At 40.9% G+C, this 122125-nt stretch overlaps 25 protein-coding genes across 33 annotated transcripts; 9 read left to right on the plus strand and 16 right to left on the minus strand.

Moving 5' to 3' along the window:
* Positions 1 to 5433: 5433 nt before the first annotated feature.
* LOC108087616 (homeobox protein 6) lies at positions 5434 to 6481 on the minus strand. Its single transcript, XM_017185058.1, has 2 exons — positions 5818 to 6481; positions 5434 to 5604 (listed from the first exon to the last, which is right to left on the minus strand). The coding sequence occupies exons 1-2, from the start codon at positions 6460 to 6462 to the stop codon at positions 5506 to 5508; spliced, it is 744 nt and encodes a 247-aa protein (XP_017040547.1). The 5' UTR covers positions 6463 to 6481; the 3' UTR covers positions 5434 to 5505.
* A 9565-nt stretch (positions 6482 to 16046) lies between these two features.
* Positions 16047 to 19818, minus strand: LOC108087753 (ras-related protein RABF2a). Its single transcript, XM_017185281.1, has 3 exons — positions 19454 to 19818; positions 18228 to 18361; positions 16047 to 17170 (listed from the first exon to the last, which is right to left on the minus strand). Exons 1-3 carry the CDS (start codon positions 19494 to 19496, stop codon positions 16562 to 16564), a joined length of 786 nt encoding a protein of 261 aa, XP_017040770.1. The 5' UTR covers positions 19497 to 19818; the 3' UTR covers positions 16047 to 16561.
* Positions 19819 to 20117: 299 nt separating this feature from the next.
* Positions 20118 to 24440, plus strand: LOC108087687. Of its 4 annotated transcripts, none has more exons than XM_017185190.1 (9): positions 20118 to 20388; positions 20477 to 20663; positions 20720 to 21783; positions 21845 to 21979; positions 22040 to 22174; positions 22233 to 22294; positions 22355 to 22959; positions 23064 to 23224; positions 23286 to 24440. In XM_017185190.1, the coding sequence occupies exons 2-9, from the start codon at positions 20592 to 20594 to the stop codon at positions 23875 to 23877; spliced, it is 2826 nt and encodes a 941-aa protein (XP_017040679.1). In that variant the 5' UTR covers positions 20118 to 20388; positions 20477 to 20591; the 3' UTR covers positions 23878 to 24440. The 4 variants fall into 4 exon arrangements, with proteins under 4 accessions (XP_017040679.1, XP_017040682.1, XP_017040680.1 ...); XM_017185193.1 differs by having other exon boundaries at positions 20591 to 20663; XM_017185191.1 differs by having other exon boundaries at positions 20118 to 20663.
* LOC108087688 (protein brown) lies at positions 24220 to 27215 on the minus strand. The gene is made up of 8 exons (XM_017185195.2): positions 26824 to 27215; positions 26506 to 26738; positions 25765 to 26357; positions 25510 to 25704; positions 25348 to 25453; positions 25194 to 25295; positions 24676 to 25132; positions 24220 to 24618 (listed from the first exon to the last, which is right to left on the minus strand). The coding sequence occupies exons 1-8, from the start codon at positions 26975 to 26977 to the stop codon at positions 24431 to 24433; spliced, it is 2028 nt and encodes a 675-aa protein (XP_017040684.1). The 5' UTR covers positions 26978 to 27215; the 3' UTR covers positions 24220 to 24430.
* Positions 27216 to 27304: 89 nt separating this feature from the next.
* LOC108087689 (sodium channel protein Nach) lies at positions 27305 to 30291 on the minus strand. The gene is made up of 6 exons (XM_017185196.2): positions 29600 to 30291; positions 29450 to 29546; positions 28652 to 28755; positions 28497 to 28575; positions 27702 to 28056; positions 27305 to 27623 (listed from the first exon to the last, which is right to left on the minus strand). The coding sequence occupies exons 1-6, from the start codon at positions 30289 to 30291 to the stop codon at positions 27361 to 27363; spliced, it is 1590 nt and encodes a 529-aa protein (XP_017040685.1). The 3' UTR covers positions 27305 to 27360.
* A 119-nt stretch (positions 30292 to 30410) lies between these two features.
* LOC108087634 (putative gustatory receptor 59e) lies at positions 30411 to 31736 on the minus strand. The gene is made up of 3 exons (XM_017185091.1): positions 30801 to 31736; positions 30591 to 30746; positions 30411 to 30518 (listed from the first exon to the last, which is right to left on the minus strand). The coding sequence occupies exons 1-3, from the start codon at positions 31734 to 31736 to the stop codon at positions 30411 to 30413; spliced, it is 1200 nt and encodes a 399-aa protein (XP_017040580.1).
* Positions 31737 to 31868: 132 nt separating this feature from the next.
* LOC108087606 (putative gustatory receptor 59f) lies at positions 31869 to 33272 on the plus strand. Its single transcript, XM_017185045.1, has 4 exons — positions 31869 to 31930; positions 31987 to 32902; positions 32960 to 33112; positions 33171 to 33272. Exons 1-4 carry the CDS (start codon positions 31869 to 31871, stop codon positions 33270 to 33272), a joined length of 1233 nt encoding a protein of 410 aa, XP_017040534.1.
* Positions 33273 to 33414: 142 nt separating this feature from the next.
* Positions 33415 to 34374, plus strand: LOC108087662 (eukaryotic translation elongation factor 1 epsilon-1). Its single transcript, XM_017185151.2, has 3 exons — positions 33415 to 33552; positions 33633 to 33938; positions 34069 to 34374. The coding sequence occupies exons 1-3, from the start codon at positions 33472 to 33474 to the stop codon at positions 34219 to 34221; spliced, it is 540 nt and encodes a 179-aa protein (XP_017040640.1). The 5' UTR covers positions 33415 to 33471; the 3' UTR covers positions 34222 to 34374.
* LOC108087659 (serine-threonine kinase receptor-associated protein) lies at positions 34239 to 37363 on the minus strand. Its single transcript, XM_017185149.1, has 3 exons — positions 36824 to 37363; positions 34755 to 35420; positions 34239 to 34691 (listed from the first exon to the last, which is right to left on the minus strand). Exons 1-3 carry the CDS (start codon positions 36942 to 36944, stop codon positions 34492 to 34494), a joined length of 987 nt encoding a protein of 328 aa, XP_017040638.1. The 5' UTR covers positions 36945 to 37363; the 3' UTR covers positions 34239 to 34491.
* A 244-nt stretch (positions 37364 to 37607) lies between these two features.
* Positions 37608 to 38236, plus strand: LOC108087663 (cytochrome c oxidase subunit 6A, mitochondrial). The gene is made up of 2 exons (XM_017185152.2): positions 37608 to 37759; positions 37897 to 38236. Exons 1-2 carry the CDS (start codon positions 37663 to 37665, stop codon positions 38127 to 38129), a joined length of 330 nt encoding a protein of 109 aa, XP_017040641.1. The 5' UTR covers positions 37608 to 37662; the 3' UTR covers positions 38130 to 38236.
* A 141-nt stretch (positions 38237 to 38377) lies between these two features.
* On the minus strand, positions 38378 to 44166 carry LOC108087658 (gastrula zinc finger protein 5-1). The gene is made up of 3 exons (XM_017185148.1): positions 43850 to 44166; positions 39455 to 40546; positions 38378 to 39399 (listed from the first exon to the last, which is right to left on the minus strand). The coding sequence occupies exons 1-3, from the start codon at positions 44009 to 44011 to the stop codon at positions 38557 to 38559; spliced, it is 2097 nt and encodes a 698-aa protein (XP_017040637.1). The 5' UTR covers positions 44012 to 44166; the 3' UTR covers positions 38378 to 38556.
* Positions 40752 to 43203, plus strand: LOC108087660 (caspase-1). The gene is made up of 3 exons (XM_017185150.2): positions 40752 to 41260; positions 41990 to 42558; positions 42618 to 43203. Exons 1-3 carry the CDS (start codon positions 41118 to 41120, stop codon positions 42872 to 42874), a joined length of 969 nt encoding a protein of 322 aa, XP_017040639.1. The 5' UTR covers positions 40752 to 41117; the 3' UTR covers positions 42875 to 43203.
* A 251-nt stretch (positions 44167 to 44417) lies between the features above and the next one.
* On the minus strand, positions 44418 to 45501 carry LOC108087712 (exosome complex component RRP4). The gene has a single exon (XM_017185232.2). The coding sequence runs from the start codon at positions 45387 to 45389 to the stop codon at positions 44493 to 44495; it is 897 nt and encodes a 298-aa protein (XP_017040721.1). The 5' UTR covers positions 45390 to 45501; the 3' UTR covers positions 44418 to 44492.
* A 220-nt stretch (positions 45502 to 45721) lies between these two features.
* LOC108087711 (phosphatidylinositol 3-kinase catalytic subunit type 3) lies at positions 45722 to 49286 on the plus strand. Its single transcript, XM_017185231.2, has 8 exons — positions 45722 to 45914; positions 45970 to 46591; positions 46647 to 46742; positions 46798 to 46883; positions 46936 to 47822; positions 47880 to 48153; positions 48226 to 48587; positions 48645 to 49286. Exons 1-8 carry the CDS (start codon positions 45844 to 45846, stop codon positions 49088 to 49090), a joined length of 2844 nt encoding a protein of 947 aa, XP_017040720.1. The 5' UTR covers positions 45722 to 45843; the 3' UTR covers positions 49091 to 49286.
* Positions 49287 to 49315: 29 nt separating this feature from the next.
* LOC108087713 lies at positions 49316 to 50032 on the plus strand. Its single transcript, XM_017185233.2, has one exon. The coding sequence runs from the start codon at positions 49316 to 49318 to the stop codon at positions 49973 to 49975; it is 660 nt and encodes a 219-aa protein (XP_017040722.1). The 3' UTR covers positions 49976 to 50032.
* Positions 50033 to 50178: 146 nt separating this feature from the next.
* Positions 50179 to 92392, plus strand: LOC108087670. Of its 3 annotated transcripts, none has more exons than XM_017185163.2 (5): positions 50179 to 50318; positions 89442 to 89547; positions 89610 to 89870; positions 90202 to 90448; positions 90511 to 92392. In XM_017185163.2, exons 1-5 carry the CDS (start codon positions 50298 to 50300, stop codon positions 91367 to 91369), a joined length of 1494 nt encoding a protein of 497 aa, XP_017040652.1. In that variant the 5' UTR covers positions 50179 to 50297; the 3' UTR covers positions 91370 to 92392. The 3 variants fall into 3 exon arrangements, with proteins under 3 accessions (XP_017040652.1, XP_017040653.1, XP_017040654.1); XM_017185164.2 differs by having other exon boundaries at positions 50180 to 50318; positions 90514 to 92392; XM_017185165.2 differs by lacking the exon at positions 50179 to 50318 and adding an exon at positions 69186 to 69599.
* Positions 92393 to 92396: 4 nt separating this feature from the next.
* On the minus strand, positions 92397 to 92893 carry LOC108087673. The gene is made up of 3 exons (XM_017185169.1): positions 92798 to 92893; positions 92672 to 92735; positions 92397 to 92614 (listed from the first exon to the last, which is right to left on the minus strand). Exons 1-3 carry the CDS (start codon positions 92866 to 92868, stop codon positions 92480 to 92482), a joined length of 270 nt encoding a protein of 89 aa, XP_017040658.1. The 5' UTR covers positions 92869 to 92893; the 3' UTR covers positions 92397 to 92479.
* Positions 92894 to 92980: 87 nt separating this feature from the next.
* Positions 92981 to 93834, minus strand: LOC108087671. The gene is made up of 3 exons (XM_017185166.2): positions 93537 to 93834; positions 93253 to 93319; positions 92981 to 93193 (listed from the first exon to the last, which is right to left on the minus strand). The coding sequence occupies exons 1-3, from the start codon at positions 93617 to 93619 to the stop codon at positions 92981 to 92983; spliced, it is 363 nt and encodes a 120-aa protein (XP_017040655.1). The 5' UTR covers positions 93620 to 93834.
* A 41-nt stretch (positions 93835 to 93875) lies between these two features.
* Positions 93876 to 94179, minus strand: LOC108087674 (immune-induced peptide 18). The gene has a single exon (XM_017185170.2). It carries the CDS (start codon positions 94122 to 94124, stop codon positions 93918 to 93920), a length of 207 nt encoding a protein of 68 aa, XP_017040659.1. The 5' UTR covers positions 94125 to 94179; the 3' UTR covers positions 93876 to 93917.
* A 49-nt stretch (positions 94180 to 94228) lies between these two features.
* On the minus strand, positions 94229 to 94731 carry LOC108087672. The gene is made up of 3 exons (XM_017185168.2): positions 94622 to 94731; positions 94487 to 94556; positions 94229 to 94429 (listed from the first exon to the last, which is right to left on the minus strand). Exons 1-3 carry the CDS (start codon positions 94672 to 94674, stop codon positions 94229 to 94231), a joined length of 324 nt encoding a protein of 107 aa, XP_017040657.1. The 5' UTR covers positions 94675 to 94731.
* A 224-nt stretch (positions 94732 to 94955) lies between these two features.
* LOC108087698 lies at positions 94956 to 95568 on the minus strand. Its single transcript, XM_017185213.2, has 3 exons — positions 95432 to 95568; positions 95310 to 95382; positions 94956 to 95243 (listed from the first exon to the last, which is right to left on the minus strand). Exons 1-3 carry the CDS (start codon positions 95494 to 95496, stop codon positions 95052 to 95054), a joined length of 330 nt encoding a protein of 109 aa, XP_017040702.1. The 5' UTR covers positions 95497 to 95568; the 3' UTR covers positions 94956 to 95051.
* Positions 95569 to 95680: 112 nt separating this feature from the next.
* Positions 95681 to 97076, plus strand: LOC108087697 (aquaporin-2). The gene is made up of 3 exons (XM_017185212.2): positions 95681 to 95947; positions 96010 to 96412; positions 96834 to 97076. The coding sequence occupies exons 1-3, from the start codon at positions 95820 to 95822 to the stop codon at positions 97026 to 97028; spliced, it is 726 nt and encodes a 241-aa protein (XP_017040701.1). The 5' UTR covers positions 95681 to 95819; the 3' UTR covers positions 97029 to 97076.
* A 140-nt stretch (positions 97077 to 97216) lies between these two features.
* LOC108087694 (aquaporin) lies at positions 97217 to 111809 on the minus strand. Of its 2 annotated transcripts, none has more exons than XM_017185206.1 (3): positions 111441 to 111809; positions 98059 to 98617; positions 97217 to 97553 (listed from the first exon to the last, which is right to left on the minus strand). In XM_017185206.1, the coding sequence occupies exons 1-3, from the start codon at positions 111545 to 111547 to the stop codon at positions 97329 to 97331; spliced, it is 891 nt and encodes a 296-aa protein (XP_017040695.1). In that variant the 5' UTR covers positions 111548 to 111809; the 3' UTR covers positions 97217 to 97328. The 2 variants fall into 2 exon arrangements, with proteins under 2 accessions (XP_017040695.1, XP_017040696.1); XM_017185207.1 differs by lacking the exon at positions 111441 to 111809 and adding an exon at positions 99091 to 99153.
* Positions 100084 to 100955, minus strand: LOC108087695 (aquaporin). Its single transcript, XM_017185208.1, has 2 exons — positions 100362 to 100955; positions 100084 to 100302 (listed from the first exon to the last, which is right to left on the minus strand). The coding sequence occupies exons 1-2, from the start codon at positions 100953 to 100955 to the stop codon at positions 100084 to 100086; spliced, it is 813 nt and encodes a 270-aa protein (XP_017040697.1).
* On the minus strand, positions 101825 to 109345 carry LOC108087696 (aquaporin AQPcic). Of its 3 annotated transcripts, none has more exons than XM_017185211.1 (3): positions 109322 to 109345; positions 102697 to 103243; positions 101825 to 102257 (listed from the first exon to the last, which is right to left on the minus strand). In XM_017185211.1, the coding sequence occupies exons 2-3, from the start codon at positions 103222 to 103224 to the stop codon at positions 102039 to 102041; spliced, it is 747 nt and encodes a 248-aa protein (XP_017040700.1). In that variant the 5' UTR covers positions 103225 to 103243; positions 109322 to 109345; the 3' UTR covers positions 101825 to 102038. The 3 variants fall into 3 exon arrangements, with proteins under 3 accessions (XP_017040700.1, XP_017040699.1, XP_017040698.1); XM_017185210.2 differs by lacking the exon at positions 109322 to 109345 and adding an exon at positions 109049 to 109187; XM_017185209.2 differs by lacking the exon at positions 109322 to 109345 and adding an exon at positions 104008 to 104153.
* Positions 111810 to 122125: the final 10316 nt, after the last annotated feature.

Genomic DNA, 122125 nt, shown 5'->3' on the forward strand with positions numbered 1-122125 from the left:
ATTGATTTGAAATATCAAATAGAGTTGATTTTTATAGGGACCTAAGAAAGTATTGTATTCGATTCTTACTTTGTTTATGCTGTGAATTAATGAACTTTTTTAAATTAACTTCTTTGAACTCTACTACTAATAACAACAAGCAACTGAATAGTAATTATTTCTTCTGTTCTTATTTAATATTTGTAGGAAATTTATAAAACTTTCAAACTTTGAATGCCTTTTTTATCTTGAAGATAAAGTAATTAACAATCTAATTATAAATCAAAAATATAATGCTATTCCAAGGAATTTGAATCCGATGGCTTCTCTTTATTGTAAACTCCACCCAAATTCCAAGAATAATTTCCTGCTCCGAATCCGTTTGCGTCACCCTGTCGCCGCTTCACTGTACTCACTGTGGGGATGTACGTGTGCGGTTCCGGCGGTTCTGGTGACGAAAGGCGCGCGCCCGCTGGTTAAACCCCAAAACACACTTGCCTTCAAATTAATGACCAACAATGGCGAGTGACCGTGGGTCGGCAGACGGAACGCGACGCGTGCCAAAGTCACGTAGCGCCATGAAAACCGGGGTCGGAGTTGGCCATATTGAACTTGGAGGGCCGACAGCCCGTGGGCATCCAGCGAATTTTTAACGTTTGCATGCAAAGTGCTAAAAAAAATGCAGAGCACTTTAAGGGCCTTTAAGAATGGGGGCGCAAATCGGAGCAGAGCACCCAAAACGACACACAAAGCGCCAGTTTATCTCAAGCACATTTATTTACTTGGCCAACACCGCCCCCTGTCCCTGTCCCGCCCCCTTTTTCACCACCTTCTCTTAGCCTGGTTTTTTGTCCTGGCCTGTGTAGGTTAAAATATTTGCGCTGGTTAGGAAAGCAACGCCCGCATGGCTACTTTACAGGCCACAGGCCACAGAAGGGGGAAAATGCTTTTCCCACAGCCAGGGGAAAATAGTTGGGAAACGAGATAAGAGTCAACAGAAAAAATAATAATATTCCTGCTGGCTGCCGGAGTTGCCAAACTTGAGCTCGTCTTTCAACTGCTGTCCTGGGGCCAAAAACTATTTCAATGCTCCAATGTGTCTGTTCATCCAGCTGATAATTAGAATATTTGGAGAAGATTCCAATTCCATTATAATTACTTCTACATGTCTGGGCCAATGTTCAAAATGGACTTATAGTTTCCTCGCATTTCCTTGCCATTGTTCCTCTTCCGTTTTCCCATTTAATGTTGGATCCTTTTGCGGAAAATGCATTGGCCCTCTGCCAATTGATGCCATTTCACTTGTTAAACATTTATGGAATTTAACTCGGCTATTATGTCGGATGCAAATTTAAGCCCTGCCATACTTTATAACAGATGGCATTTTGCCGCCAGATATTATTCCGCATTGAGCTTTAAATTAATTTTACACGCATTAAAATTCCATTTGGTGAAGTCCGGTACTTCACGTAATTTAAAAATGCTTTTGCCAGGGATTTTAATTCCCCCTTCAGTTTAAACATAGTTTATCGTTTAAGAGTATTCATGATTCACCTCGGTTTGTCCAATGGTAAATCTCATTCTTTCAGCTGGCCGGCTGATTAAATTGAAAACATTTCGCTGGCGTTGTTCAATTCAACGAAGAGCATTCGCAAGGACTTCTGTATCCTTTCAGTGTTCGCATTCTTCCTGCTCTTTTCACCCAGGAACTCGTGGGGAGGCTATTAATTTATACATTATTGGCAACCGCACAATTCACTTAAACACGCTCGTTAAGAGTGTGAAGCCGATCGAATTACCACTGCGAAATCTTGCAGTGCAATGTATTTTTTATCTGGGGGATATGCACTTCTTCTGACCGCCGATAAGCTGCTCCTGGGCAGGATTCGGTTTCGCAGCTGGAAATTTTCATCGCCACTCGCCGGACAAGATGGCCGGGGTCCACGTAATGAGATTTGCTAGCCGATACTCCGCATTTATTTATGACCATTGGCCCGTGCGGTTTCACTTACCCAATTCGCCGAAGGGAGACCGACGGACCACCGATAGCACGGACCATAAATCTGAAGTGTTATGAGCGCATTGAGTGGGAAAAGTTTTATCAGCGAAACACATTATTTTAGCACATTTCCGAACAGCTCAAATTCCCAATAGTACAAGACAAAGGGCGAGAAAGTAATGAAAATCGGACAGGAGAAGGATCCAAGTTTCATTCAGAAAAGGCCAATGGCCATAAAGAAAAACGTAATATCATCTCAAAGATGCTTGCCAGTTTCTTCATTAAACAAAATATAGAAAAACATCTTACTATTTAATAATTTACCTAGGAAATAACTTTAGAAAAGAAAGTTCCGTTGGCCCCGAAATCAAGAGAATTCCTTTTACAAACTCGATTTGGTTTCCTTGGGTTGTGAAAGACCCAGCATATTGCACTTGGCAGTCTGCCGAACTGTTAGTGAAAATCAATCGACTCAAATCGCATTTGTTGCAGAACTGCAGAGAAGGAACAGCATTCGTTACTATAATAAAATTTGAGAACAAATCAAGCCAACAATTGCTAGCAATTCCCCTTTCAATCACGGTCGCCTTGACAATGATAAATTTGCAGTCGATTGTTAAGGCAAAAGGCCAAGAGACTGTGGAAAGTTTATGTATAATCAGTTATAATCTGTTCACAATTAACAGGAAAATTCGCTTTAAATGAAAGGAGCTCTCAACTTATAAATCCATTAATTAGTTTCAATTAATTGGAATTAGTACATTTACTGGAAACTAATTTATAAAGCAAGATAATTGCTTTGCATCAGTAGATATTCAATTTTTTTTTAATATGTATTAATTATTAAAATATATGTATGTGACCACAAATTCATGATTTTAGTTAATTGTTATCCTATAAAAACAGATGATTATCACGTCAAAGACACCTCAGAATTGAAGTAAATCGCTTTATTATTTTCCAAGCACTCCAGATTGGTTTGCCGCAGGAAGCATTTTCACTAATTAGTTTTCCCCCTTTTCCGCTGCTGTTTTTTGTTTTCGGTTTAACAGATCAATATTTCATTAAAATGATTTTATAATTGGATTTATTCCGAGAGCTTAATTACATTGGTTAGTTTTAAAGCAATTGTTGATGGTATAATCGCCGTGTTTGTCCGCTGCCTCTTATTTATTTCACAGTTGGAAGCTGGCATGCATCATCATTAGTGTCGAATGTGCAGATGGCAATGCAGAAAAAGTAAACCAACCATCGCCATACTTTTGGACCTTTTGGCTGGTGTTGAATGGATCATTTGCACACATCGCAAATACACTCGCGCTGTTTGGAAACCAAATCACGATTCAGGCAACGACAGCGTTAATTAATTATTTCATTTCAGCATGCAAATAGGTTTCTTTCTTTTTTTTTGTAATTTTTTTCCCTGCTTAACTTTGCTGTTGTTTTTGCTGGTTTAATCTACTGCATACGCCGAAAAAGAGGGCTGACAGCGTAATGAATTCAATGACACGTAGTGCCAGCGTTCCTCGATTTTCGCAGGCAAAGAGGCAAAAGCGAAAATTGTTTGCGCACGTAAGTATGCAACGATTTATTTTGGCCCTGTTCGCTGACAGACAGAAGGACGACAGAAGGACGAACGGACAGACAGGCAGACAGAAGGACTCACGGGCGGATAGGCAAACGTCTTTTCATTTTGACCATGGCAGTGGCAGTGAAAGCTGGCTAAAAGCAGGATCGACACCTCGGTTACCCATTAAAAAGCAGTGTAGGTTTTGAAATAAATATTAACTGGGTATTTTGTTAAGCCACTAGAAAAATGTGTATTTATCATAGTTTTAATAAAGAAAGCTTATAAAATTTGACTTATTTTATATTATAAATTATTTTGTAAATTTTAAATACATAAAATATAAATAAAAATAAAATATAAAATAATTTGATTTATGTAAACATGCTGAAAATGTTTAATTTGTTATTACCCTAGCCAAAGTTAATAATTAAATTTCTAGAAGCTCAACTTATAAAGGCAAAGTAAAAAACTATAGACTCTCTTCATTTTCGCATTATTTGTTTCTTCCATACATATATTTGCTTGGCCAAAAGCCTCTTTAAGCCACCACACTCCTGCGAGAATCGAAGGACTAGGACAGCCCAACCGCAGCTGGAGAAATAGGTAAACAAGTGTGTGTGCGGCGAAAAACAACTTGTCGGACTCATTCGGCCTGGTCCTGTCAGCATATCCTCGTACCGATGGCGAGTAATTCATTAACATTTAACTTGATTGACACACGAGCCGGCGGACGGCACAGGATCCAGAACCCAGAATCCAGAATCCAGAAACCAGATTCGGGGATTTGAGTGTTTTTTCCTTTCTCTTTTTTTTTTTGTTTCTGTGCGAGGCACGTATTACCGGGGGTGGCACGCACACGATTTGTTTATACAGTTATAATGCATAATGGCATCGGATTTGGGCAGGCCCACACACAAAACACCCAGCAGTGAGGTTGTTACTTTGTTAATTTAATAAGAGGAAAGACGACGACAACAGGTGCTGCAGCCGCCAGTCCCCCAAAAATCCAGCTCCGAAATGAAGTCACGTCGCAGGCATAAATCAATTGCCATGAGCAGGCATTTGTGCCGTTTAAATTGCACGATCGCATAGGTAAGAAGTCCTCGCCGAAGGATGTTCCCCCTAAAGGAGGAGTAGCTCCCCGCCAGCTGGCAGCTCGCAAATTGAGCGCAAGCCATGAAAGTGTAACGAGTCTTAATTCGTTTGCCAAGTGCCGCCGAGCGGCCCACAAATCCTGATAACCATCGGATAAGAAACTCCCTTCGATGGCTAAAATACGTTCGCAGGACTGATGACAAATCAAACACACAGCTGGGACTCCAAAGAGGCAGAAGGGAGCCTAATTTAATGGGGAAGTGCTTACGAAACTGCAAATGAAAAACAAATCATGTGGATACATGATGGATGATGATGGAGTCTGTAGGTTTAATACTACAAATTAAAAAAAGCTGCTTTCCCTAAAGCAAACATTCTCTCTCTATGCTAAATATTGTTTAAATTTAAATTATTGTCGCAGCAAACTGTAAGTAAGCTCTTATAATAAGCATTGGCTACTTTTAAGTTTTCCAAAAATTAAAATCGAGTAGCTTTAAAGGAAAATTAAGTGAAAAGCCTGCTGTCTGGAATTGAAAAGAACAATGGGAACAGAAGCCCGTGAAGGACACCTGGATTGATTATCTCCAGCAGGAATCCTTCCTTCCTCGACACTTCCGCTGCAGTTACAAATTGATGGCAATTACAAATGGAGCGAGCTGAAAGGGAAAAGGTCCCTGAAAACTGGAAACTTTTCTGATGTCCTGCCGAGACCAACGGGTGGTAATTGCGCCACCCACTCTCCACCTCCCAAATGGACAGGTGTCAACCGTGGGGACCCCTTGCCGAGCTCTTTCCTCGTTTCACTTGTTGCTTTATTGGGTTTACATACAATAGAGGGATACTCAAACTACGAGTGGTCCGGTCACCACTGGAAAATGGTCAACATGGCACGCAGCAGCACCGGAATGTCCCAGCCATTCTTGCGAAGAGTCTTCAATGGTTTAACAATTTCGTTCTTGTTCTGAAAGATTTTTGGGTGAGAAACAGAAATAAAATACAGTCAATATAGATAATAAATATGTTTTCTTGATATCAAAAATATGAATTTCTAAATATCCTGTTCAATATTTAAATTATATTGTTTTAATTGTTGCATCTTTGTTTGAAATATCTTGTTTCTGAATATACGCCTTATTTAAATGCTGTAATTATATTTATATTTCGGTGTACTTACAACATTGGCCTTCAGTGTGGACTGGAACTCCTGTGAAACGACCGCCTTTGTGAAGTTTCCGAAATTTGTGAGATTGGCCCGTGATTCAGCCACATAATTGTGGATGGCCTTTTGGGGCATTATGTTCAACAGATCGCCCACGAACGTATGGTGCTTCACAGCCTTGCAGTTGCAATTTCTCACAGGTTTCTTAACTGGCAGGATGATGCAGTAGAAAATATCCGCAACGCTCTCAATATCCGCGGTATCCACATTTTTTGCCTGCAACTCCTTGAGAACCGTGTGGTATGCAGTCGAATCCGTCAATTCCTGAGTGACCCGAGTAAATCCCGTGGTATTATAGAATCGCATGGCACGTCGGAACTTCTTATCACAATTATAATGCACTTCGATCAAGTCCCGCAGTTTTTTCTGATCGATCAGATCGCGAATGTGCTGGAAGTTCGCACACAAATCACTATCATCGTGCTTGTTATTTCCATTATTATTATTGTTATTATTGTTGTTATTATTGTTGTTTGTATTATTTTCGGGAGGACAATCCTCGTAATCCTCGTCGGATTCTTCTGGCTGGGCGATCGTGTGGCAGGTGAAGATGGCCAAAGCTGCGGCTAGCAGAACAAATGTTTTCAAGTCCATCATCATCCAGCTGGCCGAGATTCGATTTGACTGTGGCTGGAACCGCCGGTTCAGCACCCGCTTTTATGGCCAAGAACCAGAATCAATTACATGCATTTCCTCTTTCTCGGACACTTTGCTTATCAGCCGACAATTAGCGGAATTTGTACGGACAACAATAAGCTTATCAGTCACCAGGAACTGTCTAAAAAACATTTCCAGGAATGAGATACTTCAGACTGCAACGCAAAAAATTAAAAACACTGCTCATCATTAAAACTAACAAGCGCCAAGATAAAATACGACAACAGAAAACGTGTGTTTTCATTGGTGTTGCAGTTGTTTTCAACATGTTTTTAAGTTTTAAATATTCGTTTTTTGTCTTCTGTGTGTAAAATATTGTCAGACTTCGAGTAAGTGAATAAAAATGCATTAATAAAGGTTAAGTTCTGGCAATATATGTTGCATAGGTGAATTACAATTCAGTTTTTCATGTCATATATGTAGGGGAGGGTGGTCCCATACCGACCCCCTAAAAGGCAAAGGCGATAAAGGTGAGAAAAATCAATTTTTCAGTTCAGTTCAAAAATTTACTATGTAGAGGGATCAGTTTACTATACATCTAAATGATTAGTAAGTGCGTAGGTGCTTTGAAGCGTTAGATATTCAGGCAAATATAAAACTCTACTTTTTGGTCGTACTCAAAAGTAGTGGTCCGAAACCGACCCCCTATTTCTTAACAGAAAAATTTAATAACATAAAATAGAATTTAATGATTTTGACGTTTATTAAGAAATATATTGAAGGTTCTTTCCAGAAAATAAAAATTAATGTATGAAATAAAGGGCACTGTAGTCAATTGATGAAGTCTGAGTTGTCCTCTTTCTCATAGTAAGTTTTCGCGTTGTTTTCGCGTTGTTTTTCGAGAGCCGCTCGTTGATGACTGTCTCTTCGCTTTCTTCTGATCTTTTTGCTGGTTCTGTTACTTTTCTTTACTGAATCTTGTTTACTTTTTCATATTTTCCCTCAAAAATACTCTATGACATATTCCGCTGCCAATAAATGGGGGTCGGTTTCGGACCATCACCTAGCGGTCGGTTTCGGACCACCACGACCTTTTCTGATTAACTGCTCGGCATTAACTAAAGACGCAAAGAGCGATGTAATTCTAATTATGTGAGTGAAAGCTAGGACTATCAACGATCAGAAAAATTTACTCTCCGATTTTTATGCGGAGAAAAAAAATTTAAGCTCAAGTTCAGTAAAGCTCAAAAATAAATATCACAGGCGTTGAAACAAAACAAACGGAAAAATTGCAGTGAAACAAAATAAGTCAAAGGGGCTATCTATCTCCAAAATGTCTGTGTTATAACAGCTTTTCACTGAAGTTACCGACAATTCGGCTAGCATCGCCATCTCTGAGAAACATGGGGGGGTCGGTATGGTACGACCGGTCGGTATGGGACCACCCTCCCCTAACCAAATCAATTTTATTATCCTATTAATTTTGCCAGCTCAATATTTTCCACAGTGAAAATATAATGAGGTGTTATTAGGGCTTATAAATGCTGAAATTACCTTATAATCTCTACGTTGTGCGCTTCATTAATTGCTAATTATAGTTCCATCCCCCGCTGTTGCAAAGGCCCTGTGACTTATGCACCTGATGCTTCGGTTCTGTGTGCATAAGATTATGTCAAAATAGAGGGGAAAGGGGAATGATGAGCTACAACCTCATTAGTTCAATCTGACAAACGATGGGAAACTGGGGGACACCATCCCCACAAGTTCGTCATTGCAGGGCCAACATTTATCCACAGGAAGAACAACAGAAACCAGAGTGCTCATCACATTTAGTGAGAGATCAAGAGTGAAAGGACTCTACTGTCCAAGGGGTGAGGGTTCTGTGGATTCAACTTGATTCATGGCCTTCTGTTTGCCCAACATTTCACAGAAGACTAAAATTCAGTCCCAGTTCAGGCGAAATTTTACAGCATTTTCGTAGGGTTCAATGGGCTGAATGAATTTTTGCAAATTCAGACTGATATTCATAACAAAAAAATCCTTTGTAATAATATTAATAATCATGTGCTTCGCTGCGCACATTTATCTTTACACAATTGCCATGAGTTTCAGGGCTCTTTTTGGATATCTCTTCCGCTTTCATGACAAACAAATGTAGCAAATATTTGACAGCCAATGGAGCGGAAATAGTTTCATTCTTAGTTTTTTGCGCTTTGTTTTCATGTTTACGCCCTTTTTGTGATACTAGCACTCAATTGCAAATTTAGAAACATGAGAGAAATATAAATGGCCCACAATTTTCCACAAAAAAAATTCAATTTTGCTGCAGTTCAACTTCATTCCAATCACGCTATTTCAGCGATTTATTTCAGTGGATAAAATAGTTGGCGGATCAAATGTTAAATTTAGTTTAGCAATCAGCACCGGTTAAATGAAGCAAATAAACTGCATTCAGGAGGAAAACTTTTAGCGAAAGGTATAGTTTAGAAATATATATAAAGCAATGAAATTCTTGCAGAAAAAATCCGGAAGTTTATCCGGCAGAATAGATTTGTATATTTAACTTTAAACACACTTTTAATCTTCACTATTTAACCGCAATTTATTCGCGGTTTTCTGAGTTTGATCGCTGATGCTGTGCGTTAACATTTAATTAATTTTGGCGGCTAATAAATTGTCATTACCGAAGCAAACCGCAAGCATTGCCGGCCACTTTAAAGCCTGATTTTCACGCGATGACATTTGTCAACCACAAAAACGAGTAAATTTCTATGAGATCTGTACAACAATGCCACAAAGTTGCTCACATAGGGCCAACTATCTTCGTTTCCCCCGATAATTTACTCAATTAGAGCTGAACTTGAAGGCTTTGCGGCATTTGCGAGAATCGCTTTATTGTTGCACTTAAGAGCGCGCCAAATTCAGCTGTGGTGACACAAGCAAACACACCCCACACACACCCACACCCACAGCCACACCCACACCACCACACATGCAGACAGCTAATTTAGTTAGATAATAAAACTAAACTGAGCTGATCATCTTAGTACGGGGAGGGTAAAAGGCTCTGGAGCGAAAGTTGAACGGCTAAGTTACTTCGATAAACAGGCTTAATTAGCGACCAAAGCTGAAAGCCAACAGTCTGCCAACTGGAGCTGGCACTAGGCGCATTATTTCGCAGGACCCCACACACCCAGATACACACTCTCACACATACACATACGCACCCTGAAAAGCATACAAACACACTTATAGCCAGTGGCAGCCCGGCTGAAAACACAATCAAATATAATACTGTGGTCGAAACTAACCTTGCAACAAACCACATGAAATTATGCCAGCAGGAATTAAATTGCGAAATCTGAAACAAAATAAAGCTTCACATGCATATTTGTTTTTATGCAAATACAATTTGGCCAAATGTTTATGACATCTTATTTAATGCTGTTATCCCAAATTGGTTTCGAGGGATTATTAGAAAAAGCTTCCAAATATTTTTTCCACAACGTTTATTCAATTTAAATGTTGCAAGTGCTGAAATGCTAATAAACTTATTGTCAGTACATAATTGATTTAATTTTCCAGTACTTAACTCCATTAAATCCTCAAAAACTCGATTATTCGATTACTACTTTGGTTTATATGATAAATACTGATTTAGTAATCCACTTGCCCCACTGTAAACATACGGATACTGAAGGGCTTCGGCGACTGTCCGACTTAATTATGTGCAAGCAACAATGATATTTATATTATCAGCCAGTCAATGTCAAACGTCAGCACCGCCCACTGACCAGCAGCTGGACTCGTCCTTTTGGCCCGAGAACAGCAAAGCACAGGATTAACATTAAGTCCGAAGACAAAGACGTTGGTTAAGGTACCAGGATATCGTCTGGGCTGAAATGAGTCGAGGTGGGGCTTTTAATAGCTCCACCTCGTTCACCGATATGCCAACCAACCTTTGGCCATAACCCGAAATTATATTCATGCACACATGGCTCCCGAGAGTCACGATTGGGTTTTTGTGGGCTGAGAAGGCGGGGAAGGGAAAACGAATTGGAATGGTGGCCCCGAAAATAAATGCAGATTCATGGCTGCCCAGTCAGCAGACAAATGATGTGCCGGCCGAAATCAGCGAACTCGAAAATTCCAAGAGGCCCCCATCGAATGTCCTTGGCCCCCAAAAAACTTAAAGCGTACAGTTTTCATTCGATTCGTTGCGTTCCATTTTAGCCCCAAACCTGTTGCAGGCAATCCAATTTTTATTTTCGCCCTCGATTTTTTGTTTTATTTTTTTTCGTTGTGTTTCCACAAAGCACTCTCGAATCGCATTGAATTGGGGAGGAAAACAAAAGCTTTGTCTGCCTATTGTTTTGCAGGTAAACAATTAAAAATGGCAAATGGCCCTGCGGGTAGCGGCGAAGGGATCCCAGGACCCCGATGACGGAGGACAACATCCGAATGGGCGAAATAGAAGGTGACACCACAAAACACAATGAACGAGTGTTGGCACCACAAAACAGCAGAAAAAAGGCTCACACTCGTGTGACAGTGACATCTCACAATTTTTCTGACAGCTCACCAAGTACGGGTGAATGGATAGATGGAAAATAGAAAATAAAGTACCGAATTTATCCCAATTAATATCGACAGTTAGTACTCTTCCGAAATCATTTTACAAACAATTTTTATAAAAAATTATCCCTACGCTGTAAAATTCACGAAAAGCAGTAGAACTGAATAAATATATTTAAAATCTAGGCCTGGGAAATGAAAATCTTTTTTTTAAAGCATTTATCAAGCCCTCAGATTGAAATTGTTTTTTCCCCTTGTTAACCTGATATTCAAACTGCCATGCTAATGATATCAGGGTAACGATAGAGCATAGATATGAGCAAAGAAATAAAAAAAAATGTGGAAAAACAAAACCAAGCTAGAGTTTGTCTAGACAAATTGTGTCCTTATGCCTGCCACCCACACACACACACCCACACACACACACAAAGGCGAGATGGAGGTCCTTCGAGCTGCGGGGGCGTACATTTATATGCGTGTCGGGGCTTATCTCTTTAATGGCAGCCATATTTGCTGCGGCTCCTTTCTCATTTCAGGCGAGCTACCTGAAACTCCAAATTGGCAACATGAGTTGGCAACAACATCATCTGTGCGGGGCCAAAAGTAATTTGCAGGCAAATTATGATAAATAGACTTGCCACGAACCTGCGACCGCCGCACCCAACTCAATTTAGCTACAGATACGAGTATTTCCACAAACAGGAACTCCATTTGGTAAATTATATTCCATTATTGTGAAAATCTTAAGGCTCCTGCAGCGCAACACTTCGCATCCATTTCATTTTGAGTCAATGCGGACCTGAAGTAAATTTATGAGCAGACAATTCAATTGCACTTTTGCGGCAAAAATTCAATTAAATTACAGTGAGATGGTTGTTTATGTGCTTAAGCCCTTCTCTGCCATAAACCACTCTGGGGGGAATTTACAGCTTGAGAGAGTTTTTTCGGGGTAATACGTTGAGAAACCCAAGACATTGGCCAGGCAGCTCAATTAAAATGACACTAAATTGCATTCGGATTGCCTTGTCGTGCCCTCGGTCTAGGATATTTCAAGCCCCATTCCAAAGCTATTCTCTTTCCCTCGGCGGGATTGCCTTTTTAAACAATTTACGCTGAAAATAATTGTTAATTTTTTATATAGATACCAAACCTTTTCTCTTAAAAATTTTTAAATATTATATCTAGTGATTAACGGCTCTTTATATTCAAATAAAAATTGTATAAAATATTCTGTACAACTAAAACACTCCCACTTACTCAAATGCATTCTATATTTATTCCTGGTTTTAAACTATGGAAATAAGTTATTTTCAGTGCACTTGCACAAAAGCAACAGCAGCTGTCTATGCATTCGGGATTTGAGCCTGGGACTTAGACGAGCGCACTCCACTCAAACGACTTGCCCGCAGCGCCATCATCTTCAGCCCCAGCAAGTTTCGCTCCCTCTTCCTTCGTCCTGCGTCCTGAACCCTACATCCTGCACCCTTCATCCTGTGCCTTCGTCCTGGGATCCACCGTGTCTGTGCATTCGTCGCTGTGGTATTTTCCATGTCGCTGCATTGCTTTCAGCATCTGGCTGGCGACCAACTTTCAAGTCAACCCGACATCTTGGCATTTAAGGAATCTCAAGGAATAAATTCGCCTTGTCTGTTTGCCTTTAACGCTGCCTGCAGAACCTGCAATTGCCGTCAGCAACTTGCAAATGGTGATATTCTCTTCATTTAATTAATTGACAAAATGACATTCACGCTTTTGTTTTTGACAAATACTTCATACCAAATTGAAACGGAATTTAATATCACAAAAACACATTTCCATGAAACAAAACACATATCCCCCGGAAAAGCACTTTGATTTCGAGTGCTGAAAATTCAATTTTGTTTTATCTTGATTCGCAATTGCTAACAAAATATGCTATAATGCGAATAATGTTGTGGGGAAAATCAATTTGTTGGGAGTGCTGCGACAATTGTGGCTGAATGTTTTGAAATTCTGAGAAAAAATAAAATAAACATAGTTTAAATACGATTTTATAGTTTGCGCTTAGTTGGAATCAGATTCGTCTGTTTAGTTGCAATTTTATTCATGACAGGTAATTATATTTACAGTAGAAAACTAAAATTTGTTTTGAAAGTATGAGTATAATCGTTTAAAATTAAATGTTTTAGTTTGAATTTAATATGCGTGTTTTATCCCTGAACAAAAACGAGTGCTTAAATGCACTCGCACATGATGTATTTGCTGTGCAGGTCAGTGGAAGTTCGGTTGAATCCCTAACAATGCCAACTAGTTGCCACTCACACAGATACTCACACACACAAGCGCACGAACGCCATAAAGTATGCATCAGAAGCGTGAACGTACTGAGGCCCGAAGCCGAGGCGCTTGATAAATATTCAAAATTCGATGGCAACGGATACGGGATGCAGGATGCAGGAACAAAGGGAGCCCCACAAACACCTCACACATGCACACACTCACACACACTCACACACACACACGGACACTCCTTCGTTTGCATAGTTGATTTGTGTGTATGTGCCAGCAATTTATGTGGCATTGAGAACTTTAGTAGATTTGACATTCTAACGCTCGCCGACAAAATGTTCGTACATGTGGATTTGTGAGTGCGGAGAGGGTCGTAAATATGCCAGCCCGTCGTGTAATTCGATTTATATGCATGGTCCATATAAAAATATGGCTCCGACCTGCCCCCGTTCGACATCGGCAATTGATGCCTAACTAACTGCATATGTATGGGCGGAATTAAAAACAAACATAAATCTGCATATATATATATAATATATATGAAATGGGATCAAATTGTCAGCGGAAAGTAAGTTGAGGGCTTTAAAAATATGTGCAAGGGATTACAAAAAAACTACAATAATAGATTTCCAGCCAGGCATTTTAAATAAAACAGAGCAAAGGGGATTTACCTGAAAAAACAACTTAAATTATAAAAATATTTCTTTAAATATGTAAATTAAATGGAAAACGAGAAGATTTGTATACATAACATCGGTATAAATATTTGGGGGTAAAGCAGTTAAATTATAGTTGTCTAAATTTATATTCAAATTGCAATTTATTATTTAAATTCATTTCGTAATTGCTTTTTCTAGACACCTTTTTTTGTTTGGCGTGATAGCTTATTTTATGCATTAAATATCTGCCTTTTACTGGAAGTTTAGGAACACAAAAAATATTCTGCATAAAATAAAATACACTCCTGATCTAAGAATAGTCAAAGGAATCTGTAATTAACTTAGGGTGAAAGGTAGCAATCAAAGTCAGAGAATGCTAATGGATAATTGTACACATGAACCTATTAGTTGGAATGACAGGCACCTGAGTGAAGTGAGCAATTTGTTCGGACTTCAGAGACTTTGGTTAACCACACTGCACACAGGCCAGAATTGTGTGGACAAAGACCCTGCAGGCAGTCCAGAATATATATACATACATATACGATATATATATACATTTGCTCCTTGTGTTGCTGTCTTACCTTGATTACATTGATGCATTTCTACATCATTAAACCGTCTAAACACCATTAGCAAGCAGCCAAGATGTTGAGGTGTGTTGTGCGTGTGTAGGAGTAAGTCAAGGATATATCTGCCCACCCACACAAACACACACTCCGGCGCTCTGCGTGTGTGTGAGCATCGCTTCCGGTTGAGTGCACCCACACAGATACAGATACAGACGAGAGTGGTGCGGAGCCAACTCATTTGCCATTCCCTAATGGTAAATCAATGGGCTGGCTGAACCACAACCTATGTCCTAGAACCCCGATGGCCCAGGAAGTCCAGCTGGCTATATAGGACCCGGATCCGGAGCCACAAACTGAACCATCCAACAGCCGGATGTTTGCTAAACGCGTTGATGACACTTGAATGACTTTCGGTGTCTTTTGTCGCCGCCTTTTTTTTTTGCAGGCATCTTACGCTAAATTGCACATATTATTTATACATAAGAATTCAACTGACCATAAGTTATGTATATTAGCTAATCGTCAAAGTTGTTTTCGGTGCTTTATGAACTTGCCTTGCCAGCCTTGACTTCCCTCCACTTTGCCAACTGACGACCACATTTACCCATTCAATTTAACCTTCCGATGGGAAATCAATTCACAGTTTCCGGAGTTTGGGGGCCATGAAAGATTCTATTATTGGATTCGGTATTTGCTTGGTCAGCTCGGGGCTTTTATTGATTTTATATCAATTAGATTGTCATACGCTTTTAATGTTTACATTCAAGGATGCTATTTTTGGAAGCCAATTCGTGTTAAGTCGATTGTACATTAGATTAACTTTTTAAGTTACTTTTTGTAGTCTTGCAAAGGGTATTATAATTTCAGTCAGAAATTATAATAAAATATATATATATTCTTGATCAGCATAACGATCTGAATCAAGTAGTACATCTCTAATTGTTTTTATTTAAATTCTCTAATTCTTTTTTTGCTGATTTATTTCAATTTGTATGATACAATCCCTTTCCAATTTTTGATTAAAGTTTGTGATGGCTGCAAGGCTAGCTTCCTTTCATGTTTTTCTCCATTTTGGGTTGGAATTAGTAATGCTTAAAATGAGATAAGGAACAATACTAATCATTACATAATCAGAAACTTTTTTATAAGCTTGAAAGGCAATTTAAGAAATGTTTGTAATGCTTCCTTTTAATTATAAGAAAAGTTCCATTAACGATTTTTGTGCCGAAACCTTTCTCCGTCTGAATCGCACGTTCATCCTAGACCCCCTAAGTGCCGCACAAGGGTTAATAAAAATACCAGGTCACGCTTCTGGGGCGAACTCAATGGTAAAGCATTAGGTGCCGGCGAAGCCAATACAATTGTAACCCTTGGCATTGTTATGAGGGCATTAAATTCCAATTACACGTTAAGTTGCCGCGTTAATGGCCAAGTTAATGCACTTGCATCGCCGTTAGCCCGATGATTCGCCACTGGGGGCGTAGCGACCCCCCAAATGACAAAGCACCCTGAATACATTATTACATTTATATTTATTATATGCATGCTGTATAAAATGCTTTGTACATGAGTTGGTGTTTCGGCTCCAATGTTTTCTGAGTGAGTGTATTGTGAGTGTTGTTCCCTGTGTTTGTGTTTGCGTTTGTGTGTGTGTATTAATCTTATGGTTGGTAAGTCAAATGGGCTTAGACCGAATGAAATATATAAAGTCATAATATGCACGCGGCAATTGCTGTATACACTTAGGATCTAGAATTAATATTACGGCGAAGCGGTTAATCCCAGCGCCTTGTCAGTGGATCGAGAGGATCTTGGGTGGATCTAGCCTAATCAGTGTATTAATACATAGCTTCAAGCCAAGCTTGCTGTTTGCTTTTGTGGCGGCTGATTTTGGTCTTTGCGTATCTAGAGTTGGGTTCGGTTCATTGCTTAAACGATGCTGGTTGGCCCTTAAAGCCTTATTCGAACTGCAGTCTGGTTCTGTTGACATCACATTGGTTCACATCGATCCTAGGGATCGCATAGATCTTAGTAGCAGCACCAGCTGGGCCTCTCCACCTCGCCGAGGGCAATGTGCTCGATGCTCCACGGCGCCGTTTCCAGCCGTCCCACGCCATTCGTCTTCACATCCTCTCCCTCCACCGCCAATCCAATATCCACATAGGGCAGTCGGAAGGCGGCATTTCCCGGGCTTCTGGCCAAGGCGGCCACCGTGTGACTGAAGGCAGTGTTGGTGTTGGTGTAGGCCAGCGAGTCGCTCGATTCGAAGGAGCGCAGCGAAGGGCTCTTGCCCTCGTCCGCCAGTCGAACCAATCCCTGAGCCGTGGATATGAAAACCTGCTCGAGTCCCTGATCCGTTTCCGTGGAGGTTTCAAAGTAGGTGGCCCCAATGGAGGTGGCAAAGACGAAAGCCTCTTCGCGGGAAACCGCTCGCTGAGCCTGCATATCCATCTTGTTCCCCACCAGCGTCAGTATCATCGGATCCTGGACATTGCGGTGCAGCTCCTGGATCCAAGACTTTATCTCCGTGAAGGTTTTGTACTGCGTCAGGTCAAAGACCAGAATGGCAGCGTTGGCATTCCTGTAATACATGGGCGCCACCGCCCGATACCGCTCCTGGCCAGCTGTGTCCCAAATCTGGAGAAAGAGAGAAAGTGACCACTGGTTAGAGTTCGTTTGCCACTTGAACTTTAATTGAGCCATTCAGAGCTTATTCTGCAATTGTGCTCTTTATGGCCGCGCTTTCCCACAGCAATAACAATCATATTGGATGTGGAATCCGTACTTCAGGTCTTTGCGAGGGGACTCCTCTTTATGCGATTCATAAAAATTTTGGGGCAACGACATGTTCATGGGCGAATCCAAATCGAAGCACACGAAACCGCACAAAAGAAACAAAGGGCCCCAAATACGAAACTAACAAGCGGAATCGGCAAACTATATCCTATTATGTATTCATACTTATTGTGCTCAGACGGGTGCTTCTGCTGGTCTAGCGAAGCTCATATTTATCACACTAGGGGAAAAACAAAACTGCCCTGCATTTAAAGTAAACAATATTTGAAAAATGTGTTGACAAAATTGCTGATTTAAAAGTACTCAACGGTACAGACAACAGAATTTATATGACAAACACTAAACACTTTGAAAAACTTCTTTAACTTTTAAACATTATTTCAGGGTAAATAATAGTTCGATGTTGTAAAAATGAGCCTGCGTAGTTATTGCAGTGGCCAATGTTATATGGCAGCGTATAAAATCGGAATCACCGAAGAGTAAATATGGCAGCCAGGGCCAAATGGGTGGTAACCCTTTAGCAACGGGGAAGCTGCTGCCGCTCGCGTTTAGCTTATCAATAAACTATAAAAAAGAAAGCGAGCAAAAAAAGGCGAATAATTCACAAAGTGCAGTGGACGCAGAAATTGCAAAATAAAAAAACAAATAAAGTGACCGAAACAGTGGGGCGGAGACGGACAAAAACAGGACCCGTGGCAGCGGAGCCAGTGGCAAAATAAACCCAGATTAGCGTTCCGGCAGCCCAGCCGGCAAATAGGATTAGTGGGCGTGGGGCAGTGGCAAATGCCTTTGGCTTTGCTTTTGGCTTCGGCTTTTTTACGAGGCAATTCCATTTGCGTTTGTCTCCCCCCAAAAGAGTTGGGTGCACTGATACATATGTTGGCTGGTAGATACGCACTTGCAATTTAATTTTGACCTCGTCCAGGATGATGTTGCACGTGAAGAAGGACACGGCTATCGTTGGAACCTCGCTCTCGCTCCTGTGCAGAGTGTTTTTTATGTACCTGATGACCAAACGCGTTTTGCCCACACCTAAAATTAAAAAAAAAATATTAATAAACTATTGTATACACCACATTAAAATGTAATAAAATGTTGTATAATAAGGTTTTTTTCGTTTTTTTGTTTGTAGAGAAAAAAAATAATCTGTAATATATAATACTTTTCTTTCATTTAAAATATCCAATCAATCGTACACAATACATAAATATTTGTCGGTGTACCAGTAAGCCCTATTTTGTTTAAACACCCGACAGCTTATCAGCTTGAATTCAGTGAACGCGCTATGGCGCACGCATTAATTGACCACTGATTAATCATGGCAGAAAAAATAAAATAAACAAAAACTGGAGACGCACTACCCTGCAAAAGGTGGTAAACACTGATAAGAAAATCGCGTACCAACCACGAGAACCTTTGTTTCCAATATACTTTGCGGTTCAGGAAAGCCCCTATTTCTTGATCAGCCATTGAATCTGACTATATATTTTCAGTCAATGCTCTGAATCACCCGATGATCACGGGACGAACATATAAATATCCAAGAAAAAGTACCGCATTTTTATCAATGCATGCCTTTGTTTGGAAAATATAAAGCACATACACGCATTCAGTTTAAATGTTTTTAGTATATACATATGCATATATGAAGGTGTCTAAGTAAACTTTACTTGCCCTTGTAGGAAACTTAAATATTATCATTGCATATTCTACAGCCGATTACACTGAACAAAAGTTATATATTTTTCGGATTTAAAATATCTTGATGCATTTATTTCTGTTTAATATAGCTAAAAATATTTTTACGTTAGAACCTCACAGGCAGCATCAAGTATAAATGTTAAAAGATTTCATAAGTCACGAAATCCCCGCGCAGATAAGCCGTAACAATACCAGACAGTCTGACTTTTCAGCCTTTCTTCTGCATCAACCCAATTACAGATTGCAGATTCCGGATTCCCAATTGGGGGCAGTGCAGTTCAAGGCTGTGGCTTATCGACTCACCCGGAGTGTTATTCTTATCACTGGTTAATTGCAGGAATTACTTGCATTATACGGATCATCGCGGCTTGTGAATGGAAGCCAAAACGGCTGTGATATGAGTAACTTAAAGTTTATTCTTACCTCGCGAGCCTAGAACAACGACTTTGCCCTCAATTCCGCGCATCTTCGCCGAGATTAGCGAGTTAATCGCATTGCATTCGTTGGGTTAAGTGGCTTTTTCAGTAAATAGATGATGTGTTATTGGCCCAGTTGTTGTTGTTTTTAGGAAGGCCACTGACTGAAAAGCGGGAAATTAAGCTTTCTACGGCCTGTGTCGCACAGTCTCTTGGTCACAACTGAATTTATCGCACTCGGTGGGGATTTTGGAGTCGGGCGCTACGATTAAACGCTCGCTGGCAGCAGCCAAGATAAAAGATTTAATAATTTTTAAGACTTGTTGTTATTGTGCGTTGTTATACACGCTCAGCTGTTCACCAGGGCCGAACTTATTAACGATAGTTTCTGAACCGATAGTATAATCAGTGGTTGTTTACAAAAACAATCGTATGTCGCACAGTCTGTGCGACAACACTGGAGTACAACATAATAAGTTTAAGTGAAACCATTTTGTGTTCAAGGTATTTGGTTATGAATTTTTTTTTAAACTATAGATTAATAAAAAACAACTTAAGACTACAATAAAGGTTATTATGGTTTCAAGTTATAATATCAGCGGTCATGGCTGAGGACAAGCCGATACAATAACTATCGCCCATCCCTAATGGAATTTCCGCGACGCGTTAGCACCACCGCCAAAAGCAGGCAGATGTGCACGCAGATAGCGATTTTAACAACAGTGTTTTAAACCCAAATTAACTAATTAAACGCGTTTTAAAAGATAAAGTTATAATGAACTAGGTCCGCCAAGGTCGCGCGCACAAGTACAGATTCTAAAGAGACTCGGAGCGTGCGATTGGATAGCATTAAATGCCTGCAAAACTTCGAGTTCTACGCGCGTTTTTCGCTTGGGCGGCTTAGTTTCCCCCGACCAGGGAAAAGTGCCACATTTCCAAAAGGTAAATGCACTTTCATCAAGATTGATGCGTCGAGATAAGAAAATCGTCGGTGGCCGTCCCGTATGAACTTTCGCTTTCGTTCTTCCAGGCATTTTCAGTGTTTATAGAGCTCCAAAAAAGTGGAGCAAGCCTGTACAAAATGCCGCGTGCCTAAAATAACTAGGGGGTATAACTACAACAAAAAATCTATTTTTATTCAAAGAATGGCCACCAGCAACTCTATTAGAAATAAAATAAACAACAGCTACGAATCGGAGCCTTCTTCCGGAAGCGGGGTAAGAATAATGACCATACTTTCAATGCAATAGTTATTAAAATTTGCTATTTATAGTCTTCGCTTAGTGAAAACAATGAGGGCCATATATCTGACGAGGAGCACATGAATTTGCCGTATCTGATGAAACCAAAACCACTTAGCAACCAACCCGTCGACAACCATCCACCTGGAGAAACCTCGACGCCACCCAACCAGAAATCAAGTAGCCAAGAATCCGTATTCCTGGGCTTCGGGGACAGTCCATATGGCCAGGTTAATAAGCGTCTCTATGGCTCCCAGCTACAAAACCTAAAGCTGCCTGAGGTGGAACTGCCTACCGACCGTCGCCCCTCTCCGGGCAAAATTGTTTTTCCACGGTTCTACGACACCCTCATCGAGGAGAACAGCTGCAACGCCGTGGACATGGCCGTGTCAGTGGCCATAACATCAACCACGACTACGGGCAGTCTCTCCTTTGATGGTAAAATCAAAAGTCTAACTGCGATACCTGAGGATCAGGAGAAGCCCGGACCCTCCAATGCCAATCCCAGACTCTCTTCCGTGCTGGAAACCTCGCTAAACACCTCGCAGCAGAAGTTTAACAACGAACGCTCGCCCGATCTCTTTGCCGACAGCGACGATGAAGCAGAAAACAATGATCAGGTGGAAAAGGAGCCGCCCACACGGATCGAGGATCTTCCCGAAGTGCTGGAGGAGTCGCAGTGTATAAGTGATGTGCGCCCCCGCAGTTCACTTAATGCACCCACAGAGTCGAGCTTCGTGGATGAACAGACAATGGACCTCTCGACCACCCAGCTCAACGCTAACGATCCTCGATCGCATTTCTTGGAGAATTGCCGGCGAGAGCGGGAACTTTATCGGCGGATACGTCGCTGTCTTCAGGGCGTGCGTCCGCCGCCCACAGTGACCACACCCGATCTGGATGTTATTAAAATGGTGCTTAGCATGAAGACGAACGTACTCACCTTCCTCTCTAAGGATGCCCCAACTCCAACGCCCACAATTGAGGACAGTGGCATAAGTGAAACAACCTCGTTGTTTCGACCGACGCACAGTCTTTCTGAAGCTCAAAACATGGGCTGGCGAGATGTGCTTGGTGTGAGACATCATGGACTAAGGTAAGGACTTGTAACTTTGGATAAAAAAGATAATATTTTGATAAACCATTCGCCTTTACAGCTACAATCTAAACAAGGCTGCCGAACAAAACGAATACCTCAGCTTGTCCGTGGTGGATCGATATGTGGGTGTTGAAACGGCCACATCCTATGTGAGATCGCCATCGAGTGCCAAGAAGCGAAACATGCGGATGAAGTGAGTTTTACAACCACTTACCATGGAATCGAATTACTTATAAAACTATTATTTTTACAGAATGTTAACCCAATCGCCTGGAAACCGCCTAAGTCACTTGGCCAAGCGCCGTGCCATATTTTCCTCGGCGAGTTTGGCCACCAACTCTCAGAAACTTAACAGCTCAATTGGACCTCAACTTATGCTAGATAAGAAGTGGGTACATTTAATGAATGAACTAATACAACAAGCTAACTATTAATTTGATTCGCAGAAAAGCGCGAAATAAACGCAAGGCCACGCCCAAACGAAAGACGCCGGGTAGCAAGAAAAAAGGTAAGTGGTCAGATAAGATAAGTCATTGGATTTCAAAATGTAATTATATTTATTTACTAGCCCGCAAGACGCCATCCTCATCCGCCCGCAAGCTTCTCTACCGCACCGATCTCATTAAACCAGGACCTTCGAGAGAAACCTCCAAGCGTGCCTTATTCCAAAGCCCAGCCAAGACCCTTCAACAGCTAATACCGCCCAGGCCGCTCTTCAAGCCGGAGATTGCTAACCGCGTGGAGCGTTCGAAGCGGGCACTCTTTTCGCCGGACCACCAGGGTGGCGGTAATCAACTTGAGTCGCTTTTAAAGCGAAAACGGAACGCCTGCGATGACGAAGACTCTGCTGATCTGGCTAGCCAGACCAGCAAACTGTTCAGGGCCGAGAGCAGTGGGCCGAGTGGCTTGACACCTCGAGCTCTGAAGATCAAGAGTCAGAGCTTCTGCATTGGAGCTGGTTCCTCCACGGCAGGCTTGCAGCAAAAGTTGGCACAGCACGCAGCTACTCCTGCTGGTCAAGCGCGACTTAGTCATGGGCTGAGCGGCAGCAGTAGCAACCTGGTGAACTCCTCCTCCTTTGCAAGCGGCACGCCTCTGGCGAGCAAACTGCAGCGAGCGCACTCGGAGATGAGCGCCACTCCCAATAGCAGTATGACGGATAATCAGCGAAAGGTAAAAGTCTTATTTTGCAATCAATACCAAACTATCTTATACCTAGTTGATAAATCCACCCCTAAAATTTCAAAAGTCATAATTTACTAATTTTATTATTACAGAAACTGCTTTGGGCTGTGTCACAGGCACTGCAGGAGCGAAAGATCACAGCGAAGCACGAGCACTTCCGTCAACATGCGGCAGACCTAACGCGCATTGTGAAGCGCATCTTCCAGGAATTCTACCTGGGACACTCATCGAGCAACAGCGAAACTCTGCTGAGGTGAGCTCGGGGTTGGGATAAACCTGGTTTTTGCTTTATTTTAACGCTTATTTATCCACAGGCTGGCCAAGAAGTTCGCCTTCAGTGTGATTGCGGGCAAGAATGCGGATGACATTTACCTGCAGGCGCGAAGTCAGGAGAGTGAGGCTAAGCGTCTGTCGAGCACCCGCCTTTCGGGCTACATTGGCCCCGAGGAGTTTGCCCAGCGAAAGCTGCTTCTTTCGCAAACATCAGCAGCCGGTTCGGCGCGTTCTTTGCACAACATCTTCGGCAGCGAGAACTCGATAGATTCATTCGGACTCAGTCAAATGAGCTTGCCGACGAACACCTTCTCGGACACGCAATCCAGCATTGTGGACCGCATCTCGGAGGATCTCTTCTGCAAGGAACGGCAACCCATTCGACCCAATCCCACGCTGCAGAACAGCTCGTCCAAGAGCAACCTGGGCGGTCTGGCGCTGCGAGAGAACATGGACTGCGAGACGCGTCGATCGGCGCAGAAGAACTTCACTGGCAAGGATCAGCAGAACATCAGTCCCTACTTTGGAGGCGGAGGAAGCAACGGCTCGGCCCGAAAGTTCCAAATGCCACCCATGGGAAACAGCAACAACTCTGGAGGCAAGGCCAAGCGTCAGATTTCCTTTGACTGCTAAATCAGCAAATTGAAAAAGGACAATTGTTTAAAGAAATAACGCTTACAGTGGCAATTCTTCAGCATGTTCCCCATGTTCTTTGCCAAAGTAAGCTTAACATTTTTTCCGTTTATTGTTTCAATTATTTTTTTGGTTGTTTTAGCTTAATTTATTTAACTGCCAGGTCTCCTATAAAACAAAAGTACTTTTCTTATAATGGCAGACAACCGTAAAAATAGGTATATATAAAGTACATCTTGTATAGATCTTATAGATCGCCTTCCCCTAGACTCACCCAAGACTTTACCTTGAACTCAAATTTAGTTAAATTTCAACTAAGATCTTTTTAAAAATACCGGCATATACGATCTATATGGGATATATTTTATGCGACTCGAGTTTGATGAATGCAATATTTTCCACTGAAGTTTAGATGTATTAAGAACAAATTGTGCTTAAAAATTACAAATTTTAACTAACTAAACCGCGTGTGTACTCAATGCAACTGAAATTAAGCTGAAATCAAGTTCTGTAAGAGTGTAAACTGAAATTAGAATAATAAAAGCGCCCACAATCAATAATAACCGCTGCGATGTATGTATCTTCTCACCAATCCAAATGAGACAATGTGAAATATGACAGCCACTACCATTAGACAAATACAATCGAGCCAATATGTATACTCGGCAGTGCGGAACGATCCTTGTTCAAGAACCTCCAGACCGGTCTTGATGCAAGGATGATCCTCGTTGACGGGACAGTCTAATAAAGATTATTTTCATTATTTAATTTTCTTTATTGGAATCATAAGTAGCTCACCAATGTTGTCAATGTCAATCCAGAACTTGTACATCAGTGCCTCGTTGGAGTAGAAGAACAGGGAAAAATATTTCAACCCAGGCACTGTATCCACATTCATGTACGTTCCACCGAAAATCAGGAAGATCAAATCAAAAGGCGCTGCGCATTCGGAGGCCATCTTGTCCGACTCGAAAAGGCTGGAGAGGAAGACGCCATAGCCAACGGCTGCCACCGCGGACAAACTCATCAGAAAGCCCATGCTCAGGTACAGAAGAAAGCCACGAGTGTAGTAAATGGAGGCGTAGATCACCGACAGGAAGACGTATCCCTTGAAGAAGGCCACTGGCACGAAGGAGAGCACCAGGGCCACGTAATATGCGGACAAGCTGTAGGTGCCCTCACCAACTTCTCTTCTGATGATGGGCAATGCAGCGGGGAATATATAGGTCACTCCATAACTAAAAGTGAAGATCATCTGTTTGAAGATATCTTAAATTATTTTTCAATCCTTAAAATGATTTTTTAAAGGCTTATACCTCGTTGCTCAGCATGAAGATGGAGCCTCCTACATCCTGTACTGTTCGCTGGGTAAGTCCTCCAATTCCGGAATACATAAGTGATAACGTTACAGCGGTGATCTATTGATAAGGATTATCAACTAGCCTTTCTTTGAGAAGAATAGTAACTTACCATAAAGAATCCGAAGGCTATGAGACCACTCTTAATATTCCGCACATCTTCCGTCATGAAGCGCACCATTAATAGATAAACCTGATACATCCAACGTATTTTCTTGCTGAAATGGGATTTTGATTACTGTTTATATAAAATACATTTATGCATATCACTTACAAATTTTGCACGTGTTTAAGGTAATCTCCACTGTAACTGCGGGCTAGCAACCAACTGCCGCTATAGAGTCCATCCGTCTCGTGTTCGTACTTTGCTCGAAGGACAGCAGCAGGATCCTCCTTTCCCTCCTTATCCGCCAGGGTCTTAAGATAAAAATCCGCAGGATTGCAATTGAGAGGGAGCTCGTAACCCAAGCTGGTAATATTAAAAATAACCGCATTAATTACAAATATTTAAAAGATCAGACCAACTCACTCTGTAAAAAATTTGGCAGCCTGTTCGGTTCGTCCCTGGAAAACTATCCTACCACCATCCATCAGGATGATGTGTGTGAAGAGCTCGAAGATGTCCGATGTGGGCTGGTGGATGGAGCAGATGGCCGCCTTTTTGTGGGTTCCATTCGGACTGTTGCTCAAGACTCCCAAAGTTGGCAGTTCCCGCATGGATCGCAACAGGCTTTCGTGAGATTCGTCCATCACTTCCATTTCGATGGACTTACTGCCACTGCCACTGGCACTGCTCTCTCCACTCGGCGTTTCAAAGGAATCCTCTCCGTAAACCTGAGTCAAGGAATGCTTGGCAATGCGTCGCCTCGTGCACAAGTGCCTCAATGTTTTGATCACCGAGTAGGCACTAAAGCTGTCCAATCCCGTGGTGGGTTCATCGCAGAACAGGAATATGGGATCTGTGATCAGTTCCTCTGCTAAACTCAGTCGCTTTCTTTCTCCGCCCGACAATTGCTGGATGCGGGTGTGGGCTGAATCTCTCAATCCGACGGCCAGAAGTAGATCCGCCACCCTTTGTCGCTTTTCTGACTTGGTAGTGCGTCTGTGCATTTTGAAATGGGACTGGGAATACAGGAAAAAATGGGAAAATAATTAATAAATAATATTTTATATCTTGGAAACCCTTTTCTTTTTTATTTTATTTCACATTTAATACTATTACTTTTTTAGATAAAGATAAAAATTTTCTTATTAATAATAAAGGACCCACCATAAAGTAAAGATGCTCGTAGGCCGTAAAAGTCTTCACGTTGATCTCGAACTGCGGCAGAAAGCTGGAGATGCGCGTCATTTGATTCCGTTCCATGGCCATGCCGTTCAAAACCACATCGCCGGTCAGGTTACCTCTCAGCCGTTGCGAAATCGCCGCGAGCAACGTGGTCTTGCCCGCGCCGGATCCGCCCAAGATGGCGATGAGGTCGCCGGTCTTCATGTGCCCGCTGGCTGCAAACCGAAAAACCGATGCAAGCGAAACCGCAAGTCAGTCCCATTCCCAGATCCACATCCGAACTCCGGAGCATTGACTCACCGTCTTGGAGGATCCGCAGCTCCCGCTTCTTGCGGCACTCGTTCCAAAAGCTGTAGTTGCTCTGCTCCTGGGCGGGCACATAGTAATTGAGCTGCTTCCACTCGAGGCACAACGATGGACCCTGGCCCTGACCCGACGAACTGCCGGACTCCATTGGACGAACTGGAGGTTCAGTAACCCCGCCGGAACTCCTACAATTCTGGCTATTTGATCTACCGACTTATCGCGATTATCCCAATGGGGCTTATCTTATCTGAGGGTCCGCCGACTACAATGTATTTGCATATCTGCTCGGGATCTTTGGCGGCGGAGAAACCTTAAATCTGTCCGACGGAATCGCGGTCAGAGGCAGAGTCGACTGTTCGCGTTGAAGTCTGAGCGGCAACTGGGCAACGTCGATGCCGGCGACATGGTTTTCTACCCCCAACAGATCCACCATCACCCACCCAACAGCCCCTCCAGTCTGTTGGCTGCCCTCCCCCTCCTAGTAACATTAAACTTTTGACCGCATTTGGGTTGCCAGCTAATTGTCGCTTATCAATTCACATAGTCGAACGGCGGCAGTTCAGCGGTGTCGGCCAAAGAGAGGCGCTCATTGAGGTGGTGCAGTCGGTTTTTGAGGCGGCTCGCCTCCGCTTTGTGGTCGTCTTCTCTTCGCCAGAGGCGCCTCAAGCGGCCCACGACTCTGCGGATGAGGGCATAGACGTCCAGCAGCAAGTTGTAGATGATCACATGGCCCATCTGCACCAGGCCCATCACACTGACGCCCACAAAGAGAGCAAGGACACCTCCAAAGGATACTGGAAAGGGTAATAAATTAAATAATTATTATATATATTTATGCGTTATGGTAAACTATTAAATTGTTGTGAACTCACCCACTAAATCCTCGAAACTGTAGACCACATCGCGGCGCATTCGAACCTTCGGAGGAATCAAATCCCATCGGAAACTGGAGGTGGCTGTCTCGCTGCTGGCAACCTCCTCATTGTTTTTGACTCCCCAGGAACTCTTCTTCACCGTCTGCATGGTGTACTCGATCTCCGTGCAAGTGGAAGGACACTTACAGATGTGCAATGCCCAGATGGGCCACTTGAAGTCCAGCAGGCACTCGAATCCGGCGGGATTGCAACTGGGACCCTCGACATACGGGTAGAAAAAGGGCACGCAGTTGCACATTTCCAGAGCCATCACGGCACGGCATCGAGCCAGGCAGAGGGATTTACTGTAGATCTGGTTGTTATAATAAAGGGGTAACAATTTTATATGAATTATAATAAATTTAAGTAAGTCACTAAACATCTGTGTACATTACACATTACATTTTATAAGCATGAGTCACTTTAAAACTATTATTAAACCTTTTACTATTACTATAAAAAAGAATATCTTGTTATATCTTTTTCATTTAAAAATCTTTTGTTTATCTCAATAAAAAAAATTAGTATAAAAACACGTGCTTAGATATCATTATTTTGTTTTCTTGGAAGTCTGGATGCAGGGCAGGTACTTTAGAAGATTTGAGTTTCTTGCACCTATTCGCCTTATCAGAAGCTGCTATTTTATTTGACTTGGGAAATTTGTTTATTTGCCGAACCGGAACGCAGGGCATCGCTCCAATACCAGAGCATCTATTTTTTTTTTTTTTTGAGATAAGGTGCATATTGAGATACCTTCAGGTTGGAAGTCTCCTCGTTGTTAAACACACACTTGCGCTGCGCCACACTCAGTTGGTGTAAGTTTTTCGATGCCCTGGAGATAGTGGAGCATATAAACAAATGTCTTTATGGTCGGGAAACTGTCTGGATGGGAAGTCTGGTCCACTTACACGGTTTCGAGCACCTTGAACGAGGCTGTTATCTCGTCCGATTTGTGCAGGGCCACAATGTTCGCCTCTGTGGCCGAAACCTCAAATGGCGAGTGGACGTCCAGCTGCAAGGTTGATTTCATTTATTATTTAACCCGCATCCGTTCTTTGTATCAATTTGATACAAACTTTAACTTAAGATTCAGACTTAGGCGAAATGGATTCTTATATGGATTTGTGCTTTTGGCTCAAGTTTTGTCTTTAAAAAGAGCAATAAAAAAAACCACTGTCAGAAGTTTATGACTTCAAACAAACGCGCTACAAAATAGGTAACACAATGGTTCTATGTATCAAATTGATACAGTGTATATATTGTATATATACATATATATTGTATATATTGGATATTTCGGTATTCAATGCATTTGTATTACTCACTGAGCTCAATCCCGAATGGAAAAACAAGGAAAAAAAATATCGCCGCCGTCTTTTTATCATTGAAGTTGCTGACGAGCTGGTTCGGCCCTACATTCATGCTCGCAAATCAATGCCACGATCAGAGAATGCACTGACCATTTTTATAAAATTTGTGACAATGCACTTAATTTTTTCAAAATTCATGAAAAGCATTTTTTGTTCAAAATAAACAAACGTTCATAATAAATATAAAAAATTGGTTTCTTTTTTAATTTTACTAACTAATTTTAGCATGTTTTTAAACCTGTATCAAATTGATACATAGGAGCTAATATGTTACAGATTTTAAGGGACGGATGCGGGTTAAGACTCTTCAATGGTGGTCATTGTGCATCAACCCACCACGCCAGTGCTCTCATACAGATCCATTCGGATGTAGCACTGCTGTTTTCCATACTGACAGGACAAAGGCTGCGGCATCAGATCGTAGGCAACGGGTCTTCAAAGGGATAAAGTTAATTGGATAAGTATTTTCAAGATACCCATACTCACTGTCCACTCAGAACCGTTGACATGGGCGAATTGATGGCATAGCAGGCTCCCCGTTCCGTCATTACCCTTTGAACATGGATCTGAAAGTCCGGATCAAAGCTGCTGATTACCTGCTCGAAGGGTCTGTCCACCCGTTGGATCATCTCGTACAAGTCAATCTGGTCGAAACGCTCATCCTCTGCAAACTTGGCCAATTCTGCGTAGTTACCCGCAGTGGCATTCACCACCGCGTAGAGGAAGTCCATGAAGTAAAAGTAGTCCTCATCGATGATGGACACATTCCACACTTCCTGGATATACTCGTTTGCCTTGAAGGAGTCGATGTGGTCGTAGTAGCACAAAGTGACTGCTGGCAAGGATCCATTCCAACCGCGATAATCCCGATCCACGGAGATGACAGTTGGTGAACTAAAGTATCGCTCCAGCTGAAGCCGACTGAGAACCAAGGCGGCAATTACACTACTAATGACTATCGCCAGCCAAAAAATCCGTTCCAAAAAGTGAATACTCCGGTTGACGCACAAACTCAGGGCCAGGAGACCCGTTTCAGCTCCTGCCTGGGCCACCACATCCCGCAACCGACCGAAGTAAACACACAAGCCAGCCAAGGAAACTCGGAGGACAGCCAGCAATCCTCGAAGGATCTTCCCAGAGATTCCTTTTAGCCAAAGCCACACTCGTTGGTTGGACATTTTTTACCGAATGGAAAGCCGAGCTGTTTTGCCCCTTTTATTTATTCAAACCTAAAATGTAATAGTCCCCCACTAGTTTATCTTATTCTTTTTATTAATCGCGAGTATGTCCATTTGATTCAAACGTAAACCCAACTGGATCTGTTGAGGGCAACACCCATTAGCGATTTATTGCCCAGACCGATTTGAATGAGGAATATGACAATGGCCATCAGAACTCCGATAAACTGTCGTTGGACAAAGGCGAAACAATAAATCTTGCAACAAAGGGGTTAATTGGATGACCGCCAGCCACTCACCCCTCCCAGTGAAAGTGTGTCCAGTGTCACGATTCCACAGGCTGCCAGGGGTTGACCTAAACTCGTCTGGAGTTGCAACAAAAAGCGATTAATGGTGCTTTCCAGGTGGGAACTACACACCTCCAATTCATTGAGCAACTGAAAGAGGTTACATTGCTAAGGCAAATGGTTAGAGTATTAATTAAGATTTAAAATATAAATACATATTACCTGCTCCAAGATCTGTTCGTTGACTGCTAGAATAAACCATATTCTTCCTCCATGTTGGACCAACCAAAGCAACCTATACATTAGCAATATAGACTCTTGCCATTGAGGATTGTCGAAAAAGTTAAAAACTAAGTAGAGCTCCACACAAACACTGATCAAAGAATTCAAAAAATTTAACACCAAAAAAATTCCAAATTTGGATAGCAACTCCTTGTGGATCATTTCGATTAAGTTGCAATTTGATCGCATTTCTTCAATCAATTTACTGGAACCACCTCCAGCATCCACTAAAAAAGCAAAAGCGGACTCATATCGAGCATCCAATTTGGTTATTTCCTGAGTTGGTCTCTGACGCAACTTTAGCTCCTCCAATTTAATCCTCATCTGGTCCAATAGAAGATAAAGCTTGTGCACAGAAAGAGCGTATTGGAGAATTCCAAGACTCAGCATTAAAGCTGGCAGATTATAGACACTATTACTTATAAAAGTGGTCCAGAAATCAAAGCTATAGTATAAAATATCCATTAAGGCACATAAACTGTGGAAAGCTATGGTAATCGACGTTATACTGAGAGTTCTCCGACCTTGTCTCTTGTAAATATCCCGAATAGCTTTGGCATCATGTCCGGAGATCAAACGTTGCACCTGAAACTCCATATTCTGGTAACAGGGACGATTTACAACAGCATGATAAACCAGAAAGGCAACACATGCCATGTTTCCCGGGATTTCCATTTGGTAGAGCACTTTTTCGATGGTGGGCATCTCTCCTCTAAAATCCACGCACTTGTAAATGCTTCCAATCCAAACGTAAATCATCAAAAAGATGCACCAAAGAGAGTGGATCCATCGAAGGACTCCTGATCTTCCACTTGCAGATACACCGAGAAATCTGTTTATGGTCAGAAAAAGATTCTCCCAAAACGAACTGTTCATCGTGAGGTGGTTTTAATTAATGAAGGTAAGTAGTTCAAGGGGTTTGCGCTAAATTAATTTGATTAATGAGTTGTCTGATGGGATTGACAGGCTCAAACATTTGTTAGAAATTATAAATCCTCAGTAGTCATCATGTGGCGCTCTAAGAAACTACCAACTAAAAGGCTAAAGCTTAAAGGTTTTCCAAAGGAAGGGTAAGCTTTGATTTTATCAAGATATTTGAATAAGTTAACTTTATCTGACTTTGCAGACTATCTAATTACCATCAACAATATGCGGAAAAATTTAATCAACTTCATAAGGCCCTGCATTGGTTACTTATCATCTCTATTTTGGCTAATATAGCCCCTATAACGAGCTTACCAATATGTCCTAATAGATTTTACAAATTAATCCACCTATGTTGGATTTTTGTTTGGTATGCATGTTTTGCCTGTGGTTCCTACTGGGAATTCGTAATCGTCACTTTAGAAAAGGTTTCCCTGGATCGCTATCTAAACGCCATTGAATCATGCATTTATGTGGTCCATATCTTCGTCATTATGCTCCTTGCTTGGCAATGGAGGAAATGCGTTCCAAAAGTCATAAAGGATATTGTGAAATGGGATTTGGAGAGCGGTTACAGCATCGATTGCAAGAGGACGAAGAGGTTTATTAGGAATCAGCTATATCTGGTCTGGATTTTCACATGCCTGGCCTTCTTCTTTGATATGTGGAGCCACAAATGTGAGATCCTCAAATCGGTCCTGAGTATTAATAGCTATGTGATGCCGAACATCATAAGCTGCTTATCATTTGTCCAGTACTATCTGGTACTTCAAGGAATCGCTTGGCGTCAGAGGAAAGTAACCGAAAACCTGGAGCGGGAATTGTTCCATATAATTCGCCCTCGACAAGCGGAGGTGCAAAGATTTCGAATACAGCACGCAGATCTGACTAATTTCACCAAGTTCACGAACCGCACATTCCAGTACTCCATTGTACTTCTCTTGGTGGGATGTTTCTTGAACTTTAACCTGGTCTTGTTCTTAGTATACCAGGGCATTGAAAATCCTTCGATGACTGAAATTGACTGGTCCAAGTGGTTATACATGATCCTCTGGCTTGCCATGCACTTGGGAAAAGTTGTCAGTATCCTGTTTTTCAATCAACAAATCCAAAATGAGGTGAGATAACCATATTTTAATAGGTTTTAAACATCTCTTAATTTTACTTTCTTTCAGCAATCCAAGTGCTTGGTCTTCTTAAATCGAGTGTCATGTACTGACAATGATCTTAGGGAAACTATTACTCACTATATTCTACAAATGCGGACAAATGTACGACAGCATGTTGTGGGTGGCGCCATTGAACTAGACCTAAAATTTGTAACAGCTGTAAGTTTTTAAGTTTAAGTTTCTTAATTTATATTTAATTTTTACAACTCGTTTTCAGTTGCTAGTGGCCTCTGCGGATTTTTTCATCTTTCTGCTGCAATACGATGTAACTTATGAGGCGTTGTCTAAATCAGTTACGGGAAATATAACTAAAACTTAATCCCAAGCGCACATTTCTCATAGTATGTAAGCAAACTAACTTAAAACAACTAAACACTTTTTATTTGAATTAAAAAAGGCGCCATTGCGTAGTCGATAACATATCTATCGATAGTTCGCAGGGCGCAAACATATCGCACAACCCTGTTTTGCGTATCTTGTTTTTTTTTGCACACCAAATAACTTTAATTTTGCTGACCATGTGCGACGTTGCAACAGTGCAGAAGATTGCCAATTGTTTGGGCGTAAATCCCGGCAAGGTGCAGCTCAACGAGGAGCAGGTACACTATCCGTTCAGCTGACCCCCAAAATAGAAAGATTCTATGCCCACGGCATCATCAATTTATTTTCTGTTGTGAAGGTCGTAACGCGCACGAGTGGCCTAAAGAAGAGTGTGGCCGGATTCGCCACTATCCTTGAGAGCCTGGCCAACGAGTCCAAGTCGGAGACTGCCCAAAACAGCAAGGCATCGCGGGAAGTGGAGGCCCAGGTGTACCAGTGGATTGAGTTCTCGGTTCTCTACGTGGCACCCGGCTCCAAGGACAAACATGTGTCCAAGCAACTGCTTGCCGACTTCAATAAACTGTTCGCCAGCAAATCCTACTTGGTGGGCCACTTCATCACATTGGCTGACTTGGCCGTCTACTATGCCATCTACGATCTTGTGGTGAGTTTATATGCAAATCAACGATGTTATGTCCTCCTGATTTTGACTTGCTTGAATTTCTTATTCATTAAAAAAGCAAGACTACTGGCTTTATCAATCTTTTACCTAAACAACCTATATATTCTTTCAGAAATCCCTCTCCCCAGTGGACAAGGAGGCCTATCTGAATCTCTCCCGCTGGTTCGATCACCTCCAAAACCGCCCGGATATCCATCAAGGCGAACCACTGCTGAACTTTACAACGATCTACCTGCACGGCTGGGCCACAGGCACCCACATTTAATCCATTGGAACTAAATATCCATTCACGTCACAAAAGCGACACTTAAGTTATTTATTTCTATTGCATTTCACAATGTAGTTTTGTGTGTGATTATCATTTAATGCCAATGAGAGAGTTCAGCGTTGGAATATGAAGAATCGTTATTGTAACCCACATTACGAGTTGTTCTTTTGATAATTGGATCTCAGCCGTAGCTCCGAATCACGTGCCCTTGCGTTGCGTCGCCGATGCAGCGTGGGCTGTGTAGCAGCGACTCCTGCTGCGCCAACATCAGTTCGCTTGGACCTCGCGCGGCGAGCTGATGGAATTGCCCAGGTCCGTGGGCTCCGTGCACTTCCAGAGGCCGTAGGTCTTGCCCACGGTGGTCTGCCACAACCGGAGAGTTCCGTCCTCGGAACCGCTGGCGTAGAGCTCGCCATCTGGGCTGAATTTCACGCTGTGCACGGGTCCGAAGTGTCCCTTGAAGGATTCTGTTTGAAAATTACACATTAGCTTTTGAAGTTATGCTTTTGTATATAACTGCAATGCCTTACCAATTTCATTTCCTGTGATGTAATCGAATTTGTACATCTTGAAGTCCTCGCCACCGCAAACGAAGACATGTTTATCCGGATGCAAACTGGCCGACGCCACGTTCGTCGGCACTTTCACCTCCTTCAGCTTCTTCAGCGTGTCGATCTCCCAGAAACTGATCGAGGAGCCATGGGCAATGGTCAGGATGTGATTGTCGCTGGAGATTTCCAGGCTGTTCGGGTTGCTGTTGAACTGCAGGCGCTGCACCTCAATGCCCGTCATGCGGTCCCACAGCCGAACCGTCTTGTCCTCGGCCGCCGAGATGATGCACTTGTCGCCGCGGCAGAAGAGCGCCCGCTTGATGGCACCCGTGTGTCCGGCGTACTCCTCCGGTTGGGCCTCCGGCTGCTCCAGGTTGAAGACCCTCACCAGCTTCTCGTTGCTGCCGGTGACGATATTCTCGGAATCCATATCGAAGGCCACGCTCTTCACGATGTGCTTGTGTTGGAAGCTGTGTATCTCGGCGCCGGTCACCGCATTCCACACCTTGCCGGTGAAGTCCGCCGCTCCGGAGGCGGCCAAAGTGGCATTCCGGTTGAGAGTGGCGTTCCACACGGCGCCCTTGTGTCCCTCGAAGGTGCCCACCCAATCGCCGGTGTCGCCGTGCCGCAGCATCGGGCTGCCATCTGCAAGATTCAGAACACGATTCTCGGTCAGTCAGTTGCATTTCGGATTCGGATTCGCTTTCGCCCGGCGAGCGAGTGAGCGAGCAAGCGTGCGTGCATAAATTAGCGAACGGAAGCCACCTTGACTCAATGCCTGCCGCCAAGGCCAACGACCTGGGCGACGCGTCGCTCGCAATCATGCAAGCGAGCTCCCCAAGTTCACGTCACTTGCACTGCACCGATCGGCGGGATCCGGGAGGCAGGGAACTGCAGTTCCCGGGCAGGTTGCTGCAGTGCAGGGACGCGGCTTGTTAGTTCGTTAGGAGCTACATTGCAGTTCGAAATGTTAATGGTCTTCGGTTTGCGGTTATTGTAATTAATGATCAAAATCATTTGGGGAAAACCTTTGACAAATTTAATGGAAACTTAAATGCTTTCGCAATGTTCATGCTTTTAATTTACATGATAACAGAATTTTGTACCCCAAAAAGATAGGGTATCCGACGACCAGAATCTTCCAGATGATTTTCTGCTCCCGACAACCGAGCAGCTGCATATACACAGCATATAAATATAGAAGTTTCAAGGTGCTTCCTGCCTGAACTGAACCGAAAGCACAAACGAGCAAAGTTTTGAAAAGTTGCTAAACAAGGGGAAGCGAGTACGTTAAAAGGCGATAACGAAATTAACTTGAACTTGCAATGGGTATACGTTCTTTCCGCATAAAATGCAACATTTAGCGAAAGCAACGAATGCAAAGCACACACTTGTGTTTTCATATTAAATAGCAATAGCAATCGCATCGACTAGTTGACACCTCAAGGCAAAGAACGCGAAATTTGTAGCATGCGAGTGGCGGGAAAAGGGTTCGCAGCAAACAGGTTTCGCTCGCAATAATGACTTTGATTTTGGGTCAAGGTAAAGTATAGGCTAGACGGAGCTAAATCGTGTTTGCTCGCCAGTAGTACATATGTTTTGCCGATTGACGGATCATATGATGCAGCATCTTTTCAACAAAAACAATACATTTATCAAAGAACGCTTGCCACTGTCAATATAATTTGGGTTTCAACCTTACAATTTCTGTTTACTTTTCCAGCGAAGTTTCTATTTCATTGTGTTTACTAATCCTCTTGAATTTAACAAGTTTATTTGATAGATAAGGTCGTAACCACTTTTTAAAAAAATTTGTTTCTAATCAAAACTTTACATTTTTTCTATGTTTTTATTGTCTATTCAATTCAATTGAATGTTTTTAGTTTTGAGATGCTGAAACCATACATATTCACGTCTTAAGGATGAATATGCGTGCGTTAATTTTAACATGATTTTAGAGGCAATTAACCACTGTGCGACGACGGAATACAGTTTATATATAGCCCACAAGGACGCCAAATCGCATGCGATTTGTCACGATTTTTTACCTTTGCACGCCGAGATGAGAAAGTAGCCGCTGTCGCAGATGTCGCTGAAATCCAGGTGAACCACGGGTCGCGTATGACCGCTGCAAGTCAACGGGATTTGTCGCAAGTTATTGGCAGCCATTACAATTTTGGTCTATTCCTGTTGACCTCCACACCTTCCTGTAATACTTGTTTGTTATTCCGAGTGTAGCAACCGTAATGTCTAGTGAGAATTTGGCAAACTTTGCACTTAGTAAATAGATGGCGGTGTTTTTTCGGGGGTTTAATTTGTACTTCGATTGCTTATTTTGCCTAATTAATAGCTTTTCACTGCCCGTTCGATGAAAAATTTTCCCGTTCGTTGCTTAATTTGTGTTGCTGTTGTTGTTACACTTTTCCAACGCAATCTGCGTATTTTTTGATGTGCAGTAGTGAGCGGTGTATTTACAATTTAATGCGTTGAATTTTATAAACAAGAGGGGAAAATAATTACGCGACACGTTGTTGTTGTGGATATGGACGATTGGTAGCCGACTCCAGTCTCGATAAAAGTTCCCACTAGCGGAGGTTGCGTGAGTCGATTGCCGCTAAAGGCGGTCGATAAGAAGGAACTGTGACAGGGTCAGAGCAAAGGACTGGATCGACAGTGTAACTTAATCCTTCTCTTTTTAAATATTATAGTTTCTTCATGAAAAATCTTTAATATTTGGTGCGTTTTTTTCTTTTAAGAATCATTTAACAAATCACGGAAATATCGATAACTATTCGCAGACAAGTAACGACATTTCGCTGATTAGGACCATCCCTATTTACTTGTCAAAATAGCAAATTTTCATTCGGGCCAGGAATCGATTGAAAATATGTCAGCTCTTCTAAATCACGCAATTCGTCGCCAAATTGGCGTTACTGCCGCCCGGAATATGTCCGGAACTGCCGCCGTGGCTGGCGAGCACTCCGGTAAGTGTCCGTTTGAAGTCCCGATTGCCGAATTCTCCTGCCTTTGTAAGGTTAAGGTTATGTAATTTGGCTGTTGGGCAAGAACGATCCGAGGAGTCTATTTTCTAACACCATATCCTTACTCTACAACCCTTTAGGTGGCTACAAGGTGTGGAAGCGCCTGTCCTTCTTCGTGGCCGTTCCCGCCGTGGGTCTGTGCATGTTGAACGCCTACCTGAAGCACCAGGAGGAGCACGACAAGCCCCGCCAGGAGTTTGTCAAGTACGATTACCTGCGCCGCCGCGAGAAGCGCTTCCCTTGGGGCGAGGGCCAGAAGAGCCTGTTCCACAACCCCCATGTCAACGCCCTGCCCGACGGTTATGAGCACTAGGTGGCCACCGTCTCCGATCCATGGATCTATTCATTGTTTGGTAATGATAACCGTTAATGTAAACTGAAATTTAGGCGGAAATACAAACCCATACTGAAAAATTTTAATCTAAACTCCAGTTGGCGCTTTAATAAAGATCAAACCGCGAGGATATCCTTTAAAGGAGCAGAGATATGGGATATTTAGGAGTGCGCGGGAACACTTTAAGTTAGCACTTTATCTAAAGAACAAGATTCTTAACGACCATGTTACTTTATTGTGTATTCTTTATTTAACTTAGATAATCTTTGCATAACTTAAAGTTTTTACTACTAAAAGGGATTTAGAATGCGAAAAAATACCCAAAGACGAGCTGTGCCTTGGAATACAAAAACCCTTTAATGTGTAAGCATAAAAAGAAGTACAGGTGTTTGATTATTTAGTATTATTACTTCGCTTTACGATTCTGGACAGACAGGCGCTCATGTTTGGGTGGCGACTTGTCTTCCTTTTTGATAACAACTGCCTTTGGACTGATTTTTTGAGTACTTGGAGTATTCCGACTGCGAGTTTGACGCACGGATTCAACTCCCTTGGGAGTTATGATTCTTCGGTGCTTGGAACTCGGCGGCGGCGAAAAAGAATCGTCGCTATCATCTAAATGATCTTCTTCAAGTGTGTCGTCTTCCAAATACTCGGTCTCGAATTCCTCCTGTTTCACGTCGTCCAGATCTTCATCGAACTCGATATGTTCTTCCTTGTCTTCGATGTGTTCTTCCGTGCCCTCTTCTCCCTCTTCGTCAACCACTTCGACTTCGCCTTGGTCTTCGTTTTGGTACGGCTCCATTTCCAATACATGATCGTCCTCGATGTGCTTCTGCAGGCAGCTTTTCGTCAAAAACATATGATCGCAAAACTCGCAGGCGAAGCGCTCGCGCTTCTTGTGCTTATCAATATGGGCGTCGACGCAGTCGATATTCTCAATGCGCTCCCGACACAGCGGGCACTTCAGAGTCTCGTTAGCATGGATCCTCGAATGGTCCAACAGGCTCTTGTAGATTTTGAAAGACTTCTTGCACTGACTGCACCCGAACGCAGCCTCTGACGACTGGGTGTGGGCGCGCATGTGTCGGGAGAGATGGTGCGACAAGACGTACGACTTCGGGCAATACTTGCAGGGATAGGCCCTCTTTCCGGCGTGAGCCAACAGATGGCGAGCCAGCTTGGAAGCGGTGGAGAAGCTCCTGGTGCAGTGCTGGCATGGGAAGGGAAGATTCGTTTGATGGACCATCTGGAAAGGGAAAGGGATGTTACCTATGCACTTCATATGTCAAGTATTCACTCACCTCATGACGCTCCAATCCCTGTTTGAAGGTGAACGACTTGGGACAGACGCTGCACTGGAAAGGACGCTTCTTCTTGTGCCGCTCGGCGTGCTTCTCCATCTCCTGGCGCGAAATGAAAGGCTTCTCGCAGTACACGCAAACAAAGCTCGGGATGTCCGTGTGGGTGCGCTCGTGGCGATGCAGCAGGGCCTTCCGGGAGAAGGCTTTTTCGCAAATGATGCACTTGAAAGGCCGTTCTCCGGTGTGCACAGTGCTGTGCTTGGCCAAATCATATTTTGTGAAGAAGCTTTTCTCGCACTGGGGACACTGGAAACTACGCGTGCGCGTATGATTCACCTGATGGATCTCAAGGAGCTGCTGCAGCGGAAAAGAGCGCTCGCACTGGTTACACGGAAATACGTGGGTGTCCACCTTCTCGGCGTTCTTTTTCGGATCATCCGAATCATCCAACACAACGTCGCCATCCAGGACCTCGGTAACTATGGCCACATTGCCGCTCTCATCTCGCTTGACTTTGGGAATGGAGATGCGCGGTTCCACTGGAGCGGCTGGTCCCTTGTTAAGGATCCTAATCGACGACTTGTTCAAAACCTTCGGCTTGGCAGGAGAAATCTTTAAAGCATCTTTTTCGGCCATCTCCTTGTCCAACTCGTTGGCCATGTCCACCAGCATGTTCTGGACGTCATCCATGGACAGCTCCTGGTTGTTCTCCACCTTCAGCTCGTAGGCTTGTTGTCGGTGATTAACCGGAGGGGAAACCATAATTGGACTAGAATCCAACAAACGGGTTTCCAACACCTCAACATTCTCAATCAGCACTTGACTGGTTTTAGCCATTGTGTTAAGAAGCTTTTTGGGGGTCTCGGGCGCCACGGTCACTGAAGCTGCCGGAGTAACCACCACCTTTCTGGGATTAACCGTCATAATGGGAGCACGAGGCTTCTCTAGCGGCGCTGGCCAATTGCCGGTCAAAGGATACTGACGCAGGAGGGTCTCTGCCCGTCTGCACATCTGCTTGAAGCGGTAGCAGTGCTCGAATAGGAGGCGACACTCCAGGCAGATAAGTTCTGGCATACCATCGCCGGAGTACACCTGTAAACATGAATAAATTCATCAGTAAACTTTACCTTATTCATAAACTCCTATAATAAAGTAAATTTCAAAGTTTGAAAAGTTGTGCCCGTTTATAACGGTAATACCCTCAACAACAAAGTCTTTGTCATCGATGTTTAATCGCGGTGCGAATAACCATTCAATCGATTTATCGACTTCTGCTCATCCCCGCTTGGCGGCAAGTGCATACACACCACTACCTATGCAATCGCAGTTTGTTTTCGCGGCGGCGAGCACGCTTAACCTCCGTTAATTGATTGATTAAGCACGTCTGAGCCATAAAAGGACATTCGGACGTTTGTCGCTCGATTGTTCTGTTAGAAATCAAAGCCAACCGACAAAAGCTGAAAAACAGCTGTGCTGTGAAAAGTTTGGCCAACTCACTAAAAACCAGAACAAGAAGAATCGGACAACAGTCAACCAAAAAAGGGCGCAACAACTTAAGAAGTAGAGAAGGAGGATAAGAAGAGTACAAAATAAAGCAGGCAGACGGCGAACAAAAGGCAAGAAGAAACGCAAACAATCAAACAGAGCCAGAGAGGGACACAAAATGACGGACGAGTGCATAACCAGAAACTATGGTATTCTCAGCTCGAACGGAGCGGGAAATCGGAGCAGCATTATACTTGATAATACCGATGCCAAGGGCTGTACGCCGGAGTCTGTTGTTGTTGGTGGTGCAACTGCAGCGAGGTAAGTCCATGTGCAGCGCTCTCTCTGTTCGGCTCTCCTTTTCTTATATTGCTCTCTCCCTTTCTGTGTATTGTTTTTAGCCCTTGTTATCAGTGTTGTTGTTTTGGTACAGTGATTGAAAAATTCGAATATCCTTTTTTGCAGTTTCAGAGACTTTTTAAAAAGAGCTTTTCATTACTTGAAGAACATTTTAATTTTTTACGTTATGGATTTATCTAATCTTAACAGTAGCGCTTTCAATTATGTTTTTCGTTTTGCAAATTTTACACTTTTAATATGTCAAGTTTTAGGAGGAGATAAACAAAACGATTTGTTTGGTAGTCGTACACTTCAAAACCACGTCATAAATTTGAAAATTACAATACACCAATTCAACAACGACATTAACAAATGAAGTGCCCAATGGTACTTAACATTAGTCATAAAAAGCCAAGTTCCTAATTGATAGGGATCAATTTGTCAAATACTCAAAAGCGAAACAATCCGTGAAAGTGATTCTTATCATTGGTATTCTTTTGTTTATTTGGTTATGAAAGGGATACGCAGCAAAATAAACCTGCTTCCCTTTTTCCCCTATAATATGGTGAAACCCCTAACTAAACACATCTTTACATAATTGAATAGTCATCATTGCTAATTTTGGACAAACGCCTTATCTAATCTAATCGCTTGGCTTTCGGCAATAGAATCAAAATATGTTATTAAATCGTAAATGCATTCTCTTCTCAGCGCCTCTCCCCTACCGGCCAATAAATTTGTGGCTCGAATGCCCGTAGAACGATATGCTAGCGAATACAATATGAATCACAAACACCGCGGGCTGGCCCTGATCTTCAACCACGAACACTTCGATATACCCTCGCTGAAGAGCCGCACAGGAACAAATGTGGATTCTCAAGAACTTTACAAGGCCTTGGATGCCTTGGGGTTCACGGTGTCCGTTCACAAGGACTGCAAGTTGAGGGATATCCTGAAGCACATCGAAAAGGCAGCATCGCAGGATCACACTGATAACGATTGCCTGGCTGTGGCAATCTTGTCTCACGGAGAGCACGGCTATCTGTACGCCAAGGATGTGCAGTACAAGCTGGATAATATCTGGCACTACTTCACTGCCACCTTCTGTCCCTCGTTGGCGGGCAAGCCGAAACTATTTTTCATCCAAGCTTGTCAGGGCGATCGTTTGGATGGAGGAATAACCCTGGAGAAGAGCGTTACCGAAACGGATGGAGAGTCGTCCATGAGCTACAAGATACCCATACACGCAGATTTTCTCTTCTCTTACTCAACTATTCCGGGTAAAGATAATCATTCTATACAAATATCTCACATTTGACTAACAATTTACCATTTGTAGGCTACTTCTCGTGGCGCAACATCAACAACGGCTCCTGGTATATGCAGTCGCTGATCCGCGAGCTAAATACGAATGGAAAAAAGTACGACATTCTCACCCTGCTCACATTCGTCAACCAGCGGGTTGCTCTAGACTTTGAGTCGAACGTGCCCGCCACTCCGATGATGGATCGCCAGAAGCAGATACCGTGCCTCACTTCCATGTTGACGCGCATATTGCGTTTTGGGGACAAACCGACCGGCAACAAGGCCGGCTAAAAGACTTATCTTTTGACTTAAATAGGTTGTACAACCATCTCCCGCAATCATTCACTTTGGATTCCATGTCACTTCAAGTCTAGTTTTAGGTGACCCGTGTGATTATCCCGAAGGATATGAAGCACATCGACCCATTTCATTTCTCTTACCCACCCATTTTAGGCCTTATCGTTGACGAAATTCGTTACCCACCTACGTTTACGAGCCCCCTAATATTAGCAGATCTTGCCAATCAGCAAACCCACAAATTTGAGATAAGATTGATTATATAATGAATATACACGCAAACATATATATATTTGATATACGAATAAAAATGAATTGAAAAAATGAATAAGTTTTTGACATAATGATCAACAAGAGATTTATCCTTGCTTTTAATATTTCATTTTAAGGATTTTTGTTTAGAAAGCAATTCGATGCAATTGGAACCTGCTGAATATTGAGTACACTTTAAAAAATATACATATGTACAATTCCTACTAGCTTGGTTAGTTCTTGTTTGAATATTTATCTTCCAATCCGCACATAAAAGATTTAAACCGATATCATTTGCATTGAAAAATATAAAGTTAAATTGAACTTTTACATTTTGGTGCTTAAAGTAAAAGAAAATAAGATTTTTTGGCGCCAAATAACAAAACTGACATCTGTCATCGGAATCAGCTGACTATGCTTGTGTGTGTGTGTGCAGACCAGTACAGTTGCCACAATGATTAAGATGCGTTTTTTCATACACAGATTGTGTGGGAAGTTCCAATGAATCAGTGGCTAATCGGTGGGTTTTATCCTTAGGCTCCTTCAAGGGGCTTATCATTTGGGGGGAAAACAGAGAGAGGGGCAACTGCGAGGCGGGGAAACTTAGCGAAGACGCCTTTGCACCCAATTCGGAAACCCACCAGCAGTTTCTTAGCCAAGTTTTGCGTGGCGGAATTTTAGTGTACGTTAGAACCCCGTTAGCCGTTATCCGCTTACCTCGATCGCCGTGATAGCCATGATCTGCAGCGGCAAGTTTGCAGTTGATTTCACCCGGGTGTTTTCCTCAAAAATCGAGGCCAACTTCTGCTCCGTAAGGCAGAAGCGGCATACCTTTCTTTCGACAAGCACCGCCTCGCGAGCCTCCAGCTTTGCGGCCATCGCGACAAATGCAATCAAACGGTTTCGGAACGCAGATAAATAATACGGGAATTCAACTGGTAAAGTCGGGACACAAAAGCAAGGAAAACAATCCACTTGGCGTCTTTTCTATTGCACAAACCACGCGGGAGTTGCCAAGTCGTCGGGACAGTCAAATAGAGCTGCCACTCGTGCAAGGGCTGACAAAATATCGGCAGTCTCACGTTTTACCGATATTTCAAGTGCGTCCCGACTAAGCATTGTTCCCACTTAACATTAAGTCCATTTAAAAAGGTTTTAATATTTTATGAATGAATGTTCAAAATAAATGGTTTATTTTTTTAATAACATATAAAGAGTTGAATCTTTGTGGCCAACAAGGTACACGAAGTTATTACCCATTAGTTAAACACACATACCTAACAAATTTGGGAAGCTTTTTCTCAAATAATATATTTGAAGTAAAACAGTATTACAATCTCTTAATCTTATAGTTTTCAAACTAATCATCGGCGTCCCTTAAACGTGCCTGCGTCTGCTCGCCAATGTCGTAGATGACACTCTGTTGTAGAAGCTCATGGGCCTCGTACTTTAGGGACTCCTCGTAGGCGTACTGTATGCTAGTATCGTAGATCATCAGCTTGCACTTGGCCAGCGCCAGGATGGAGTTCCTCAGCCGGGCGATCACTTCCCGTTCAGCTCGCGGTACTGGTTCATTCAAGTTCTGCGCGAATCCTCCTTCGCCGCCCTCCTGCTCCTGACCCTTGGTGGGGGATATCCAGATGTAGCCATTGTTGCCCAGAATTACGGATGCGCCGCAGGGCAGATTGTGGAAATGCATCTTTCTTCGCTTGACGAGAGCGGGGAAAACCTTTACCAGAATGCCTTGTGATAACTTTCCGTACTTCAAACTGCGCGTGTAAAGGGAAAGGGATCCCTCTTCGAAGATGTTCTGGACTTCCGCGGAAATGAGGTCGCCTTCATCCAAATAGCGTCGCATCATCTGCTCGTCCTCGGCGGATCTCCGCCTTAGTTCGCCGCCCGGCAAATTGACCGAAGAGAGTAGGAGAGCGGAGTCCAGCCGGGAATTGGTGTCGACTCGCCAACGCTTCTGTTGCACCTCGATGACGCGGGCCACCACCACATCCCCGATTTCGCCAACATAGCGACTCTTCAGCGGACGCACGGAGATCAGCTTGTTGACTTTCTGGATCACTCCGGCCACTGAGGCCTTGATGTTCTCATCCTCCACAAAAGTTCCGTGGCCACGCATAAAACCCGCCTCCGGCATCAGAACTTCGCCAGGTGTATAGACTCGCGGCAGGTGTTCCGCGTGGGAGGCAAGGTCACGCCAGTCCACCCGATCCAGGGCCAATTCAATTGAAGCGTTTGTGGTCATCTCGGCGGGATTTAGGTTTGCTTTAGTTTGTTTTAAACAAGGTAAACAAATGATCGAATTCGAGCGAGGTAAGTGAGCAACAGCTGGCAAAACACGCGCGCTGAGGAACTAGTTCTGGTTCGGTGCACGTTTGCATGCCGGTTCTTCGCCGCAAATGTAATGGAAGTCATTAAGGCGAATTGAAATATGAACGTTCAATTGCAACAAAATATAAAATAAATTTTAATATCATACTTTTCTGAATTCAAAATCATTTATTTAAAAAGGACACTACAATGTAGCTTGAACATAAGAATTATGTAAATAGATCCATGCAATTTTGTAATCTTCTAATGAATCCCCACTGTACTTCGCCGAGTCGCAACCTAATCAGCTGTTTTCTGTTGTGGGCAATCATTGTTCCTGCTTTGTGAAAATTACGCATAAATGAAAAAATAATTTTGACATCAGGAAAATGGACCAGCCCGATGACCATTTCCGCTATATCCACAGCTCATCGCTACACGAACGCGTACAAATCAAAGTGTAAGTGGGGAAAAGCAGGAAAGCTATAAAAATCAAACCATTGCTTGTTTTTTAGTGGGACGCTCGAGGGGAAGAAGCGACAGCCGGACTATGAGAAACTGTTGGAAGACCCCATACTGAGATTCTCCGGATTGTACTCCGAGGAGCACCCCTCGTTCCAGGTGCGTCTGCAGATTTTCAACCAAGGCAGACCCTACTGCCTCCCAGTAACCAGCTCGTATAAGGCTTTCGGGAAGAGATGGAGCTGGAACGAGTGGGTTTCCCTTCCGCTGCAGTTCTCCGATCTGCCGAGGAGCGCCATGCTGGTCCTGACCATCCTCGACTGTTCGGGAGCAGGCCAGACCACTGTCATTGGTGGCACCTCCATTTCTGTCTTCGGCAAGGATGGCATGTTCCGCCAGGGAATGTACGACCTACGCGTTTGGCTGGGAGTCGAAGGCGATGGCAACTTTCCCAGTCGTACGCCCGGCAAGGGCAAGGAGTCCTCCAAGTCGCAGATGCAACGCCTTGGAAAACTGGCCAAGAAGCACCGAAATGGCCAGGTGCAGAAGGTCGACTGGCTGGACAGGCTTACGTTCCGCGAAATCGAGGTGATCAACGAGAGGGAGAAGCGTATGTCCGACTATATGTTCCTCATGATCGAATTTCCCGCCATCGTGGTGGATGATATGTATAATGTAAGTCCTAGAAACTGTGATCTTAACCAAGTCTAAATTATACTTTTCCTTGCAGTATGCAGTGGTCTACTTTGAACCAGAGGGCGATGTAAAGTATAAACTACCAGCCAAACCGAAGCTGGTATCCGTGCCCGATTCGGAAATTCAAATGGTAGTTGAAGCAAGTGAAACCCATAGAATTTTATTAACCCATAATTATATTGCAGGAAAACCTGGTGGAAAGAAAGCACCATCGATTGGCTCGTTCAGAGCGATCGGGAATTTCGGACAGAGATGCCAAACCCACGGCTAGGTAAGATTCCCAAGCAGATTGTTTATTTATACTTATTCAAATCTTTTCGCAGCATTCGCGATCAGCTGCACACCATTGTCTATAGGTATCCACCTACCTATGTTCTGAGCAGCGAGGAGCAGGATCTCGTATGGAAATTCCGCTTTTATCTCTCCTCGCATAAAAAGGCATTGACCAAGTTCCTGAAGTGCATCAATTGGAAACTAGAGGACGAGGTCACCCAAGCCCTCTGGATGCTGGCGAACTGGGCTCCCATGGACGTGGAGGACGCCTTGGAGCTACTGAGTCCCACTTTTACGCACCCCCAGGTGCGAAAGTATGCCGTCAGTCGATTGGCCCAAGCACCAGATGAGGATTTGCTGCTATACCTGCTGCAGTTGGTGCAGGCCCTAAAGTACGAGGATCCCCGGCACATTGTTCATCTGCACAGCTGCATCTTTCCCGAACGGGATGTGGTGCGATCTATCCTGGACGACAATGGCTCGCTGCTGGACCAGAGCAGCTTGTCCGATCTGAGTGCCACCAGCAGTGGACTGCACGCCTCGGTGATTCCAGCTAATCAGCGGGCTGCAAGTGTTTTGGCCGCCATCAAGGGCGATAAGTCAGTGAGTCCCGGTTCCGCGGGTGGCAGTGGAGGCCAGGGATCGGTTCCGCTTCCGGGAACCTCAACTCCAGTCACTCCGGCCAGCAGTTCCCTGCCCTGCGATTCCAATTCCAATGCTCTCATGCTGGCCGAGGGCATCGGCTTTGGCACGGTTCCCGCCAATCTCTGCACATTCCTGATCCAGCGCGCCTGCACGAATGCCACGTTGGCCAACTACTTCTACTGGTATTTGTCCATCGAAGTGGAGGAAGTGGAGTCAGTGAGGAAGCAGGACGAAAGGGCCCATGACATGTACGCCTTGGTGCTCAAGATGTTTCTGAAGGTGTTAGAGAATGGTGGGTGTTTTTAATAGAAGAAGTTGCCTTTTTAAAATCTTTATTAATGCTTTTCAGGCAACTTCAATCTGCGAGGCATCTTCTATAATCTTCGCAAGCAGCGTCGCTTCATTGACGAGCTGGTTAAACTGGTTAAACTTGTGGCCAAGGAGCCGGGAAATCGCAATAAGAAAACGGAGAAGTTTCAAAAACTTTTGGCCGAACAGGATATGTTCAAAGTGAACTTTACCAACTTTGAGCCGATTCCTTTCCCCTTGGATCCAGAAATCTACATCACCAAAATTGTGCCCATGCGCACTTCACTCTTCAAGAGCGCTTTAATGCCGGCCAAGTAAGTCACCTTGAAATGGATATATCTTAAGTACTTCTGCTAAATGATTCCTTTTTTTTTTTAAACCCCTAGACTAACTTTTGTGACCTCGATTGCCCAGCACGAGTACGCAGCCATTTTTAAGCACGGTGATGATCTGCGTCAGGATCAGCTTATTCTGCAGATGATCACGTTGATGGACAAGCTGCTGAGGCGAGAGAACCTTGATCTAAAACTGACTCCCTACAAGGTGCTGGCCACCAGCTCGAAGCATGGATTCCTGCAGTACGTCGACTCGTGCACGGTTGCAGAGGTCCTTGCTCGCGAGGGAAACATACACAACTTTTTCCGGAAACATCATCCGTGCGATAATGGTCCTTATGGCATTTCGGCGGAAGTCATGGACACCTACATCAAGAGCTGTGCGGGCTACTGTGTGATTACCTACTTGCTGGGTAAGACTACAGAACATTTGGCTGAAAGTTTCCATTTATTATTGATTCCTTTTTCAGGCGTGGGTGACCGTCATTTGGACAACCTGCTACTGACCACCAATGGCAAGCTCTTCCACATCGATTTCGGCTACATATTGGGACGCGATCCCAAGCCCATGCCGCCGCCTATGAAGCTGAGCAAGGAAATGGTGGAGGCAATGGGCGGAATCAGTTCGGAGCACCACCACGAATTCCGCAAGCAGTGTTATACGGCGTATTTACATTTGCGTCGGCATGCCAACGTGATGCTCAACTTGTTCTCACTGATGGTGGATGCCACAGTGCCGGATATTGCTCTGGAGCCCGACAAGGCGGTCAAGAAGGTGGAGGAGAACCTACAGCTCGGTTTGACCGACGAGGAGGCCGTCCAGCATTTGCAGAGCCTGCTTGACGTATCTATTACCGCTGTAATGCCGGCGTTGGTGGAGCAGATCCATCGATTCACTCAGTACTGGCGGAAGTAAACGACATTTACTATCCCAGATGGGTCAACAAATTGTAGCATGAACAAGTTATCTTTTCAGCAACCTGTAAACCTATCTTACTGCTTCCCCAATTAATCATACATCATCTTAGTTGTAAGATCGCTTTAGTCGTAGGTGGCGTGTAGCTACAAGTCTGTAATCCGGAATTTAAATGTATATCTGTTTAATGCCTCAACTGTAACAAAGCCAATTATTTGAAGCAACATGCAGGTGCGCACAAAGAAGCCGGTTTGGTTTCTGTTCAAGTTGATGGAACTATTGTTGAGCCTCGGATGCTGCATTATCCACTGGCGCTGTTTCATGGAGGAGGGTGTTCCGCACATATTTATTCTATGCGGAACTTATGGCGGATCTGTGATTATCTGTTTGCTGTCCTTGATCGGAGCATTTTATGCGGAGCGTCCGACGATGAAGCATGAAGCTGCATTTGGAGGCATGTTGGGTGTCCTACACATTTTCACAGTATACGCCCATATGTATATGGCCACGTTGGAGGAGTTTCAAACTGATAAATGGCCTAATTTCTACATGTGCTGCCGGGATAACGCCTTGATAGCCCTCTACGCAGGCGCAATTTATCTGTTACACTGCACCTTCGCTTTGGATTTAATGATCTCCCACAAACAGAGGAAGATGCGTACTCAGAGGAGCAAGAGACCTCTCCGGCTGTACTTCATCAGTCCGGGAGCGGAGGCCTATTTAAGTCGTTTCTGGTGGTATCAACGCATTGCCGCCAACTTGTTGACCAGTGCCCATGCATCGGAGCACTCCAGCCGAAAAAATTATAGCTTCTCCGACTCCTCTGAATCCGACTCGGAAGCCACGGAGATGGGCATAAAAGATAAAGAATCATTTTTAAAATAGCTTATTTTGTTTTTTATTTAAATTTTACTTAAATTGAATTAAAATTAGCATATATGATTTAACAACCTTTCTCGTTAAATTTCTGCTTCCCAATCGATATTTCGATACAATATTATAGTGCGTAAGCTTTCAAACTTCTAAATGGTTGATCGATATCGGAGTGCACACAACCCGCGCACTTTGACAGCTGTTCGTTGATGGTTTCTTACGGTAAATCAAGTGTTTGGAACGCGTGTGACTTAGTAGTTATATTTGCTAAAATTGTGACGATTTTGTGTATGTTAAGGTAAAAGTGCCCAGTAAAATTTAAACTTTAATAACGATGGCGCTGGCGAACGGAGCGGTAAGTGGCGAGGGACGGTGCTAGGTCCATTTCCCCATTGTTCGTTCAGATGCATTTCTGTCTGCAAACTTTTCTGATTTTCATAGTTCGATGCGTGGTGGAAACTTCTGCGGCTGGCTCTTCTGCTCCAGCTCTGTGTGCCTGTGGTTTTAGTTAGTGGCAGGTATTCGAACCTAAAACTTTTGCTAAAAGTTAGCCGGGGCAACTAAAGTTACCAGCAGACGCACCGCAAAAGCACATGGAGCACACTCGCACCCACATGCATATAAACATTTAGTCCCAGGCGGCCAACTTAGTAGTGAAAAATATACAGTGGTGTTACACTAAAATTAAGATTTTGGCCCTTTAGCATAAGCATTGCAGGTTTTGTGGCTAGAAAAAAATAACTAAACATAATTGGTCAGCCACAGTGGAACTTACATGCTTAAAACGAACTAGCTAGCAGATCTTTAAAAAATTGGTTTCCTTACCTTGTATTTAAGTTTATCATCTTATTGCATTATTCTTAATTACATTATAAATATGCAATTAAAACAATGACTTGTAACATTTCAGTTTTCTTTTATTATTCATATTCTTATGTACATATTCCAATTTTTTTTTTTAATTTGAGTATTATTTTTTTGCTGTTATTTATCGTATCAGGCGGAAGCTGCCACGTACATATGTGGCAATACTTTGATACCCTTCTTTGATTGGCTTTGACACATATACAGAAACCCCTAATTCTTGTGGAATTTCTTAATCTAATTATACTTTGTTTTCCGGACTTCTTTTTATTGTTGCTTCGTTTTAAATGAACATATTTATGTATATTTAAGCACTCAATCTTGAACAAATTAAGTTATCTAAGTTTTCAGTAGAACTTTTTATCATTAAACTGTGGGTGGCAAGCTTTATTGTGAAAAAAGAACATGTTTTCGAAACACAAAATTTTGTGTACTTCCATACTTACCATCGCTTTGTGACACGGTGCTACGTTTTCTTTTTTAAAAGATCTATTTTGAGGCTTTGAATGCTCGCTGATTTTATTTCAAGTTTAAACAACACTCTAATTATACAAAATTTAGTAAATTAACTGTTTGCTGTACATTTTAGGCAATTAACTTATATTTATTTAGAAAACACTTAAAAATGGCCAGCCCCGCGGTTTTTAAAATTTAAATAAAATTGGTAATCGATGTATCGATTCATCGAATAAGTTTCGGTTTTGTTTTTTGATTTAAAGTTTGAGTTTCGGACAATAAGCGGATTGAAAACTTTAATCCTTTGAAAACTGAAATATAATTCAAAAGTATTTTATACCTACACAAACGTAAAAGTTTGCCTATTCTATGTTCTTTAAGATCGAGTGAATGCTATATAAAATTAAAGGATTTCTCATTTTTAAAATAAATGTTAATAAATTAAATGTATGGAATTTTAAGACTTCACCTAATACGTGTACCTCTTGGAGGAAGTAAAGATTAGTCATTAAACGTGGTTTTCACTTGGTTAGTTTGGTAGAATGGAAGAATTCATCAAGGAAATTATGAATAATTATAAATGGTCGTTATTTGAAAAATATGCAGCCCGAGTAAAACGCTCTTATCCGAACACTACGAGTATATCTGTATCCCGCTCTTCCCGAAGAGAGTTCGTTGCAGCTGCAACTGAGTGGAAGTGGGAGCAAAATCGGGGAGCTGGTGAGCGAGCTAGTGTGAGTCACCCACCGCTGTTAACTGCACTCAACTTGGCCTTTGTTATTGTCTGCGGTTGTGGCTGCAAGCCAGCGACCGAACCCACATCCCCCTCTTGGCCCCAAATCCCCCGCCGCTCGTGGTCCTTCGAGCCAAATGTGCAGCACGTGTTCATTTTCGTGTGCAAAGTCACTTGGAATGCCAAGTTGAAGTTATGTGTGCGCCTTTTTTTCACTTTTTTTTTGCAGACTTTTAGCTGGCTGTTTGGATGTGGGCGTGTGTGTGGAAAAGCGTGTGCATCTGAAAGATACATTTTCTAGATCGCAGCATGTTTGGTTTAGTTGGCAGCTAAATTTCACTACGTGCAGTTTGCGGTGGGTGTTGGAGAATATGTTTCGGAATTCCAACTATGTTTCGCCATAACAAAATTGCCGGCTGGTGATAACGGTGATAAAACGTCGATTTTTCAAGTTGATTAAGTGAATTTACACTGATTAGTTAATTGGGAATGTGCAGTATCACATATTGGATATAGTGAGGTAACTGTCTCCAAGAAGAAAGCGTATGAGCTAATAAGCGTATAGTATGATTCACAATAACAGATTAGCGAATGCATTTTTCTAATTCTACCCATTGATCGTAATTTTAAAAGGGCATATTGTGTTCACAAACAAATGTAACATACTTTTGCATTGGAAGTTAACCTTTAATTCTTATATAATTTTTAAATGTTCATATATGAATACTTAGAAGTATTCAAATTAGAAGTATTCAAATTTGTACAGAGTTATAAAGAAACTATTTTCACCTTAGTATTTAAAAATAAAAACACAAAAAGTTCTAATTTCTTACATATTTGAATAATAGTAATTTGAGAAGAAGCTAGACTGTATTTAGGTTGCCAGCACGTTTCATTAATTAGTAATCACTTGGGGTTTTCACTCTCTTTCGTTCACTCTTTTCCAATTCTTGGAACCCTACGCTAGTTCGGTTATAATTTCACAATCAACTCATGGGTGCCACTGTAATTGAAGTCTTAACTCTGACTTCCTATGTGCAGTCGGTTTTAACTGGAACTTTGGGGTTGTCGAGTCGTTCTGTCTTCCCCATCGGCGAACTTAACTCCCGAAATGAAGGTTCCCAGCAGAGCACTAAACCACCGAAAACCCCTCGTCGGATTTTAGCCCAAAAACGCTGTGTACGTGACGCTAGTTCAGCTCCATAGATCGTCCGGTGGTAATCAGTTTACGCTGACGGCGTTCGCTTACCACTTTCCCCTCTTTCAGTGCACCCCCCAAAAGCCCTTTCCCCACGCCCCTGACCCTAAAGACTCATACAGCTGGGGTCAGTATACTAGATGGGTTCTGGAGTAAGAAATCTCTAAAACCCATACCAAAAAAAAAATATTAATTAAAAATCTTAGCCATAAATAGTGAAAAATATAAATTGATATTCTAGTTCATTGGATTCTAATTTCAAAAGAACTTGTCACTTATATTTATTATTTATATGTATTTATATTTATATTTATTTCACATTATTCTATAGGACTCGTACTGTTCAATAAGCCTTTCTGCTTTATTTATCTCCAAAGAAAGGATTATTAAATTATTACACTCAAAATTAGTAGTTATATTCTTCCATATATTATAATTTTAAGTAAGCTACCGTGTTGACCCCATCTGTGAATAAGTATGCACATTCATAGTCAAATCCAACTCCAAGTCGTGTAGCTACATGCAAAACTCTATGTAAACCAAAATGGGTTTCATTTATTTTTTTTTTGTGCAATTCTATTTTGCTGCCGTTCGTTTTTCATGAACCGATACTAACACGAGTGCTACTATTTCAGTTGGTTACTAAATATTTAGTGCTTCCCCTCCCAGCGTGCCCCTCAAAAACTCGAGAAAACGGGCTGACTAAGCGAACGAGCAACAAGCGGCAGCGGATGAAATGTCGCGCCATATTAACCATATTGCCCAGAGCCAGAAAAGGGGGCTTTTGCAGTGGCTTTTGCATACTGCCCATGCCCCACTATGTGGGGTTTGCACCCCCCCCCCCCCCTCCCTCCTTCCTTCTGCCCATTATCCCCTTTTGTTTGCCCCTTTTCGCCCGCATCTGTCGCCTGGCAGTTAGCTGCATTTGCTCCAATTGTTTGTTTGTGTTGGCCTGCCAGCCAGCGACCAAGTACAGTGGAGCTTTATAGGCAAACCAATTTTCGATTTCTTTATAAGGGGTGTAAAAACAGTGCTGGTTATTTTAGAATAATGCAGGTGGAATAAAATAAGAGTTTTTTTTAATTGATTTAACCCAAAGGGCTTTATTAATTTTGTTCATTTCTAAATACTTAAACAGACAAATAAATGTAATCAACTCGAAATTAGTTATGTTAAATCTGGTTAGGAAATTATTGGTTGATTTTACAGAGTTACTACTCTTTTGTTTAGTTGTGTTCGAGTGTGGCGCTGTGTTTTCACTGCAGTTGTTGTTGTCCACAACGTGATAAAAACTTTAAACATTGAATTGTGATACTTCGTCACTTGGTTGTAAATTGAAATAAGACTACCTTCCTCTCGTGCCCCCCGAGTATATTCCCCATTTCCCCAGACAGCCCCCCTCGCTGAAACGTTAAGCGAAATGCGAGGCGAAAGCAAAAACAAAATAGATGGGAAAACCAAATAAAAAGAAAAATCTCTTGCAATTGTCAGCAAATTTTCTTCAAATACGAGAATCCAGCGGCGACGAGAGTCCCGAGTCGAGGAGAAAGCGGAATTCAAGGAGGAGACGGCGGACCCAGTGAGACATTTGTTTAGTTAAGTTTTCAGTTTTGTAAGTTTTATGATTTAAATGCAAACACACACATACCGACACACTCATCGTTTATTTTTTTTTTTCTACGTGGGTATATATGTATGTTTATATGTGCATTCATTATTTATGTGAAGCTTTGCCCGATTCCATATATTCCACTCCTCGATTACCCGATCCCACTTCCAATTTCAGTGCACTTTCTGACGCCTTCGGTTTGGCTCCTCTCCGTTTTAGATTTTAGTCTTTCAGTTTTTCGGTTTCTGCGGTTTTAGCATTCCCCTTCGCCCTCCTCGCCGTGTTTTCTCTGTTTGTTGTTTTGTGCTCTTTGATTTTGCATTTGATTTGCGAATATGCGCAAAATTTGTGCAAATTAAATAAATAATAAACGTGCCTGAACTTTTAATGGACTTTTTCAAAAGGCTCATAAATAATTTGAACAAAAGAAAGCCAAATACGTATCGCGAGTGATCAATTGCAAAAATAATTCACATTTTTTTATGGTGAGTTTAAAAAACGTGTTAAATTTTATTTTAAAACCATTAAGCTTAATAAAATTTACTTAAGTATCCCAATAAGATTCATGGTTGAATCTGAGTTCAAGAATTTGTCTTTAAGCTCCGGTTTTCAATCTTATTATTATAATCTGGATTTGAAATACATATTAATATAAAGCAAAGGAAACAATCTTTTCAAGGTCAATTATTGTATGTTGTAACAACTATATTTTTTTATAAAAGCTTCAATAAGAAAACTTCTGATAACAAATTCATGAATAATTTTAGCTTATAGTGAAAAATCCTCTCCTTCTTCTGAAAAGCCTTTCAGCTAGTACTTTTCTTAAGGTTCCCATTATTAGTTGATGTTTCGCGGAACTTAGTTGTGCAGACCCCAAAAGACGTTTTCGAATAGTCCAAGCACGAACTCTAAAATCAAAACGCTGCAGAATGGGGTTTTATGGCTGGAATTACCGTTGGCCGAGTGCTAAGTTTATGGCTCTTGAGTCACAAGCGTAATGTTAGCGCGCTCTGCTTACCTTTGGCTCAATTATCTGATAAAGAAAGCCCCATAAGTGAGGGGGCGGGGTTGTTGGGGATCGGGTACTTGAGCGATATCCGCGGTTTGTTGACCTCCCCGCTGATAAAGATTTTCCCGTTTGTGTATCTTGTGCCAGGGGCTTGCAAAAACTTAACTTGCACGAAGATCATGGCAAGAAAGTTGGGACAGAAGCGAACGCTTTATGGCCAAGAAGTCGCTACTATGTGGTATGACTATATGGTAATTAGGGGGCTAATAAGTAAAACCCGCACGTAGCCCAAATAAAAATGGTAACAGAATCGAATAAGCCTGCCACGACGATTGGTGACAAACTCACCGAGTCTTGGCCGGTTTTTCAGAGTCTCAAGGCCAGTAGTTCTATCAGGTTAATTACCCGCTATTGTTAATCCTAGTACTCGTACTCCCCGCGCCCTTTATCTTGTTTAAGCTGTCGGTTCTCCGGTTTTGTCCACCGCCAACTTATTTTTCTATGCCCATAATGAATTCAATTATTGTCACTCGAGTGCGTTAAGTATGCCGCAAAGGTATGTGCGCTATTCTATCTGTATCTGCGGGATACATTCGTATGTTAATACGTGCCCAGCCACAAAATCTAACGCAGAACGCCAAGACAAATAAAAAACCAAAGGCTTCTGCGTCACTTGAAGTTAAAATGCTTGTGCAAAAATAACAACAAAATTACCAAAATAAATGGATATAAAGGCTCAAAACTAGTTTTTGAGCGCATTTTGGTCGCCGGGGAAACTTGACAGCTTGGGCCAACATAAAGTGCGAGGGCGGCCTTTAAAGTTAAGTGAAGTATGACAAGACACAGATTTAATCTCGCCCCAAAAGTTCATAACTTTGAATATTTTTGTATTTGACCTTATGTTTGAAAGACGAACTGAGAACTTTTTGTTTTAATGACATTAGTATTAAGGAGTATTAGTAATGACATTAGTATCGATTTAAGGGACAAAATTATATTCAATATTAACAAAAACGAAATGATTTTTTGAAGTTATTAAACTGCCCTCTAGCAATCACATTAAATTTATAAAGCTTTTTGTGAGGAATTTATGAATGTACCTATAGATAGATTTATTTATAATAAGTTAATTCTTCCCCACCTTCGGCTACGTGATTATATTGCTATTCGACACCTTCAGACCTAAAAAAATAATATAAAAATACAAAAAAAGTACGTACACTCTCCGATTTCCTCTGCGTCAGTTGAGACGCCATGTTTTAATTTCGTATTTGCTGCCAATTCTGAATCTAATTTATTAATTTCGCTTAATGTCTGCTGCTCTCTTATCGCTTGTTTTTCGTCATTCGTTATTCTTTTGGGTTGGGCCCCGCCCTAATCTTTACACAAAGCGTTGTTGCTTTTTTGTTTTTAACAATTGCTTAGTCTCTCTCGCTCGCACTCCGTCTAGCCCTCTCTCTCGCTCCTTCTGTGTTCTTGGGTTGTGCGAGTATTTGTTGCTCTTATAAACATGTTTTCGCATTAATAATACATTTTTATTCGCTAATTTAAATGTTGTTTACATTTAACACAAAACCAGTTAGTGTCTATGATAAATCGGCAAATAAATAAATACAGCAGCGGTCAATACAATATATTCTAAAAAACAATTTATAAAAATAGAAAAAAATAATTTTATAACTAGAACCTTTTTAGGGAGTGTTAATGTACAAGTAAAATATTAATGTAAATTATTATCTTTCTTTAAATCCGTTCAACATTTTGAAAATACTTAAATTTAAATGAAGTTTAAACTTGACTAGTATTTTGACTGCAAGCGTGTATATATAACATATATATACACACACAGCAGCATATCTGGGTGGAGCCTAAAACTTTGATAATTTACTTAGTCTGCGTCTGTTTGTTTGTGTGTGTGTGTGTGCTTCTTTCTTATTCGTTATTTATGCATTTGTTAAACTTAGACTTGGGACCCATTCGATGGCGATTTAGGAGTTACTTTTGGTAGTACAATGCTCCCCATGGCTAAAATTCCCATGCTCTTCACTTCAGAAAAGTTATACCAACAATTGTTGAGCTTGGAATGAGGGGAAAGGGTTGTTTGAAGTGGCTGGGTCACATTGCGGGTGATAAAACCACCCACAATCGACGCCTTTAAAAGGGGTCTTAGCTTTCCTCCTCCTTTCTATGTAAACAAATCCTTGTCAACGCATTAAATAAGTGTTTCGCACCCTGGAACTGCGTGATTATATATTGTATCCTTTTCCGCCAAAAATAATATTTAAAATGGCTTTATTTGCAATGAATTTTGAAATTTAATACGAATTTTGGTTGTATTAAACATTTTTATTAGACATATTTTTCATATCATTCATTTGGTTCTTTAACAAATGTTTAACACCGGAAGTGTTTCTGACTAATCTCTTTTTGGAACTACAATTCCTTTTTGGTTTCATTTTCTATCTATAATTTGGGAATTTATGAGTAATGCAGTTCTTGAGTTCCAGATCCTTCTTTAACTGGAAATTCTTTATGTATTAAGCTGATAGGTTGAGTGATATTATCTTAAAAATTGCCCAATAAGATGGAGCTTACCATAATTTCCATTAATTGAGACCTTTTAACTTGTTCAAGTACTACACAGCATTTTTTTCTATTACTAAAAGGGCCTCTACTTAAGTTTATGGCCGGACCCAGATAGTGGATCGAGAAGTTGGAAACCAAAAATGTCGTCCCAGATACAATTGACAATGGAGCGGAACTCGAACCCGTGCGGCAATTTGGGGCAGCATTGAGGAAGGGTGAGTGGAGCGATTGAAACGCGACAATTTGTTGGTTCTCAAGTGCTTGGGCACAACTTGAATAACAGGCAATGAGCAATCCGCAATCGAAGGGGAATATATGTATAGCAATAGCGCACATTACACCAATCAATCCGAACCGGAGCCAGCTGCCCTTTCGTCAAATTCAAGTAAACAAAAGCCATTAGCAAATGTGTATCCGAAAGATGCACAAACGGCGACACTTGAGCTCATGTAATCAAATCATAAATTCATATACCCAAATGGCTATAGATACGGGAATGTTCGCTCTGCGTCGTTCTATTTACTTCCATTAGAGTCACATAGATATGTACGTCTAGATATCCCTTTCAGACGGACGACGCTTTCGTAATTGGTTCAAGATTCTTTGGCCGGTTGCAGCCACAGATTCCAATGGAAACTGTACTGTGTCGTTGACAAAGAGTTGTCAAATCCGAAAAAAAACCAGCTGGTTGTTACGAACGGAAACTCCTTTTCATCTTCAGATTTATTTTCGTGTTCATCTCCGTTCGCCTCCGAGATTTATCAAACTATCTTTGGGCATTTTGCATCCCTTTGGCGCAATGCATCCCTTTGCTTCCTGTTTTCGCCTCCATCTCATCTACGTGGGTTCATCTCCGCCTTTCTGTGGAGGTTTTTCTTATTGTCTATACTCTAACATGAGGTTTCAATTGGGTTTTACGGTTTTTATGTTGAAAGGGTATGTAAAGCTGGGATCTGAAAAAGGGTTGTACAAAAACAAACCGAAAAATTCGCTTTTTCAATTGATGTAAATTTAAAAAATTCTTTTTTATAAAATTTAAAAAATAATTTTTAGTGATGTTAAGAAAAAAATCAACTTTATTTCAAAAGGTCTTGTGAAGTCGAAATCAGATTGGTCATTAGTGTTAACAATCCTATTTAAAGCGTAATGATGATTTTTGGTTAATCGTAATGATTTGACTTCCGACTTTGTAGGGTATTAAAAACCTCGCTTTGGTCAAAACCGTATTTTCCTCCCTTCATTTCCATTGTAATGGGTCCAAATTCAAAAAGTCGACAACGCGCATATTTTAAGAAATCATTTCTTGATTACGACTTTTGAAAACAATTTGTCTTTCACTCTTTCGCCTCAGTTCTCAGCTTTGGTTATTTGGTTACTCGCTTATATATATGTATGTATGTATGTATGTACATAGTTACAAACATAGATACAGATGTGTATGTTTTTGTGTGCGAGATGTATTGTGTACTTAGCGCAAAGTTGTCTGACTTGTTGAGACTTTTTTATGCATTATTCTAGCGTCCATTTTGATTTTATTATTGTTGTTGCGGCGGCTGTATCTATTTCTGTTGCTTTTTCATTGGCTTTCGTTAAAAAAAGATATGGAAGTTCTTATGGAAGCTAAATTGATGTGGTTGCTTTTTGGTTGTTCGTTACTTTCTTTGAATTGGTTAATGTGAATTCATAATTTGATGTGCTGTTTTCTTTGGGGGAAATATTGAGATAAAATCTTAAATATAGGGGATTTCTGGTTGGAGGGTTGACAATTTATAAAACATTTTTGTATTCTGGGTATTACTTAATACATTTTAAACTGAAATTTATTTAATAAAATTAATTTAAAATGCACTATTTTAAATATAACTGTCGGTAGATAAAGTCAACAACACAAATGAGTCCCTTCAAAATACTTTTCAGACAATATGCGAATCTTCTTGAAAGTTTTCTCTTTTCATTAATGAATTTTTGTGAATTGGCAGAGCAAGAGAGAGGGCATTAGCCGTCACAACAAATGGCAATAACACCTGTTGAGGTCACATACACACACACCCATACACACTCACCTCGTTAGTCCACAGTCGATTTCACACAGACACGCGCCGTCGTACTCACAGCCACACGCACGCAAAAAGGACAATAACATTTGCTCACGTGTGGAGAGAAAGAGAGTGGGAGAGGCAGCGGTGCAAAAAAAGAAAGCATCAGCAGCCGAACACATGTTGTGCCTGTATGCCGCACTCTTCCCTCCCGCCGTCTGCTTGCCCCCTCTCCACTCCCACTCCTTCCTTCGCTCACCGAAAAGGTGAGCGACAGTGTGTCCTTGCTCTCCTCCTCCTTCTTCTCCTCTCTGTTTTGTTTTCGCTCTTCGTTCGTGCGTGTGAGTAACATGTGCATATATGTACATGGCCATAGGTCAGGTTCAAAACCCCGCCTCGGACTCAAATACAGGTTAAGGATCAAGACCTCGGGATAAGGACATGGATGCGGGACAACGGCAGCTAAATGCCACTAAATATGCAACATAATGGAACTGGGCCGATGTGGCATGTGTCCTGTCGTTCGCAATTCGATTCCAAAGGTGTTGCAGCCTGTCACAATATTGCGTGGTCTTTTCTTTCTTATCCTTCGTCCCCGTTTCGGTCCTTTTCTCCTGCTGATGCTGATAAGGAAAAAGGAAGCGGCCAAGGCGACCACAACTGTAAAATGTCAACAGTTGGCGACCCAGGGAACACATGTTGAGATCAGGAAGGAACCTAGCGGAACGGCAGGCGAAGCGAACATAAACATGCCAAGAGAAAAAAGCCTGGGGCAATAATGTACAATGTAGGACAACCCATAAACAGGAGGAGGATAACTTAACGTCTCCTGAAAAGCAAAAAAAAACTATTAGTTTAATGGTCCTTCGAAGAAAAAATGGACTTACGATTCCTTAAAAGAACTTCATATTTCAGTCTTTAAAAAAACTTAAAAAAATGCTTATAAAAAACCTTATTTAACTTCAGATGTTCACAGCATTGCAGCTGTCCTTGAGAAATCGTCTTAAAACTTAAATATTATTTAGATTTTCCAGGTAGAATATGATTTCCATTATTGTCATTAGAACAATGAAATTCGTATCACCATATATGCTTCCCCTAATACTCCCAATGCGCCGTACTAAAACAACAAAACCAGAGAAGACATTTCATGATGTTCAGTCCACTAAACCTGAATAAAAGACTGTCTTCCCAAGGGTGCGGATTATTCCTCCTATCAAATAGCACTTCCGATCCCCGAGATCAACTGTACCATGCGTCGCATAATGCCGTAAGAATGAAATCGCACGCAAAACTGAGACCGAAACTAAATTTGAGCCCGAGCTCAGACCAAGTTGAAGTCGAACACCCTAAACCTAAAACGCAGAACCATTTCAATTCTGACTACCTGAGCAATGTGATTCGTACCTTGAGGCATATTTCCATTTGGATTTGTTTTATTTGTAGTTCTTTCTGTTGTTAGTGTTTTTGTTGTAGTTCACCATGTTCTTGGTAAAAATTTTTTGCGTCTTGTGCAAACACACAGACTTTCAGTCTGAACGACTGAGGGAGAGATAACAAAAGAAACACGTTATCCTTTTTTTCATGTTAATGGTTTATGGTTTCCTTGTTTTGGTAATGCAAACAGGAATTGGAATAGGAGTTGGCATAGGAATAGGACATATGAGTGAATATAATAAGAGCGTCTAGTGCCGGGGAATCTATTGCCATTCCTCAATTTTGCGACTCATCCACTTCTTAAGTGGATAAAAATATAATCATAAATATAAACAATATTTTTTTTTTTTAACAAATTAAGACATATTTTATAAGTTAACAAACAAAAAAATCGAATGTTAGAATGGTTACTTTAAGATTCTTAAGTACAATAATGATTGATGTCCTTATTGTGTTCTATTTTCCTCAGTGTAGCCCTTAACACAGAGCGTAAATCAATGAAAAACTGCTGCGTCTGGCTGAAAAGCCAAAATGCGTCTTTGTTGCCCATGTTCCATCTGTCTTATATGCGTAGTTTTAGGAACTAGTTTTCCACCTTCCATCGCCTTGCAAAAACTGCGCAGCTGCTTCGGCATAAGTCCTTTGTTTGCAGATTATGGATGCGTAACAGAACGATCCTTAAGTCCCGGAGTGTGTCTCAGTTTCTATTTTAGACTTGACTAGGGAGATTGAATTACCATTTGAACAGGTGGCCCCTTCCTCTGCTTCGCACTAATAATGCAATCACAGTTGAGGCTGCAACCCTCGCACAGATTTTAACTTCAAAATCCAGGGGATGCAACTATTATTAAATAAATTCAAACCTCTGGCAATGACAATATTTAAGCCAGTCGGCGAAAATGGGTGGTGGACGAAGTTATGAAAAGTATCTACGCATCTGCATCTTTATAGACGGGGAACTGTACTCGCTCGGCATTTGAAATTCAAATCGCAGCGGCGTTGAAAGCGTATTTCAATTTCCCCCTTTTGTGGAGTGCCCGGCAGATTGAGAGATTGCCAAATCACATTTCACAGAGCTCGGCTCTAAAGTTAGGCAAATGTATTTACATATTTAGCCAAGAAGCCGAAGGAAAAAAGTGACACAACAGAAAGATACTTTTTAGTTGCGGGGTTGCGAGATACAGATACAAACACAAAGGCTCGAGTTGAGATATTTACCCCAAGATACGCAGTAGAATGGGTTGCCACTGATGATGATGATGATGCCGTGATGATGGGGAAAGGAATAACCAAGGCAATAATCTAATGTATTCCAAATTATATCTATGCACAATTCTATGTGAATGTTTGTATATTTATGGGTTTTTGTATAACTGTATTAATGGTCCAAAAATTCTTGATTACCATGAAGCCATTTGAATTTGGGTTTTGCCCTTAGATTTTTATTAACGAACTTTCTGGGAATCGGCAGAGCCCACCGCCCTTTTCCATTCCGTTGGCTATGGAGAAATCAAAGCCATTGTCTTATGGGTAACAAATTTTCCATCAATTTCCCCCGCTCCGTTTTCATCGCGAACCGCGAAGTACACCCTTGACAGAAGGGGGTTGCTACATATTTCCAGAGCTATTTTGAATTCGAGTGGCTGGGGCGAAAGCCAAAATGCCGAAATGATGCATTAAACTGCTGAAAGATGTGCGAATTAGTTGCGACCAGTTGGGATTCGTCGGGTGGGAGGTAACGTCCTGAATTTGGTTAAAGTAAAGTGTGGGGTACTTTCAGGGATATCGTTGAATTGAGTTGTTGAACTGGAATGATTGTTGAGTGCTCTGCGTGTGAAGGGTCTTTTGGGTTAATGTAAAGTTCAGGAATAGCAACAATTGAAGTTTGTTGTGAGAACAGGACTTTGATTGAAAACATATATCAAAGTAGAAGGTACTGAGATTACTTTACGGAATCTTTTTTTGATGAATTCACTTCATCTATATATGGAATCTTTCCCATAAACTGTACCTCCTTTTTAAGGAAAACTCAAAAAAATATTATGTAACACACAAGAAAAGACTTGTTTTATAAGAAAAACTCAGCATAGCTAATGGGATTTCTTTCTTATCTTAGCCTGAGATCCCCGGCTTTGTAAAAAGTCCTTTCCCTGCCTAGAATTTCGTCAACTAAATGACAGACATCCGTCCCTCAGAGATGACTCTCCCACATTGTCATTGTTCAATGTGCATGGCTACAATAATTAATTTTCCCAAATCCCGATATCAGATTTATCTGTGGAAAACGTTTTAAGCCTCCCCCTAACCAGGAAAAAAGAAATGAGCAAACGAAAAGCGGAGAACAAAACCAAACAAAAACGAATGCGAACAATAAGAGATATTTTTAAATGGAAAATTTCGTATTTAATCCTCACTATGTCCCATACCTTTCTCACACATCCATCCGGCTATCCATGTATCCATCTATCTGTCGGCCGGCTCTTAACTAACCCAACCTTAGAATACCTTGGATATTTCAGTTTTCAGTGGTTGTTGTAATTCATCACCTACAAATCAATCATTTTGACGAAGCAACTCACTAAAAAAAGAAACGTACGAACCCAAAGAACAACGAAATAAAAGGAATATCGCACTAAGAACGGAGCGTATAAAATGCACACACACTGGCCGAATGGGTGCGAGCGGGATGGCTGTAGGGACAATAGATCAATGCTTCAATATCAAAGAGTCGGCTTGACCTTTTAACGCAAGTTTTCTTCAGAAGGTGAGGGGTGAGTCGAGGGACTCGCTATCGGGAGATGTGAGATGGAAGCCTGTCTCAGCTCGACTAATTGTCTCCCAATGGATCACTCTCTGGGTTATTACACAGAGAAAAAAAGACTTTTATTTTTAAAAAGATAGTGTTTTGTGGTTCTTGATTTTGTAGTAATAAATATGTTTCCAAGTTACAAGTTATATAACAGTATAAAATTTGACAATAGGCTTATACGTAGAGATCCCATTGTTATAATCAGTTGGGAATCGTAACACTTGGGTAAAATTGTTTCGTTTACCTTTGAACAAAAAGTTTGTTCTGATATAAGTCTAGATTCAATAGTACAGTACTTAAGTTATCACTTAAAACTTCTGTTTTCATTGTTGTTTTTCTCAGTGCATCTCTCTCGATCTTGTACGCATGAAAAATGTTTTCATTCCATAGATTTATGTAGATATGCTTGCAAAGGTGTGGCGTAGGTGAGATCGCGCACGTGTGTGTGTGAATTGTATCTGTGTGTCTGCCGGCACTTATTTTGTTGTTTTTGTGTGCTGCAGCATTTTGGTGTGAGATTACGCATTTTGAGTTGCCTGCCTGATCTTTGACGATCCTTTCAGAATTGGAATTCTCATCTTGTCTTGGCTTAGTTTACAATGCTCTTTTGATTAGGCCACGAAGGTGGGCCCCCTCCCCTCCTCGGCTACCCTCCCCGTACGTGATTGGTATTATTCATCACTTGTCCTTCGCTCGTATCCTATCTTTGGCATTTGTTTCTTCGCTTCGTTTTCTCTGGCTTATCGGCCAAGATTTGTTTAGGCTCAACCTTGACAGTGTTTAATTAAAATTTTAAGTATGTCCAGGTAGCTTCGTTGCTTACTTGCTCATTTTCGTATCTGCTTTTTGGTAGGTAGAATCAAAAATTTTCAAATTTATTTAGTTGCCACAGGAAGTCGTAAAACATTTGAGCTCACTGACTATGATTTTCCTGCCCAGCACAAAATTTCCTAATTGATTTTTATGGATTTTCGTTCAGACATTTACAGGACTTCCACGAAGGGAAAGTTTTCTCAATTGAAAGGGGCGGGAAGGGGTAAGTGGTGGCCATGGGCAGGTGGGGCTGGGTGGTTCGGAGGGGTCAACAGCCAAAAACTGAAAAGTTTTACGTAGTCTTAACAATGAATGCAGTCGATAAGTAGTGGCATAGGTACGATTTCATTTCTACACACACAGTCGCATAATGCCAGCACTGCGAACCGAGCAATGGAATTACTTTTAATTTTAACAAACACCGAATTGTCCATTACCCTTTTTTATAATATGTTACAATATGTAGTTTATAAACGAAATTTAACTTAACGAATTTAAAGTTAATTATGTTTCTATTCGAAATTTCGTATTGACATTTGGGTAAACACTTTAAAATGTACAAACTCTTTGAGAAAGTTTAAAAACTCTCAAAGTTAGGGTAAACTCAAAAGCTTTGTACTCCTCCACCCTTGAAGGGAGACCGAATCGAGCCAAGGCACAGCTGTTGGAAAAGAAGCAGAAGTTGCTGGATAAGAGAGGAGAAAATAAAAGAAAAGAAAAGGACAGCAGGCGGCGAAGGAACAGGACTGGGATGGCCTCAAAATAGTCATTGTAATAAGAAAATTTTGATTTCATTTTTAGTATTTGTATAAAATTTAATAACGGCGCACAAGATGGCTGACTTTGCAAGGGGCCGGCAGGAACAACAAAAGAGCGAGCAGGATGGCGGGTTGAAAAAGAGGGAGAGGGGTGGATTGGGCTGTGTGGGGTAACTAAAACGCTTAAAACACACAATCTCGTTTCGGGTTCGGTTGGGATTTCGGGGTTACGCTTAAACTCTAAGTACATTTTAACTTAACTGCCTTTTTTTTTTGTTGTTGTTCTTTCGTTTTTGGTTTTTTGTTAGTTCGTCCTGCCATTTCCCCCTTATCCTTTTCCATGGCGAATTGTGAGGCGAGAAGGCAAAAAACCCAGATGATGATGCCAATGCCAATGATGATTATTTCGGTTGTGTGGAGTGGGGGTTTTATCAAGGGGTGGTGACTTGGGTGGTGGTTCCTCAACTTCTAACTTGACTTGTGTGTGTGTGTGTGTGCGTTCGCCTGAGTACAATTATAAATTTTTGGAATTGTTGTAATTTAGTTTGTTTGTTTGCCAGTTGGTTATGCTAGCTGCTCCTGCTCGCTCGCTCCAACAATGCTTTTCTCTCCCTTTACTGGCTAGTTCGAATGTATATTTGCGCCAGGGTTTTTCCTTTGTTATATACTAGCTTTGATTGTGTCCTAACGAGTTAGTGAAGCGGGCACTTTGATACCCATCAATTAGTCAGGGGTTCAATTTAACCCTATTTAGTGCAAGGGATGTTTTAGCAGCTGCTTTTTTTATGGGAACTTAAATTTTGGGACTAAAGCGCTGTAACGATTGCTTTTTAACAATCTGAACCTGAAATATTTTCTAAAAATTAAACTGTTTAAAGTAATTTCAATAACCTTAATACCTAATTAATGTTTGGTATAAAGCTGTTATTATCTTACAAATAGCAATCTTTTAAAGATTTCCCAGATAGGTCATGTTTTCTAAACGATTTCTCACCTTAACTGATCTTCTCTTGGATGGTATCCCTTTCGTAACCCCGCATAATCCGTTACCTTCTGTCAATCAACTTAATGAAAGTCCGTAAAACCCGACATACCCCTTGACACCCTATTCATAACGGGTATAAAAACTTTTCTCCTAACTGCGATTTCCACTGCGACTGCTGCCTTTGCTGATTATCACGATAAAGCATAATGATTACAATTTTAGTAGAAGCCGCTTGTGAAAGTGTGCGAGCAGGACGACAGCAAAGGGTAAGTGCTGTGAGTGCGAGCGAGAGTAATTATTGTTCGCAAAACGTCGAGTTTTTGAACTTGTTGGGATTTGGATTGGAATTGAAATTGGGTTTGGGTTAGGGTTTAGGTTTTCGGATTCTGGTTCGGGTTCGGGTTCGGGGAGGGTTGCTTTTGCCAGAGCTGCGGAGTTTAAGCGGCATTGGCTTGCACTTGATTAATTGCGATTTATGTATATGCGATATGGAACTTTTGTGTGTAATTACGGACGGGTTGGTAACTGTTATAACGGTCGTTGACATGAGGGTTCCTCTCGTTTCGTCCTATTCGTTTGCTTTGAAACTCGAGCAATAAGCGAGGTGATTATGTAAGGAATAAACAAGAAAGGAAGCTAGCTTCGGCAAGCCGAAGCTTATATACCCTTGCAGTCATCAAATATTTCGAAAATTTTATTTGCTATTCAAGAGTCGTTAGAAAACTCTATATTCCAAAAATCATGATTTTCTGATAAGAAATAACAATGTTATCATTTTATTTCCGTTAATTCCATATAGATTTTTCGATCTTTCTTATGGCAGCTATATGATATAGTTGTCCGATTTTTATGAAATTTTTTTTATAAATCAAGGCTAGTTCAAAAACTTGATACTCAAAAAATCATGCTCGTGGGATAAAAAACAGCGATGCTATCAATTTATTTCCATTAATTCTATATATATTTTTCGATCTCTCCTATGGCAGCTATATGATTGAGTTATCCGATATTGATCAAATTTAATCTGAAATTCAATAACAGTTGGAAAACGCCATCTTGAAGAATTCAAGTCGATCTGATGAAAAACAACGGCGGGAGAATTTTTCATTTCATTCCCTCGTATGGGAGCTATCCGATATAGTCGGCCGATCCGGCCCGTTCCGACTTATATACTGCGTGCAATAACTACACACCTTTTGGGAAAGTTTCAGCAAGATAGCTTTAAAACTGAGAGACTAGTTTGAAGAGAAACAGACAGACGGACAGACGGACAGACGGACAGACGGACAGACGGACAGACGGCCAGACGGACAGACGGACAGACGGACAGACGTACAGACGTATTCTGATTCTACTCGTGATGCTGATCAAGAATATATATACTTTATGGGGTCTGAGGTGTCTCCTTCACTGCGTTGCAAACATCTGACTGAAATTATAATACCCTTTTGCTCTGCAAGGGTATAAAAACGGATAAAAGGGGAGGTTCCCTGAAAACTCCCAAAATTATGCTATGCAGCTGCAGCATCCTTCGTTCACTTTTTATTATTGAAAAAAAATGTTTTTGCTGGCTGAGCAAATAATTCAGATATAATATTTGTTGTTTTATTTTGAGGAGAGACCACTGTTGCTGTGGTAGTAGCCGCATTTTTCTTTTTGTTTTGCTTCCTTCCTTCGGCGCACACACATACTCCCACTATTGTTAGTACTTTTGGCCCACATTCAAAGCCACACGCACACCAAGAAGCCAAAGAGAGCGAGCCGCTCAAATTACGCTCAAAAGCATGTTTCGTTCTTCGGCAATTTCCCGAAGTCTTGCACACGAACGCTCTTCGGCTCTCTGCCCGCGTCTGTGTGCGTTTGTAAATTGATTTTATTAGTTTCTTGTTGTTGTTTGCCGCTGCCGCTGCCAGTGCCGACGTCGACAGCGGCAGAGCAGCATGGTGATTTTAAAAAATTTTGAATTGCCCGCCCTTTAGTCAGTGACTAAACGAGCACCAGTGCGAACGCGCGCAGCGGCAGCTATTCCAAATTCCAGCGTTCTTGGCACTCCTCCGGCGTTCTTCCCCCAATCAATCACCCGAAAGCCCGCCATTAAAACAAATAACTAACTAGAATTCTAAATCGGTTCTCGAGTGATTATACAACCCGAAATCAACACAAAAACCAATTTACCAATGTGAAAATGTGCAATTAGCTTGCAGAAACTACAAGAAACAAAAAACCAAAACAAAAAAAACTTTAAGAACTCTTGCTTTTGGGATTATCAACAAACAAGAGAGAGAACTTTTCGCAGGATTCGTGCGAAGGATAACAAACCCACACAAACAGACAATCAAAATGGTAAATATTAAGCTCGGATGAGAAATTCTAAGTATTTCACAAAGCCTTTTGCAATTCCTAAGTGTATAAAAGTTTAAGGTTGTTTCTTGGCCAACTCCTTAGTTTCAAACACAAAAGAGTCCATAAAATGGCTCCCAAAGTTTTTTATTTAACAACAGTTTCCATTACAATTTGTTGAGTTCTATTCTTTATTTGCTTTAACTAAAAATAATTACGTTCAACAATATTTAATGTATAACTATGGCTTTTGTACAAATGTGTTAACAAAATTAAAAATAAAAAAAGCCAACGATAACTCAACAAAATCTCAAAAATGAGTATTGCCCAATAAAACGTTCTAGTATTATATTTTCATACGCCCTATGAATCAGCGCTCACCGGCTAATTTCTATTTTATTAGCCAAGTTTGTGTGACTTGACTGACACTCCTTAGTCTTAGTCATTAGCCAACTCAGAAATGTCTTCGTATCTTTACCTGCCAGTTGTGTGGGTTAGATTGCATATTATAAAGTAAAATAAAATGAGATACCAATGGAGATATTCCGATTTAGAATGGCAAATACTTTTTATTTGGCACGCACTCGAAGCTGCGGCGTACATATAAATTTAGCTTAATCTCTTTGCTTGCATATTAATTTCTGCTCAATATTATTGGCATCGGTAATTTCTATAATTTCCGGCGCTGCTGATTCGCTTAACTTAAGCGACTGCACCCATAAAAGGCGACTCTGATTTGTGTTTCGCGATTTATTTGCTCCGGGAGCCATAAAGCAATTTGCACACTAAACAATTAAGCCTTTGACGTATCACTTCCGTTCCAAACTAATATAATTCCAATGAATTTGAAAACCATTATGTCATAAACAAATTCCTAGAGGATCTTCGGCAAAGCGGATTCTCCCAACTTTAATTTGAATCCCTTTAGATTTAATTTTGAATTATTCTTTTGGCACAAAGTTTTGCATAAGCTAAATATGTTAAAACAAATTGCATTGTTATCATTTTGTGACATATCAATGAGAAAATGAGGAAATTATACAAAATAAATGATACACTGGGGATTCTTATATCACAAAGTTGCTCGAAACCAGAAGAATTCATTTGCAAAAGATTTTCTCAATTGTCAACAATTTTTCGCAATCATATTTTCTGAAATGGTTCGTATTTGATTTTCAAATTAATCGTAATAAATGCAAAATATGAAGAAAAATGAAGAAAATTTGTGGTTTTTGCTTGTTTGAGGAATATTGAAAATGCTGCGCCATATGTGAGATACATTTGTATCTGTGTTTGCGTGTAGATGTTGGCGGGATACAAATAAACTTTTGGCACATTAAGAACGCCGCAAAATGCGAAGAGTCAGCCAAATATGAAATTATGATCACGATTATGATTATGATGTTGTTATAATTAGAGAACAACGAAAGCGAAAAACGATTCATAATTATTCAAAAATTGACTTTAAGCAGTCGTCGTAGTTTTCCTCTCCGAGTTTTCCCAGCTGCCGTCGCCAGATCGTTCGGATCGTTCAGATCCATATGGGTTTTAGTTATGGTCTTAGTTGGGGGCTGCTATTTTTAAGTGCGCGCACACACACACACACACACCCATACACACGACTGCAATTACACTTTTCGAGTGCTTAATCACAGCCGAAACTTTTACACAAATCATATTCCCCAATATGAACGACTCACCCCGCATTTTCCGTTTTCCACTGTGCGTTTTCCATTCAGGGCAGGGCGTGCGCCTCTTGCAACTTTTCCCTGCCGCACTTGCTTGCTTTGGTTTTCCATTGAAAAGTCGGGCGAGAATGTGCACGATATGTTTCCACTCAAAATGTTCGAGCGGCAGGAGGAGAGATGAAACGACCACATTTGTTTTATTAATTGCCACTCTTACAAACACATGCTCAAGACTCGTGGCCGATAATCGTGGAATACGCTATTTTATATGGCATAATCGTAATTGGCCAAAAAGTGGCTGTAATGAGCAATACGGTTTGAAAATTACTTGGCTACACATTTGGAACATGTTCCCGCAGAAGATTTCCTCATTAATTCAGCTTTGAATCCAAATTTTTTTAGAGGATGCCGAACAGATTGATATTTTAGATGTGAACTCGGAGAATTCTCCTCTCTGAAAATAGGAAGTGGCTATAAAAAATGGTTTATGGGATACTAAATTTAATGGTTATATATAATAGAAAATAATTAAATTGACAGCTCAAGTATATACATATATAGGTTGTGTAATAGGAATGAACTTAATATTTATTCTAAATAAGATTCTGAACTGCTACAGTTGGTAAAGCAAGAAATTTAAATTTTTGGTAAAATCTTTTACACTTATATATTTCTTATCATTTTTTCACTATTTCACAATCTTGCTTTTGGTACAAATCAGTAACCGAAAATGCCTTTCGACCAAATTTAGAGCTTTGTCAGCTGCCAGCCCTCTCTTTATTGGCTGTCTATTGAATTGGCAATTATTTGAATTTATTTTTAATGCCCACAAAAGCACACATATGAGCATCTGCAAGTTGGGGGAAGTAGGAGGTCGCGGGACTTCTTCTGCGGCTCATTTTCACCATCTGGAATGGGAATTGATCTGATTCCATGTGCATGTCTGTATGTATATTTCTGCGCTTGACTACTTAATTTCCAAGTGCCATAAAAATTTCGATTTGGAATTCAAATTGAAAGGTTGCCTTCGCTCCCTTATTAAATATTTCATTTGGCGTTGAAAATAAGTTGTCTTATTTATTGGTTCTTTGCTTATAAATATTTAAAAAGCATCAGCAATTAGTACATTTATCGACACATCGAATCAGAGGACAGCTATGGCGATTCCCTTTAAAAGTCAATTGCTGAAAGGCTTTCGATCGGAATGTTTATGTTAATGGCTAAGGAATATTCCATATTGATTTTAAGGCTCGGGGTTTTGTTTTCATCTCCGATTGTGAACGCCTCAAATGTCGAATGCAAATTCGTTCCATCACTCACATAGTTTTCCATAGTTTCCACAGCGGAAAATTAATGCAAGTGTAAGAAAAGTGTCGGTCGCAAACAATGCTTGTCCATCTGTTCATCTGTCCGTCAGTCAGTCAATACCTCACTTCCTCAGTCAGTCAGTCAGTCAGTCATTCAGTGAAGCCAGGCGACAGCAACAACTCATTCAGGTTGAGTCACCTTATGTTATGCTCGTGTGGATGTTGGTTTTGTGCCTTCGGCTTTTTATTTCATCTATCGAGATATCCTGAATGAACTAGAGATGGCAAAACGATCATAAAAATATTTAAAATTAAATTAAACAAAATATATAAGATATAACATTATAAATGTTTCATTTTTAAATCAAAACATTATATACTTACATACTTACAACCCCTTAAACTACTTCCTTGCTAATGCATTTCTTTTATTCAGCTGATTGAATCCGATAATTGAAATAAGAATAACCACTTTGAAAGCACAATTTATCAAACTTGCCTAACCAGAATCGAATAACTTGTAATTATGCTTGAGCTTGTGCATTTCATGCAAACGTTTCCAATGGGATTTCACGCTTTTCCGGGCCACACGCGACCACCTCACGTGGCCAACGCTTTTTCTGCGAAACACACTCACGAAGGCACAAAATATAAGTAACCCCCATCCGGGAAAGAAAACCGTCTTTTCAGTTTCGGGACTTAGTGCCCCTTCCCCCGAATCGAGACAATAAACTGGCAATCAATCAATGCACGTGTTTCATATTTTTGATATTGCCGCGCTGACGAGAATTTTCGGACAAATCATTCAGTTGGGCTGGGTTTCTTTGGCTTAGTTATTGCAACATCGTATGGATGGATGGATGGATGGAAACTCAAGGCAAACAAATTACAGAGAATACAGTATCGAGAGCCAAAGTCCGCGGCGTCACCCGAAAGTCGCTCAATTAGAGACGATTTAAATTTATAGATACGGTTAGGCAATGCATGCGCCCGAGGAGCAGAATGTCTTAATTAATTTTAATTATTTTCAATGAGCGACTACGAAATACAAAACATTCTCCCCCAACTAAGAACGCGAGTCGGTCGCTCGATAAGCGGAGCAATTAAGTAACGAATTAATAGCAATCGACTTATAAATATGATGGTACCCTCAGGCGAGCTCTGAACTGCTGCTCTCTTATTTGTTTTTCCTCCATATGAGAATTAAGTAATGCGGCCGTTTAACCCGATCCGTCGCCCCGTTTTTCCCCTTGTATGATACTTTTTGGAGAACACTTTTCACGCCACCGAATTTCGTGGCTTTTGCATTTTTCAAGCCGCCAGTTTTTCCATGTGCTTGCATGCGGGCCAATAGACCCGCTCAACTCCAGTTGCCTGCTCCCTGTTTTTTCTTTTCGTGGGCCATTAATTTATTTGTCTGCAACATGCAAACCAATTGACAATCAAACGCAATTAGTCACAATAATCGTGAAATGGAAACGCATTTTCTGCCCATTCTACGCCCCGAATAATATCAATATAATTCGGTACAGTGATGAGAGCTCATCTCGATTGCCTTGAAAATTTGTATAGTGTCCATAAATAATGATCAGCACAAGACAAAATAAATCATTCCAGGTAGCCGATGGGGCCACGCCCCAAAAGTTGTCTTCACTGGAAAGCCAGGGAACTGAAAAGTGGATCTGAAAAGAATTAGTATTTCAACAAGATTCAATCAAAGGGTAAAAAACAAAAATATCTTTAATTGGGAGGGTATTTTATTTAACATGCTATGGGTTTTCTAAATTAAGAAATACGATTTGAACAACTTTTAACGGAGTTAGTTTCATATTTTCTCAAAACAAAGAATTCTATATAATATAAATTAACTCTGTAATTAATTCGACATTTCTACCAACACAGAGCTACGGTCTATTTACTTTAAGGTCCTTTAAATCCAATTTATAACCCATGATCATTGTGGTACTCTCGCACATATGTCCGAAATTGAAAACTTGGCCCACATTGGGCTTTTTTTTTTTTTTCGCGATACCCTTCAGTTGCGTTTGAAGTTTCGCAGAATTAGAGGGAACGTTCTTTTTCGCTTGATACCGAGATTAGCTAATGTTGATATATCGCTTGGGTGAAGTATAGGGGAGCGGGTCTCTGGCATCCAGTTAGTGGTGAAAAAAGAGCAAAGCCAGGGCTGCCAAGGCACCAAAAGGGGTTGTCGACGGCGGCGTCATCATCCTCATAATGATCTTCATTGTGGCCGGGCATTGAGCATTTCGCATGGCGTGCACTTAATAAAATAGGATTAACATTTTATAGTGAGCCTCTCTCCGTCTCATTCTCACTTCAATTACCCGTCTCTTTCTGTGATTATATAAGTGTGTGTGTGTGTGTTCCTCAGTTCCTTTTGTACAATTTCAACAACTGCGCATTGCTGGCGTTTTTTTATTTGCCTTGCCGAATGTCGAATGTCGAATGTGTGTTGTGTGCTGTACGTCTGTATGTCCAACCAGTTATTGGAATAATGACAGCTGTGTGATATGGACTCAAAAACTGAACTCAAGAAATACTTCAGCCGAAGGCCGTTTGTCCTTTGGAGCTAATTCATGTGCTAGAGTTCTGTAAAAGTTCGGCGGAACTTGAAGAAATAGAACGCAAAAGGGGCGGTTGTAACCGTGAGATACTTAGAACGAAATGAAAACTTAAAAAGAATTTCATTTTGAAAATGGGTATTACAAGGAATGGGATAAGTATGAGACTATCTTTGAGATACTTAAGAATACACCTTAATCTACAAATAATATTTATGAAAAGAGCCCTAGCAAACCATCCTTTATTCATTTCAAAGATAGTAATTTGCCTTCGCCATCTAAGTACCTTTGAGATACTTGAAGATCTTCTGCTCCAATGGCAGATGTACAAACAATGATTGGCCGTGGCAATTGGCTGCAGTTGTCGTGTATCTGTGAGATACTTTTATACTCCTCGCTGGCATAACTTATGCTTCAACGCGTACCATTTAAGCATAAATCGCGCTGTCACCCCGATCTGCCTTTTGTCATCATCATCATGATGATCACAGACTGAGACTCGGAGTTCCTCGCCGCGTCTGAGCCTCGGTTTTCTTCTTGCCTTTGATTGTTTCTCTTGTCGTTAAAATATTTTTTGGGTGTGTTCTGTATTTTAATAGCTCGCGATGCGAAGAAGAGAAGCCCGCCACTTCCTTTCGCCTCGCACACCCTTTTGCCATCGAAATCTTGGCTTGTTTAATTTCTTTTGAATTTGTCAGGGGGGAAGGAGAAAAGAGACCAAACCGAAAGTAACATGATTTCAGTTTTTACTCGAAGTAAATCGGGAGATATTTTGACATATACACACAGATACACACATCGACTGCTAATCCCTCACACGTCTCACTTTTTTTTTTTTTTTTTTTGGTAACTTCGACAGTTGAGAAGAGGAAGCGAGAGCGACTCACTTGGAATTATTAAAACCTAATCTTGATTCTACGATTTCGTTCAAGGGGTTCCCATTGAAGGGGATATGCACGGGGGATGCGGGGGAGTGGGCAGAGGATGTTATATATTTTAATACGAGTCCGCGATGCGATCGCACGATCGTCGCCACGCAGGTATGCGCGTTAAAATCGGAGATTTGATCGCCGACTCCCCCACCTCGAAAACACATATCCCCTTGCCTCCCTGACTTTAGTCTCGATCTTAGGATTAAAAATGTCGTCAGCGCTTTTTATGCTGAATTTCGAATATTCTTCGCTCGGTCATCCATTTGGCATTGATTTAAAACAAAAAGGAGAGACTTCACAAACTATACACACACCTCGGGAATGATTTTCGAGCTTAGTCTTTGGAGTTGTTTGCTCGTCGCCGGCTTCCTTTTTCTTGCCGACTAATTTAAAGCTTGACAGCTGATTTGGGTATTCGATTAATCAACAACTATTCATCATTCGATATTGTTTGGATTTGCGATTGATTTTGGGCTTTAAATAAAACCGGGAAATGTATTCGCTGATTTAAGTATCAAATGAAATGAATAAACAAACTCCAACACTTTCTGTACTTCATAATAATAAAATCTTTGATGGTTAAATTTTTGTTTGTATTAAAAAATATTAGGGTAAGATGGGGTAAAACCGCCAAAAATGTATATTTGACGATGTCAAGCTATCATTTATAAAATGATCAATGAACCAACCCATATTTCTGAAAGTTTAATCCCTTGGCTACATAATTCATTTAGAAAATTTTTTTGTAGCTTTTATTTTAAAACAATTGTGATCGTTCAGAAGAAATGTTAAAAACGGCGGTTTTACCCCACCTAGTGGGGTAAAAACGCCATTCTGGTTTCAGTGTAGTTAAGTACCCAAATAATGTCAATAACTTCTGAGAAAAATTTTTATTCAATTCAAATTGATATGTAACAACGAATATATAAAAAAAATAAAATAAAAAATAAGAAATTCAAATTAAAATAAATATAAAGGGACACTTAATCCTCTGTGTCATCGCTGTCTTCTACGTAGTCGACTTTTTTGGTCGACCACGCTTTGGACGTTGGCAAGGATTTTCTGTCATTTTGTTCTCGTCTGCCTGCCGTTTTAAAACTTTCTTTTCTGCTCGCGCAGCCGCAGCCGTCATTTGTTCTTCCTTTTTTTTCTCATTCGCTTCTTGTTCCGTTCGCAGTGTTTCCATTTCATTTTTGTCGGTCAAAATCGCTGTTTTTCGGCGCTTTCGGCCGCGGTTCGTGGACTTCCGAGGTGCGGCCTTTTGGAAGGGACGCAGTTTTTCCAAAACTCCGTCAAAATTTATATCTCTGTTGGCCTCTTCCGGTTCCTCGACTGACTCGTTTGGGGTCCTCGGGCGTTCAGGCTCATTTTCTAAGCGATCAGTGATTTGAGACGGCAAAAAATCGATTTCGGTGAAAACGTTTTCGTTCAGTGGACAAATTCCGGTGACTCTAAAGCCAGATTGGATGTTCGAAATCGAAGCGCCCTTCTGAATCGGTTCCCGAGCGATGCCAGGGATATCGTGCATTGTAATAGTTCTTGCAGCATTTTCTGGTAATCGCATCCAGTTGTCACATGCTGCATTAAAAAATTTCTTGATAGGCCCAAAAACAGTTCTGTCAAGTGGTTGTAATTTGTGGCTCGTATGCGGTGGGAGAGACAGAACAATAATTCCGTTCTCCTTACAAAAATCCAAGCCTGCGATGGTCATGTGTGATTCGTGGTTGTCTAAAATCAAAAGAGCTGGTGAGTCTAGCGTTGGGCGAGCGAATCTTTTGAAATGTGCCAGGTATTTCAAAAATTGCTCCCCTTTCATCCAACCTGATGGATTAGCTGCTCCGTCAGCTCCGATGCCAGCAGCAGCAAGAAAGTCATTCCTAAATTTCTTTCGTGGAAATACGTAGAAAGGTGGCATGCAGACCCCTCCGGCAGAAATGGCGAGAGCAAGTGTAACTAAAACACCACGTTCAGCAGATGTGATTGAACCTAAATTCCTCACACCACGTTGTGCAACAACTGATAAAGGTTTTTGCACAGTCGTCAAAGCACTTTCGTCCATGTTCCATATGTTTTCGGGTCGGATTTTGAAGCGTTCAATCACGCTTTTCAAATTGGAAAAGAACATGTTAACGTTGTGTTCGTTGAAAGCAGTGGTTCGACCGAGGCTTGTTGCTTGCGGTTTGCGCAAAGATATCCCGGAATGACGAGTCATGAAGCCATAAAGCCAGTCTTTTGAAGCTATACCTGCATCTCCAGGCTTCGATCCATGCCAGTTTTGCGGAATTTTCCTTTGCATTTGATTTCTGTCTTTCAGTGTCGATGCGAAGTCAAAAGCAAGTCGTCGAACTGCTGTCCGAGAGAAACCATGGAACATAGCTGCCGCTTTTATAAGATACTTTTCAAGCGATGCCTCTTGGTCGTCAGTAAAAATCTGTAAAATAAGAATTACGTGGTTAAAATAGTTTTAAACTAAGAATATTTGACACTTTACCTGGTGATGATGGCCATAATTAGCTTTCTGCGCTTTGTTGACTCGGTCTCGCAGAGTCTCTCGCGGAATGCCATATTTTTCGGCAACAACTGCCACCTTGCTGCCCTCCTGAATCTCCTCGATTGCTCGATGAAATATAATTTCATCAATTTTTGTTTTTTTCCTTGCGTAATTGCGAGGCATGATGCTGAAAGACATTCATTCTCGATTAAAACGAGTTTTTCCCTCATCAAATTGTGTGGCGTTTTTACCCCACCTTTTCGCGGCGGTTTTACCCCACGCGCCAATTTTTTTCGAGGTCACTTAGTTTGTACAATTTTGGAAATATTCGCTAACTTGATACATGTACATCAGTATCAAGGTTCGTACTATAAGCAGACACTTACCTCTTTTTTTTAAGCCGTTCACTTACACTTGATAGAGCAATCTTTATAACAAAAATTTTTTGGCGCCAAGAAGTAAAACAAAAATGGCGCTATAGAAATTGTCACAACAAAGCTGCAGTATTCCGACCGACTGCAAAAACTGCGCATTATCGATCAGAATCTACATTATCAACGGTTAATCGATTGGGCGCTTCATTTGAATTTAATATCCAAAAGGCGGTTTTACCCACCGGCGGTTTTACCCCATCTTACCCTACTATTTCAATGTGAAATGCTTTAGATATGCTTTATTAAAGAATTGGCTTTCGCATTGGAAGACAAATACCGCATGTTGATGCGCCTGGGAAATCGTTCGGAACACTCTTGCATTTATATTCCCCCGACTAATTGCTCGACCAGTCATATTCGAGGCATATATGCATATCGAACTATACTAGAGGTATAGCAGGCACCTAAAGGAAAAGGCAAAAATTAATTTATTAAAACTTAAAGCGCATGACTTTTTCAAGCAAATGGCAGACCGCGGCAGCCACAAATAAGTGGCTATATAGGTTAAATGGGTTATAGGTATGATTCATGCGTCACACTTGCGCATAATAATTGAGAGATGTGGAGCGAGAGGAGCGAAGGGGGAGGCAGTGGGGGGAAATTCGGGCACAGATGCAGATACTGGACCCACAGCTACGACCCCAAAAGTCCGACTCCAGTTCGATATCAATGGAGTCGACTGTTGTTGCCGGGCAGACTAGATTCTAGTATCTAGATACCCAACTGCGTCCAGGTGTGCACTTCAAAACAAATTTTTCGTTGTTTTGTGGTTTTCGATTTTTGTGTTTTGTATGTAGCTCTTTTTTTTTATTCCTTTTTTTCATGTGGGGTTTTCTTGTTTTATTTGTGGTCGCCTTTGGCTATTTTGTCACTTGATAGAAATGCAAAGAATTCGATTTGCCGGACAGCTTAATTAAGGTTATCTATCAAAGGGTACTTAGTTTAGTTTATTGATAGTGCCTGGACAGTCGGTCGTAAGCACCCTAAACGATGTAATTAGCAATTAAATATCAGTTGACTTAATGCTAGGCAAAGACTCGGCGACTTATTTATCAATTACAGATACAAATACGCCGAGGTGTGCGACATCGATAAACAAAAGAGCTTTAAATTATGTGTAGTCTTAACATTTTGTTGTTGACCTAGCTAACCAAACACACACACACAAATACACACTTGCTTTCGGGCCATTCGTTCCCATGACTTTAATTACAATTTAATATTTATTTAGTTCGATAAGGCGGACCAGGTGATTATTTTTGGATACTCATGACTGCACCCAGTCTTCGAAGACATGCCCATTGGCTGTATGTGTGTGTGTTTGCACATATCTTTATGAGTGCGTATTTGTTTTTGTGTTACTATCAATTGGGCCTAATCAAATGCTTAAGTAAATTTGTACGGCAAATCACTGAAACCGGACACCATGTGGGTAAATGTGTGTCTAATTAATAGTTAAACCCCAAATGGTAATAATAATGCTGCACAGATAGTGGCACTCAACGAATTTCTAATACGCTCGTTGCACACTTTAAATTGGAATTAGGAGATATTCCTCAACCAGATTCGTGGAACTATTTCCGTTGTCTTTGTAGCTTAAGTCTAAGATGGCTGGCCTCACGCACCCATTCCCTCTGATGATGGCACACCCGCTCTTTTCCAACAATTTACGTAAATTAGACACGAAAAAAAAAAAAAATGGGGAAAATAAAAAGTTATAAACTATACAAAGAAGGCGTCAACAATGCCAAATGGGAGCGTTTCTCTTGGCGTTCCAAGCGGCTTGGTTTTTACCTTTACCTTACGACTTTGGCTTTTCGCTTTTATCAGCATTTGGTTAAATTACCTAGAATTAGTTAACACATTTTCCGTTGTTGTACGTTGTGCGTTGTCGTCTGTTTGGCATAATTAAACAATTTTGTGCCTTATGCGCAATTAAATTAATTTCTTCCTTTGGCTTTTAGCCGCCCGATAAGTGAATAAACGAGCCCAAGTCAAACATTTAAATTGCGATTGCACCGACGCAGATACAGATACACAGGCGCATGCAAAGCCCAGCGATATTTATGAGATATTAATTGTGCCAGATTACAATGGATGGCTGCTGACCCAGCTGCAGTTTCCGCCGCCGCCTGCTCTGATTTCCTTTTTCCCAGGAGCCGTTTCCATTCATTCTGATTCCCGAATCAGATTCCGACTCCGACTCCAAATCCGACTTCGACTCCGACTTCAACTGCGTACGTGCGAGATCATAAAGAACAAACAGTGTGAGTTGCAGGAATGGGGCGACAAAGTGAGCAATGAGTTCAGAAGGCAATCCGCAAGATATACAGATGTATATCTATCTATGTATCTATGCTGTGCTACCCCGGCTCTCGACTTTGTCGCTGCAAATAATGTGCGTGGCCACTTTTTCATTCGCCCGGAATGAATAACATTCGTGCTCATGGATTGAATTAATGCCTTGGCATAACTCAAGTGCCAAATGCAAAATGTATTTTGAAAAGCGAGAATTAGCATTTGTCAATTGGAAGGAGGCAGGGAATGGATTTTGATCCAGGGGGATTCTATTGAAAGCAAAGTCAGGATTTTATCAGTTTTTTTGTGTAATTGAAATTTGTGAAAGAGGAATTTTTGTGACTTGAAAAGAAAACAGTTGCAGTTTGTCTTTAAAAGAAAATGTTTTTGTAAAATTAAATCATACATTTACAGAAAATAATATTAGCTTTAGATTTTAAAGATAAGAATGCTTTGGTATAAGATATTCTTCTCTGCAGAGTCACCTTATTAAAAGAGTTTTTTTTTATAATATTGGGTAAATGAATAGAGTTTGATTCAAGACTTTCTCCCTCGCAAATTCTTTGCATATTCCGCTCGATTGAATGGATATAGCCTCCAGTTAGATGCCTATAATGACCGTGTTCATTTCATTTGATCAATTCAGCTCCCAACGGAGACTATATAGCAAGTACTTATTAACGCTCATGCGATGCTTTCGCTTGTTGCTGCTGCTGACTCCGGGTTCTGAGCACATTAAGATCAGATACAAAGATACATTATCGCCGCTTCGAGCTTTGTGGCTTGATCAGTAGTTGTAGGCGGTCGTCAGTCGGTCGATCGGTCGATCGGTCGGTTGGTCGATCAGTCAGTCCATTCGGGCATTGGCGCAATTAAAACGCTTAAGGGGCCAAGTCAGAGTCAGAGCCGGAGAGCTGTTGCTGTTGCTACTTAAAGATACATGCCACATACTCGCACACACATCCATCGGATCGGCTCAGATATAAATAAGCGATACGTGTAATTCGGGTCACTAACCGTTAACAATAAATTTCATTTGTTTAAGAAACTCCAGCCGACGAACGGACTGGCTGTAAAATAATATCGCCATAAAAATTGACATCTGATCATTTGTAATTATTATTGCGCATTGCGACATGACAAGGCGTCGGCTACTTGCTGCCATTTGGGCGTGGCCATCGGCGATTGGCCCAAAGAATCGATATATCTGTACTTGCGTATATAAAAAACAGAAAAACGTCCGGAGATCGGAGCAGATCGAGGCACAAATCATTCTAAATGGTTCGTGAAGACGAAGACCCGACTCAATCTGCCTCTAATGGTAATCGCAGTGCCATAATTTACATTGCGGGACGACTCGACTCTCTCGGTTCGTTCAACTCGTTCAATCAATCTTAGATTCGGTTCATGGAACAATTAATGCCAAAAAAAAAAAAAAAAAAAAATAAGAAAGAGAAACAAGTCGAGAAACCTCAAGAGCGGGGAAGGGCTTTCTTTATTTTTTCTTCATTTTTTTTGGGTAAGTTGTTGTCTACTTGAAGAGTTTCAGTTTTCAGTTTTCGTTTTAAGTCCAACTTAAATGGAACCAGAAATTATTTTGAACGCCTTCAAGTGCCACACAAAACGGCTACAACAAAAATACATTTAAAAGGAAAAAAAAACCAAAGTTGATTCGAACTTGGGGCGCAATCATGACTTGATGCGATTATAAAGAAGTTTTTTTTTTGTTGAAGGGGGCGGGGGTACAAGCGTAGAGAGTCGGAAAGCATTAAGGCCCAATACAAATAGAAATTAGATACACACACACTTGGGCATTCAACCGCCATAAGCACATATGGATACTTAAACAATTTCGATATTCAAATGAATTTTTGGAAAATGACTAAACCAAAAATGCCGCAAATGCCCCAACTGAACCCAGCTGAACTGTCTAGAATTGTTTTCTTTTCTCTTTTTTTCCTTATTACTTGGCTTTTGAGTCTGCCTGCTTAGAGAGTTATAAATAATAATAATAACAATCCAATTGGGTACATGCAGCAATGGCAGTGGAATGTTAACCCACATCAAAAGGTTTAAATCGAAAAAAGCTTTATAAAGTCATGTTTAAATAATAAAAAAACTTAGTAGTAAGGGAACTATAATAGTATGATTAAGGATTCTATAGAAAATAGAGAAACTCTTCTAAGTTCTTATCCTGATTTTAACCTGATTTTTATTCTAAAAAAAATACCGAAGACTCGATATTAACTTCCTGAATGCTTACATAATTTGCATAGATTTTTTAGCAGCTATTCAGAACACGCCGCCAAGCGATTTTACGATCTTTGAATGTTGTTCTCATGTAGGGGAGCATGGGGCATTGTCGACACTTTTTTTTCAAAGTCGTTTTTTCATAGTGAAAATATATTTTTTTATAATGTAATGCATATCGTTGTATTCGAAAAAGATCTGGCTAATAACATTCAAAAAGTTTTTTGGTCTATTGTCAAGGGGGTGAGTGTGGTAACCAAAAATCTGAAGTGTTGTCAAATTCAGAAATTGAAAAATCGTGGGGTAAAGTCGACACCCCCCTGGGGCAAAGTCGACACATACCTGAAACTCGAAGAAAATGAACACAAAATCATAAGGTATCAATATTTATTCGTCAATAAGTAAAATGTTTACAAAATACAGCCATCTACCCATCACTTCCTTTTCAGCCAATCAATTAATGTTCCTCGGGGAATGTCTTATTTTTCAGCTGCCTTTTTTGCAGCTAAGCCTTCCGATCGTACTGCGTGGATGGCCGTTTTGATATTTTCCACGCTTACGGAAACCGTTTTCCTTTTATAATTGCGTACCATTGGGTGGCAAACATGGCAAAGTTGATCAAAATTCTTCAACGCATTCAATTTTGTAAAGTGCACAGAGGCAAACACGCTTTAATGTCGGTGTCGACTTTACCCCACATACATAGTGTCGACAATGCCCCACACGACATTTTTGCAAACAAGTTACATAAAAATCATGATAATATAATAAAATTTTATGACGAGTGTCATTTATATCTTCTGTGAACTCTACTGAATAAAGCCAACATACCTTGATAACTCTTCGCAATGCACAATTCTTAAAAAACCAAACTTCACACGATCGGAAAATTTTACTTTTGTGTGCCAAAAACACATGTGACGTAATAACAAATTTTCCATAACTCAGAATGCCACCAAACTTCGTTGGTAATGTGGGGCTCTTAGGATCTACATTCGGTAAAAAAATTACGTCGATATGATTTATAGTTTTTTTTTTAAGAACGGGTGTCGACTTTACCCCACTGTCGACAATGCCCCATGCTCCCCTACCGCACTCATTTAGCAACTCGAGTGACAAACCAATTTTCATTCTACGAATGGCATAAAGACAATAACAATTGGTGGGCGACCATATAAGGCAGTTAGCAGCAGCAGCTCGACAAAGTTTTGTGGCAATTGTGGATGGCTGGAGCAGAGTAATGAACTTGTCAGCCATGTTTTCGTTTTCTAGGGTGTGCTCAAGAAAGTTGAGTCGAAAACCAAGTAGTGCTCCGTATATTGTGTGTACTCAAATGCAGAGTGCTTCAATTGTTTGTCGGGGGAGTGTGCGACGCACGGGAATCGAAGATAAAGGTAATCCATTTGACTTGACGATATCTACGACTGTCACACAGTCTGGCTTTGATTCAAAAACTATGCACAGCTGCGCAATTTCGTATGCCAGAGGTTTGGTTATTCGTTTTTTCATTTTTTCGGGTTTTCGACTAATGAAACCGAACGAACAATAATAATTTAGTAAGTCTACGGTGTAGACCTACGCATGCGCAAAGGTGGATTCGATGCCTGGCAATTGTCACAGCACAAAACGCAATTTGTCGTCGTCGCAGACGAGGAGTGGAAGTCACTGAACCCGCTCGAGCCAAAGCTTTTTTCTATTACTTTTTTTTCCTGTCTTTACCCCACTCTATATCTTTACAGAGAGAGAAATCTATAGGTGTTTGTAATTGGAAAAAAGATAAATAAATAAGTCTAGTTACTTACAACTATTATTATTTACTCAGTAAACAAACCTAATTAAAGTTTAGAAAAATTCTAAACTGATCTATTTTAAATGTATTTTTTTTATTGGTAAAATTTTAAATATTTTCTATGCAACTTATTATTAAATGCAGGAAATATTTCCCTGTGCAACTCTTTCTCTCTCACTCTCCGTATATTTTTGGGTGTAGGCCAGGCCAGCAGTAGACAAAGCCACGTTTGACAAAGAAAAATCTTACAGTTTTGTTGCTTTTTTCAGCTAGTTACAATTGTAAGTAGCACACAAACACTCGCACAGATATTTTGCTATTTTGCTGACAACTGCGCAGGCGCGCGTGTGCGTCATGAAATTAGTTTATTTGTTTGCATAAATGTGCCAAAGTCTGTGAGCAAATGTGTGTGTGTGTAATTTTTGTGTGCAACAAATTTCTAATAAATTTGTTGTTTCGGCACCCGTGTCATGCACACCTGGAGCATAATTCGCCCTCAGCCGATCCAAACTGAACTCAACTGTGAGCCATGAGTCAATTTCCGTCAGCTGCGCCAGCTGAGCAGCCGTTAACGGAGAAACTTTGCCGCCACCCAAGCTACTGATTCTTGGCAAATAAATAGTAAAGACACTTTAAGATAAATACCATAAAGTGTGGCAAGGAAATAATTGTGTTAATTACAGAGTGCATATGTAGTTTTACAGTCTAAAGATTGCAGCGCTTTTAATATTTTACCTAAAATGTATTCAGTAGGAAAAACAACCCATTTACATTTGCTTTCTTAGAAATCTCTCTCATTCTCAGCACACCAATTAAATTGAGAATTTTGTACAAATAATATTGACATTTTTACCCAACGTGATTTGAACAACAAAATTTTACAACAGTCCCTCTTGAGTATTACGAGAAAATTGTTCAAGTTATGAGAACAGCATAACGGACTAATGGACAGGGGCGGGGGGTTGAGGGGGGCAGGGGGGCCACTTAGGTCTCGAACTACTCCGACCAACGTTAGAACAATAAACAGCGCACAAAAAAATCTTTTCTTTGATTTTTTTTCTTACTTATTTTCCCCTGATTTAAGCATCGCAACACACATTCAAATCAATGAATGCCTGCCACTCGAGTCGAAAGACCAAAAAAAAAAAAAAAAAAAAAAAAAAAAACTGACAGGATGGGGAGCTCTTTTCGGCCACTTGAGCGTTCGATGACATTTCGTTTTTAGTTTTCTCCGTATAATTATTATAATACATAAATTTATGCTGCCGCAGAAGTAGGAAATTTGTAAAATCATTTCAAGTGCTTCAGAGTTTAACGATTCTCCAGGTTCAGATTTGAATCTAGACAGAAAGGGCCTGGCCATCTAGCTGTACTCCACAATAAAAGTAATAACGATGTGTGCTCCACTTATGGCCCATTCGTATTTCCCATTTACTCTGAACTATAACGCTGTTTTGGCCTGATGACAAAAATAGTTCAGCTACTAAGGCTACTAAAGCATGCCGCAGAATACGTTCGTTAATTTGCGGTAATTACCCGTCCGTTTGGGCATTGGATTTCGTTTCGGAATACGTACTTATATCGGGCATGGCCTGGTATATGGTCTATAAGTCTACAAGTCTCCGGAGGTGGCTAACAATGCCTTGCTTTATTTTAAGGCACAAGGTTGACTTTTGTTGCTCCGCTCCGTGTGTGTAGGTTCACAATTGTTCGGTTCGAGTAGAGCATGTAGATTCAGTAATTATTTTTCGTTTTTATATTAACAGCCCACAAAATAAAAAAAAATAGATAACAAACAGTCATACACACGCGCTTACCAAGTCCAAAAATCTAAACCAGTTTGCTTATTTAATTTCAATGCTTAGTTTTGAAGTCACATTGATTGGAGTGATTATTTTTATTTTTATGAATGTGCGAGGGCTCTCAGTGCCAAAAGTGAAGTGTCGGGAAAACAATTAAAAATATTACTTACATAAAGTCACTTTTTAACCCACCAAAATTGGCAACGTACGCAAATTGATCAGCATATTAATTGAGAGATCCTTTTTATTTTAATTCTGGCCAGACAAGTGATGATTTTAAATTGCGACATTTCATTGGTATTTTTGGGTACAGAATTTCGCCGTTCGCATCTTCCAACTTCATCTTTGACTAACTTGGCTGAGCCCCACCCTTGTGAACAATCGGCACTCGACTCGAATTTAAATGATTCTGGAATTCTTTAGGTGCACTGCCAAAAAATAAGAAAAGTTGTTACTTAATCAAGACCTGCAAAGTTGAGAAAAATAATTATTTACTATATTATACTACAGATTTTGACTGCAATTCTAAATAGTAGATCATTTGGTTGATGTTAAAAAAGAAAACTTTATAAGAAGTATTATAGATATTATAATCTATAGATTTCCAACATTATTTGTTCCCGTGTACAATCCAAAAAGAAAAGGTACAACCACCCCGCAGCTCATGACTAAAATTTAAACACTACCATTACAGTCAACAATAATAATTAATTGTTTGCTAATAAATATGAATTTATATATAGGAAGAGCACAAATAGTAATAATAATAATAATAATAAGCGCACGCGCCGCGCTCTCCAATGACTAAGTCTCCTTTGAGTCTTTGAGTATGCGATAAATACGATTGTACATATCTAGATACTTACGTATGTACGATGAACACATATATAAATTGTAAATCAGATACGGCATAAATATTGAACACATGGCGCAGTTTCTACAGCCAAGACTTGTGGGTGTTTAATGGAAGGGGGGAAAAGAGGGGCGAATAAACCGAGCGACTGAACGAAATTCAAATAAAATAAAAATAAAATAAAGCACAATAAAACGTACTTAAGATTGACGATTGTGTAGATGGAGCAGTCGGCGATCAATGAAGGAGTTTTTAGGGAGTACAGTTGAGCTGTTTGCTTAGGGGAAGTAAATCATTTGGACAATAGTTTTACCATTACAGTAACTCTAAAAATAAGTATTCGTCATTTGATAATTTTAGGGACTTCCAATTTAGGAAATAATTCAAGTTTGGGGGATTTATCTTGCTTTGAGGGGGTTAACACGAGATAAAAGTTTTAAGCTAAGCGAAACTTGTCTTAAGAACTTGGAAAGCAAATGCATATTCAAATGTATTTATATAGTACTTTTGAATATACTTGATTAGATATAATTGGCTGTCAGTACGACTCTTGATCACCCCACTCAGTCGAACAAATACGCAGACATTAGGTAAACACACAGATACAATTTCAAAACCAAACAAAATGTCGGCAGCTGCTTTTTGTGTGAGTTTTGTTAGCTTATAAATTAAAACGCGTTTCATGCCATTATTCGATGGTATTTTTTTCGGTTATTCGTCTTGCGGGTGTTCAAGTCATTCGATTGTTCGTATTCATATTCTTTTTAGCCCATTTCGTTATGGCTTGAAGGCATTATATTCCCGATATCGCTCACACCTCCACTCCCCCAACGCCGCCGCCTTTCTCCTCGATTCGTTCGGTTCATCTGTCCGCCTGTCTGCTAATTGAAAATCAATTAATGTGACTGCATCTCTATAGCTGCCCGGCAATATCAGCGGCAGTCATGTCAAAGTCAGATATCATCCGGGGTAGAATAATTCCAGTGAATATGAAAGAACGAGCACAAGGAGCTGAAACAATTCCAGACTCTCGGCTCAAAATCCTTTTGTTTTCACTGACTCTACTGTCCGAAAAAAACAAAAATTAATTGATGTGCCCCGAGTAGCACTCTGTTAAATACTGACGAAAAAAAAAACAATCTCATTTTATTTCAATTGTCTTCGATATTGCACGAATTCATCATCAGGTTCATTGGATTTTCGAGTGCGTTTCAAAGCAAAAAGCACTTTCGCATGGTGGGGAATTTGGCACAAGTTTTGCATTCTCAAGTATTAACGTTGATTCAGGGGCTTACGCGTCGGATATGCCGGTAATTTTGAGGACTAATCAATGGGCAAACGAGTCTCGATTCAGTATTCTGTAATCTCATTAGTGTTTTCCGATTTCTCACCTCTCGCCACTCGTTGCTTCTTTTGCAGGTCAACAAACAGTATACGGCCAACGATCTGGAGGCTTTTATGAAGATCGCCGCCAACTGGCAAAATTCCAATCACAACTTGCTGGAGGGCGTCGACTTGAAGACGGGTAAGTTTAAACGCTCTCTCTTCTTTATTGTAGAGCCCATCTAAAATGTACTGAATTTGCAGAAATGACACAGTACATGAACAGTCCATCCATGAACATGTACAAGAAGAGGGAGCGCACCCAGAACTGGAACCACCAGGAAAAGAAATACCTTCTGGATCTCTGTCGCAAGGATATGCGCATCATCGAGAACAAAAGATTGGATGCCGGCCTGACAGCTGTCAAAAACAAGGCCTGGAAGATCATACACCAGAAGTTCTCCAATCAATTCGGCACCGATCGCACCTGCAATCGCCTCAAAGAACAATGGCGACGGATGAAAGGTAGGTTTTTATTTAATAACATATAACTAAGCAAAAGTATGAAGTGTAAATAATTATAATAAATAATAATTCTCGAGGTCCAGAGCCTATAGCTTTGCCAATTTTAGTCCGATTTCCAAGTCGCATACCTTTAAATGTTTGCAATCGCATCCTTGATAAAACTGCATTCAAAAGTTTTCATTTTTTGTTGGTCAAAATTTTGACACATGTTCATGTCGAGTTTTTCCAAGTTTTCTCGAGCTCCGCAGTTCATATCTTTATCAATTTAAATCTGAGTGTTCAATGGCTTGCGGAAAATATGTGTCAGTCTAATCCTTTCTTTTATTTTCAGCCTGCACTCGCAATGAAATTCTGGACTATAACAATCGCTTAGCCAGATTCGGAGCAGAGGTGGCTGATCGCAAAAAGCCATCGCCGTTCACCTTCGAAGTGTGGGATTTCATGCAGGAGGCGAAGAAGGCCTGCAAATCTGAGGCTCTGGACGGCATCGACTACTCCAAGATTCCCCTGGCTTTGGAAGAAGGCTTCGAGTATCGTGATGACTACAAGTTCAATGCCGACGAGCACGATATGGATGAGTAAGTTGATAGACTACTGGGAGTTGGAGTAGATCCTTAACGATGCCTTTTCTTTATTTAAGCAGCAGCCGCACACCGCCGCAAGAGCTGTGCGACGTGGACATCAAGGAGGAGGAGAACAACGAGACCTTCAACGAGACCTTCAACAATCACCATCTCAGCCAGAGCGACATCCATGGCGGTGGCGAGCGGTTGAGTGTGTCGCCCAATCACAGCATCAGTCGCAACGGAATCCACGAGGCCGAGAGTCCTGCCACAGTTTCCGCAGCGGCGGCTGGCATGGATACGAGCGGTGCCTTCCTGCCCGGAGGAGCTGACATGAGCGGCTTCCAGGCCAACTTCAATATGAACAACATATCCGCCACACTGGAGGCCCTGAATGCCCTGCGATCTGGCCAGTTTCCCAGTGCGGCTGCAGCGGCGGCGGCTGCCATTCAGCAGCATCAGGCGCAGGCCCAAGTGGCCATGCACCACCAGCAGCACAGCAGCAGCAGCAGCAACAACAACAACAATAACAACAACAATGAGGATGAGGAGGAGGGCATGAAGCCGCTGGCCAAGAGGCAACGCACCAGCAGTGGCAGCATCCTGAGTGGCGAGGATCAACCCACATCCCTGGTGAACTCATTGCCCGCTGGCGCGGAATGTCAGGCTCTGGAGCGTTCCGGCAGCAGCAGCAATGGAGGAGCAGGCATCTCAGGAGCGGCCGTGGCCAGCAGTTCGAATGCCAACAGCAGTGGCAACAGCAACTTTGAGCTGCGCATGTTCATGGAGATGCAGAGCAAGGAGCACATGATGCGCATGAAAATCCTCGAGGTGCAGTTGCAGGCGGCCAAGCACAGTCGCGATCTGGTGGAGATCAACAAGACGCTGGCGCTGCAGAAGCTGCAGGAGCTGGCCAGCAAGCGACTGCCCAGTTAGGAGGCAGTGCAGCAGCTGAAGGAGCAGAAGAAGCAGCAGAAGGAGGAGCATCAGCAGTTTCATGTTACATTAGTTTATAGAATAAAAGAAACCCATTCCCGCAGGCACGTTCGCAGGCAGAGAACGCGGCTAGGCGGGGATCGGCTAGAGTTAGCATTAGTGTTAGTCCTAAGTTGAAAGCAGGATCCATAGCTTCACATCCACATTGACAAACACAAACACACACATACACACACACAGAGAGACATTCCTGGCATTGTTGATCAGTATTTGAAAGCTAGAAGCGAATCCCCCGAAACACACGAGAACCCAGAAACCAAGCGAGGATCAGGAGGCGCTCGGAAGTATGCCATAATCTTATGATGATGAATCCTAGCCTACCTCACATAAAGCACACACACACAAATATTCAGATATCAGACACACTCGTACACTCACACAGTTACACTCTCTTCTGGCCTAACCAGCACTTGACCAAGTCAAGTCAAGTTTAGTTAGTTTCTAGTTTTAGCTCGTATGGGAATCACTCTCTCCAAGTTGCTCAACTACCACAAATGTATTGTACTTACGTTTCTTGACTTCAGTTTACGTTCTGCTACCACCACTAACGATTTAAACCAACATTGAATGCACAAATGATTACTTTTCGTTGTCCTAAGAGAAGAACTCTTATGTATGTAGATGCATCATTACAATCGGCAGTCGTCTCTGATTTTAATTCTTACTTTAACTTGTATTTATTTTTATCTTTGTATAGACTATGTTGATATATATACGACCCTCTATATATGTTTGTTTGAATGCCATATTAAATGAAAGTTCTTTTTAATATCCTTTTTTCCATTTGCGCTGCAAAACAAATTGTTACCACATATGATATATATATATAAGCAAGTTCCCGCTTCGAAGAGGGGCTAACAAAGGCCTCGAATTGGTCTTCAGTTGTCGCAGAAGGCTTCATTGTAAAGCGTGTAAATGAAAGATACAAAATATTTTAAATAAAATACAAAAGAAAGAACAGAACACGTTTTGGTTTCTACCACACTTTATATAGTTTGGTTCATGATGGAATTATCAAGTGCCTTGACTTTACTACGAATTTAATGAGTTTTATTTCACTGTTTTGCGTTCTGGCTTTTTATCTTCCAGGGATCGTATCTCCTTATCCACTTTTATGATCTTCGTCGTGACTTCGTTCTTCTGACTAAGAATCTTTTCTCTCAGTGCCTTCAGTTGCTCTCTTTGCTGGTTAAAAAAAAAAGTTAAGAAACGTTCTCATTTCGGTATCGTTGAACTACTAACCAACTTAAGGAAATGTATATTCTCCTCTGCCCTAGCTTTCTCAAACAAATGCTTCGATATATTTCTGGAAAAATTTCCAATGTCTGTTAATCTATATATGTATAAATAGTATTTACTTCAACTTACTTGTTGTCTTGGGCGAATTGGCATATCCTGGGCCGCAATAGTTGAAATAACCTTTCTAAAGCCTTCAGCATTTCGGTTTAGTTGTTGATATACAACCTAAATAATTTTGAATTTCCAGTGTGAAGGATAGAAATTGACTAACTCAATTCTATGAAGTATGCTACTGTGTTGCCTACCTCTGATTTAAGATTCTTGATCTTTTTTTTCAAGAGATTTTTTGAACCTTTCTAGCATTTCTTTCAACTCCCTTATTTCCTTTGCAAGCTTCTCCCTCGTTTTCTGTGATTTTCGACTGGTTTTTGTTTCCATTTTTTTTATTTCCGCTTCCAGTTCGTTAATATGAATGGCGATTTCCTTTAACCTGTTCATTCTAAGTCTTTCGAATTGCTCCTTGCCCTGTTTGATTTATGTTTTTTAAAATATTTTTCACAATTTTAACTTATTTAGGTACACACCAACTTAAGGAAATAGTTAAGTTCCTCGCCTCTTCCTTTTTCTGAAAGTTTGTCGTTAAACTGTCGCCTAATGGATTGAAAAATTTATAATTGAATTAATTTTAATTTTAAAATTAATATTATATTAGAGCGAGTTTGTACGGGAAATCCTTGTTGGCCAGAAAAGAGAAGTCTCTAAAAAAAGAAGCATAATACCCTTGGTTCACTCTTGCATAACGTTTTAACTCGCCGATTAATAATAATGTTAGAAATTATGCATAAGTTATAACGGTTAAACTACTCACTTTATAGTTTCTTGATATATCATGCGTGATTTTAAAATCCTGTTCCATGATGTGAAACAAAGAAGTCGCGACACAGCGAACATTTTTTTTAATTTTGGTGTATTTTAAAATTATGTGTGGCAGAAACTCATTATATAGGTTTTTTTCAAAGTAAGGCAATTATCAAAAGCAGGTCTTTTTAAAAAACAAAATTTTGTTGTTTATTTTCTAGTCTTACTCATTAAAAATGATTTAAAATTCATTTAAAGGGAATTTTTATGGGATCTTTTAAACAAAGCATACTTGTTTGCATTTTTACGACCCCAAAAATATTGATAAGAAAATTAAAATCCCCGATAATTTCTGCAAATTCAAAATCGTTTATTGTAACATTGTTTGTTCCTAAGCGTACATGGTTTTTGGTCTGGGACCCACTGGAGAATCGTAGATAATTGGTCGAGGAGGTGCTTGCGGAGAGCTGAAGGGGCTTCCATTATTTCGGGGTCCAGATCCTGGTCCAGTGTGACGAGATGGCGATGCCTCACCGGGAGTGGGAAGGCAGCTCAAAAGGCCCAGAATGAGCAGGCAGCACAGAGCGAACAGCTTCATTGTTGAAAATCTTAAATGTTTTTGAATGCCTATCTTTAACTAAGTGGGTGCTTTTATACTTGTGCGATTGCCTCTGAGATTGGGAATCACTCGGGGGGATTTTGCTATTCGCTAAAATCACCGACTTTAGATGATTTCTTATCGCTTCCACTTCCCTGTTTCTTCCCCTTGTTTTCCAGATTGGCATTCACCTTCACATCGAACTCCATGCCCCGAATGCAACGTGTTAAATCGGTCAGTTGTCCCTCAACGCGTTTTTGCTGAATAGAGAGCTCATGGGAATGCATATCCAGAAATGCACGATCCTAGAGATACATAGTTTGCCTAGCATTGATAATTCATTCGTAACAATAACAACATACCGTTCTCAGATCCTCTAATTTGAGCTGCTTTCGTATTTGATTGTGATCGGGCAAAACGACCAGATAACGCCTATATGTTATTTAATAAAAAGCATTTAAATGGTATTGGTATTGAATGGATTTAATTGCTTTTACCTAACGGGCCAACATCTGAAGTGGCTGATGATAGAACGGATTATTTTATTCATGCTAAATAACTAAAAATGATACGGGAAATTTTGATGATTTATAAAATTTGATTGAATTATCAAAGTTGGTGTCATAAAATTTAGCTTTTTTTATATTTTGTATTTAAGCTGTTTAATATACATTTTTTTTAAATGTTTTGGAACATCCTATATTTTTCGCTTACCTACGCTATAATAAGTAAAATAAGTAAAGACAAAAGATTTGGCATTTAAGATACTCCGAAAAGTATGCTAAGCATTCTTTTATCCACCAGGTGGCGCGTTGGTATTAAATGTCGAACTCATGTAAAAACTGCTGGTTTAATTATATGTTAAAAATAAATTGCAAACAATATCCAAAATAGGAAGATATCAATAAAAGCAAATATTTAAAAAAATTATTTATTCATTCTTAATTTCCGGAGGGCGTCTTTAAGGTCTTTCAGCACTACCATAAGCTCTTCCTTTGCAGCCCTCGCCTCCGCTGACGTGGTTTTCTCAAGAGCTTTGATCTGCATTTGAAGAGACTCGATTTGCGCGGTTAGTTCTATGATCTTTGCCTCTTTTCCCTTGTTGACTTCCAAAAGTTTCTTAAGGTATATATTTAGTTATTAATATTAAGAAGTTAAAAGAGATATTGATGCTAAGATACGTACAACATGGTAAGGTTCGACACCGCCACTGCCTCTGCCACCCTTGTCAAATAGGTCGCTAAATGGCTGTCTTCTTCTGCAGCAAAAAATTATTTAAAAGGAATGTATTATGTTAAAATACCTACATATTCTTAGGCAAGACATTTCTCGACGTTACCAAAGTTATAACCTTGTACGCCCCCCGAAACATTATGCAGCCAAAAGTTGTATTTTAAATTTGTATATGGTATAAATTAATGAGTTTTTTTGCTGCGGTATCTAGATTTGCTAAAGTCCAAACAAAGTTCTTAGATATTTTCTTATATATTTTTTCGGCTTGAGAATTTGTTTATAACTTTATAACTTATTCGATCGAAGTAATCGTATTCCTTTCGTGTCACAAGTTTACACATCAAAGAATTATTAGATTTATACAAACTTAGGATTCATCAGCAGACTAAAACTCCTTTTTAGATTGAACTATTTTTTTAATTTTTTACAAATCATCCGTGATAAACAATCAATCAATTCGCGATGATTTGGGACTTCTTTACCTTTATACGCGGAGTTAGTGAGTTCAGTGCCACAGCTCTATTGATGTTATTTGTCTGCATGGAAGAGGCGGTTAGCCAGGGAGGTGAGAACAAACCTTATGTAACCAGGTAATAAATAGTTCTAAATTATGTTTTACCTTAAATTTAAATAAATACAATTATTTTAATAGCGTACATTATGGCTTGGTGGTGATGTTGGTGATGCACGTGTTCGGCTTCGTATCTGGAGCCCATGCAAATCCGTGTACTTCGATCTCGTGCTGTTTCATGGGCCATATCTCCTCGGAGTTGATGATCATATATGTGGCTTGCCAACTGGCAGGCGGATTCTTTGGCTACTTTCTGCTGCTGCAACTTTTGCCCAAGGAAGTGCTTAATAGCAGCGAATCGGCGATTTGTTTTGTGGTACCAATGGACAATCTCTCCACTTCCCAGATTTTAATCATTGAATCTGTTCTTACTGCTGTGTTTGTACTTGGATGGTGTGCCTTGTGGGATGTGCGAAATGGAAGATTCCTGGACTCGGCCACTATTCGAATGGGTCTCCTCGTTATGGCCTGCAGTTTTGCAGGGGTAAGTTGAAGCACTTAAATCTGTTACAAAGTTACTATCCATATTTTTTTTTAACCATAATAATAACGAATATTTTTCAAGTTACCATTTGACAACATTTTAAAAGGTCACAGAATAAAATTCAATGATTTTTGTAATAAACACTGAAAGATTCTTCTGATAAAGAATGAATTTAATCTTTGAGTGGACATCAGAATTCAAAATATGAATACAAATTATTTAGTTCTTTCCACGCACAAAATTCATCACTAATAAATATAAATCTTATCATAAAAACCACAACTTTGAGTGGCAATAAACATTTCAAAATAGTAAATTCAGCAACTTGCAGTCTCACTAAATCCAATTAGTTTTAGTGGCAGGTTGAGGGTAAAGATATCAATAGTTTGTTTTGGATTCTTATCATTTCTACCTTTTTCAGGGTCAACTAACAGGAGCTTCTATGAATCCGGCCAGAACCCTCGTGCCCGCATTCTTCCAGGGCAAACTGGAATCGGTGCTAATGCAGCTAAGTGGCCAAGTCTTGTCTGCTATCATGGTTCCCTTTATCTGGAAGAAGGCGTACACCCCGCGCTATAAGCCCCTCGAAATCCCCATTTACACCAACCTAAACTAAACTGCGGCTCTAAAAAGCATGTGTGTGACAATAAACGTGAGCTGGGCATTTGTGGCTACTGTGTGCTTTATTTGATCAAGTGAATGGGCAATTAAATATTAACGATAAGCATTTCGTGGTGGCAGGAAGGTAATCTCGTTCAGATAAGCATAGCATTTGCATTAGATTATTTATATAGACGGCAGTCGTAGGATTTTAGTTAAGGTATTTATTTGTACGCTTTGCAACTTAAAACTAAACCGCATTCAGCTGACACAGACTTAAAAAATAGCTTGTCCTACGGCTACACTAAGCCAAATTCTAGGCGAGTTCCGCCTCCGAGGTTCGTTTCGTTGACAGCGTGGTCTCGTCCATCGCATCCAAGTCCTCCACCTCCCGCCGGAAGGCGTACTTGTAGATCAGCGAGGCAACCAGAGCTCCACCCAAGGGACCCACCCAGTAGATCCAGTGGTTCTCCCAGACTCCATTCCAAATGGCCGGAGCGAAGGATCGCACGGGATTCATGCTGGCCCCAGTCATTTGACCCTGTAAAAGGATAAATTTATATTGATTTATATCAGATTTATATAAGTATATGTACATCGTATATTATAAACCAAATTCCAACGATAAGCGCCTAAATAAATCTCACTTCCTTTGTCGCTAATCATTTGTTTTATTGACAGGTGCGATAAACTGCTGTGATTTATCATTTAATCTTGAAATTATTAATAATGATTACATGTCAATTTAAAATAATGGTCAAATCATCAATTAGTTATAAGTACCTTTGGCGAACTATTCATGATCGCAGTGATCGCTACAGAAATTCAAACTGTTGACAATTCAAAAATAAATATTGCAATTATTTTGTTATATTTGTTTCGAAACCAAGATTTTGCAAGGGCTTTGATAACGCGGGCTATCGCACGTTTCAATAAAAATAAATGCACTGATTTAGCAAAACCAAGAAAACGAAAAAGCGTGTGCATTGATAATAAAAATATCCAGAAAATATTATAAAAATGATTTTCGATTTATTAAAACTTACCGCGGTGAGGGAAAGACACGAGATGGCGAGACCGAAGCGAACTGGCACCGAATCCTGTTTGGAGGCATTGCGAGGATCCCAGACGCCGCAGCAGATGAAAATGAGGACGGAGGTGATCAGGAACTCAATGGCCACGCCCTGCCAACTGGTCAAGGTGCTGTTGAGGGTGGTGAGGCACACGCCATTGGGCGTGGCCGTGCTGAAGATGGCATTCGCCGGGAGCACCGCCTTCAGCAGTCCATAGCCAATGAAGGCCCCCACCATTTGGGCCACAAAGTAGGCCAAGGCCATTGGCAGCGAGATCATGTTGTAGACGTAGGTGGCCAAGGTAACTGCGGGATTCAGATGGGCTCCACACACAGATCCGAAGCACTGGATGCAGATCAGCACTACGAATCCGAAGTTCAGAGAGCTCTGGAAGTTGGAGTTGCTGAACGCGGAGTTCTCGATGCAACCCATGCAACCCAGGAACATCAGCATCGCGGTGGCAATCATTTCGGCCATGACAATCGAGATGTTGTCCATGTGGCGGCGCTGCAGCAACCAGCATGTTGAACGGCTGCAAGATAAACACATAATCCAGTTAGAAAAATTAACGCACTTTTCATAAACAACACTTGTTTTTAATCCAATTTTGGTTTGATTTTTGTGTCACAGAATAATACACTTTGTTTTAAATACTATAATCTAAAGTACTCTACAAACTTAAAAATAAATAAATAATATCATTTGAAGGTATGGAATATTAATAAGCTACTCAGATTTTATTAAAATTATTTTTATTATATTTCCATTGGATATTCTTATTCCTTTTCTATTGATCGTTTTTGTTTTTACTCAAAAGTTTTTTATACAGAAACAAAAAAGCTTAAGCTTGCGGCACAATGTTATAACTTTTTATGGTAGCACAATAATAATTACAAAATAATCTTTCAACTGGTAACTAAATTTGATAACTGGAAAAATCTGGAACTGAGCAATTTTTCCATTTTGGAGTTTCCGTTTGATTAGCGTTTAAGTTCCCAGGATCACCTTGCAGTTATAGCCATAGTTTCAGAGCGTGGAGACGAGCGATTAATCCAAACGGGGACGTGGTTCAACGCAAACTGGAGTGCACTTCAAGTTCTCAATGGCCACGGATCGCATACTCTATCGCGGACTCTTAATCGCTGGCAATCTCGTCCCACAAGCGTTTAATCGCCTCAGGTCGGTTATCAGGCAGCAGTCCTATATATATATATATAGTATATATTTACCCAAGAATTGCCGAACATTCGGGTTCGTGTGCTCCATTCACTCGAGTGCGTAGGTCCACTTTTATGGCGATGTCTAGTCCGAGTTAGAGACAACTTACTATGGTGGCTCGACATTTAGTAAGTGTCTTTTGTGAATTGATAAGACAACTTTTATCGATTTGTTTAAGCCCTGACGGCGGTGCATTGTCTTAATTGTATTATTATTGTAATACCTAGAAATCAATTGTTTACGTCAAAGAGGAACTAATATTAAATCATTCATGCCTAGAGGGCCTTATCAAGAATGTGGTGATTAGTAGGTTTTTCTAATCACCAACTATAATAAATAGTTTAACAATCCTAGGGTTTTTTATTTCCGATAATTAGAAACGTTTGGTTGTGTGTGTGTGACCTACAATCAAATGCGAGCCCCCAAAAATTGCAATTTTCGGCCATGTATGCTATTCAAACTATAAAAATGCTACCAAATTTTAATTGGTTAATGTTAACACTATTTAAAAAGGAACCTTATAAGTACAACCAATTAATTTGCATAACTAATACTAGTATGTGTTGTAAAGACTTAAGTTGTAAAATATATTTTTTCAATAGGTTGTGATCAATCTTTTCGGTTAGTAATTCTTTATTTTAAGTTATAACAAAACTCTGATTCAGGTTAGAGGTTTTTTTTTAATTTTATTTTTAGAGTATATGAATTAACATAATTCGAACATATATAATATTTATCTCGTTAAGATTCGGCAGGTACAACTAGGAAATGCAAACTAAATTATTGCACTATAACCTCTCCGATCATGCGGATTTTGGCATCGGAGCTTCTCAGATCGATCTCCTCATCGCCCTTGAAAGCCATCCTGTAGATCAGCGAGGACACGGCTCCTGCCACCAAAGGACCCACCCAGTAAATCCAATGATGCGCCCAGGAGTTGTTCCAAACAGCGGGACCCAAAGATCTCGTTGGATTCATGCTAGCGCCGGTAAATAAACCCTAAAAGGACAGAAACAAAGTTAAGTTCCTGTTTTCTTTATAATAGAAAATTTACTTACCGCTGTGATGATCAGACAGGAAACAGTTAAACCAAACCTTATGGCCACCGAATCCTGCAGCTTCGCATTTCGAGGATCCCAAACTGCACAGGCCACCGTGACCAAACAGAGAGTGATTAAAAACTCGATGAAAACGCCTTGAAGTTCACTGATTTCCGGCGCCAAAACAGTGACACAAACTCCCGCAGGATTGTCCACGCCCTTGATGTCATCTTCCGGCAAAACAGCCACCAGCAATCCGTAACCAATCAAGGCTCCCGCCACTTGGGCCACAAAATATGCGATGGCCTTGGCCCAACCAATAACGCCATAGAGAAAGGCGGCCAAAGTGATGGCAGGATTCAAGTGGGCTCCCGAAACCGAACCAAAGCACTGGATGGCAATCAGGATGGCCAAGCCGAAGGTAAGGCCACTTCGAAAGTGGGTGTTGGGGAAGGCAGGACTGTCCACACAGCCCATGCAGGCCACAAAAACAAACATCGCCGTGGCCACAAGTTCACCGAAGAAACAGGCTATTGCAGATCTATGGTGTCCTTCAAGGCGCCACCTGGCGGTCGGATTGGAGTCCTGCGATTTTTGCTTCTGCTGCGACATGCTGACTGAACACTACTGCCAAAATATTTTCGGTCAGCCGCCCAAGTGAGCCAATTCGACCGGAGGTGCGGACTCCAAATTTACGCCAATCAATCAATATCCATTATAAAACCTTAATGCTAATTATCGAGCTGAGATTGGGGGAGCAGCCCCCGCCCACCGATTTAGGATAGATCAATTCATCAAGGGGCATTTTTCTGGGGCTTTGCTCAGCCGTAATTATCGGCCTGATATATAGTCTGCGCCACTGCCATTTCGCCCGATTTGCGCTCAATCTTATCTCATTAAGATCTTTATCGAACGGCGAACGGGGCGCCAACTTACGGACACTGTCTGTGAATCGGGCCAACAAGGCCAATAAACCTGGTCTATGGCATTTGGGAATTTCGAGGAGTGGTAAAGCCAGCATTAGCATATCACACATAGTCCAAAGTCAATTTGGAACCACACAACATGCAATAACTTTCAATTAGTGTTCTTTTTGTTGGGCCACGCGTCAAGAAGGTATTAATTCGCAGACTGCTAATAAGCTTCGCTAAGTGTAGTTTGATTGGTCGATTTGCAGGCATTTAAAATATTTCGAATACAATGACTAGGTTTTCTTACTCGAAATGTTTCTTAGAAAATTAGTTAAAAGCATAGCAAACCAGATTAATGGGAAAATGTTTCCCATTTTTTCATACAACTAAATTAGCATATAATTTATTTGAAATGTTTCATATCAACATTTCTTTAAAAATAACTTATTTAAGTATGCTAAGTAATCCCAAAGAGGCTCTTGGAATGGAATGATCTTAATAAACTAAATATCAACCTCAGGAATGAATCCCAAAAGTCTTCCAGCCAGGGTTTATAATAAAAATACAAAGTTTCGTTTTTAGAATAGATTAAAAATCTCGATGTTCTTTATTACTGAAGGCATTTAGTGAGTTCACGAAGAGAATCGCAGCTTCGAAAGTGTGCATTTTGCAACGCTTGAGCACTTTGTGAAAACACAATCTAAATTATTATTATTTTAAAATTCGGCGTCTTAGATTAGGGGTAAATTAGTTGGGGCTTTCGCTACAGCCGCGTCTTTGGCATCTACGACAGCTGGACGTCCTCCAAGTGGCGCAGCTTCTCGGTGGGCGTGATCTCCGCCTCCACAACCTCCCGACGGAAGACGACCTTGTAGGCGTAGGCACTCACGGCGGCTCCACTGAGCGGAGCCAGCCAGTAGATCCAGTTGAACTCGAAGTGGGTGTTCCACAGGGCGGGGGCGAAGGACCTGGCAGGGTTCATGCTGGCACCGGTGAAGGGTCCCTAAAAAAAGAGGAGAGGTTTACTAATAATATTCCAAAAGTTTCTGAGAATGATAAAAGAACCCTTTTGCAAATTTGTTTCCTTTTCTTGTTATTTAAACATAATTAAGCAAGGTATACAAATTTCTAGTCTCTTTAGTTACAATTATTTTTTATATCATAATAAATCATATCCTTAATACTTATATGAAAAAATGTGTGTTATGTGCAATAATATTTTTTTTATAAATAATTACGTTTTGTGGATGTTGTTAACAGCTACTCAAAAAATTTTTTAAATTAAAAGTCATAAAGGAAAGAGCTAATGTTGAGTTGCACTTAAATACTACTTTACTACCAAAAAGCTGAATTAGCAATTAAGAAAATTCATTTTTAGAGCACTTCAAAAGGCAAAAATATTGTTTTTTTGTGGCTAAAAGCTATAGCATGTGGTAACTTACGGCAGCACAGGCGAGACCGGCGATGGCCAGGCCGAAACGAATGCCGACGGAGTCGTGGAACTTGGCGTTGCGCGGATCCCAGACGCCGCAGCAGACGATGATCAGGACGGAGGTGATGACGAACTCGATGCCGAAGGCCTGGCCGGGGGTGACGGCATTGGGCAAGGTCACGCAGAGGCCGTTGCCCGCCGACAGAGTGTCGCTGGGCAGCAGGATCATCAGCAGTCCGTAGCCGATGAAGGCGCCCAGCATCTGGGCAATGAAGTAGGCGAAGGCCATTGGCAGGGAGACCATTTCGTAGATGTAGGCAGCCACGGTTACGGCCGGGTTGAGATGCGCTCCGGAAACGCAGCCGAAGCACTGAATGGCAATCAAGACGGCGAAGCCGAAGTTGAGCACAATCTGCAGATGGTGGTTGGGGAACTGCGTCGTGGACACACAGCCCATGCAGCCGAGGAAGACCAGGATGCCGGTGCCGATGAGTTCGCCCAGGAAGGCGGAGATTTTGTCCAGCGTCGATCCCTTCATTTTGAATACCTTACAGCAACTGAAATGGTCAGAAGGGCGGTTGAAAAAGGCCACACCAAAAAAGCCAACAGCAACCCTCTCTTTCACTCTCCCCCTATCTCCCTGTCTCTTTTCCGCAGGCCTACTTAGCGGGCTCATCAATCATATCCTATCATTAGCCATCATTAGCCATCCTATCAATTCCGTAAGCCTTCAATGCGAATTAAATCTCCGCAATTCGCAGTTGGCTACATTTAAGTGTTGTGGTATTTATTGTGTGTTCTATTCAAAACCTTGACAATTGTTGTCCGTCTTGAGTGATTTCCAAGGGATTTTCCACCCCTTGTTGATCCACCCCTTTTGCTGACATTTCATCGATTTTTCAAACTTTCTGTAAGAGTAACACTATTATTTTGATCCGAGACACAAGCTGTTGGAATTGAGACTAAAACCTTAGACGGTTAGATTATGCGAAGAACACCAAAATATAGATTAAGTATAACAGTAGCTCTTTCGATTGAGTTTTTAGCAATCAATACAGTTTATAGATAAACTGTCAAATCAAATTGGAAAAAAACCAAACAAAAATCAAAGCATTCTCATAAAACAATAACCTTTCTATGTCACTGTTATCAGTTGAGAGCCTCTTGAACGATTGGTTTCCAAAATCCGTTTATTGTGATTAGAAAATCCATGTTACTTGGTATCAATTCACATACTTTTGGGAGTCATTTGTCAAAGAATTATCTCCTTGTGTTTTCTAAATGATTACTTTTCTTAACTTTTAGCCCAAATAATAATTACCGAATTTCGCGACTCATTTTGACACTTGTCTGGTTTTTGTTTTAAATCTTGACAGATGACACTATATATATTTTTTATCTTTTAGCGGACTTTTCGCGTTTTATTCCGACCGCTTGGGAGCGAGTGAAAATTTACACAGCGACAGCGGGACTGTCAATGTCAATCTGAGGCGTTGGAGTAGCCATAGTCAAATATTTATATCCATATCTATATAATATTGCGTAAATCAAAAGCCCATTTTTAGCCCCTGTGCTGCGAGAGAGCCCCCCACACACACAGATACGGAAACACCTCGAGAAACCACACACAAATATATAAAAATTAGCAAATCCTACTGGCGGAGCATAAAAAAGTCAAGTGTCCAGAATTTATGAGCATCTAAAACGCTCATTCGCTGCTCACAACTGCTCTCTGATATTATCTCTTTGTGATATTATCTCTGGAGCGATGCTCTCTCTCGCTTTCACATGTCCTACCAGTGGCATTTGAATATTGTAGCATCTGAGCAGCAATATAGATAATTTTCTAGGAAAAACTAACCAGATATTAACACTTTCCATGCGTGTTTACATATTGTATTTTCCTGAATGAAATCTGTTCATTAACAAACTATATGAATTAATTATAAGTTTTTGGGTATACCAAATGCAAAATAGAATTGTTTTTGAACAAAACATTTTAAAATAGGTATACAAAATAAAGAGATTTCTATCAATAGCTTTGCTTAACAAGCAAGTTAACCAAGTTTGCTAATATTTGCAGTAAGTAGAAAAATACAGGTTTTAAAGCCTCAATTAAGCTCTAATTGGTATTTAAAATCTGTATAATTATTTTCTGTGTACTAAAGCCAATATGGAGAAGGGGTGGCAGTGGTTGAATCACTACAATGTGATGTGCGAATGCGTGACGCTTTGGGGCAATTGAAACCGGCCACTGCGGATTGATAACAGAGTGGACGCCTATCAATTACCACGCTCGATTTCTATCAATTGCAATTGCTGCAATTGGCAATTGCATTGCGTGAATCGGAGTACGCAATGTGGCAAACAAATCACGGCAAATCTCAGCGCGCCTGTCGATCAAATTGCACGCAATTTGCGTTATTAAGTGTCTCAATCACAATTGGAGCGGCATCTGGCAATAAAAAAATATTTAAAATAATTGTTTCGAAAGCCTTGATGTTGCATAACAGCTAGCACGATAACCCAGGTGATCTTTCTGCGAACTTTTCTATAACTTTTGACCCTTACTGACCTTTCATAATATTTATAAATAAAACAATAGCTATAATCTCTTAGTATGATCCGTACAACCCACAAAGAAAATAGCTAAGGCAAAACGTTTTGGCTCTTGGCCAAGAGCAAATGTTTGGCCATATTATTGACAGTTGGTAAAAAACAAAGAGAGCGACACGTTTTGGCAAAGAGCTAAGAGACCAAAGTCAAAACAATAAACACGCGATGGATCAAGGGGTTAAAAATAAATCACACTGATTTGATTCGCTTCTGCAAAGCGTCAAGCTAGTAATTTAATTACCACCTATTACCATATTTTCCATGCCCAGAAGGATCACGTATCATTCATGGGATCGCTGCATGGGCCACGATTTCCAGTGCCCCGCGGCCCTAATTGACGATAAACTTCGATCATCGGGATGACTGATCTTTATTATTATAATCCATTTTCATTGTTTGTCTAAGTGACGGAACGTGACTGGGAGGTTCTATTGCCATATTTTGGGTGAGTGTTAATAGCAGGTGTTGTGTCTTTTCTGCGGAAGTTGGCTCTGTTAATTAGCAGAGGTGTGCGATAAGGACGGACACTCCTCGGAGCTTTTCCGTAAGCTTAACCGATAGGACTTCAAGCTTTGGCAGAACTTCGATCGGTTAGCTTTTCGCCGAGCTTCCCGCAGAGCTTCCTTATCGGCCGTCGGTTATTAACTGTTAAATTATGACTAACGAAAGCGGTTATAAACGCTTAGCCAGAAGCTCATCGTAAAAAACTTGTTAACTTTTGAAGAACCGTTAATCAATCGCAGCTGATAAGCCTCAGCCGATATCAACTGATAATTGGGCCTGCTTAAGAAGTGATTTTTTTGCTGTTGGCCCTAAAACTGTTGGCCATAAACCACAAGCACTGTCAGCCGACCGCTGATAACGCACTGAGTGATGTTGTATTGGGATCGGCACTGTCTGTCGTCGGCATAATATCACAGGCTTAATTTGGCCATAATTGGGCCAAGTCAAATCGGATTTACTCGTCAGACTTTTGACATCGGCCCGCATTTATGGCTATTTCGAAGTCCGATAATAATCGGGTGAAAAGAAAAACCACACATATACGGCGGCTTTTTTTATGGCATTCCAATTGCCAGCTGGATCGTAATTGAGGCTCATTATAGTGCCGCGGGTCGGGAGCTTTAGTTTCCATTGATCTTGATTCACAGCAGCCTGTCTCCCCAGATCTGCTCTTATCTTTCCGGCTTATCAGGCCAACGGAAACTGCTGACGCTCAGTTGCGCAACAGGTTGATGGCATTGCCACCTCGGAGTTCAGTGGGCATAGGCTTTTGGCCAAGTTATTTACGACTGCAAATATAAGGTGTAATAAACGAAAAAACGAAAAAAAAAAAAAATAGATCCGAACGGAGGGCGCCAGTTATTAAGCCAAAAACAACTCTGGCTGCGAGACAGCTGAAGGTTTCAGATTTGCGGGCCAAAATTAGTGCCTTCAGCTTATCAGCTGGCCACGCGGTTAGCGCACTTGAAATCAGATTACTCATATTATAATAATTGTTGACAAGCTTTTTGGTTAGTTAGACCATCACAGAGCAGACAATTGGCTAATAACTAACCAATAACATGTGCTGAGAACACTGATAACATTCGGCATTGACCTAGGCAGCGAATTTCTTTGGCCTCCAAAGAGGGCGTGTCGGTCATAAATTTATGGTTCGATGCGGCTTCTAATCGAAAAATTTGTTCGCTTGCTCGCCTGCTATTTATACCCACTTCTATTATATATGTGCAGCACATCTGATAATCCAAAGTGTGCAAGGGCGATAAGGAGTGAGTGGTAGAGTACAAACACTCAGCCGGAATTAAGCCACAGCTTATGCATTATGCAACGGCAGAGCGTCTTGAATTGGAACTAAACTTTGCTCAATGACGGCTGAGACCCAGTTGATAACCCTGCGGCTGAGTAGCCCCTTATCAAGTGCCAAAGTAACTAACTTAATCATATTTCCGAGTGGCCACGGTTTGCCGAGCACAAATATGATGTCGTGGGATTGAATGACATCAACCAACTGTGAAAGATCACAGGGTTGTAGCATAAAACTGGATTTGTTTTTTCGAAAATACAATTAGCATATAGGAATTGCCATATTGGACACTTGACTGGCCCAATTTGAGCCTGGGGAACTGTTCCGTGTTTAACCGGTTTCTAGATCATATGATGACGTTACAATTAGGCCAAATCGAATTCCGTTTAATGGAGTTACTAACGTATCGACGGGGCACGCGATTCGACACTTGATTGATTTATCAAGCTTGATTAGCACAAATTATCGGGCAACTCGTGAGTTTCTCCGAACAGATCTTAATCGAAGGCATGTGTTAAATTATATAAAATCTTAAATTTGGTGGTAATAGATTATTTTACACTAACAATTTAGCAAGAGAGTTTGTTTTTGCTTTCCCTTCTCTACTCATTAACTAATCAGATCCAAATTAAAGATTGATTAATGGAAATTTTTGCGTTCAGCTTGATTAAATCGATTCAATGTGATTCACAAGAACAATGGAAATAATAACTTTGAATGAATTGTTTCACTGTATATTCAAGTGTCATTTCTCTGAATTATGAATGTACATGATTATTTTTAAGATCCCGACTCTAAACTTAAATTCTGCGGTTGAGATTAAGCTAACAACATTATCAGACTCTGCGACCTTCAAGGCAGACGAAAAAATGTTGATTATTTTGGCTTTATTTTTGGGAGTGCGACTTCAAGTTGTCGAAGTGCGCAGATAAAACTTCAGGCGAGAACTGCTTCTACGTACAAACACTCGGTAAATTTGTGTGTAAAGATAGACTGAAATATTTTCGAGTATCGACATACCACATAGGCACTTAAAGTATCATAAAATGATCAATTTAGCGTGGGCACTATGCAAAATCGCCTGATCCAAGGCCTAGAAGTGCCGTTTGTTTACTTATCAGGCGCCTTTTTTTTTTATAGAATTTTATAGAATCGAGTGACCCCGCCAATCGTGTTGCCATACTTATTTTCAATGATAATTTTGATAAGAGTGCCACCACACCAGCCGACGTCTAATTAGTATACAAAAACAACAATGGATCGAGGCAAACATATAGGTATGTGGGCATAGCTAAAAGCTAAAGTAGAACATCGGGCAAATGTTCGAGTATGCGTACATAGAAACGTATTCCAAAAAACCAAAAAACGAAAAGAACGCGGCACAGTTCTTTAAAAATAAACATTCTCCGGTAGAGTGGGTCGCCGAACCCAAGGCTGAGCATCGGACAAGTGTTAAATGAATGTCAAAGTGGCAAGAAGAATGCGGGAAAATATTGGAAAATAGTGTTTACCATATAAATTATAATTCGGCCCTATCTAATTACCCGGTATGATAGTTGCGCAACCATGGGATTACAAGCAATTATTCTTCCGCCGGCTGCAAACCTGCCTATCATGTGCAAATGCTAAATAATGCACATAATTATAAGTCAATAATGCGGTAGTCGATAAACAACAATATTAATAAATGTGCAAACTACGATGTGCCTGGGCGTTTTCGATTGTTCTTCGCTTATTTGATCACCATTCAAAGCGCCCAATGGCGTAGTGGGAATACTACTCGGTATGGAAATATTGCCGCTTTGGGGCAATAAAGATCCCCCCACACCGAATTGGAAAGTTGGCCAAGATAACGCAGTCAAATATTTGAATACCATTTGAATTTATAAGCCATTACACGCGTGCCAGCAGAATTTAAAGGCAAAAACAAAGCACTCACACTCTCGAATTTATGGTAATATGCCACCAAATAATTCACGTTAAATGTATCACTGGCGTATTAACCCAGAAGGAAGCAGTCCAAAATCAATTTAAAATGCGATGCCGCCAATTTCGAAACGCGTTATGCAAAGAGCATTTGCCTCCAGTCAACGCACTGCAGGCCTTTTTATATTAAAATCGAATCGCTGCCCGCTTTTGGTTTAATGAAATTTTAAGACAAGTTTGCTAATTAATTAACGCACACTCGAGAATCACAGAGAGCCAAACTAACCTGCGTTTCGGTCGATCGTTTGTTTGCTATTGAGACTTGAAAGAGCCTCAGGCGAAATCCGCGCGATCGACAGCGCGCGGGCAGCGCAGTCGGCGTCGCAGCTGGACACCATGGCGTATTATTATTGCTGCTATCAAGCAGCGCAGTCGCTGCCGACAAGAAGCCAAAGCAGCGCAGTCGGCGTCGAAAGTTCAGCTCTTATCGCTCCAGCCGATGAACGCCGACTGCGCAGTCGACGCTCCGCTCTGCTCTGCCTGCTTTAGTCAGTGATGCGAGCTTTCGATAGCGATAGCATAGCAGGCAACTAAGTTCACGCACACGTTAGCTTTTTCGAAAAAGTTCAAGCAAGGAGTTCAAATAACTGGTTACATTAAATTTGACTTAATTTTTCATAAGAATATTTAAACTGCAGTGTTTTTACGATGATATGTTAATTTACATTACTTTGTAAATGCGTCTTAAAAATTGACAAAAAACCCTGCCCTGAATCATAAAAAGGAATCAAAGCTAAATCACTTTGTTTTTGCAAGTATTTTTCCAATTATTCATAAAACTGAATTTATCATTAAACAAACACTCATAATTTATAATAGACATGCATAATGTATTTATTATGACAAATAAATTTTATATCACAAAAAAGTCTTCATGTTTTGGAATATTTAATTTTTCAAGACTGTTGAAGTTAGGCTAATAATTAAAAAAGTCTATTTCAAGAGTTAAACAAATAAATTTGACTATATTTACAGACACAATGGTCAGTCAGGTTCAAGTAAACAAACGCTCAATGTTTAAATTTGCTCTCATGATTCACAGATAATACTAAACAATTAAAATTAATTATAAGTATGACAGTCATACGCAGTTGCTTCACACTTTAAGCAATTAAGATCTTTAGTTCCTTCATTTAAAGTTAGCAGACGGTGACAAAATCCACACCATGAAAGTGATAATTAGTTTTATAAAAACTTTAAAACACCTTAGGTGATGAACTTTTAAAAGTCAAGTCAAGATAGATAGATAGAGGTAATAAGATAGTTTAATGGGTGCCATAAATTTTAATCAATAGGCGACTAAAATGATAATTCAATTACACGCTTAAAAACACTTAAATGGCTTTGAAGAGGCGCTCCCTTTGTGATAAGAAAAATCAAGAGAGAATGAGAAGAAAGAGAGAGATTTATAGCCGCAATATTTATTTACAATGTTTTTTATTACTGACACTTACCTTTAGTGCTGCGGTGATTGGAAAACTTACCCCAAAGAATTCCAGCTAAGTTTTATGGAACTCACTTCAGATAGCACTTATCACTTATCACTCACAACTAGCGCGTCACTTTTTTGACATTGGAGGGCTTTATCGCGATTCGATTTCCATGGCGCCTTGGGAGGCGGATTTCCTTGTGGCCTTGACACTGAATGCTCGCATCACTCGACACTGAATGCTTAAACTCATGACGCGCACCTTAAGCGACTTGCACTAAATTATTTGCATAGACCATTCCGCGGCGGAACATTTGATGTTCGATAATAAATTATACACGGCAACGATGCCAGCGCGATCGAGGTAGAAGCAATTTAACTCGCTAGATTAATAAATAAACCCAATGAAACCGCATCGGAATCAAAGAAGTTGGATGGATTGGTCGATGCTTATCGATCTGCCATCGTAAAACTCCCGCGCATGTGACACAGTGTTCGATCCACTTTGCCCCACACACACACTCTATATATTATTATTATTATTATAAGCTATATGCTATAGTTGATTTCTGGTCCAAGCCAGACTCCCTTGATTTATGGACACATCATTTTCGTCTAGCGGAGCTCGTTAGCTCGGAAACTGGTTGGACGGCACGAAAAAAATGCAAAATAAATAAACAAAACGGCGGCATTTGTTGTTTCTTGTATTTGCAATTCAGTTCTTGATTCACTCGCTCTTTGTGCCGGGGCCAAAAATACATTTTGTATTTCTGTTGCTGTATTTTCGGTTTTCGGGTTTTTCTTTGCTTGGCTAAAAACACTTGCGCACGTGACGTATACGCAACGTGGCACCGAAAGTGTGTCAAATATTGATAGACGCAATAAATGTTGTAATAAATAGCTAATTATTTCGCACCTTTTGGGCTTTTGTTTGGCACTAGTGGCCGCAACTCCTCCGGGGATTTCGCTGCCCATCTTTATTTGCTGACCGATAACCGCAGACTGCTGCTCTTGCACTGGCATTTCTCTGCACTTTATTGTACTATTTCTCCACTTTGTATTTCTTGTATTGGGTGGCGAGGCACTTGATGGAGTCCGGCTGCTAATTGAATTTCCCGTTTGCAATGGTAATTTTCCCTGAATCGGATTCCGTGCGCAACTTCACTGCGTGTCGCGAATTTTGTACTCTTGACTCGCGGACGGTGTATCTGTATCTGCGGAACGGGTATTTGTATCTGAATCTGCAGGCGGTGCGACGCATGTGAGTTTCGCTTTCGAGCGCCGATCCGATCCACCGACTGACTGACTGAGAGTGAGCTGTCGCCGTTTAACAAAAACCGCCAAGCGCCCATCAAAACCGAAATCAAATATCGCAAAAAGGCATGCCATAAAAACGAGGCAGCAAAAGCCATAAGTGCCATTAGACACGATACCCAATCGAGTGTCGGGTATACCTGTGCGATGAGCGTCAATCTAGATTGCGCCGAGGGTCTGATCAACGAGTGCGGGGACCTCCATTATCCGAACTACCCAAGTGGAAATTTCCTTAACTCGAAGCAGGCTGATAAAGCAATAGCATTGAGGAACTGAACTTCAGCTGGTTGAGTTAAACTAATTGCAATTAATGCAATAAAGAAGCTGAAGGACCTTGCATTCCAAATGCATTTCCCTAAATTTAAATTACACCTTTGGCAAATGTTGTTAATGTCTGGTAGCTTTTAAAATTAATTGATAAAACATTCTTGCCTGGAGATAGTAATACATATTTGGTATCGTACTTCGACCATATAAGCTTTAAATTTACGTTGCCAAGGGAGCATTTGATAGAAAAACCCTAGACTCACACTTCTTTACCCGTCCATCAAAAAAAAAGGTTGTCTGCGTGGTATCCGGTGAGTCGAGTTCTAAAATTTTCCACTTGCTTTTCTGTTTTTTTCGACTTTTGTTTTGATTCTATAGATTTACGCTGAACTATTGCGATAGGAGGTCACACTTCGAGTGATAAATTGATGTGATCTCTTTCGGCTTTCGGGTTTTTGGTAACTTTCCTAACTGACCAGCAAACTGAATTACACACATAGAGAAATTAGTTTCCCCTGTTCTGTGAAGTGCCTGTTAGTTTGGATTTTATCTATGTGGATTTGTAAAAAATTCTGTACAAGCCAATTTCGCATTGACGCAATGATCGCTTTTCTATTTGATTAGTTTTATTCGCGTGCGATATGTTGTGGTTGTTTTAGGGCTCTGCAATGGGGGTTCTTATTTTATCCACAATATTGAAGGCGCGCTTTGATATCAGCTATCGGAAACCAATTTATTGGGGGAGTATTGCTCGGGCTATAAAATCCTATGATAAAAGCATGTACTGTGTACAGACTACCAGACAGCCAAATTGAGCTTACTGAATTTATGAATTCGTAAACGTATTTTATGGGCATATTGGACTTGTCCCTCCGTTACCTTTACAGAGAAAAGGGGATGGCTCTTTTTCCCTCTGAATCGATTTGGTATTATCTACTTTTGGGCGAGACATAAAGAGTGTACTTTTAGGCTTTATCGTCTTTTACCTTTCCTTATAACTTTGTAAATATTTCATTTTTGAATTGAAATTTCTATTTTTAATTTTGATATAGTTTTACCTTATTAATATTATTATTTTTTTAATATGTATTATTCTTTTACAGTTTCAAGGTTCAAGTCTTTGGTAAACATTTTAAAAGAAAAGTTCCAAAAACAGGCGTATCCTAAATAAATTGATTTTTGGCGCCACCAAAAGCTTTTGAAGCTTTTGTGTGAGTTTTCCAACCACTAGTTTTTCCTGTCCTTGCAGAAGTTATGATACAATAAGATACAATTTTGTTATGTAGTAAAAAGAAAATATATATTACAACCTTTTATCGAAATCATTTAAATTTTAATATTATGTAAGTTCAAACAGAGCAATTATCAATAAAAACTAAACCACTTAAGACTTCCCATAAAAATTTATTTTATATTCTCAAAGATTGGAGGACCTTTTCCAAATTATTCAGAGCGTGAAAGATCACAATGCTTGCCTTCATTGACAAACATATTTCCGAGAAATTAAACATTAGCAATCTCAACTCTTTCTCTATTAATTCCCATCAGCGCCATGTGGACATTAAGTTGACGTCGTCGGGAGATCAAAAATACCCGACTCGCAGCGATTAACAGGAATTAACATGTATCGCTAAAGTCGGCCAAATATTGACACTCTCGTTCGGACCGAGTGACGGAGATCGGATATATCCGGTCCATCGAGGATGGGGAGTTGGGGTTGCTGGGGGCCCTGAGACTGGTTAATGTGAGTACGTATACGTATAATCGATTTCACACTACTTTTTAATCACTACAAAACATTTATTGTTTGCCCGCAGCGAGAAAAGTCAAACAAAAAAGCGGCGACGAGTCGGAATGGCTCGAACGCTGAACAAATTGACTCGGCCACATAATTAGGCACTTGCCCATGTCCATACCTTGTACCATATAGCATTTACCATACACCATACACCATAATACTACATATATCCCATTTCGGATCCCATGCAGTTGAAAGTATCTCACGCAGTGGGACAAAAGGTTTTTATTGTGCGTACCCGTTGACAGCTTCAATCGACGGGGTTTGGCTTTGGCTTTGGGTTTTAGCTTTGCTCCCATCGTTTGTTATATTTGTTATTTATTTTGCGGTTATAATACTTATGCACCGCTCTGGACGGGAAAAATATTGGCATCCATTGAGCGGTACAAAACATCACGGCGTTTTTACAGTTTCGACCGGCGAACGGCGACCGGCGACGAGATGATAAATTGGCTTCGTACGTAAATTCAAAATGGGAAATCTGTATGTGAAAATATCCACGGACGAGCGCGAGTAATTGTGTAAATATCTTGTCGCTGCATGACAATACCAGACATCCCCCCTTTTCTTTGACGGACAATGAATGCCACATTATTATTTTGTAGTTTGTCAACTGGCGAACCCAACCCCAAAAACAAAACTCAAAACTCAATACCGAAAAGGCGTTTTCACGCGGCGGGGAGACGAGATGAGGGCAGTGCGATAATTCAATGTCGCTCGGCCGGCGTACGGATGCAGATACAATATCTTTTTATACACACGATGACCGCGCAGGCCAAAGGAATTGTAATTACGTGTCGTGTCGCCTTGTACGGCAGTTGTATCTTCATTTGTATCTGCATCTGGTGTACATGTATCTGCGGCATCCGTATCTGTATCGCCAACAAAAGGCATCAGCATAACAAAGCACCCATTGCTGTAAGCTCGCGATCCCTCGCTCGCCCTGTTTCGCTTAATAAGCGCCTAAATAGTGTCAATGATTAATTGCTTTTGTGATTAGATGGAAATTTAATAGATTTTTTATTGTGTGCCCGGCGAAATTGAAATTCTATCAAGGTGCCAGGGCGATGCCAAAGGCACGTCGACTTCTACTCGTTTGTATTCTTTTTTTTTTTTGTTTTTTATTTGTTGTCTCTGCAGCATCATTATTACCCTCGACACAACGCCAGTGTTCGGTTATTTGTCAGCTACCGCGCCCCATGCCCAAAACTCTTCTCTGCAAAAGAGCCGCATCATTGTTACCAATTTCGAATTCAAATTGAAATTCACACGCGTCACGCTGGCAGGAAAGTGCAAGAAACGCTCTCGATCTCCTCCCTTCGAACTTGTTAGCTTTACGGAACCCCCACAAACCCCAACCTCCTGGAATTCCTCTTATATTAAATGTAATGCCACCGCAAAAATCCCCAAAGCCGGCCAAGACCGCAGCCAAACGAACGGAAATAGATACATGGAAGTCCTTCGCCGTCCAATCTGCTCAAATCCCACACAAAGTCGCAAAGAAAACACACATTGAAAGGGGAAATTCAAGTGGAAATTACTCAATTACAACTACGAAGCGAGGGGACTGCGTTCGCCGGTCGTCCTGATGATGATAGTCCAAGAACCCTGAGGGGAAACCCTACAAATAGCCGGCGATATGCGATGTACATACGCGATAATTACACTACAAAAATGCAAAATGCGGGGGAGATGGTTGGATGGTTGGATGGCTGGAGACGAAGACAATGCAACGGCAATTATGTAACCCGATAAGCGGCGGACAATGTGGAAAACTCAGACAGAACTTGTGAAATTAATAACTCACCTTCGTCCGGCCGAGACTCCCCCATGCTTTGGCCAAACATATTTATTACAAATAAAGAGACAAACACAAAAGGCAAACAAATAAAGACGAGGCCCAAAACGTTCGACGACGACGGTACAACAAAGCGTTTGGGGCATTTAATAGGCTTAACTAAGGCGGTTATTTTCGAAGGGGGCGGGGCAGCGGAAGGGGGCTGGTCGACTGAAGTGTTGACAAGTTGTTGTGTGGTGCGATTTACACACGAATTTGAGCAGAAAACTCAATTCTGTGTTTATCTTGGCTCGAAAGATACAATTATTGCATCTCCCTCGATTGCTTTGATCAGTTCGTGGACACGTAATTGATATTTAAGCCGGCTTGGAGTGTGCTCTATAGATAGATGGATTGATTAACACATTGGGGTTTGCTTTTCCAGCTAAAATACCTCTTGTAGATACAATCTATTTCATTGAATTGCTTTAATCGCTTTGAAATCACGTAGCCATTACGTTTAATTGAAGTCAATACGGCTTCAGTTGATTAACTTGTTGGATAATAATAAAACAAGATTTACTACTAGATTATAATAAAACAGAATAGCTTTAAGATACATTTTTCATTATTCGTAGTTTGAGTATTTGAAACTTTTTGGTTTGGTAAAAGATACACTTAGACCATTTTTATAAATACATATTTTTTAAGGCTTTCGTATCTAGTATTTTATATACCTAAATCGATTTAAAAAAAATGATTTTTCCTATCCAACGGATACATGACAAGCAAACTTCTGATTGGCTCTCCCCTAGGAGAGCATTTTGATTAGATACTTGAGAGCAGAGCAAATGGCTGACTCTGTGCGGGATGCAAATGTATCTCGTATACTTGCACATTAATTTCGCCTCCCCCTCATTTCCACCCACAAAATACATGAAGTTATCCGCCCGTTTCGTTTCGATTCCGACATTTCCATTTCGGATCTCAATTCCAATCCCAATTCAAATTGTGTGCGCACGCTCTCGCCGGTTGTCGGTGTGTGTGTGTTTCGTATTCGTGTGTGAGTAACTCTATGACCCTCTCGCTCGCTCTCACCGCTGGCATCGGCATCTGCTGGCCCGTTCGCACTTCGATTATTTTATCTGTCCGCAGGCAGCCAATCGGATGGCAGTTTCATTGCCAGGTGAGCTATCCGAAATAAAAACGCTTATAACCACACCTCAATCACACAGCGAGGGGCGCTCTAGCAGTTGCCTAATAAATGCAGATGTGTACATACAAAACGAAAATAAACCCATGGCTCGTTTTATGGCCGCAACACCTGATGTATGTTTCACCACTGCCCAGCTGACCAGACCAGACCACATAAATTCGTTTTACGCTCTTTTAATTGAGTTAGCTAATTAAATGTTTCGCCTGCCCAGCCCCCTCCCACTTTTTTCCGCTTTGGTCAAGACCCCGGGAAGGTCCTCCCCTCGGAGTCGCACTGTGGGAACTTCCACAGCTTTGGCGGGCATAAAAATGTGCGCCGTAATTGTCGGTTGCATTTAATTGTGATTGGACACCACTGAAAAGCCGGGTTGTATTTTACGCCAAGTAAACTAAATCTGCAAGGGAAAACGTGTACGGACTTGCATTTTATTTGGTGACCCCGAAGATAAATCAATGCAAATAAAATGGGCAATCAATCATAAAGAGTTATGGGAGGTTGTGATTCACTAAGATTAATGGCCAGACTAATGAATACTAGGAATCACAGTGTATTTTATAAAATCTTGACAGACTACTTTTTTTTCTGGTGACTAACATTTTCAAAAACCAATCAGACGTACCTACTTATACATATTATATTAAATCATTAAGTTTATGGTAACATTTATGTATATTTTTCAAATTTACTTACTTAAAAACCTTATTATATCTCCCCGAAATCAGTGCAAATTGTGTTTGAATTGTGCAATCGTATTTTCCCAGGCCCCAGTAATTGTTGTGCATACACCTCCGCCCCCAAAAACCAGCTCCACCCCCTCCCAACCCCCTTAACCCCCGATAACTTCACGCAGTGCTAATTAATTGCCCAACAATCGAAGCGTTTGGAATGCAGCCTAAAGCGTCTAAAGAGCGTGGGAACTGGCCGAAAAGTGAATGAGAAGGCGGCTCAAATCGGGCAGAGCAAGTTGTCGCCTCAGTTTGGACAGGCCGAAAGAGTTTTCACACCTGTTTGCCGGCCAATTGATTTCACCTCTTCTGCTCGGATAAACCGGGAAACTCAGAGCTGAGAACCTCGATCCCAGCGGAGGCAGCAAATTCAATTAGTAATAAACAAGACCTTGATATATGGATAACTTCCCGCGGGCACAACAATCGATTGATTCCGCAGAGTTGGCCATACTAGGTCCAGGTTCCAGATTCGAGATTCCAGGCTTGCTATCCACACACATGTGTGTGACTATAAAATTTATTAAAGCCCAGGGGCAGGGCAGCAAATCAGCAAATCAGTTGCGTGGGCACTTGACGCGCCCCGCGTTGAAACTTGCAGTTGCGGTTGCAATTCAGTCGGAGCCTAATAAAGCAATTCAGGGAAATCATTTGGAAGGCCATTTGAAGTGCGCCTATTAAATGCGGCAGGGAATCACAGCCAGGGCGCAACAAGCTGTAAACTTGTTGCAGATAAAAAAAAAAGAACTCTGCTGAGATTCGCACACACAATCGGGGTAGCGGCACGATGGCGGTCAGAATATTAGCACTACATTCCATAAAAGTTAAAATTATACTACTTAGCCAACGAATATTACTTACATTTTAATTATAACCTTGTTCATTCAAATATATTTAACTTAGAATATTTTAAGTATGCATTTTTTTTGTTTTATATTGTATTATAATTCTGCAGACTTAAGGTTAATTTATGGGTTAATATATTTAAAGGTATACGTATACTGTCCGCTATTAAGAGTACAAATTATTTAAATAAATACTGAACAATATTCTAATATAATTTCCGTCATAATTTCAACCTCCGCTGTGTATAAATATTAAAAAGGGAGCGGTAATGGCAAAGGGCGAGGCACCAACGCAGCGTAAAGAGATCAAAATGAACACATTTGTGGAGCCGGAGAGGTGGCATCAGGGAGCAGAGACCAGGGACTGGAGTCCCTGGAGTTGCCAGCTCCCTCCGCTCCCCCGCTCCGCTATCCTCGCTCCTCGATCCTTGCCACAAAACTGCCGAGTGTTCTGTGAGTCTGTGTAAATCATTGGGGGGCGTATAACGCAGCTCTTTGCTCTTCATTTGTTGTATTTTATGCGTACATGTTCGCAGAAAACTCGTAAAATTATTAAAAATCGTTTAAGTATTTCGGCATCTTTCATCGCTGCCACAGCGGAAGCAAAATGCCCGAATCTTCCCCCCGCCAGAGCTCCTCGTCGAATTCTTCGGAGAGAGAGAAAAAAAAGCAAGAGTCGCGTCTACAACATTGTTTTCCACAATCATTTCACTGCTCCCCACCCAAAAAACCCCCAACCTCCGGCTTTCCCCTGCCGCCTCCTCGTCTGCCAAACTGTGCGGGTGTCAAGTGATCGATGTGGTGTAGAAATTTCTGTATGGGGAATACAAGGGGAGTTCGGAGCGGGAGGGGGGAAAAGGGGAGCAGGGCAACCGTCCTGCCCTCCGGCTTGGTAAATACATGTTATTAATGCTGTTATAAATCGATTTTCCCGCTGACCCACTCCGATGTGTTCTAGTTATGCTTCCCACAGATCCATCCACTTTCCTCCGCATTATCTAATGATTCTATAAATGTGTGTTAATTGATGATATTAGCCCCTCGGGGCTAAATATGGTAACAGACCTTCGGAGTGCGGAGCGATCTGCCTGAATTATTTATTATACTTTTCGGTTTGATGAAGTTTTGGTACCCATTTGCCAGACTATAATTAATACCTGTTGATCAGAAGTTTATTTTTGGCTTGAAACTATACTTTAACAAAAACAAAACATGTTTTGGAGTTCATTTGGAGGGTCTACTAGAAATATTAAAAGTTATTAAAATCAGTTGACAACCCTGCGACTGTTAAAACACAAATCTATCTTAATTTTTCAAATTTAGCATAACTGATAATCGAGATTTCCATTCTTTTCTTGATTCCTTTGTTATTTTGTAAGTATTGTAGTTTCGCAATGAATGCTTCCCTGGAAATGCAAGAGAAATGTGACATGTTGGCAACCCTGGGAGTATCAAAGGCGATTTCTAGTCGCAAATTACCATGAGAGTGAACTCTGTGCCCGGTTGCTCGGTCGGTTACTTGATGGGCGAGCAGTTTTGCGGTTTTTTTCGCCAGCATTTCAGCCTCAGACACACTCGCACACACACTCATCCACACTCATCCACGGTGTGTGGTGTATGCATAAACACGCTCGTACGTTTTAATATTTAGTGTTAATATGTTGACGGATTTCTGGTCATAAAAAATTTTGTGTGGAACGGTCCACGTCGTCATCCTTCTCCTCGGTCTCAGTCTCCCTCTCCCTCTCTATCTCTTTCTTTTCAGTCGTCTCGCTCTCTCCCACCATCGCATTACAGCCACTTGGCTATAATTTTCTTTAATGATGAAAGTTGGGCTCGAGTCGAACTCAAAGTTGGAACCGAAGTCGGGAGTACAGAGAAGAAAATATAAAAGTATCATCTTTAAAAAGCTATCATAAAATAATAATCTTATTCTGCAAGCTTTTAAGACCATAGCAAATCTTTTCGAATGGTTGTCAGTACCTCGAAGTGTCCAGTTTAACATTACAATCGAGCTTGAATGCTTCATAAATACCTTTGGCATTTGAATATGTTAAAATGCCATTATGAGATGTCACAATGCAAAAAAACAACTATGCCGATAAGAAATCTAAGCATATCCAATAACAATATTTTAATGCGTTTCTCTTTGTGTAGAGCCGAAGTCGAACTCGGACGCCGAGCCTTGGGAGTTCATTAACATAACAAACATTGTGATGTTTTGGGGCCTGACTTGGGCCGAGCTTGAGTTAAAGTTAAAGCTAAAGCTAAAGCCAAAGTCGGGACTGGAGCCGCCGTTTGGGGAGGTGGAGCCTACGCATTATAACAATAGTACGAAACCTATTAACGACAACAATTTTAACTGCAGCTCCGGCGAATGGCGACGGCATCAACGTCGTGGACTGCGAATGTAAAAATGTATGTATGTATGTACATATGTACATGCGAATGTACGAATAACTGAGGCTGGGAGTCCGATTCGCTGCGCATCGCTGCATTTCATATTTCGCAAACGGCACGCACATGAAATGACATAAATTATGTGGCAATCAATTATCGAACTGATGATCGCCGGGCAAAAGCGTTTACGGCAGCCGTTTAACTTAAGTCCAAAGGGGGTGGGAGGGGCTGTGGGGGTGGTGGTGGGGCGTTTGGATCACCGGACCTATTTGCAATCGATCAGCCTCAGCCGAAGAGCTATGGGCTGCTGTCCAACCCATCGGCCATCGAGCAGCTTAAAACTCTCACCAGCAGCCTGCCTTTAACTCACATTAAAACAAAAACAAAAAATTGAAAAAAATAAACTCCGTTTTTGCTGCCTTTGTTTTTGCGTTACATTGTAACCTGAGCATGTGCTTGTGCATTTTTAAGCATAAAACATAAAAAGGAACGAACCAACGAAAAAGCTGCAAATACATCATGCATATTCATAGCCCAGTATGATTTTCCATTTGACAAAAAGTACAGCAAGCGCAATCGACCATTGCAGGAATAGTGGCCCAAGTCTCAGGGAAATCTTAAAAAAAAATGTTTACCCGTTTAAAGTTTATATCTTACCCTTTCACGTTGTCTCTTCAGTACTTAAAATTTTATTTTAATGTTAAGACCTTCCTGAAGTTAATTTTTAGATGCATTTACAAATATTAAATACTTTTAAACTTCAAAAATGACATTCTATTATTATTTAATATTTTTTTTTTATAATTACGTAGTTAAAAACATTGAAGCATTAGTTGGCCTATGGATGTTACCAACACTTTAAGGTAGTTTTTTTTTTAAGTCTTTCAAACATAAGAACTTTTCTCATTATATTTAAAGAACTCCAATAAACTTGTCAATGCTCTCTCTTCAATGTTGTCTATTTAAAACACTTTATTGTATTCCTTTCAAACTTTCTCAAATCATAATTAAAGCAAAAAGTCTTCAAATTAACGAATGTCAGTCAGCCATCTTTTTTGGCAAACATTTCAGGATTTCCATTTTTGAGGATGGTTTTTCTTTTGGGCGAAGGAACCACGGTGCACATAATTTAGTGCATGAGTTTTTCAGCCAACCATCTGCCTCTTTCTAGTGCCCTCTCACTCTGAGACTATCCCCATCTCGCTCGCACCTTGGCCGCTGAGTGTATCGTATCGTATCAAGAGGTTCGATGGATGGAT

Source organism: Drosophila ficusphila, unplaced genomic scaffold (assembly GCF_018152265.1).
Source record: "Drosophila ficusphila isolate 14025-0441.05 unplaced genomic scaffold, ASM1815226v1 contig_414, whole genome shotgun sequence".
NCBI lineage: Eukaryota > Metazoa > Arthropoda > Insecta > Diptera > Drosophilidae > Drosophila > Drosophila ficusphila.

Bases quoted from the DNA above. Each gene is read 5' to 3' on its own strand.
- LOC108087662 (XM_017185151.2), top strand. From the start codon at position 33,472: ATGTGCGACGTTGCAACAGTGCAGAAGATTGCCAATTGTTTGGGCGTA. The intron at 33,553-33,632 runs GTACACTATCCG...TCTGTTGTGAAG, and splicing joins TGCAGCTCAACGAGGAGCAG to GTCGTAACGCGCACGAGTGG. The intron at 33,939-34,068 runs GTGAGTTTATAT...ATATTCTTTCAG, and splicing joins ATGCCATCTACGATCTTGTG to AAATCCCTCTCCCCAGTGGA.
- LOC108087672 (XM_017185168.2), bottom strand. From the start codon at position 94,674: ATGAATAAAATAATCCGTTCTATCATCAGCCACTTCAGATGTTGGCCC. The intron at 94,557-94,621 runs GTAAAAGCAATT...AATAACATATAG, and splicing joins TTCAGATGTTGGCCCGTTAG to GCGTTATCTGGTCGTTTTGC. The intron at 94,430-94,486 runs GTATGTTGTTAT...ATGTATCTCTAG, and splicing joins AATTAGAGGATCTGAGAACG to GATCGTGCATTTCTGGATAT.
- LOC108087753 (XM_017185281.1), bottom strand. From the start codon at position 19,496: ATGCGCGGAATTGAGGGCAAAGTCGTTGTTCTAGGCTCGCGAG. The intron at 18,362-19,453 runs GTAAGAATAAAC...TTTTAATTTTAG, and splicing joins CGTTGTTCTAGGCTCGCGAG to GTGTGGGCAAAACGCGTTTG. The intron at 17,171-18,227 runs GTGCGTATCTAC...CTCTTTCTCCAG, and splicing joins AGGTCAAAATTAAATTGCAA to ATTTGGGACACAGCTGGCCA.
- LOC108087663 (XM_017185152.2), top strand. From the start codon at position 37,663: ATGTCAGCTCTTCTAAATCACGCAATTCGTCGCCAAATTGGCGTTACT. The intron at 37,760-37,896 runs GTAAGTGTCCGT...ACAACCCTTTAG, and splicing joins CGTGGCTGGCGAGCACTCCG to GTGGCTACAAGGTGTGGAAG.
- LOC108087606 (XM_017185045.1), top strand. From the start codon at position 31,869: ATGTGGCGCTCTAAGAAACTACCAACTAAAAGGCTAAAGCTTAAAGGT. The intron at 31,931-31,986 runs GTAAGCTTTGAT...CTGACTTTGCAG, and splicing joins AAAGGTTTTCCAAAGGAAGG to ACTATCTAATTACCATCAAC. The intron at 33,113-33,170 runs GTAAGTTTTTAA...ACTCGTTTTCAG, and splicing joins ACCTAAAATTTGTAACAGCT to TTGCTAGTGGCCTCTGCGGA.
- LOC108087659 (XM_017185149.1), bottom strand. From the start codon at position 36,944: ATGGCTGCCAATAACTTGCGACAAATCCCGTTGACTTGCAGCGGTCAT. The intron at 35,421-36,823 runs GTAAAAAATCGT...TGAATCTTGCAG, and splicing joins TCTCATCTCGGCGTGCAAAG to ATGGCAGCCCGATGCTGCGG. The intron at 34,692-34,754 runs GTAAGGCATTGC...ATTTTCAAACAG, and splicing joins CATCACAGGAAATGAAATTG to AATCCTTCAAGGGACACTTC.
- LOC108087697 (XM_017185212.2), top strand. From the start codon at position 95,820: ATGATTTGGGACTTCTTTACCTTTATACGCGGAGTTAGTGAGTTCAGT. The intron at 95,948-96,009 runs GTAATAAATAGT...TTATTTTAATAG, and splicing joins AACAAACCTTATGTAACCAG to CGTACATTATGGCTTGGTGG. The intron at 96,413-96,833 runs GTAAGTTGAAGC...TACCTTTTTCAG, and splicing joins TGGCCTGCAGTTTTGCAGGG to GGTCAACTAACAGGAGCTTC.
- LOC108087616 (XM_017185058.1), bottom strand. From the start codon at position 6,462: ATGATGATGGACTTGAAAACATTTGTTCTGCTAGCCGCAGCTTTGGCC. The intron at 5,605-5,817 runs GTAAGTACACCG...AAAATCTTTCAG, and splicing joins CCACACTGAAGGCCAATGTT to AACAAGAACGAAATTGTTAA.
- LOC108087698 (XM_017185213.2), bottom strand. From the start codon at position 95,496: ATGTTTCGGGGGGCGTACAAGGTTATAACTTTGGTAACGTCGAGAAAT. The intron at 95,383-95,431 runs GTAGGTATTTTA...TTTTTGCTGCAG, and splicing joins AATGTCTTGCCTAAGAATAT to AAGAAGACAGCCATTTAGCG. The intron at 95,244-95,309 runs GTACGTATCTTA...ATATACCTTAAG, and splicing joins GTGTCGAACCTTACCATGTT to AAACTTTTGGAAGTCAACAA.
- LOC108087713 (XM_017185233.2), top strand. From the start codon at position 49,316: ATGCAGGTGCGCACAAAGAAGCCGGTTTGGTTTCTGTTCAAGTTGATG.
- LOC108087687 (XM_017185191.1), top strand. From the start codon at position 20,592: ATGGCCACCAGCAACTCTATTAGAAATAAAATAAACAACAGCTACGAA. The intron at 21,980-22,039 runs GTGAGTTTTACA...TTATTTTTACAG, and splicing joins AAGCGAAACATGCGGATGAA to AATGTTAACCCAATCGCCTG. The intron at 22,175-22,232 runs GTGGGTACATTT...TTTGATTCGCAG, and splicing joins CAACTTATGCTAGATAAGAA to AAAAGCGCGAAATAAACGCA.
- LOC108087670 (XM_017185163.2), top strand. From the start codon at position 50,298: ATGGCGCTGGCGAACGGAGCG. The intron at 50,319-89,441 runs GTAAGTGGCGAG...CTTCTTTTGCAG, and splicing joins TGGCGCTGGCGAACGGAGCG to GTCAACAAACAGTATACGGC. The intron at 90,449-90,510 runs GTAAGTTGATAG...TCTTTATTTAAG, and splicing joins GACGAGCACGATATGGATGA to CAGCAGCCGCACACCGCCGC.
- LOC108087689 (XM_017185196.2), bottom strand. From the start codon at position 30,291: ATGTCCAACCAACGAGTGTGGCTTTGGCTAAAAGGAATCTCTGGGAAG. The intron at 29,547-29,599 runs GTGAGTATGGGT...ATCCCTTTGAAG, and splicing joins TCAACGGTTCTGAGTGGACA to ACCCGTTGCCTACGATCTGA. The intron at 28,057-28,496 runs GTATCTCAATAT...TATAACAACCAG, and splicing joins AGGAGACTTCCAACCTGAAG to ATCTACAGTAAATCCCTCTG.
- LOC108087696 (XM_017185209.2), bottom strand. The intron at 102,258-102,696 runs GTAAGTTACCAC...CTCTTTTTTTAG, and splicing joins CCGGTCTCGCCTGTGCTGCC to GGACCCTTCACCGGTGCCAG.
- LOC108087674 (XM_017185170.2), bottom strand. From the start codon at position 94,124: ATGAAGCTGTTCGCTCTGTGCTGCCTGCTCATTCTGGGCCTTTTGAGC.
- LOC108087688 (XM_017185195.2), bottom strand. From the start codon at position 26,977: ATGGAGTCCGGCAGTTCGTCGGGTCAGGGCCAGGGTCCATCGTTGTGC. The intron at 25,454-25,509 runs GTAAGTGATATG...ATCCCATTTCAG, and splicing joins CTTAAACACGTGCAAAATTT to CAAGAAAATACGTTGGATGT. The intron at 25,133-25,193 runs GTATAAGCCTTT...ATCTTCAAACAG, and splicing joins TCTTCATGCTGAGCAACGAG to ATGATCTTCACTTTTAGTTA.
- LOC108087712 (XM_017185232.2), bottom strand. From the start codon at position 45,389: ATGACCACAAACGCTTCAATTGAATTGGCCCTGGATCGGGTGGACTGG.
- LOC108087634 (XM_017185091.1), bottom strand. From the start codon at position 31,736: ATGAACAGTTCGTTTTGGGAGAATCTTTTTCTGACCATAAACAGATTT. The intron at 30,747-30,800 runs GTAATATGTATT...CATTTGCCTTAG, and splicing joins ACGAACAGATCTTGGAGCAG to CAATGTAACCTCTTTCAGTT. The intron at 30,519-30,590 runs GTGAGTGGCTGG...GTCCAACGACAG, and splicing joins ACACACTTTCACTGGGAGGG to TTTATCGGAGTTCTGATGGC.
- LOC108087711 (XM_017185231.2), top strand. From the start codon at position 45,844: ATGGACCAGCCCGATGACCATTTCCGCTATATCCACAGCTCATCGCTA. The intron at 47,823-47,879 runs GTGGGTGTTTTT...AATGCTTTTCAG, and splicing joins TCTGAAGGTGTTAGAGAATG to GCAACTTCAATCTGCGAGGC. The intron at 48,154-48,225 runs GTAAGTCACCTT...TTAAACCCCTAG, and splicing joins AGCGCTTTAATGCCGGCCAA to ACTAACTTTTGTGACCTCGA.
- LOC108087660 (XM_017185150.2), top strand. From the start codon at position 41,118: ATGACGGACGAGTGCATAACCAGAAACTATGGTATTCTCAGCTCGAAC. The intron at 41,261-41,989 runs GTAAGTCCATGT...TTCTCTTCTCAG, and splicing joins GGTGGTGCAACTGCAGCGAG to CGCCTCTCCCCTACCGGCCA. The intron at 42,559-42,617 runs GTAAAGATAATC...TACCATTTGTAG, and splicing joins CTCTTACTCAACTATTCCGG to GCTACTTCTCGTGGCGCAAC.
- LOC108087695 (XM_017185208.1), bottom strand. From the start codon at position 100,955: ATGTCGCAGCAGAAGCAAAAATCGCAGGACTCCAATCCGACCGCCAGG. The intron at 100,303-100,361 runs GTAAGTAAATTT...CTGTCCTTTTAG, and splicing joins CCTGTCTGATCATCACAGCG to GGTTTATTTACCGGCGCTAG.
- LOC108087658 (XM_017185148.1), bottom strand. From the start codon at position 44,011: ATGGCCGCAAAGCTGGAGGCTCGCGAGGCGGTGCTTGTCGAAAGAAAG. The intron at 40,547-43,849 runs GTAAGCGGATAA...TCATGTTTACAG, and splicing joins TGGCTATCACGGCGATCGAG to GTGTACTCCGGCGATGGTAT. The intron at 39,400-39,454 runs GTGAGTGAATAC...TTCCCTTTCCAG, and splicing joins AGGGATTGGAGCGTCATGAG to ATGGTCCATCAAACGAATCT.
- LOC108087671 (XM_017185166.2), bottom strand. From the start codon at position 93,619: ATGTTCGCTGTGTCGCGACTTCTTTGTTTCACATCATGGAACAGGATT. The intron at 93,320-93,536 runs GTGAGTAGTTTA...TCAATCCATTAG, and splicing joins ATATATCAAGAAACTATAAA to GCGACAGTTTAACGACAAAC. The intron at 93,194-93,252 runs GTGTGTACCTAA...TAAATCAAACAG, and splicing joins TTAACTATTTCCTTAAGTTG to GGCAAGGAGCAATTCGAAAG.
- LOC108087694 (XM_017185206.1), bottom strand. From the start codon at position 111,547: ATGCCAGTGCAAGAGCAGCAGTCTGCGGTTATCGGTCAGCAAATAAAG. The intron at 98,618-111,440 runs GTGCGAAATAAT...TTTATCTTGCAG, and splicing joins GCCAAACAAAAGCCCAAAAG to CCGTTCAACATGCTGGTTGC. The intron at 97,554-98,058 runs GTAAGTTTTAAT...ATCCTTTTACAG, and splicing joins CGTGTCTTTCCCTCACCGCG to GGTCAAATGACTGGGGCCAG.
- LOC108087673 (XM_017185169.1), bottom strand. From the start codon at position 92,868: ATGCTGAAGGCTTTAGAAAGGTTATTTCAACTATTGCGGCCCAGGATA. The intron at 92,736-92,797 runs GTAAGTTGAAGT...AAATTTTTCCAG, and splicing joins CAATTCGCCCAAGACAACAA to AAATATATCGAAGCATTTGT. The intron at 92,615-92,671 runs GTTAGTAGTTCA...TTTTTTAACCAG, and splicing joins ATATACATTTCCTTAAGTTG to CAAAGAGAGCAACTGAAGGC.